Source organism: Protomyctophum parallelum (genome assembly GCF_964188405.1).
Source record: "Protomyctophum parallelum genome assembly, chromosome: 5".
Lineage (NCBI taxonomy): Eukaryota > Metazoa > Chordata > Actinopteri > Myctophiformes > Myctophidae > Protomyctophum > Protomyctophum parallelum.
Window position 1 is genome coordinate 14,294,543 of NC_139702.1, and position 113,990 is coordinate 14,408,532.

Here is a 113,990-nt window from a genome sequence, read left to right on the forward strand (position 1 = left end):
GACTGGGACGAGACACAGTGGTGTCTGAAAATATACTGCGGATTATATAGTTTAGATAGCATGGGCGTGTTGGGAACAAATAATCTGATTTATCAGGAGTCTTCCAAGGTAGATTAACCCTAATATTATGGCTTAAATGTCCATGTTGGGGGACGCCTGAGTCCATGTTGGGTGGACCCCTGAGTCCATGTTGGGTGGACCTCTGAGTCCATGTTGGTGGACCCCTGGGTCCATGTTGGGTGGACCCCTGAGTCCATGTTGGGGGACCCCTGATTCCATGTTGGGGGACCCCTGAGTCCATGTTGGGTGGACCCCTGAGTCCATGTTGGGTGGACCTCTGAGTCCATGTTGGGTGGACCTCTGAGTCCATGTTGGGTGGACCTCTGAGTCCATGTTGGGTGGACCTCTGAGTCCATGTTGGGTGGACCCCTGAGTCCATGTTGGGTGACCCCTGAGTCCATGTTGGGTGGACCCCTGAGTCCATGTTGGGGGACCCCTGAGTCCATGTCGATGTGCGGGCTGAGTTTGAAGTCAGTCGGTCCCATATGTAGTCCAGTAACGGGGGTTGTTTGTAGTTACTTTGTAGATTTTTATTATTTGGCTATCACAAAACATACAGTAACAAGCCCTAGATACATTTTGGCCATTAACCCATTTTGGGCGGGAACCCCTTTTGGTGTTTTAAACATTATGTTATAATTTAGCTATTGGAAAATAGCAGATCTACAAGCTTGTAGGTCTGCTGTTTTTTGGCCTAAATGGGCTAAAGGCCTAAATGGGTTAAAATAGCCGGTCTACATGCGATCTACAAGCTGCTAGATCTACAAGCTGCTAGATCTACAAGCTGCTAGATCTACAAGCTGCTAGATCTACAAGCTGCTAGATCTACAAGCTGCTAGATCTGCTTGAAATATGGGACATTATGCTTACTGTACTTTTACTTCCGGTACTATAAGTACATTTTGAAACTGTACTGCCCCCACTGAGGTGTTGTAACGACAATTAGGCAGCCAGCCAAACTCCATTCAAAAAAGAGACAGGAGTCAGGAATGAGGCATCTTGCTCCCTTTTTACTGATCTTTGTCAGGAGTGAAACTGTAACACAGTAAAATGTACAAATACAATTGACTGTTAAGAGTCACATGAAATAATACAGACCTTTGCAAATAGTCTATCAAACTGCTACAAAACTCTACAGCATGTAAGTCATCAAAAAGCAGTTAAACAATTGGCATTTAAATAATCAAACCAAAATCGTAACAATCCTGTCTAAATCCAAATACGTGTTACATTCCTTGCATTAAATGGAAATAAACATTAAACTTACAAACAATGCTCTTTCTGTAGTCTCAGACAGCACAGCTAACCTCTCTCTTCACAGCAAACATTGTTCTGCCTGCTCTCCCTCACTCACATGGAGTCTCATTGTACTGATTACCCCTCAATGCAGCACAAGGGACAATCAATCAGGTACAATCAAGCAGGCTTGGGTCACTTTAACCTAGGGTTGCTTAATAGGCACACATTAATACTACAGAAAATAAAGCCTGCACCAACACTAGCCTGGAAGGCAACACACTCCCCGCATGGCCTTTGTAAGGTCATCCCTAAGAAATTATATTATCACATTAACAAGAGTCATTTTTGAGGAGAAGTAGAATAACTTCTGAGACTGGTCTCAGATAGGTCCTTGCAGAGCCCTGGTTTGTGGTTTTGATCTCCACGTTGCAGACGCTCCGATCTCTTCCAGTGAAAGGCAGAAGTGACCACAGCCATGGGCCACTCGTTCTGGGCAGCTTCCTTGTCTCTTAACAACACAATGTCGCCAGGACATAGGTTTCTGCGAGCTTCAGTCCGCTTTGTCTTGCTCCTCCACCGGCTCCAAAACTTGTTGGCGAGAGCCTGTACTTGCCGCCGCTGTTTGCAGAGAAGATCCTTGTCCGTGATGTCTCCAGGAGGAGGTGGGATCCCGACCTTCTGGGTAAGTATCTTAGAGGATGTTAGAATGGACGGTGAGTCGCTCACTAGTGGACGGATCTCTGCATCTTTATCTGGAATGACCAACTCAAAGGGATTTTCTGCTGCTGAATGATCTTTGAGTGGTCTGTGCAGGAAAGCGGGTCCGGTCATCCATGATGTATGCGCCAGGCGTGACTCAGTGACCGACCTGGATGCATGGTCAGGAGGGTTGTCCTCAGTATGAACGTAAGACGACTTTTCTGGCTTCGTTGTTTGGAGGATGCTCTGAATCTGTCCATCTTCATGTTCGGCCCTCTGGTATGCCACTGCTCCGCTGTCTTCTGGCAGTGAAGTATCCCAGTCACCTGTGCTTGCTGTGAGTTCCTTCAGGAGAGCTCTTTCTTGAATAGTCACTGGGGTCACAAGTTCAAGGGTTTCTTCTGTGATTGTTCTCGGCTTGGAGAGATTACCTTGTCGCTCCCCGCAGTCATCACGGTCTTTCTCTTTGAGCTGCAGGAAGCTTTCACGGGGAGGAAGGATAGTAGGTCGGCCATTCTCCAATACGTTAGTCTTGAATGTGCTCACATCTGGCTGATGTGCATTCTCCAAACACACATCTCCCACGAGCACCCAGCCTAGATCCAGCCTTAGTGCAAAAGGTGCGTCATGTGGTCCATTGATCTGCTGCCTGACTTTATGCACCCTGACTATGTCTCTCCCTAGTAGCATGAGAATTTCCGCACTGGAGTCGAGCTCTGGAATGTTGGCCGCCACGCTTCTCAGATGTGGATGGTGACGAGCTGCATCGGGCGTTGGTATTTCCGAGCGATTATTGAGGATCTCGTTACACTCAATAAGTGTCGGGAGATTGAGACTGACCTTTCCGTCGAGCGACTCAATCTGAAAGCCTTCTGCTCTTCTTCCGGATGTGTCGATGGTACCGGCACAGGTTCTCAAGGAGTAGGAGGATGGTTGGCTCTGAATCCTGAACAGCTCAAAGAAGTTTGTTCTAGCCAATGAGCGATTACTCTGGTCGTCGAGGATGACGTACATGTTAATGGCTTTGTCACGTTGACCCTGAGGATAGACTCTGACTAAACAAATCTTCGAGCAGGACCTAGCTGCCTGGCCAACTCCGCAGACCTCAGTGCAGTGGGAATTGACTTCTGATGTGTTAGGGCCTTGTTCCTCCTCCTCCCCGCCATTGTCTGGTGGGGATGTTGTAGGACGTGCTGGACCTCCGTGCATAGCTGTGTTGTGGCGGGTGCTATCACACTCACTACACTTCACTGTGGCGTCGCAATCTCTGGCCATGTGAGTAGTTGAAGCACAGCATTTAAAGCATATCCCATTTTCTTTAAGGAAGGCTTTCCTTTCTTCGAGAGTCTTAGCTCTAAAGCCTCTACATTTCCTCAATGGGTGTGGCATGTTGATGTGAAGGGGACAGTTTTTACCTGGACTGTCATTCTTCCTGGTAGGAGTGTCCATGTCAGGGTCCTCATCTGCTGAGACGTCAGTCTGGTGCACGGTTATTGGGTTCCTCATGCCTGGGGCCCTAGGTCTTTCTGGTCTCCCAGGTACGAAGGTGCTGCTGTTACTTGGGAAAATGAAACTGGGGTCATTTCTGATGCGCGCCTCGTCGTCAATGAACCTAGCGAAGAAGTCGAAAGGAGGGAATTGGCCGGTGTGTTCTTTAAACCGTGAGCCATGGGTGACCCACCTCTCTTGTAGGTTATAGGGGAGTTTCTCAATTATGGGGCAGATGCCACGGGCTGTATCCAGGTACCTCAAACCTTGTAAGTAGTCTTCCTCCTTGGCACACGAAATCTCCATAAGAAGATCTCCCAGCTCCCTTAACATAGTGTAGTCTTTGGGAGAGATAGTAGGGAAATTGTCCAATTTCTTGAATATGGCATTCTCGATTACTTCTGGTGAAGCGTAGCAATCCTGGAGCCGCCTCCAAGCCTTCTTTAGCGCTTCCTCTGGGTCACTGACGTGAACCGAGCGCATCCTTTTGACGTGCTCGGAAGATTCCCTGCCAAGCCACTTTGTTAGCAGATCCATTTCCTCGCTAGCTGTGAGGCCGATGCCTCTGACTGCATTGTTAAATGATGAGTGCCATGCTCTGTAGTTTTCAGGTTTATCATCGAATTGAAAGAGGCTTGTACTCACCAAGTCGCGTCGAGCTAAATAGCGTGCCAGGTCGTTTGTCACAGGTGCAGAGTTGTATATTCCGGCATGCTGAAGGTTAGATGTCCAGGCTGCAGATTGCTGCGGATTGTTGGACCGGGCTGCAGATTGCTGGAGAATATATGACCGGGCTGCAGGGTTTGGAGTGTTATGAGCTGTAGTGGAATTAGTTTTGCGTTCCTTATCCCTCTGGAGGGCCTCTGTATTTTCTTTCTTAGTGGGAAGTAGTTTAGAATCAACTGGTAATGTTTGAGTTACTGGTGGCTTACTGTCTTTGGCATGCGTATCGGGTGTTGGGTGTGAGTCATATGGAGTCCCCCATGTGACAAGGCTGTCGTCGGTACCAGGAGGACTGGCTATGCTGGCGTGTGTAGAGTGGAGTTTAATCTGTTCTTCCACGTATTCACTTGTGCGCTCCGCAATGTCCTGTATAGGCACTGGCTGTCTGGTCTTGTTCGATGCACTCACATAGTCCCCTTCTTCAGCTGCCTCCAAGACCTCTGCTTCGGCTTCAGCTGCAGCTGCTTCTCTTTTAACAGATAGCGTTCCCAGTTCAGCCTCCAGCTTAGCCTTTTCAATTTTTAGTTGTGCCTCCCTTTCGGCAAATGACACTCGTGCTTTCGCTGCTTCAGCCCTGGCACGAGCTTTTACTACGGCACTGGTGGATGAAGCTGTAGTGCTGCTTCTCCGTGAACCGGATGATGAATTATTGTCTTTTACTCGCTTTGTATCCATGTTTAGATGAGAGGAAGGTTGTTTGTTGTAGCTGCTGTTAACTCCAGAAGATCTTGTTTTTTCACTGTACTGCCCCCACTGAGGTGTTGTAACGACAATTAGGCAGCCAGCCAAACTCCATTCAAAAAAGAGACAGGAGTCAGGAATGAGGCATCTTGCTCCCTTTTTACTGATCTTTGTCAGGAGTGAAACTGTAACACAGTAAAATGTACAAATACAATTGACTGTTAAGAGTCACATGAAATAATACAGACCTTTGCAAATAGTCTATCAAACTGCTACAAAACTCTACAGCATGTAAGTCATCAAAAAGCAGTTAAACAATTGGCATTTAAATAATCAAACCAAAATCGTAACAATCCTGTCTAAATCCAAATACGTGTTACATTCCTTGCATTAAATGGAAATAAACATTAAACTTACAAACAATGCTCTTTCTGTAGTCTCAGACAGCACAGCTAACCTCTCTCTTCACAGCAAACATTGTTCTGCCTGCTCTCCCTCACTCACATGGAGTCTCATTGTACTGATTACCCCTCAATGCAGCACAAGGGACAATCAATCAGGTACAATCAAGCAGGCTTGGGTCACTTTAACCTAGGGTTGCTTAATAGGCACACATTAATACTACAGAAAATAAAGCCTGCACCAACACTAGCCTGGAAGGCAACACAGAAACCAATACTTTTGTAGGCCTACTTGCCTTTTACTCAAGTAAAATTTGATCAGCTGACATTTACTCGCAACAACGTACTTTATACTTTTAGTTAAGCAAGAGATGTGAGTACTTTGTCCACCACTGGTGCCATGCCTATATATGGCCGTATTGCGGTCGTGTATATGGTCATGTTGTCTCATGAGTCATATACAGTAGGTAACCATGGAGATGGTCCTGTTATTTTATCAGGTTTGTTTCTGTCTGGGTCAGAGTGATGTGGCCGTGGCTCGTCCGCCGGAGTTAACAGTATTTCAGATGAAGCGTTTTTTATGGTCCAATTCCTTGTGATTTCCAGAATGCACGAGTCAAGACCAAAGAGCACAGAGGGTGGAACCAACAGAGAGACAGGAGGGTGGATGAGTCACAGCTGGAGGTGAGAAATAGTGTGGAGACAGCAAAGAAAGCAGGTTAGAGTAAAGTAAGATGTTAAGCAGAAGCTGCCACAACAACTCAGTATATGAAAGAATGAATGAAATATTTATTTTCATGCCACTTTGGCACTTTGACAACAACTGACATTACAGTCCTTCCTGTTCGTATTCCGAAATGCATTATTAAATACATGAATACATCACTTGTACAGTATTTGAACAAAAATGAAAACAAAATGCTGCTCATTGACCAGGCCTTTTCAAGGAACGAGGCAAATGAAAAGGTGTACTTTTGAAATAGGCGTTTCAGACTAATCGGTACTTCAAACTATCCTTTGTCCCGGGTGCTATTCAACTGCTGAACAGCAGATAGCACTTTATTCTTGCGTCTTTGCACATACTGCCCACTAATGCACTTTTGCTGACTTTGCTACTAATTGAATGTCATGCATTCTCTGCCTCTAGTGCCCTGTTCTTAGATCTTAGTCTTGTATTGAATGTTGTTGTGTGTATTTTTACTATTATCTGGCTGCAAACCAATTCCCTGCAAGGGACAATAAAGCTAATCTTGAACCTTCAGTTTCTCGAAGTCCTCCAACTATATAAATTCATGATTTGGATCTATCTTATTAAAAAGTCTCTCCCTAATAGAGTTGGACAATAAAAAACAAAATGCATTTCATTTTCAATTTCCTTTAGATCACACAGACTTCATAATCTATCCTCCTCAACCGTGCCTATATCTACCTGTCTCAATATGCAGACCAAGTATGCCAGCTCTAATTTGGGCACACATAGGGATCGTTTCTTTTTTGACAGATTATACAGTGGCTGTGAACAGTTAAAAAAAAACCTGCCTGCCAGTGACATCATCGATAGATTTAAAATGTTTTATAATAGTCTCCGCCAGGCCAGGCCGAAGGAGACTACACACTACACAACACACTACATCGTATTTTGTAGTAGTGTTCTGTGATTTCCTGTCTGCCTTGTTTGCTGTTTCCTGCCTTGTCTCACCTCCCTGGATTATTGTAACCCTAGTCACCTGTGTTGCGTTTGCTTGTTAACCTATCACAGTGTTGATTGTCTGTTTCAGTTCACCTGTGTGTAGTTAGTCTTTGTCTATATATATGGCCCGCAGTGACAGTGAGTTCATACAGCCTATGATGTGGTCAGTTCTAGTTTGTGGCTTCCAGTATAGAGGATATGCGGCAAGGTTAATTAAATAAGGTTAGGAAGCGAAGTCCGTACGGTGGACTCCATGTTGCTTTGCTGGAAGGAATGAAACATGTGCAGTTGAGACCAATTAAGGAAGCTGAACGTGGAAGTGTTGGCTGCATATAGCCAATTGCGCATATGTTTCTTTCCTTCCAGGGAGCAACATGGAGTCCACCGTACGGTCTTCACTTCCTAACCTTATTTAACCTTGGTATGCGCGTGACATACCTGGAAGTTATGCCAAAAAACGACTTTTCTGACCTTGATAGCCCAATATCCAAACAGAAAAGTCCTATCTGATTAGACATTAAACTCACTTTGCCAAGTCACTTTGTGACTCGATTTCTCATTCGCTTTATGCATGCGCATAACCTCTATATTTGAAGTTCCTAGTTTGTTTAGTAAATAATAATAAAGAAAGTACTGTAAACTTTTGTAAAAAATATACATATTTAGCCACAGCTTGCCCAAATGCCTGTCAAAAAAATTGCAGAAAATTGCTAAAACGAAGGAAAGCAGTAAAATAAAGAAAGAAAAAAAAATACTTTCTCCAAACAACCTAAAACATGAACATTGAATAAAAATAAGTAGTCCTTTAAACTCTTTCATGAAGTGTGGCTCATCACCAGTGTTGTAGTGCTACTTTTAGAAGTGGGGGGGGACGCCCCATAAGACACATGCATGCACATTTGCGTGCACGTGCGCAACGCGCATAGACACACTATTAAAACATGCAGATGTGAGCCTATTTCAGGGTTTACAATGCTTGATCATGTCCATAAAAGCAAAATATATATTTTAGACTCCCTCACACCCCCCCCACTACACCCTGAAAAAATATGGTCGCAAATACAAGCGGCTGAAATTAGTTTTCTTGTTTTTTTGTGGCTTTTGCCTTTATTTTTTTATGGAGGGACAGACAGTAGGCTGATAGGAAATGGGGAGAGAGATGGGGGGAAGACATGCAGTAAGGGTTGTCGGGATTAGGAGTCTGGCACACTGCCAGACTGGATTACCAGCCAAGGTGCCTGGACCGCTGAGCCATGGCACAGGCTTCTTCCATTTAATTTAGAAATGTATTTCATTATGTGTTCATAATAAGAAAAAAGTTCTATTTCGATGTACATACAAATAACATTCAGCCATTCAACATTATGGAACCAAAGAAAATCTATATACGTTTGTTATGATCATTCATTCATAAGCAATTGCTTTATTTATATAAAAGGAACAGTTTATTAAGAGTGTGCTTTGTATCCTGACATTCAGTCATAGTCTGTTATCACATGAAGCAGTGGTATAAAACCAGTGGTCCTTGAGGGGGTTCCAGGTGGTCCCCAGCTAAATGATGGAGAGTTGGCACAGTAGATAAATGGATTAGATCTTTAACTCTTGAGAGCGTGAAATAAAACCAAATGGACCCCTACAGGTTCAGCATCAATACAGCATGGAATTGTGGACAAAATCTTATCAACAAAATATTCTATGTTTTGGATCTGAGAGGCTATAAATCTCATCGAATGGTGGTCCGTGGCTCAAATGCAGAATAAATAATGGGCCCTCATATGGAAAGTGTTGAAACCCACTGATCACAATCACATCACATCACTGCACACTGTAACCTTCAGTGGTTTGGTTTGTAAGGCAATTATTTTCTGTGTAGGGCATAGAACACATGTGTATCTGTGTAGGGCATAGAACACGTGTGAATCATGTATACGAATATGCCTGGAAAAGGTTTCATCATGGTATGTCTCTTGCTAGTAGTCCTGATTGATTGATTGATTGAAGTATTTATTAACAGCAGTGACGTGCAGAGAGTGTTAGGGGCAGGGGCTGAAATCCCGTTAAGAGGGCACTTTTTGGACAAAAATAGCAGAAATAGCAGATCTACGAGCTCTCAACGCGTCGCAGTGCGGTGCATTGTGAGCTTGTAGATCAGCTATTTTCGGGGCGCCAACCCAGCACTCTTTAGCTAGTGGAGTTGTGGCATACAACATGGATTTCTAAGCAATCTTTTTTTCAACGCAAAATGCTGCGTTCAAGTTCAGGGGACTTCGGGGAAAAAAGCAATTCCCCTGAATGCTGCCTTCCGGCATGGCATGAAAGGAGAGGAAGGCATTTGCATTTCTTCCACCATATAGTAAATGCTGCATTCGTGGTCTGGAGAGGGCAGGTGTTTTACAGACGGGTAAAGGGGCAGGGGCTGAAGCCCCCTTTGATGTCTATGTGTGCACGTCCCTGATTAACAGTTTGCAGAATTACAGTACATTTCAAGCACAACTCAATACAGTGATACAGTGTTAACAGTGAATGGACGACCCAATAAAGCACTACACTTGTTTACAAGAGGGTCCACCTTGTTCAATTCATCATAACATTTAGAGACGTATAGGTACAAATATACACTTCTATATACTAGTCAAAGAACAGGAAGTCGGTATAGTGTAAGAATTGTTTTCAACATATCAAGAAAATGTCAACTGAACCGGAGAAATTGCTTGGCTACAATTAATTAAAACTTAATTAAAACTAAATGAAGGTGGAACATTAACCCATTTAGTGTTAGCGTTACGTTATGCTTTAGCTATTTAAAAATAGCAGATCTACAAGCTCATAGCGCGCCACCGAGTGGCGCGCTATGAGCTTGTAGGTCTGCTATTTTTGAAAAATCGAAGAACGACTGACACAGAAACATAGCTTTTTCAGAAAACTGTCATTTTCAAACAGACATTTTTAGAATCTGATCTCAGGTCAGAATGGGTTAATGTTATATACCTTCATGTTCCCCTCAAAGTCTGGCCACGAAGGCAGAAAGCACCAAACACAACAACCACAGTGGTCGGGACAGGGCCGATGCAGGAGGGCCACTGGAGTCAGGGACAGGGTGGGGAACAATGGAATGATAACACCGGCCCACGTTGCCAACTTTATCGACGGCAATAAATTCCACTATCTGAGAGCAACAGGAAGCATTGTAGTTTGCCTGGATCGAGGGAGCGTCCAGGCCGGTGTTCTGGAGAGTTCCATTACCCAGACGCAGCGTGAGCCTCTCTATGCCAGTGCCATTAATACCATCGGTGAGGTTCGCCGAGAGCTCCCAGTTGAAGGGTTCACATCGCGATAAGTCCTCGGGGCAGCTTTCGGCCTGCACGCTGACAATGTCGCACAGTGGTGGTACGAAATCTGTGATCTGGAGAAAGAAAGGGCATCAAAATGAAATGTGGAAGGAGGTAAACGGTTGTGAATCGGCCTACTGTAAAACCAGGCTGGAGGCAGCTCAGAGGGAACCGGGCTTTTGCTCCCAAGCTTTGGAATGAGCTGCCTCTGAACATAAGACAAGCCCTTCAGGTGTTTAAATCACGCCTCAAGACGTATCTTTATTCTTTGGCATTTCCAAGCATAGTATGAGCTGTTTTTGATGTTGAAAGTGACACTGTGTATGTTGTTTGTTTTTAAATGAAGTTGTAGTTTTTAATATTATTTTATTGTAAAACACTTTGGTACAACTCTGTTGTTATTTATATGTGCTATATAAATAAAGATGGTATGGTATCGTTTGGTACTGTAGGTGCAGTAGGCCTACAATATAAAGTTAAAGACAAATGTATACTTCATCAGGTCGGTGTCGATTGCTGAAAATGTATTGATTTGATTGAATGATTTTAACAAGTGGGCTTAAACATATATATGGCATCTGTAACTTTTAGGCCTATGTCTTAACCGGGATTTAAACCCAGGTCTCCCCTGGTGAGAAAACAGAAATACTCATTCAAGGAGGTATAATCCCTGTTTAGCCTGGGCACCATTTCATTTCGGTATATGATCCGGTCGGGAGCGGATGATATCGTTACGTCATGTTGTAGAATTGTTTTGTAGTCGACAGGCAGGAACAACAGGCGTCAACTTTATTGAGGGAAAAGGAAGGTTCCTTCCTTTCCCCTCAATAAAAGCTCTCGTAGCCTGTAGCTTTTATTGAGAAAAATCGGTTTGAGGGAAAAGGAAGTTGCCGCCTGTTGTTCCTGCCTGTCGACTACAAAACAATCAACATGACGTAACGATATCATCCGCTCCCGACAGGATCATACGGACTTTTGAAACAGAGACCAGGCTTTCCTCCGAGGTGGTGGGAAGCCTGGTGAGGCCAGGTTAATCCCTGCTTGGTTAGGGTTCGGTTCATGCAGTACTGTATGATTACCAGCAGGTGTCCCACCCAGCACCAGGATCTAACTTGCTCAGTGGTGCATGGTGTAGGCAGGGAGACCACTTCCACCCACTGCAGATGCAGCAGTTTTATGGTATAGAAATTAATTCAATTTTTATATTGTTAAAATAACTTCCTAATTAACTACCTCCCCCTGGTCAGCCAGGGAAAGGAACTGGTCGGAATAACGTGTTCCTTCCACATGCTCCCCTCCCCCCCCCTGTCAGGTAAAAAGAAGCAGCTTGGACTCCTCATGCATAGAAGGAAGCATGAGGTCAGTCCGCTGCCCTCCCCCCAGGTTGGCAGAGGAAGTGTAGCACCCAGGATTACATTAGATAATTGACACTGGGTGAAAAAATGGGTTGCAAAATCGTGGGATACATTTTTTAATTAAAATAAATAACTTCCATATTGCAACTCGGGACAGGGAGGAACTCCTTATATGGCCAGCACACGCTATAGTAGGGAGGATTATCACAACTAAACAGAGCATGTGAGCGGAGCGGAGCGGAGCGAGGAGCGGAGCGGGGGGATTTTGACGTGAGCGCGGAGTGGGTTTTTAAATGGGTCAGATTGACTTCCGGAGCGAGAACTGTCCTCCGCTCCGAGCCGCTCCGAGCCGCTCAGTGCACACGGCACGGCACTGTGCAAGCTTGGCTAGCAGTTTACTGTACATCTATCATTGTCTCTCAAGCAGGCCCGGCACCACGGGGGGGTAAAGGGGATGTTTGCACCCTTAAATCAACCTCTTTGCCTTTGTGCCCCCTCAAAAATCTCAATTGCCCTCAGTCATTTCATCCTGGCGCCGGGCCTGCTCTCAGACTCAAGCCCAGCCCCATACGCGTAATCTGCTTCACGGACTGTCCATGAGAATAGACATACAAATCACCAATGCACCGCTCATGGCGTGTCGACAGTTTACATATCTGTTCTTTTGGATTTGGACACATGACGATGGGCTACAACAGAGCATGTGAGCGCGAGCGCGAGCGGAGCGGGTGGATTTTGAAGTGAGCGCGGAGCGAGCGTAGAGCGGCGTGGGGGGAGATGAACGTGAGCACGGAGCGAGCGTAACAAAAGCCGTCGAGAGCGAAGAGCGGAATTATCGTCCGCTCCGCTCCGCTCACATGCTCTGCAACAAAACAAAAAAATAAGTGATATTTGAATTAAGTGAAATCACTGAATATATCTTTAAATGAAAAATGAAACCTTCACCAATCGTACACATTTTAAGGTAGCAGTGCCTAGGCGCTGTATCCGTTGTAATGGTATAAAGATGGGGTAGGTTGGTTACCTTGCTAACAACAGAAAGTCGTAGAACAGCATAGTTGGAGTCGGCACCACCACCGCTGGATGACTTGGCCTCGATGGTCAGAGTTACATCGGTGCCTGATGGTGTGTTTCCAGGTGGCGTAATGGTCAACGTTGCATTGGCATACTGGCCGGATGTCAAAGGCAGTCTGTCAGAGAATTGGAGAGGAGAACAGGATAATGGGAAAATGTCATTATGACAATATTTCGTTGCTGTCGGGACTCGGGAGGAAACCTCATAACTCAATTTTTTAGGTTTTTGAACACCCTTTACGTCTGTGTGTTGTTTCGAATTTAACCAATGGAAATTAGACCCTCAAACTCCACCACTTCTCTCCCTCTCATGGAAGTAATTGACAATATATAAAGTCACAACACCAACTTTGATGAGGCAGTATTGCTCTGTTTTTAAAAAGAAATCTTAAAAGTTTTCTTAATTTGTTTTGTTTATGAGTGAAAGTTGATCCATATCGGTATTGATTAGAATGCCCGCTGTGTTTGGTGCTTTCTCCTCACCTTGGTGGGAAATCCATATCAAAGCCTCTGTCATTCTTGGCAGTGATGGAGTATGTGCCGTCAGAGCCCTGAGTCATCACACTGAATGGGAGGGAAAAGGGTTTCCCTGGCTCCAAACTGCTGTCTACTGCTGCCTGTTGAGTTGAGGAAAAGAAAAGGCAGGTGAAATAGTGTTTTATTACTTCCTTATATGATTCTCTCAAATTCAAAATAGCATTTGGAGGTATTCTTCCTATGTTGGTTTTGTGTGAGTTGTTGACTCGACACAATTATTTAATCATTCGTAAAGGTTGCTGGTTCGATTCCCCGGACCGGCAGGAAAAAAATATGTGTCAAGAAGTGATTGTCATCACTCACCCAACACCACTGAAGTGCCCTTGAGCAAGGCACTGAACCCCCAACTGCTCCAGTGGAGCTGCTTAGTGGCCAACAGTATAAGACTGTGGTTGTACTGGTCAGCTCCCAGGTTTTAATGTGTGTCTGTCTGTGTGTCTCTATGTGCAGGGCGTTGCTGAAAATTAGCACTTGTGCTCAGCTACTAGTTACCCTGGGTAAATAAAGTCAAAAAACAAATGGACAGAGGAGGTGACAATACTAACCTCGATGGCAACCTTGGAGACGGACATCTGGGTGGTGGACTGCCTCTGGAATTGTGTTCTGGACACTGAGTCTGTTCCATTCAGCATGACCACAAACTCACCCTCTGGGACTCTATCGACTGTTACCAGGATATCTCCATTTCCCATGTCCTTTGTTGAGCCACTGCTCATGGCCTCTGCACCAGAGACCATTCCCAAACCAACATACTCAATGGACACAGAATCTGGACCCTTTTTACCCATCACCGATAGCAACAGGGTGGCAGGCTGGCCTGGATTTGTAGGACAAATTGGGAAGAAGTTATGGCAGAGTGTAGAGTGAGTAGAAAGGCATAGATGTCATGTAGCCATGTGATTACCATGTATGATCTAATTTTTTACCAATCTTTACGATGCATGATTTGATGACTGTTTTACATCCTAAGTGCCTTATTGGACTCTGCATGGCAGGGGCGTCCTCCTCCCTGAGCCAAGCTTGCGCCTAACCGCATAGTTACCAATCTTTATGATACATGATTGGATGACTACATAATGGCTTTATTAGTTCCCCGTAATTTACAGTAAATGTACCTGCTTTTGGACGACCAGTGATCACTGCGTAACCTGGGTGAGGTCCCTGGAAGGCCTCAACAAAGTTATAGATGAAGGTGATGACGCTCTGACCTGGAATGACACAGAGAAAATGAATAACACTTCAATAAGTATTGAGCAAACCGATGGATGAATAAAAGGAGAGCTATAGGTTGTGTGAAGAAGCAGACACAGGTGAGTATTATCTGACCTGTCACTTTGAGTGTGTATGGTTGAACGGTGTCAATGTCGATCTGCCAGGTTCCTGGCAGCTTGTCAGCATTGAGACGTATTCTCCACAGGTTCCCCACCGTTTGAATGGTCCCCAAATTACCACTGGCCTCACTCTGTCTCTGGATAACACCTGGTTACATATGTAAAAAAGAAAAAGGTTAATACGGGTCCGTTTGGTTCCATTTGAACACTCTCAGAGTTACGGCCGAGGTCCTTGCAAATAAAACATTTGAGAACCACTAGTACTAGTTGGACTCCTAATGTGCCGTAGTGTCATAATAAATAATTATCATACATTAATAATAATAAAAATAATAATATTCTACATTCTGAAGAAAACCTGGACACTTGACTTTCAGTAAGTGGGTGTTGTGATCAAATAATATAAGAATATTATAATGGTGTAAAACAGAAAATCTAAAATGTTGCCACGGACAAGACCAAGTCTTTGCCACGGACACATTTGTCAGTGTACGGACATGTTATTGATCCCTGGATTAGCTGTCCACAGCACAGACACACAGATTATTGATCCATGGATTAGCTGTCCACAGCACAGACACACAGATTATTGATCCATGGATTAGCTGTCCACAGCACAGACACACAGATTATTGATCCATGGATTAGCTGTCCACAGCACAGACACACAGATTATTGATCCATGGATTAGCTGTCCACAGCACAGACACACAGATTATTGATCCATGGATTAGCTGTCCACAGCACAGACACAGATTATTGATCCATGGATTAGCTGTCCACAGCACAGACACACAGATTATTGATCCCTGGATTAGCTGTCCACAGCACAGACACACGGACACTGGCGGAGACAATGATACAGTACGTATACAGTATGCACAGAGCTTATAGTCTGATGTAAACAACAGCAGCATAAATTGTGTAGGCGCTGGGTGAATTATGTCCTACAGTACATATTAAAAACAATTAGCTAATGTATGTACTACTTTATTTGTTTGTTTGTTGTACCTTCTGGGTTGGTCAGTGTGAAGCTGCTAATAGCTTTTCCTGTAATATACAGAGTGACATTAGAGAGAGAGCCGTCCAACACAAAGGGGAAGATCTCCCTCCCAGCGCTCCTATCTCGCTGAAGAACCGTCACCTGAGAAAGAAACAGAAGAGAAATTAATTCCTACAACTGACCATGAACATTATTTTCATTACTTTATGGCCCTTTGGAGTTTGGAGCTGTATGTGTTTACTATTTACCAGGGCAGAGGTGGAAGAGTCAAGAATGATATCGGTGGCCTGAGGCAACTGGTTCTTAGAAACTTCAATGAATTGTCCCCCGGAAGCCAGAGACAGTTCTCTGTAGTCGTTGAAAGAACGAGCTTCAAGTGAACGACGCCTCCTCTTGGACCCCGTCAAGAAGAAATTAACCTGGTGACAAGGTGGAAAGGGAAAGAATGTAACGGGGCAGATGGGAAAAACATAGCAACGATGCAAGGATGCAATAATAAAATATTATTTTGTCTGTACGTATTTACCGTTGATTTGGTGCTCCTGATGAGGGCTACAATGGTATCCTTTAGTGCAATGTCTTTGGCTGTGGCATCAGTGAACACATAGATTTGAGAGGAGGCAGGGGCACCTGTTAGAGCCAACTATATGGAAAACAGAAAGGTGGACAATTGACATACAATATCATCGGTTGATATCCATATAAATCAACATGTAAATCCTGACTGGAGATTGTTATGATTAACTTCTGTATACCTGGAGTCCTGACAGACACATCTCAGGGAGATCGCCACCTCCTTTTGCCTTGAGCTTTGATACTTTGTCTTTCATTACATCACCATCTGGAGTCCTTGTCATGGGTCCAAATTCTACACAAACATGCACATATTTTTTGACATTGCATGATGACCACAAATACATATCATCATATATTACTATGACTTAATTAAGGCACTACAATAGATCTTACTTGGGTCATTGAAGGGGACCAGAACGTACTCAGAAGGTTCGTCCTGCGTTCCCTTGGTTTTGTCAATGATTTGGTGAACAAGTCTCCTGACTTCTACAATGTCGTCACCCATACTGCCTGTGGTGTCGATGACAAAACACACCACGGAGGCACGAGCAATGCCAACCATTCTGTGGGAGACAAAACGACACATAGAAACGATATAGGCTACTGTTGAATTGTCTCTCAAGCAGCAACAACTGGTGCTTATATAGTGTGGAACTAAAACTACCCAGGGGTAGCATTGACTGGATGTAAGTCTTTATATTTGTTTAATATACACTCATGTCATTAGCATTTGTTCATGCAATAACGTTATACGTAATCCTTTCTCATTTTCACCTCAAGAAGTCATTGTCTCCAGCAGCTCCACGGATGTCTTCCAGCAGTTGAAGGCTGGCACTGGTGGCTAAATGGACAGCAGCTGTGTGGAACGCCTCGTTGTCTGGGCGACGCTCATCCTTGCTGATGCCACCGCGAGGGACCACCGCGCTGGTCAGGTCAGCAGCACCGCCGTGACTGCATTTACCTGGCATAGGACAAAAAGGTGCGGGCTATTTATATTTTTTTGCTCAAGAAAATGCATTTGAAAATGTATTTTCGACCCCGGAAATACAATTTCCACAGCAATTCTCGATAGAGTTTCTGTAATGTATATACCTTGAGGCTTGGCATCAGAGAAGATCCCCATGTAGCCTGAGGTGAGTTTCTTCTCTTGTAGAATGATAGGAAGGATAGGATCGGGGCATGTTCCACTGGCACAGTCACTGCAGGTTGCAGCGTCCTTCTCTGCACACGTACAGTACGGCAAACACAGATCAATATTAAGGAAAATCAACCCTCTACAAACACCTTTAGATACGTTTACAACATTCTCAAAGCCTCAAAGATACAGAGAGAGATTACAAAGAAAAGAGAGAGACGCACCTGCCAGGTTTTCCAGAGGGAGGTCCGGGCGGAGGAGGTTGACGTATGGAACTTTGAATCCCAGCTCCACCCAGTTACTATGGCTGTAGAAGTCCTGATCACACACACACACACACACACACACACACACACACACACACACACACACACACACACACACACACACACACACACACACACACACACACAACAACACATGCACGCACGCACAGTTTTGTTTTAAAAACAAAGTATTTATGAGTAATTTAACATTATCTTCCTCCCCCTATCCCTCTCTCACCTGTAGGACACTCTTCCCAGTGTCTCTCTATCCCTCTCTCACCTGTAGTACACTCGTCCCAGTGTCTCTCTATCCCTCTCTCACCTGTAGGACACTCGTCCCAGTGTCTCTCTATCCCTCTCTCACCTGTAGGACACTCTTCCCAGTGTCTCTCTATCCCTCTCTCACCTGTAGGACACTCGTCCCAGTGTCTCTCTATCCCTCTCTCACCTGTAGGACACTCGTCCCAGTGTCTCTCTATCCCTCTCTCACCTGTAGGACACTCTTCCCAGTGTCTCTCTATCCCTCTCTCACCTGTAGGACATGCAGCACTCGTCCCAGTGTCTCTCTATCCCTCTCTCACCTGTAGGACACTCGTCCCAGTGTCTCTCTATCCCTCTCTCACCTGTAGTACATGCAGCACTCTTCCCAGTGTCTCTCTATCCCTCTCTCACCTGTAGTACATGCAGCACTCGTCCCAGTGTCTCCCTCGCAGCTTGGAAGTTCTGGTTGCGGATGTTGGCCTTGATGCTAGCCACACCCTCTGTGATCAGGCCCCGCCCCTCAAGGAAGGCCTCATTGTTGAAGTGGTGAGGAGGACTGGAGTTATGGACATCAATTTACAGTCGGTTAACTTGGGCTGTTTGCGATATAGATGTTACATGCAAGAACTCACTGTTCAAATGCCACATTTAACATTGTGGCAAAAGGTATTAGGCCTACTTGTCAGATTATACAGGCATTGTTTTTTATAATATTCTATAGCATTCCATGTAAGGTCTACTGCCAATAAATACTTCTATTATATTACCATTACATAATGTTTCTTACACACATAGCCAGGGCTCCATTTCCGTCACCGCTAAACCCCTTATCCCTGAACTTCTTTGCCTTTTTGTTACTATTTTGAAAAACATTTTTGAATAGTTCAACTAGACGATCTAAATTGACACGTTGTAAGCTTGTAGACTGGCCTTTTTAACTATTCAAAAATGTTTTGCAAAATAGTAAAAAAAAAAAGAAGATAAAGAAGTTTAGGGATAAGGGGTTTAGCGGTGACGAAAACGGAGCCCTGTGTACCTGTTGATGAAGTCTCGGTCCACCAGTCCGTTCTGAACGTAGATCTCATTGAGAGCAGAGCGGAACTTGGCGGCCGACACCTCTCCTGTTGCTCTGGGACCGAGACAGGCCTGGACCAGCTCCTCAGCAGAGTTACCCTGAGGTCAGAGGTGAAAGGTCAGTGTGGACCAGCTCCTCAGCAGAGTTACCCTGAGGTCAGAGGTGAAAGGTCAGTGTGGACCAGCTCCTCAGCAGAGTTACCCTGAGGTCAGAGGGGAAAGGTCAGTGTGGACCAGCTCCTCAGCAGAGTTACCCTGAGGTCAGAGGGGAAAGGTCAGTGTGGACCAGCTCCTCAGCAGAGTTACCCTGAGGTCAGAGGTGAAAGGTCAGTGTGGACCAGCTCCTCAGCAGAGTTACCCTGAGGTCAGAGGTGAAAGGTCAGTGTGGACCAGCCATAGAGTATATATGAATAGAGAAGACACCCGAGTTCTCCTCCCATCCACTTGCATTAAGTTGCTCAAAAGCGCATGAGGCGATTTCACTCCTCCTTCCTGGTAGGAACAGAGTGCATTCTGGGATGGATTTGCCTCAAACACATGAACGCGCTGCCGTTGACTATCATTGTGCCGTTTGCGCCCGTTCACGTATGAAACATTCGTTCACGTGTCATGGCCTCAAACACATGAACGTGATAGTCAACGGAGCAGCGCTGGCTCGAGCTGCAATGACAAATTCGGCCACTATGTCCATTTCAACCTCAGGGTTTCCTCTGGGTGCCTTCTCTATTCATATATACTCTAAGGGACCAGCTCCTCAGCAGAGTTACCCTGAGGTCAGAGGTCAGTCATATTACTCTCAAAGTTATGTACAGTCCATAATTCATTCATATACATTTATATAAAGGCAGCTGAGAGGTATTCACTGTGGCCTACAGTAAACATATTTTTCAGTTGATTTACATTCCAGATGTCAAATCTCTCAAAAATAAAAGCTAAAGCAGAACCAGTTTTGCAGCACAAGTGAGACTTCAAGGCAGCATCGCAACGCTCTTTCACAGGGGTGAAAAATGGGTTACAAAATCGTGGGATAAAAAATATATATATAAAAAATAAAAATAAAAGAACTGGGCATAACGGGCAACGGTCCCGGATAAGGGATCTATTAAAGGCAATGGCACGTCACGTGGACCGGTGATTTGTTTAATTGTTGTAATGCCCAAACCACACCTATGCATAATATAACGGGTAACAGAAGTGTTTTAGGGATTTAGACATGTAAGCAAAATACCAACTTTAGTGGGGGAACACCCCTTCCCCACTGCTAAATCCCAAAACAGTGTATTTAGAAAGATCAGACGAAAATGGAGCCCTAAATGTTCGTCTCTCTCTGTACATTAAATATGCATTTCTTACGAGTATGCTACAAAACAACAGACCATTGAATTAGTCTGACTTCGTGTGTGTGTGTGTGTGTGTGTGTGTGTGTGTGTGTGTGTGTGTGTGTGTGTGTGTGTCCTACCCACCGTAGGGTTGAACTCATGACCAGATGACTCAGCCACTCTCCTACAAGTCTGTCTCACTTTCTCCAACAGAGCCGTTCCTGTGATGCTGACGTGAGTGGATGCATCTCCTCCAATGGGAGCAAAGGCTACGGCCCCGCCCCATAGGGCCAAGGTAAGCAGGAGGACACCCGGCACTGGTGACATCATCAGTCTGAAAGAAAAGTTGTAAAGCAATTACATATCTTGCCTTTAAGTTAATGGCAGGGTGGAAAGGTACAATTTCAAGAAAAGGCGGGGATCCGAGCACTCAAATATAAAATCAAGGTACTTTATTTGCCTAAAAAAATGGCAACTAAAAAATACGGGGAAGCAGCTTTATGCTTCTAGGGGCCGACGGCGTGGAACACACTCCCACTGTACCTTCGTCAGGCAGCCTCTGTAGACATTTTTAAAGCACAGCTCAAGACCCACTTCTACACTCTTGCTTTTAATTGATCTTTTTATGTTTATGCCTTGCTTTTCCTTTCTTTCTTTCTCCATTGCTCTGTAAAGCACTTTGAGTTGCATTTCATGTCATGAAAGGTGCTATACAAATAATAGTTTTATTATTATTATTAATATTATCACAGAGTCTTCATCAGGGCATGTATGTTAGTCATGGCCATACTTGCCCTGGTGAAGACTCCTCTGTGAGTTGAAACATGTTGGCGTTTTAACGTTTGTAATAAAGTACCTTTGTCGCCTTATCTTCAACATTTTAGTCCCTTTGATCTTTGAAACACCAGACTACTTTTTTTCTTTTTTTTCTTTTTTTTACTTTTTGCACCTCCATTGAAGACCTTTTCCTTTTCAATTTGCCTTTCACAGCCCATACATCCAAACAGAAAAGTAATCTGTATGATATAAATCTATTGGCGAGATATCTTGAATATCTTAAATGTTTGCTCTGTTGATAAAAATAAATACAATTTTAATCATAATCCAAAAAAAAAAACCTCCCTGTTAAGTCTGACTTAATGGAAAGACTACTATGAAATCTCACTACTGAACATCATGCCATATATTACATAACTACACGACACGGTACACACTTATTGCCCGCTAATAAGAATAATACAAGCATAGAATAAATATATAATTGAATTATGAATCTAACAAAATAAATAAAGATACATTGTGGCTATCGGGGGAAAAACATGTTATGCACATTAATACACAATCATGGTTAATAATGGTTATCAACTCAAATGGTAGCCCAATCAGACCACCTAGTGAATCAAAGAGAGGTGGCTGCCCATCCCAGCACTATTTAATTTAAGCCTGACGTCGACATTTCAAACATGTCTTCTAAATCATGACAATTTTCTGGAAAAAATATATCATGTTTCTATATCAGTGGTTCTCAATATTTCATGTCAAGGACCCCAAAGAAATTATATAACAGGCCGCCAACCCTCATTTGAAAATATGTTGTTCCCCCCCCCCCATGAAGCAAAGATTTGAGTTAAAAACGTTCTACTACAAGCTCGTAGCGCTATGAGCTTATAGATCTGCTATTTTCTAAAACACCAAAAGGGGTTCCTGTCCAGAATGGGTTAAGAAGTTAAAATCACATAAATAAAGTGTGCTTTTAAAAAAAATATATATATATATATATCAGATCATTAAAAACAAGAAAGGAAAGATATCTAGCAAATACAGTACTTGATCAATTGTGTGTTATTTAAAAAGCAATTATCCCCATGAAAATAAAGAAAATAAAGACATTAAGAATCACCCAAGCCTATATGCCAACAATGGCAGTATACATACCTTTGCTCTAAGTCGCTTGACCGGTGTGAGAAATACTGTATGTCCTGTGTCTGAAAAAATATATATAGCATATTATACGGCCATGGGTGTGGTGGGACAATATAGGATTGCCAGCTGACAAGGAGGGTCCCAAGTTAACCAAGGCAGAGTTTATGTGTGTGTGTGTGTGTGTGTGTGTGTGTGTGTGTGTGTGTGTGTGTGTGTGTGTGTGTGTGTGTGTGTGTGTGTGTGTGTGTGTGTGTGTGTGCGTGCGTGTTTGTATACAAATGGAAATGATTAACTCGTCATCACCTAGCACATACATAGAGCCTATATATGAACTTGCATACCATATTAGTGAAAATTAAATACATAAATATATAAACCTATAGTATAGAGAAAAAAAGATGTTTGTGTTTTATCTTTTCCCTCCATTTTCTCATTCATTTTAGTCGTGGCTAATTCCCCATGTGTTCTGTGCTTGATGCCACAGCCAACGCTACAGGCCCTATGGCTGTGGTCCTGGGGCTGGGGAGGGTGAAGACTATACCAGAGGAAACGCCTGTGAAAAACCCCTTCCACCGCTCACACATGCACTTGAACCTCAGCGTCGTCCATATGCTTTTTTTTGCCAAAATATAATAGATCTACCAGCTCACAATGCGTCGCAAAGATGGGGTGTGGTGAAGGGATTTGGTGTAGAGACTGTTAAAGTGGACAAAGTACAGTACAGTTCTCTATGGAGTTTATACTTATACTGTACAGTCAATACTTGCACAATGAGACACACCTAAAATCATAACCTCAATTATTAATTATTGCCCACGTGCCAGTTTCATTACTTTGCCCAGGGACGTCTCGGACACACACATTTAGATTGGGGCCAAAGGGGCGAACCGGCGACCTGATTCCTAGACAGTCTGTCTAGTGTCTCTTTCCCATTCATATACATGTACGTATGGCCGGCCCAAGCAGAATATACAGTATGAGTAATACTTGACCTTAGACTCACACACGCACGCACACAAATACACACAAATACAACACACACACACACACACACACACACACACACACACACACACACACACACACACACACACACACACACACACACACACACACAGACTTTAATAACTTTAATAACAGTGTGGAGCAATAATTTATATGTGTGGGTGTAGGGATCCTGTGTGTGCCTGTGTGAGTTTGGGAACCACTGTTCTAATTCATCTTAATTCCCAAACTTTTTCATGTCAAGGACCCCAAGTTGACACTCATTAGCCCGTGGACCGCCATTTGAAAAGATATTCCATGGGGTACCGCGTACCGTTTTCCTGCAGTAAAATAAATATATGTACATACAAATAACATTGTTCTTTTATTTTCCAAAAGCTCAGACAGTTGTTAATATGGTGAGTATAAACGGTGTATAAATTGAACGGTTGGACAACTGTTTTATACTTGTGTTGATTACATTACAAAATTACACATATACATACGTATACAATAGCATTCATTCATTCAACATCATGGGACTGAAGAAAAATATACAGTATGTGTTTATTAAGATCATTTTTTTTATACAATTCTATCTAACAGATAAAAGGCAGGCATAAAAGGCAAGTCTATTCGGAGTGTGCCGTGTATCCTCACTATCCAAGCGTGCTTTCTGGTCTAGAGGGCCGCGCTCTTGGAGCAAGCGAGGATATTGGTTAACCGATCAGAGCCCCCCGTCCCCATGGTCAGATGTCACTATATTGAGAGCGACGCCCCTCTGCACTGTAGTTCTCTCCCACTCCTAGACCAGGAAATCATGCTTTCATTTTTTGAGCTGTAGAGAACACTATCCTGACATAATGAGTCTCTGCTATCACATAGACAATCACATCACTACACTGTAACCTTCACTTGCTTCTGCAAGGCAACAGTTTGCAGTCAGTGTAGGCCATACAAAAAGTGTGTACAGAAATATGCCTGGAAAAGGTTTCATCGTGGTATGTCTCTTGAGTCGACAGTCCTGTATAGTTGAATAGTTGTTTTCAACAATATCAAGAAGAAAATGTTAACTGGAGAAATTGCTTGGCTGCATCAATTATCTATAAAGCTAAAATAAAGATGGCCCACATGTTCCCCTCAAAGTCTGGCCACAAAGGCAGAAACCACCAGACACAGCCACAGCGGTCGGGACAGGGCCGATGCAGGAGGGCCACCGGAGTGAACAATGGAATGGTAACACCTGCCCACATTGCCGACGTGGTCGACGGCAATGAGTTCCACTATCTGAGAGCAACAGGAAGCATTGTACGTCGCCTGAATCAAGGCAGCGTCCATGCTGGTGTTCTGGAGAGTTCCATTACCCAGACGCAGCGTGAGCCTCTCTATTCCTGTACCGTTACCATCAGTGAGGTTCGCTGAGAGCTCCCAGTTGAAGGCTTCACATCGAGATAAATCCACAGGGCAGTTTTCGGCCTGTACGCTGACAATGTTGCACAATGGAGGCACAAAATCTGTGATCTGGAGAAAGCATCAAAAACAAATGCAGAAGAGGGAAATGGTTAATCAGCTGTCAGTGCAGAACATACAATATAATACAAGTGGTCTTATATAAAGACAGATGTATTATACGTCATCAGGTCGGTGTTGATTGCTGAAAACTGATAGATTTGATTGATTGAATGATTTTCTTCAGCAAGATGATACAATTTCCATATGGGAGATGAAAGGTATATTTTGTAATGGTAAAGAAGAAGGTCGGTCATTAACGGTGTCGTTTACCTTGCTAACAACAGAAAGTCGTAGAACAGCGTAGTTGGAGTCGGCACCACCACCTCTGGATGACTTGGCCTCGATGGTCAGAGTTACATCGGTGCCTGATGGTGTGTTTCCAGGTGGCGTAATGGTCAACGTTTCATTGGCATACTGGCCGGATGTCAAAGTCAGTCTGTCAGGGAATGGATACTTCAGAATGTTATTGTGACAATATTTAATACGAGCGTTGTACAGTCAAATTATTAGAGATGTCCCGATACACTTTTTTCGTTTCCGATCCGATCCCGATACCACAATTTCTGTGTTAGCCGATACCGATACCGAATACCGATACCAGAGAATAATATTTATAATAATACAAAAATAAAAAATATCTTATTTTGAAGTCCACCGACCGGGAATAGTGTTTATAGCTATGTAGCTATACAGTATATATCTCGTGTTATGTCTATAGCAGAATCCTCATTCAAATGTGCACTTGCAGTTTGGGGCGGGCAACTCCAAAGCAAACTCCACATGTCCCAACATTTAGTAATTGCGAACGCAATGAGCCATTACTATACTGTCTGTCTGTCATCTAGTTACGCGTCTGCATCTCTACAAATCACATTGTCCGTTTCAAAGGTTGAAGCACACTGACGATGATTGGTGTTCTGGGCTTTTTCCTCACCTTGGAGGGAATCTCATATCAAAACCTCTGTCATTCCTGGCAGTGATGGAGTATGTGCCTCCAGAGCCCTGCGTCATCACACTGAATGGGAGGGAGAAGGGTTTTCCTGGCTCCAAACTGCTGTCTACTGCTGCCTGAGGAACGACAAAAAAGGATTTGAGGAAAAGAGAAGGCAGGTGAAATAGTGTTTTATATACTTATGTTATCCTTATATGTTCCTTATATGTTATATGTCTTCCTTTATATGTATATCTTCCTATTAGAGATGTCCCGATACTGTATCGGTATCGGAAATGTATCGGTATCTGCCCTTTTTTGGTCATATCGGGTCATATCGGTACCGGCGAATATGTCAGTCTAACCACCGATCCGACACAGGGGTACGGCATTGACACTATGCCAGTCTAACCACAGATCCGACACAGGGGTAAGGGGTTGACACTATGCCAGTCTAACCACAGATCCGACACAGGGGTACGGCGTTGACACTATGCCAGTCTAACCACAGATCCGACACAGGGGTAAGGGGTCGACACTATGCCAGTCTAACCAGCGATCCGACACAGGGGTAAGGGGTTGACACTATGCCAGTCTAACCACAGACCCGACACAGGGGTAAGGGGTTGACACTATGCCATTCTAACCACAGATCCGACACAGGGGTAAGGGGTTGACACTATGCCAGTCTAACCACAGACCCGACACAGGGGTAAGGGGTTGACACTATGCCATTCTAACCACAGATCCGATACAGGGGTAAGGGGTTGACACTATGCCAGTCTAACCACAGACCCGACACAGGGGTAAGGGGTTGACACTATGCCAGTCTAACCACAGACCCGACACAGGGGTAAGGGGTCGACACTATGGCAGGTAAATACAATGTTGGGGCATGTGGAGTTTGCTTTTGAGTTGCCCAAACGGCAAGTGCACATTTGAGTGAGGAGTCTGCAATTAACAACACAAGATTAAATAAGTAATTTTATTTTTTTCATTATTATAAATATTATTCTCTGGTATCGGTATTCGGTATCGGCTAACACAGAAATTGTGGTATCGGATCGGGAACGAAAAAAGTGTGTGTATCGCGGGACATCCCTACTTCCTATGCTGGTTTTGTGTGAATTGTTGACTTGTTGACACAATTATTTTAATAATTAGCTGTGAGTACCAGTTATGATTTCTAAGCTTTGATTGACATAGACAAGAGGAAGTGACGACACTAACCTCGATGGCGACCTTGGAGACGGACATCTGGGTGGTGGACTGCCTCTGGAAGTGTGTTCTGGACACTGAGTCTGTTCCATTCAGCATGACCACAAACTCACCCTCTGGGACTCTATCGACTGTTACCAGGATATCTCCATTTCCCATGTCGGTTCTGTTGCCACTGCTCATGGCCTCTGCACCAGAGACCATTCCCAAACCAACGTTCGCAATGGACACAGAATCTGGGCCCTTTTTACCCATCACCGATAGCAACAGGGTGGCAGGCTGGCCTGGATTTGCAGGACAAAGAGGGAAGAAGACATGGCAGAGTGAGTAGAAAATACATTGTAACCATAATGTGTGTAGCCATTAGTGTATAGCACAGTCAGTAGAGCTCTCGCCTTTGGACAACACGTCACGCCACTCAGCGTATGAGTAGCACGGCTTGTTATGTGGTGTAAGTACTGGGAGCTGATGGTAGGTGTGAAGCCACCTCAGAAACCCATCTCCCAGGGGGTCTGTCTGTAAGTACTGGGAGCTGATGGTAGGTGTGGCACTCAGACCTCAGAAACCCATCTCCCAGGAGTCTGGTGCATTGTTATGTGTTTAGCCACTCCGGTCCGGATGTGATTATTTTGATTGTGTACGATGACTATGATCTCATCATTTCAAATCTGAAGGTACGTATCTGTGAGTGTATAACGTTTTGTGTGACAACGTTATTGACTGTACCTGCTTTTGGACGCCCAGTGATCACTGCGTAACCTGGGTGAGGTCCCTGGAAGGCCTCCACAAAGTTATAGATGAAGGTGATGACGCTCTGACCTGGAATGACACACAGATACAGTATGTTAACAATCAGGCTGCATTTAATAATGTCTGAAAACGCGGAAACGGTATTATCTGACCTGTCACTTTGAGTGTGTATGGATAGCCAGTGACAATGTCGATCTGCCAGGTTCCTGGCATCTTGTCAGCATTGAGACGTATTCTCTGCAGGTTCCCCACTGCTTGAATGGTCCCCAATTTACCGCTGGCCTCACTCTGTCTCTGGATAACACCTGGTAGTGACATATATGGTAAGGTGACAGACAGACAGACAGACAGACAGACAGACAGACAGACAGACAGACAGACAGACAGACAGACAGACAGACAGACCTGCTGGGTTGGTCAGAGTGAAGCTAACGGCTGTTCCTGTAATATACAGAGTGACATGTGTGAGAGAGCCGTCCAACACAAAGGGGAAGGTCTCCCTCCCAGCGCTCCTATCTCGCTGAAGAACCGTCACCTGAGAAAGAAACAGAAGAGAAATTAATTTATTCCTCTAACCTAACATTTCATTACTTTGAGGGCCTCTTTGGAGCTGCATTGTGTTTACCAGGGCAGAGGTGGAAGTGTCAAGAATGATGTCTGTGGCCTGAGGCAACTGGCTCTTAGAAACTTCAATGACCTGACCCCCGGAAGCCAGAGCCAGGTCCCTGTAGTCGCTGAAAGAACCGCTGGGTGAACGACGACGTCGTCTACTAGACCCCGCCGTCTTGAAGAACGACACCTGGTACGTTAACGAGGTGGAAAGATGGGATGGTTTTAAGTTTAGGTTTATTTATTTAGCATGTAGTACAAAAAATAGACAATAACATATCAAAGAACAAAAATACAATGCAAGGAAGGGAAGAAGCCAGCTGGCTTATTTGGAATCCTTTCCTGTAGGAAGAGGTCATTGATTTAAAAAGATTAAAAGTTCATAAAGAACAGTACAAAAGTCTACAAGTTGGCAAAGGGGGGTGCAGTAAAGAAATAAAAACACAGACTGCACAAAAAACGGAAATAAACAATACAACAACAAACACACAAAAGAAAATATAACGCATCAAAGTAAAACATGTAATCTACAGAGAGGAAGAAATAAGATATTTCTTTAGATGTTTTTTGAATATTGGCAAGGATAATGAGGATTTAAGTGAAGCATCTAGGGAGTTAGGGATAAGCAAGGATATCAGTATGTGATAAGAAAGATAAGGGATAAGGCATTATGTAATTGACAAGAGGGAGATATGCTCACTAAAATGAGTTTATTTATCTTAAATGACTACACCGGTGCCTGGCTGTATAGAGCACCGAGTTGGTAACGATGGAAGTTGGAGATCCAGCGATGCAATACCCGTTATTGTACCCGTGTCAGAGTAGTACCCGTTCCATCCATCTGTCTGTGACCCTTTTATGCCCATATATGGAGATTTCTGTATCTGTCTAACTGTGTCCCTTTATTACCATATATGGAGTATAGAGGGTATGCCCATGCATGAAGTGAATGTCAAATCGAGTGGCAAAGTGAGTTTAACATTGTTTAATGTCGTTTAATGCAATCAGATATGACTTTTCTGTGTGGATGTATGGGCTGTCAAGGCCAGAAAGTCATTTTTTGCCACTCAGCAGGCGTTCCTGCAGTATGTCTGGGTTTGATGATGATGTCACACGCATACCCTCTATAGTGATGTCAGACACCGGGCACTGCACTCCCTGTGGTGGTGGTGGTGGTGTGGAACGTGTGTGTCGATTTTTTTAGATACTGTTTAAACATTAAATCCATGGATATGTAATGTAGTATTTACCGTTGATTTTGTGCTCCTGATGAGGGCCTCAATGGTGTCCTTTAGTTCAATGTCTTTGGCGGTGGCATCAGTGAACACATAGATTTGAGAGGAGGCAGGGGCACCTGTTAGAGCCAACTATATGGAAACAGAAAGGGCACCTGTTAGAGCCAACTATATGGAAAACAGAAAGGGCACCTGTTAGAGCCAACTATATGGAAACAGAAAGGGCACCTGTTAGAGCCAACTATATGGAAACAGAAAGGGCACCTGTTAGAGCCAACTATATGGAAACAGAAAGGGCACCTGTTAGAGCCAACTATATGGAAACAGAAAGGGGCACCTGTTAGAGCCAACTATATGGAAACAGAAAGGGCACCTATTAGAGCCAACTATATGGAAACAGAAAGGGCTCCTGTTAGAGCCAACTATATGGAAACAGAAAGGGGCACCTGTTAGAGCCAACTATATGGAAACAGAAAGGGCACCTGTTAGAGCCAACTATATGGAAACAGAAAGGGCACCTGTTAGAGCCAACTATGGAAAACAGAAAGGTGGACGATGTGTTACAATAATATGGTCCAATTCATCAATATGTAAATCCTTATACCGGAGAGAGTGTTATGTAAGTTATGTTTAAAGATGGAGTGCCATGATTTCTTTCCACCCTAAAACATGATCATCAGGTCTTATTGTTATATAAGGAGGTATATATTTTTCTAAAAAGTGTACAGTATTTGTTAAAATGTTGTTTTTATGTGGGCACTGGGCATCCCCACCAGTTCATTTAGTATTGCCTAGTTTGCCTGGTGGGTGGTGATGGGTGGAGATCCACCTGAACTGAAGCTGAAATGATAAAGGGGGAGGGGTTAGGGGAGGGGCTGATAATGTGATGTCACTATATTACTGTTTATTTCATTGGCCCGTTTAACTGTCAAGGGTTCAGCCTCCAGGAAGAAACCCTAAATACAAAGTTAATACACCATTGCATGGTACATAAAAACGACTCCAGCGTGTCTAATGAAGTACTGTCACCTCATAGACACATGAAAAACTGGAAAAATAAAAAAATTGTGGCACTGCATCTTTAAGCTTCTGTATATAACCACCTGGAGTCCTGACAGGGACATCTCAGGCCCGTCGCCACCTCCACTTGCAGTGAGCTTAGAGACTTTGTCTTTCATCACAGAGGCATCCGGAGTCCTTATCAACGGTCCAAATTCTATATAAAACACACATTGTTGACACTGTAGCACCACATAGCATTATATAGACCACTCTAGAGTTTAATTTCTGAAAGAGTTCACTAAATTAAAAAAATACACAATTAAAACATACTTATATATTATGCTTCACTATCGAAGGCTTTGTGAACACATTAGTTAATCTTGATCCCTACAAACTGGCAACATATTTAGTGATATAGGCTATATTCCTGAAAGTAATTATTGTATACATAATTTATTTAATTTTGAGCATTAAATCTTGCTACATAATTATGTTCTATTGTTCAGTGCCTATTGAGTACATTTCTGTTTAACGCTTAACACGCTTCTTGACAGAAATCCACCGTCTCCAGAAATGGTATAGATCAATACCCGGGTCATTGAAGGGGACCAGGATGTAAATGGTATAGATCAATACCCGGGTCATTGAAGGGGACCAGGATGTAAATGGTATAGATCAATACCCGGGTCATTGAAGGGGACCAGGATGTAAATGGTAGATCAATACCCGGGTCATTGAAGGGGACCAGAATGTACTCAGAAGGTTCGTCCTGCGTTCCCTTTGTGGTGTCGATGATTTCACTAACAACGCTCCTGACTTCTGCGATGTCGTTAGACATACTGCCCGTGGTGTCGATGACAAAACACACCACGGAAGCACGATCAATGCCAACCATTCTGTGGGAGACAAAAAACAGACCGCAGAAATGTTATATATATATACCCTATTTTGCCTGAATACAAGGCATTGTTTTCCAATGGAATTATCTTAGAAAACGGGGTCGTATTGTAATCGGGGACTAGACTATTTGACATTCAATGTTCTTTTTTCCACAAATGAATCTTGAAAAATGGGGGTCGTCTTATAATCAGAGTCGTCTTATATAAGGTTTTTGAAGAAAAAAAAAGCATCGACTGAATGCAATCTATGACATCTCGTGCAGTATTTTATTTTACACTGTAATAGTTAACAAACAGGAGGAGGGAGCGCACACCAGTATAGAGGGTATGCGCATGCTTAAAGTGAATGGCACATCGAGTGGCAAAGCAACATGCAAAGTGAGTTTAACGTTGTTTAACGTTGTTTAATGCAATCAGATTGGACTTTTCTGTGTGGATGTTTGGGCTGTCGAGGCCAGAAAGTAGTTTTTTGCCACTCAGTATAGGCTTTCCTGCATAACTTCCTGGTTTGATGATGATGTCACGTGCATACCTCTATTGGTGAGGCGAGGTCGAAACGTTGGTTTCATCTTTTTAATAAATTCTCAGCATCATGGCTATGAGGCCTTTTTCTTCATTACCTACACCGTAATATAGTTACACATGCACTCATCGTGACCTAATTAGCATTAGTTTGTGTAATAATAATAACGTTTTAGTTTTCTCGTTGCACCTCAAGAAGTCATTGTCTCCAGCAGCTCCACGGATGTCTTCCAGCAGTTGGAGGCTGGCTCTGGTGGCTAAATGGACAGCAGCTGTGTGGAACGCCACGTTGTCTGGGCGACGCTCATCCTTGCTGATGCCACCGCGAGGGACCACCGCGCTGGACCGGTCAGCAGCCCCGCCGTGACTGCATTTACCTAGCAGGTGAATAGGAAATGATGTTTCATTTCAATTGTTTTTTCTAAAGGGAAACTTTGGCAGGAAAAGACTCGCTCACCGTATAGAAAAAGAAGTAAAACTCCTTAGACTGAGACTTAGAAAAATATTTTTTATTTTATTTCCCTGAGGACCGAAACGAAAGCACAGAGCACCATAGAGCATGATAAAATAAAAGAACAAATATTTTTTTAATTAAGTCTCAGGTATATACTGTGTACCTTTAGGCTTGACCTCAGAGAAGCCCATGTAGCCTGAGGTGAGTTTCTTCTCTTGTAGAATGATAGGAAGGATAGGATCGGGGCACGTTCCACTGGCACAGTCACTGCAGGTCGCAGCGTCCTTCTCTACACATGTACAGTACGGCAAACATGATGCACATGATTCATATTAGTCTGGATGTTAGGATAGGATGTTAATGGTAGGGTCACAAAGAAACCCCTATAAAAAAATTGCCCAATAGTGACAGCCAGTCAGCAAGTGGATTCATGAATGTATATAGACAATATTTTAGGCCAATAAAAAAAGACTATATACTGTAGCCTACCAAATTTCCTACCAAATTTCTACTGTAGGCAGTGTTGGCGCAATATTACTCAAGAGAGTAATGTTACTTAATTAGTAATAATATTATATGACATATTATATTACATGTTACGTTTGCCTGCAAAGAAGGGATGTATACAACACAATCTGTTTAGCCAGCTTATTTTAGAACTGAATTAAAAAAAAAAAAAAAAAAAAAAAAATCAGCCAAAAAGGCTATAAAATAAAGCATCAATCTCTCTTGACCTTTTAAACTAAATGTCACGGCAGCCGACAAACTAATAATAACAACATGATGTATATGCTATTTTGCACATTGTTTTGGCAGAGTAATACCTTGCACTACTCGTTATCGTTACTGTGTAAAATAACGATATTACAGTAATATATTAAAAGTAACTTGTTACTGCCCAACACTGTTCATATATATAGGCATTAGACAGAATCTGCCCGTTACAATATTAGACTGCGTGGGAATTGTCTGTAATCATCTGTCTGTAATCATACTTACAATGATGTGATGTTATCCCCTGTTATCTTTCCCCTCTGTTATCAGTCTCATAAAAGGTGTGGGGAAGACACACACACACACACACACACACACACACACACACACACACACACACACACACACACACACACACACACACACACACACACACACACACACACACACACACACACACACACACACACACATCACACACACACCTGCCAGGTTTTCCAGAGGGAGGTCCGGGCGAATGAGGTTGACGTATGGATCTTTGAATCCCAGCTCCACCCAGTTACTATGGCTGTAGAAGTCCTGATAGTGAGAGGCACGCGCACACACACACACACACACACGTGCGCGCGCACGCACACACACGCACACACACACACACACACACACACACACACACACACACACACACACACACACACACACACACACACACACACACACACACACACACACACACACACACACACAGTCACACACACACACACACACACGCGCACACACACACGCACACACACAATAAGTTGTGGACTGCTTGACACATACAATGGAACACTGCTTCCTCCAATGTATACTTCTCCACGTGCACATTTATAGTAATATTTATAGTAATATCTATCTAATATCTCCGGCGCTCTCTCTATCCCTCTCTCACCTGTAGGACACTCTTCCCAGTGTCTCTCTATCCCTCTCTCACCTGTAGGACACTCGTCCCAGTGTCTCTCTATCCCTCTCTCACCTGTAGGACACTCTTCCCAGTGTCTCTCTATCCCTCTCTCACCTGTAGGACATGCAACACTCTTCCCAGTGTCTCTCTATCCCTCTCTCACCTGTAGGACATGCAACACTCTTCCCAGTGTCTCTCTATCCCTCTCTCACCTGTAGGACACTCTTCCCAGTGTCTCTCTATCCCTCTCTCACCTGTAGGACACTCTTCCCAGTGTCTCTCTATCCCTCTCTCACCTGTAGGACACTCTTCCCAGTGTCTCTCTATCCCTCTCTCACCTGTAGTACATGCAGCACTCGTCCCAGTGTCTCCCTCGCAGCTTGGAAGTTCTGGTTGCGGATGTTGGCCTTGATGCTAGCCACACCCTCTGTGATCAGGCCCCGCCCCTCAAGGAAGGCCTCATTGTTGAAGTGGTGAGGAGGACTGGAGTTATGGACATTAATAATGGGTTAAGGTGCGTTCAGACTTGAATTTAAAAATATTCACCTCGGTTCGTCCCGTTTGTGCTGCGTCAGGTCGCGCCGCGCCCGTTCGCGGTGCTCGTGCGACTTCTCATCTTTGCGTTGACTTTGTATGTAATGGCGCCACTCTAACCATCCAAGTCTGAACGCCCCTTTAAGTCATAAACCAACAAAGCGGAAATGGAACTTCAAAATAAAAGATGCAATTCCTCATGTTTGTTTGAGAACGCTGACGCATTTCGGCAAACAGCCTTCTTTAGAGCAGATTAAAAAGTGGTACTGGTCCCTCTTTTTGAGGTCCCTCCTGTATTCAGCTATTAGTGTAGCTTTTTGTCTTAAAGGGCCTTGCAAACGGGGAGCGATAAAACGCGCCTATAGGGTGTAAAAACTATCATAATGTACGATGATAAGAGCACCCCTCACTTCACACGGGTGTGATTTTATTAAGCCAACATTTGATCAAAACTATACCTGTGTAGGGAGGAGGTTATAGGAAGATTAGACATCAGTAACTCCAAGAACAGCAATGCAACACCTCACAACGAGGATCTGTAGGACAAGTCATCATTTAGGCCCTGTGGTTGCATGGTGTTGACTGTTGAGTTCATGATTCCATAAACACATGTCTCTGAGATATAGTAGCCTAACTTGGGAAGATTACCCCCTCTGGTGGTGGTAACTTGTTCAACCCTTAAAAGCGCAGAGATGAGGGTGGTCTGGATGGACCATGATTAGCCTCCCTCAAGGTAATGTTTAACCATGGCATACAGTATTCAATGTTGCCTGTGCGTATAGCAGTTTTGTGTTCAGAATTTCTGGTTTTGTGTATTCTGAGTCACTGCTGTGTGACGAAACGCGTCAGCGCTCTCAAATAAACATGAGAAAATTGCATCTGAGTGCCGCTTTTTCCACTTATACCTCTAAGTTGGTTCAAAGCTGGAAGCGCACCTGCTTTTCTTTATCAGAAAAGTCCTATTTGATTGTATTAAACTACGTCAAACTCACCAACATTGTACAACAAGCTTGAATTATCCTCTTTCTATCTGCAAAGTGTCTGTTTCGTAAAAATCCACCGTATAGTTATGAGCTCCTGTCAAGAATATTCCTTGCAGGTGATTATTTTTGTGTTGGAGTTTGGAAGCGCTCATTGGATATCACTTAACGGCCCCTGCACCTGTTTTGAATTTGCACATAATGCAGGAGGCAGCAGGACGTTGCTTTTATGATAACAAGCGCTTCCAAACTCTGACACAGACAGAAAGTAGCTCATAACGTGGATTTCTTTAGTCTACTGGAAGCCCCTATACACTGTAGGTCCCATGTTAGACCCAGAAATGTTAATTTAATTTAATGCAAACATGTATGATTCAAATGTCATCTATAGGTTTAGCAGATGAGATTAAAGGACAACTTTAGTTTTTTTTCAACCAAGGTTCATGTTTTAGGTTGTTATTAGAGAAACTAAAAGATGAGTGTTATTCTTTTTTCATTTACTGCTTTCTTTCGTTTTAGGGATTTTAGCTGTTTTTGACAGGGAGGCGGGGGCATTCGAGCATGGGGCTAAATATGTATTTTTTTTTTTACATTTCATAGCGATTTCTTTACATCACGAGATCTACTGAATGTGTCAAACTGACATATTGAGCCTATGACACACAGTGTGGCTTCCCCCCAGTAGGCTACCTTCACATTCAGTAGATCATGTGATTTTTGTGTGGCCAGATGTAATTTCCTGGGGTTTATTAGGACTACAGTAAATAATAAAATAATAAATCGCCATAATATTTTGTAAAAAAAATACATATTTAGCACCATGCTCGAATGCCCCGCCCCCCCTGTAAAAAAACAGCTAAAATCCCTAAAACAAAATAAAGCAGCAAATGAAAAAACAACAACACTCATCTTTTACTTTCTCTAATAACATCCTAAAACATGAACCTTGGTTGAAAAAAACCAAAGTTGTCCATTTTGAGTGTGAACCATAGACTGTAAAAAATATGGACAAAGCGTTCCCCGGGTCTAACATGGACGTAAAATGAAGCCTGTTATTCCTGCACTGTAAGTCGCCATCTTTCTAGATCCGTTTGGGCCCAGCTGGCCATTGGCTGGCTCCGTTTGGGCCCAGCTGGCCATTGGCTGCCCAGACAACAAGGCGGGACTTCCCCCCTTCTTCTCCGTTGGTTTTTATTTTGACTTGAGTGGGTGGGGACTCCCGATCATAGACTGTAACGGTAGCCACACCCCTCAGAACATACACGACTTTATGATCATTTATTTTATAAATGGGACCATAATTTTCCCAAAAGAATATTATGACATTAGAAATGAGACTTTAAACTAGTGACTGGAAGCAGAAAGTATTCATGACCATGTTTATTAAGGTATTACAGTCTAGGTGAAGTTGGGCCCAAATACATGGACTTCTATGGGGCTATGGGTTTTTTTGGGTCCAGTGACAGCGCCACAAGAGGCCATTATATGAACTTTCAGGAGTTTCAGGCTTCACAAAATATCTGTCTGACTGCCCCCCTGGTGTGAACCCGTTTTTGTGGTTACATAGATTATGTTATAATTTAGCTATTGAAAAATAACAGATCTACAAGCTCATAGCGCGCCACTCGGTGGCGCGCTATGAGCTTGTAGATCTGTTATATGATTTAGAAAACATTTATTTAAAATTTCGACGTCAGGCTTGAATGGATTAAGCTTGGTTGCTAAAAAGTTGCACGTTGAGCAATTTGAGTTATTAATAACATAAATGCACATAAATACTTCTATTATATTACCATCATCATCATTATTTTCTTACACACACAGTCCTCCCACCTGTTGATGAAGTCTCGGTCCACCAGTCCGTTCTGAACGTAGATCTCATTGAGAGCAGAGCGGAACTTGGCGGCCGACACCTCTCCTGTTGCTCTGGGACCGAGACAGGCCTGGACCAGCTCCTCAGCAGAGTTACCCTGAGGTCAGAGGTCAAATATAGAGGTTAGTTTTATAGTAAGTATACAAATAATGGGACTAATACTGTATAGATTATGACACTTGTGTGCGTTAGGACAACCTGATAGAGGTCAAACAAAAATGCATGGAGACCTTATATGACATGTGACCTTATGTGTCCAGCGAGCTAATATGGTATTCGTTTCGCATTCGGGTTCTTGGAAAAGCCCCCCAGCCACTGCGTTCGTTTTACTGAGGTTAGGTTTAGGTATGCTTTACTGAGGTTAGGTTTAGGTATAGTTTTACTGAGGTTAAGGTTAGGGTTAGGGTTAGGTATAGTTTTACTGAGGTTAGGTTTAGGTATAGTTTTACTGAGGTTTAGGGTTATGTATAGTTTTACTGAGGTTAGGGTTAGGGTTAGGTTTAGGTATAGTTTTACTGAGGTTAAGGTTAGGGTTAGGGTTAGGTATAGTTTTACTGAGGTTAGGTTTAGGTATAGTTTTACTGAGGTTTAGGGTTATGTATAGTTTTACTGAGGTTAAGGTTAGGGTTAGGTTTAGGTGTAGGCTGTCAATCACAGCGCACCATTTACTCAAATGTGAAACGGGAACCATATCAGCGTCCAGCGACTATGCGTCCGGTCTCTGGAATCCACTACTGCTGGTGACCTCTGACCTGCACTCCATCCTGTCAGAACCGGTCAGAACCTGCCTGTTTGGCAGTGTTGACTTAAAACTATGAGGAAAATTTTTCGTCCACTACCTTTTTTCACTGATGAAAACAAAATGAGAACTATAAGCTATGATGACTTAAACTAAAACTAAATACATTGACAATTTCTTTAACAAATACAAGCTAGACTGTGTGTGTGCGTGCATGTGCGTGTCACTCTGGCCACACCTAAGCTTCCATGCGCGGCCAAAAGAAGCTGTCTGCCGACGTCTCTTCCGCGTCGGCCAGATTCCCGGTAAAGCTTGCCATAGCGGCATTCTGTGCCGCGTGGGTGAAGCTTCATTTCCATCCACCAGCTGTCTAAAAACCCGGAAGAGACGTCGGCAGAGAGCTTCTTTTGTCCGCGCATGGAATCTTAGGTGTGCTTACAGTTGTCAGTGTGCTTCGTACCCACCGTAGGGTTGAACTCATGACCATTGAATTAGTCTGACTTCATGTGTGTGTGTGTGTGTGTGTGTGTGTGTGTGTGTGTGTGTGTGTGTGTGTGTGTGTGTGTGTGTGTGTCCTACCCACCGTAGGGTTGAAGTCATGGCCAGATGACTCAGCCACTCGCCAACAAGTCTCTCTCACTTTCTCCAAAAGAGCCGTTCCTGTGATGCTGACGTGAGTGGATGCATCTCCTCCAATGGGAGCAAAGGCTACGGCCCCGCCCCATAGGGCCAAGGTAAGCAGGAGGACACCCGGCACTGGTGACATCATCAGTCTGAAAGAAAAGTTGTTAAAAAAGCAATTATTTAAAAAACATACGTTTACATTGCAAGTGTCACAACATAATAAAAACATTTGAAAATGGGGAAAGTATATACAGTCTAAGTATATACAGTGTCAGTCAGGCACTCATTGTAGTCAATGTAGTGCATTCTGATTCCTGCCTGGCCGAGCAGGCACTCCAACTGGGCTGGCTATACCTATTTGTTCCAGGTTGGGAAGCTAAACTATTGGTGCAATAGTGACTCCTACTGGTTGGCCAGGGTGCCTGTTCAGTTGGGTGTGGGGATGAGTAAGTATGTTCATATCCTCCCAACTTAATGTGTACCCGATGAGACTCGTGAGTGTGTCTACACCGTTTCACATGGCCAACTGTAGGAGCTAGCAGTGAGAGCCATAGAGCAGGGGTTCTCAACCCGTGGGTCGCGACCCCTCAGGGGTCGCCAAATTATTTTGGGGGGTCCCCAAAATATATATATATATATAAAGAAAAAACACTTGCAACTAAATGGCTGGAAATTGAAAAATAAGAGTTTACATAGTACACATAGTGCATGCATAAACTTTCCTTAATGATTATATCTGGTTTCTGTATTCATTTATGATATATTTTCTCTATTATTAAGGTTATTTTTGCAGTCAGTTTGTATTGGTGCAGGTGCATGGGGAGTTGGGGCGGGGCGGGGCGGGGCGGGGGTCGCGAGACATGGCCAAAGCATTTCCGGGGGTCCCCAGCCAAAAAGGTTGGGAACCCCCCCCCCATAGAGTAAGACCATCCTGAGCCACCCTTCTGTGACGGTGTGTGACTCATCCATCTGCACTATGCTGCGTTGTTGATCATCATCTGCTGCTGGCTTCGACTGCATCTCTGTGTGTGCATCAATATGGCATTACAGGCTATATAATATGTTTGTCCTAGTGACCAATAAAAAAGAAAACTGCTCTCTCGACTCTAGGGCTTACCAAAAATACCAGCATAATTGTCCAGTATATAAACAGAAAAGGCCCGCACAAAGAATGATGACGAGCCTCAACACCATTTCTTTGTTCAGTGTGCAGGCTTTTTCTGTTTAGCCTACTGTCCTAGTGATGACAACATGCCACCATATACTATTCACACTGTTCTGTTTAGCCTATACTGTCCTAGTGATGACAACATGCCACCATATACTATTCACACTGTTCTGTTTAGCCTATACTGTCCTAGTGATGACAACATGCCACCATATACTATTCACAGTGTTCTGTTTAGCCTACTGTCCTAGTGATGACAACATGCCACCATATACTATTCACAGTGTTCTGTTTAGCCTACTGTCCTAGTGATGCCAACATGCCACCATATACTATTCACAGTGTTCCCTGTCCAAACATTTGTCTCCTATTTATTTGTCACTCGGATTATTGCACCGTCCGTAATATAATAATGAATGATGCAGTCCTTTATAATAATATCCCTGACCACCTTTTCATACATGCACACAACACTAGAACATTGTCAAATGTCAACTGATGCATCCTCCAGAGTGCCAGGGGTGATCTACCAGTAGATCACAAAGGCTGTGCAGGTATAAGACCACATAAATAGCATAAAAATAATTCAAATTAAAATACTTTTGGCATATGCCACTTGAATTAAGGTGACTTGATTGATTTACATTTATTTGTTTTATTTATTTATTTATTTGACAGGGACAGCACTCATTAATCAACATGTCAGTTTTCACATCAATGTAAATGGGCCAGAGTTAGCCAAAGCTAAATTTCATCTGTAGTCCCCATGGGCAGGCTCTTAAAAAGTAAGTGATAAAATAAAGACAGAGTGTAGGGCGCCTGCACACAACACCATGCGTTGATGCCATGTGTGCATATGTGCAGGCACCCACCACCACGTCCATACAAAAACACAGTACAACAGATAAAAGAAAGACAAAGTGTGGGGCACCTGCACACAACACCATGCGTTGATGCCATGTGTGCATATGTGCAGGCACCCAACACCATGACCATACACAATACAATACAATACAATACAGATCAACATGGTACAAGGGACAGAACAACTGCAAAGTGAAATGAGAAGAAATCAAAAGGGGCCTGCTTCAAACCCACAATGCAATAATTTGTTTACCTACGCCACCTGCGGAAATTGAAAGTGTACACCTGACCACCACCACAAAATCTGGATTGTTAGTTTAACCGCAGCAGCCTTGCATCTTTATTGTCGGCATGTCTTAAAAATAGGTGAACATTCGGCAAAAACCATCATCTACCTATTTCACTATTATGAACGGCTACACATACAATCCTAAATGAAATCCCATATAATTCCACACTGATACTGTAGCTAACCTCAATACAACAACACCAAAGAGGACAAAACCTGCAGCAAAACAGGCAGAACAATAAGACAATAAAGCAAATAACAAAGAGCATAAATTAAAACCGGCAGCAAATGCAGAACAATGAGGACAAATAAGAACAAAAGCAACAGTGAAAAGGTGGGTTTTCAGCTGTGCTTTAAAGACAATGGGAGAGTTGAGGTTAGCTACAGTATCAGTGTGGAATTATATGGGATTTCATTTAGGATTGTGTGTGGCCGTTCATAAGAAACGTAACCCCCTGCCCCCTCGGGGGACACTCAATGCTTGAGGAAAGGCAAACATTCCTGACCTTCAGCCAAGTCTAGAATCCCCCCCTGGATAATCACGCTATAGAATCTTCAACCTATAATTTTACAGATACAGTCTGTCGTTGAAACCTTCTGTCATTACTGCCCGCATCTCCTCGGTGCCTGGACCGATTGATCTGAATTTGCACACGGGCATTGACCAAAATTAGCTTAGAGGCCTATATAATATGCACCCAACTGCGAAGACCCTTTTTCACGTCCACAGAAGAATGCAGTTCAGTGTTAACTGTCCTGCTAATTTACTTAAAATTTTCATTGATTTCTTCATGAAATGACTGAGAAAATTGTTCATGTTTAATTAGTTCATGAAAATATTAGCTTTTTTGGGAATGTTTGGAAATAGTCATAATGAATGTATAGGAAACAAAAAAATAAATAAAGAGACCCATAAAAAATGTGTCCGCGACCAACAAATGGGTCCCGACCCAATGTTTGGGAACCACTGCCATATTGGGGCGGGCCAGTGTGTGTGTGTGTGTGTGTGTGTGTGTGTGTGTGTGTGTGTGTCTGTGTTTTAAACAGTAGGAGGAGGAGCAGAGAGGCTCAGACAGAACAGGAGCTGACATGACATGACTTCTGTCACATACAGAGGCTGGAAGACGTGCAGAACTTTGTATTGCATGTTTGAGACGTCGATCTCAAGCACACTGTAAACTGCATATAGGGTGGACACTGTAAACTGCTTATAGGGTGAGTAGTGCCTATATTATTCAACTGTCAATTTATAATCATTCACAGCAACAATGATGGAAGCATGCTATATGTGTGCCTATGAATGTACAGTGACCCACCGTGAATGGGTAGACAAGACAGTCATTGGATTATCATTAATTTTCGTTTTGTTTTTTTCATGTCATATGAAAGCGGGGAGTCGTAGCTTCAAATTGACATATTGGTTGTTCAGTTTGACCCTCCAGTTTTGGAGATATGGGCTAATGTCTTGCAGAAAACAGCGAGTTGAGAAAACAGGCTTGAAAGGTTCACTTCTGTGGACTCTAACATAATATTACACCTCCTGACCTAGCATTTATTTCATATCAATTTCAATTTTAAATTTCAGCTCTGACATTTATTTCAGACATGCTCTAGTTATGTGAAGAGTCTGCCTGTGCTATTAACTCATTTTAGATTTAAAAAATAAATAAATTCAGTTTTTCTCCTGGTCAAAAGCTGGAGGTTGCACGATGACAGGCTCTCAGTCAAATCTGGTCACATTGATTCTAATCATTATGGCTCAATTTGGTTCCATTTGTATGAACTCTGAGTTACAAATGTATAAATTGCCACTGAGGATTATATGCATACTGACTTCAAACGCTGTGTATGTACTATAGTGTGCTGAATGTACTGTACTGTAACTATTATGCCAGTTATGCAGTGTTGATTTTGTCGACTAAAACTAAGACGAAAAATGTTCGTTGACGAAAACTAAATGGAAACTAAATGAAAACTAAGCTATGGTGACTAAATACTAAAGACTGAATATATTGACAATTCCGTCAACAAATAAAAACTAGACTAAAATGTTAGGAAGGGACTAGTCTCGTGTAGCTATTCCAACTATTCCACAATCTCCGAATGCTATATAGAGTCTGGAATTATATAGCCCCCATGAGCTGAGTAAGGAAACTGCCATTTCCGTTCACGGAAATATATATATTTTTTATTTCCTTTTCTGCTAAGCAACAAGCTAGATATACTTAGATGTTTTCTATTCATATTAGGATAAATGTGCGCGACTGTAAAGACGAAACGGAAGTGGCGAGGAGGCTCCATTTCCGCTTTATCGCTTACACATGAGACCTCATGAGACCAACACAGCAGCATGACGCGTTGTGAGCTTGTAGATCTGCTATTTTCAGCAAGTGTAACTAAAAACAGTCATTACGATGGCATCAAGGCCCGTCAAAATACATTTTAATCGACTAAACTGTAGATTTAGTCGACTAAAATCTTATGATATTTAGTCGACTGAAACTAGACTAACACTAAAACATTCCGGGTGACTAAAATGTGACTCAAACTAAGTGAAACCTATTCAAGAGACTATGACTAAAACTAAAATAGAAATTTGCTGCCAAAAACAACACTGCAGTTATATGACTGACAGTGGTGGAAAAAAGGACTCAATTGTTTTGCTCAATTGTAAAGTATCAATCCTGTAATGCAGGGGTTTTCAACAGATTGTGAACCAGGGACCACCACTCTGACTAAGAATCAACCTGAGGACTGTGTGTGTGTGTGTGTGTGTGTGTGTGTGTGTGTGTGTGTGTGTGTGTGTGTGTGTGTGTGTGTGTGTGTGTCACCACTAGCATATGTCGACATATTGACCGACATATGCTAGTGGTGAGGAGATCAAAAAAGTTTGAGAACCACTGTCTATTCCTTTCCCATTTGAGACAATTCAACCAGACAAAACAAACAATACAATACATAAGAAAACAAAACAACAGTAGGCCTACACATGTTATAATGATGATTAGTGAAAACATGAACAGGTAATCTCAAGATGAGAGGACAGCACAGTCTTAAACAATAAAGATGATATTCAACGAATATGGACAGGTAGATTGTTCCAGTCACTAGGAGCTTTAAATATAAATGATGTTTTTGTCAATTCACGTAGGTATATTAAAGTAAACCTGTGAGCAATGTTTAAGTTGATGTGCATCTGCATAATGAATAATTGGTAGTTTGTTGAACTATAGTTTATTTCTTACTGTAAAAGTAAAACAGTTTCTGTTACGGTAACACCAGTACTGAAGTTGATTTTCCGGACTATGTTATCTACAGTATATGACATTTAAAATGATAGATTTGAGTCAAGCCGGAGGGTTTGTTCATAATAAAGACATTTCAGACCATGGATGCCCTTGTTCTGTTCTCTTAATGTTCCATAACTCATAAGCAGACAATTTGCATGATGTGCAAATGTGCAATTGCATGATTACCGGTATGTGGACACGTATGTGACTCAACCAGTCAGTACAGTACACGGTAGACCTGTACTTCCCCTTGAAATTCTAATTCACTTTTCTGTAGAAGTAAGTTATGGATATCCGACTTCCCAGTAACTGACAACGTTGATGTGTCATATATCATACATACAGTAGTGGTTGATAAAAACATATCGTCACTTCCCTACATTACTAAATGCATGGACCAGGGTTTTCCCCAAATGCTCCTTTTAATAATGATTAAGTAACGATAATAATGTGCTCTCAATACTGGTTTTCAATGTATGATCCAAACAAATTATTACGACCAAGAGGAAGGCGATGATTACTATAGCTCTGTTTGGAACCTCACGCTACGCTCTTCGCTCCGAGAAGAGGTTCCGTGTCAGGATACAACCCTGCATCGGTAGAACCTTCCAAAAAACAGTGGCGAGAACCCTTTTCGCAGTATCGTTTCCAAAAACTGAGTGGTGCAACACACACCCCACACACCTCTCTCTCTCTCTCTCTCTCTCTCTCTCTCTCTCATTAGCAGGCAACAGTGCAGCACTATCCCTCTCTCTGTTTCTGGCACAACAGCGCCCCTACTGGTACGCATAGTCATATACTGGTGCTCATTAACCAACACATACTGTAGGCACATAGGTGAACACGGCATAGGTGAACACGGACATTGCTGTTCCTTTCCTTGGAGTGGTTGCACCACTCAACAAGTTAAGTTATTTCTGGCTCGCCACAGTCAGATGATAAACTTGGATAGGCACATACTTTTTTTTAGACAGGGATGAAACAACCACTTATACAAAGCTTATGAAGTCAGCCAGTAGGCCTATACCAAGTACCATGTTTTCCCAGTGTAATCTTATGAAGCAGTACTGCACATGCGGACATATGGAGGGTTGACTGGCCATGCACAGGCTGACTGAATATGCAATTTAAGCCTGATTTAAGCAGTTGTTTCTGATTGAGGTGTTACCTGTCTGTCACACAGTGAGGACATGGCGGGTTGCGTGGCCGGGTAGCAATTCCATTTGACATTTGATAATAGGCTTATAATTTAGGTATACGGTCACACCGCACTTTTATTCTATACCTATGAGGGTGGATTCTGCCAACGCATTTCCAAAGGGAATGGAGTATTCTTATTATGATTTTGGAAATCTGCAAATGGGCATAATGTAGACTGCATTTCAATTTGCACTTGATGGCCAATTGTGGAAATGTGGCTCCAAGCAGCGTACTTTTTATCAGAGGGATTGCTAACTCTCCTGGGAATGTCCTTGGGGCACTTTTGTACCTGGCCCATGCAGGCAGCATCAGTGTTGTTTTTGGCAGCAAATGTTCTATTTTTGTTTAGTCATGGTCTTTGGAATGAAGCTTCATTTAAGTTTTAGTCACATTTTAGTCACCTGGAATGTTTTAGTGTTAGACTAGTTTTAGTCGACTAAATATCATACGATTTTAGTTGACTAAATCAACTGCAGATTTAGTCGACTAAAATGCATTTGCCTTGATGCCGTCGTAATGACTGATTTTACACTTGCTGAAAATAGCCGATCTACAAGCTCACAATGCGTCGCAGCACAACGCTTTGTGAGCTTGTAGATCGACTTGTAGATCCGCTATGTAATTCTCAATTGCATTAATATACTTTGACTGATTAATAAAATAAAGTTGTAATAATTATAGTAAGTTTCATATTACACTATGTATCACCTATACATCGATACAACAAGCAATTGGAATAGCCCTAACACAAGATTGGCACACATTTGCACACATTTTGGAAGAGGTAATTCAACTAGATTTAGTTTTTGTTTTATTAGTTTATTTATTTATTGATCACGTTATCATGGATGTATTTTGTTCAACTGGGAAATGTGCATCATGTAGTCTGTCTGTGTCAACCGCGCTGGCTATACGTGTGGGTGCGTGTTCTGTTTGATTTATTATGACAGAGGCAGAGGCACAACTTTGCGTGTGTGTGTGTGTGTGTGTGTGTGTGTGTGTGTGTGTGTGTGTGTGTGTGCGCTGTGCTTAGTTTTCTACTCCTTCCTGTTGTGACTGGCTGACAGTATGCCTCAGGTCAACTACTATAGGGCAACAAGACCTCAGGCATACTGTCATTTTTGTGCGGAAAACTGGATAGGGGGTGCACTACAAACACAGCCGCCAGGATTCTTACAAACACCAATCGCAGATCACATATCACACCGGTGCTCGCTTCACTTCACTGGTTACCCATCAAATCCAGAATCAACTTCAAAATTATTTTAACCACTTACATGGACTGGCCCCACCCTACATCTCAGACCTTCTGCTTCCAAAACAAAATACAAGATCACTCCGGTCTTCAGACAAGGGCCTACTGAACATTCCGGCGACTAAACGGGTAACCAAGGGCGACCGGGCATTTGCCGTAGCTGCTCCCACACTGTGGAATGCCCTCCCCCTTTTTATAAAGAATGCAGAGTCACTGAAGAAGTCACTGAAAACATATTTATTTCATTTGTATTTTGAGCTGTGATTTGTCACTTTGAATTGATTATTTTTTACCTTGTTGTACAGCACTTTGTAACTGTTGTTTTGATAAGTGCTTTATAAATAAAATGTACTTACTTACTTACTTACTTACAAATCATTAGCCTATGAACTCAGTTGGAACAGCTGGTCACTTGTCATTCCTTTCAAATAATAAGCTAATATATATTTTTATTTTTATTGTAAGGATTTAGTTCAGACTCCAGAGTGACTTTTTGATGATAGAGGAAAGAATAGTAGCCTACACCCAATATAGATCAACACTTTAACCGTACAAAACCAACCTTTCTCACCACTTTTCTTTTCTTCTTGATCCTGTGAATTATTTTGTCCTGCACACCAACTCTAAGATAAACATGCGTAGCATTTCTGTGGACAAGCAACACGCCCCGATAATGTCATATATTGCGGTCTTCTTTGCTTGTCTTAACGCTCCGTGATAATCGTCTAAGCATGCACGGTTGCAAAAGAGCTGGTATGTGGAAAAGGAACAGGCTTAGACGTGCCCTTTGCACTGATGAGTAACAGAACCAAGGGGAGAGACAGAGTCTGAGGGACTCTAGAGTGGACACACTAAAGAAGAGAAGGCTGGGGTCACAACGTGTCCATCTAGTTGTTGGAATGCTAGGTTATGCTATAGGAATGCTAGGTTGTTGCCTGCAGCCTACAGTATCTAGGCTGCGCTGGTTGGCAGGTATCAATACACTTAAAGACCGACATGTTTGTGCCATCATGGGTGATTAGATTGAATACCAAACAACTCGCCCCTTTACCAACTCGCCGCCACGGGCGTACAGCCTGGCGGAACTGCACGGCCTGGTATTCCTAAAGTAACACAAATAAATTATGCTTAAACGGTTAAACCTAACCTTATTCCTATAACCTTAACCTCAGTTAAGGACAAGGTTAGTTTGTTTTTTAGTTTTTTCGGCTATCTGCCGGGTTTCGAGCTCCATCCCTAGTATAATGGTCATTCTACAACAGGTCGTTTCGAGGAAGCAATCTGATTGGTTGAAACAGCCTTCTAGCCGTGGGTTAAACCAGCACTGTTCACCACCTAATCAAAACAAAGAATTCAGCTGCTCTGTTCTCCCAGAGCACTAGCAAACTCGGTGGCTAGGCTAGCTAGTTTCTTGGGACATTTGTGGTCGTATAGTGACTACATCTGTCATTAAAAAGATATATTCTTTCAGCGATTTTCTTAGTTTTAAGGGTAACTGTTGTAGAATTGCAATATTACACTCCTTCAGTGATGCTTGTGGAACTCGACTTCGTCTCGTTCCTGACCGCATCCCTGTCGTGGCAATAATCACGTTAAACCACACCCTCTCGTGTAATATTGCTTAAATTAATACTAAGGATTTTACTCTGGGGACACAAGGACCGATGGACTGATGGACTCATCAAGACACTTTGATGCTTTTAGAACAGTATAAAGTAATGTTTCACAAATCTGTGCATGATCAATCAAAATGACGTATGACTTATACATACTGTACATGATTGCAGGAAATGAATAGGTATTAATCAGCTGTTTCCAGACAATAGCATAATGATCCACTCATCATTCTGTCATCACCATTGTCGTCATCATTACTATTACGATGCTTTGGATACACAAGTGCATGCTTGTTCAGTTTGACTACTGTATTGGCGAGGGCTGAGATCATCAATCATTATTTCTCAGCGAGCAGAAACAAATGAAGCAATTCCCTACCTACACTATAAACTACAGACTATAAACTACAGACTAGCTCTACGTTCACGTTGATTCATTATGCAGGATGTCCCATTTCAAGTTTTCAAATGTTTGATAATCTTTTGAAAATGGCAGACCTATACAAGCTCACAATGCTGTGATGTGACGCATTGTGAGCTTGTAGGTCGGCTATTTTGAAATGGCCGAAATGTATATAGGGCTGTATGTGGTTAATGGTATGTTTTGTAATTATAATAAAAGTAAGTAGTAAATTAAGTTTTCAAATAACTGTAGTGGAGTAAAAGTACAATATTATTTGGATCCGAGATGCAGTGGAGTCGAAAGTAATTGGAAATAGTCCAGTACAAAAAGTAAAAGTACCTAAAATTGTTAATTTCAGTACTTGAGTAAATGTGTAGCCTCGGCCGGGAGGCGAACCCGGGACCTACTATAACGTACGACGTACTTTACCAGTCAGCTATAAAGAGCCAGGCCCGATATAGGCAAGCAGCAACGCAGCACCCTATAGCCTACAGTCGTCCCACCCCACCTGGATGCGCGTCCTCGCGCGCCAGCTAGGAGCTACAGTAGGCTGGACTGACTGGAGGTGGAGACCCTCCACGGGATGCACACACACATTAGACACACCTATGGACCGACATGCGGAAACAACGGTCGGACATGCGGTCGGACATATGAGCATTTGTGCCTGTCGTAGACATGCGCAGAGCAAGTTCAGTCAGGGAACCTCAGTACAGTTGCTGCCGGCCGTTAATTGGGCCGCCTCAGCATCACGCTCTCATTCACATGATTCACTCCGCCAATTACACACTCACTCCATCTTCATACCGACTACTTTAACCAGAGGTTTGCATTCCTCTGCCTTCTTGCTTGCAAACCTGCTGCTCACCCACCTCCACCCCATGCTACCACCTGTCGTTTTGGATCTACTGTTTAGGTACGGGGGATTCAGAGTCCCTATGGTTGGGACTGATGCGCTTGATCTGAGTACCTAAAAAGCAGACCCAATACATCGCCAAACCATAATAAATGTATTGCTCATCTTATATTCAATAAATAAATATTCCATCGAGTTGTCCTGACTGAAATAGCTGCTCCCGTGCTTGCAGTTAGGGTTAAGGTCATTACACACTGGCGAATTAGCGACGCGATATATTCGTGCGAATAATTCGCATTTAAAAATAAACTATTGAAGTCCATGCAAGCTTCCACATCAGTGGCGAATGTGCGAATGTGCGAAAATGCGACCGTTTTCGCTTTTATTTGTTCGCTCTGGTGTCGTATTTTGCAGAGATTTGCAGGCGAACTGCAACATGCAATATTTCGCATTTTCAGATCGCTTATTCGCATCGCGTCGCTAATTCGCCAGTGTGTAATGACCTTTAGGTTAGGGTTTGAGGTGTAGGTTGTCGGACCAGTCCAGTACTACGCTCAACCAATACAGCCTGTAACGCCGGGGAGCGAACGGAGGAACCCATTCACACCGCTGACACCAGAGCACCCTTGTATTGTAGGTCGATCTGCTATTTTTCGAAAATTCTTGAAAATGTGGCGCAAAACTTTGAATGTACAGTATATTCTTTCACAGCAAAAGCTTTTAACTAAAATCTTGGAGTCCCTGGAACAACATGTTTTCAGATGGGGGTCGGAAGCCAAATACATACAATGTTTGGAGTCCTTGACATTAAATAGTTTGAGCACCACTGATAAGTCTGATATAGAAACATAGGTTTGACTGTCCAGGTCGTGTCAGGTTAAGAGTTCACTAAAATCAAACTCTCCTCTCTGTTCTTCCCCCCATGCATGCATGCAGATGTCCTCCTCCATCATCCTCTCCGACGGCGGCCTCGGCCATCCTCTGGTCTGTCCCCTGCTGCAGCTCATGAAGGAGGGCCGTCACAACGCCAACGCCACCTCGGGCGGCCTGGCGGTGGTGTGGGTCCACGGCCTGGTGTCCCTCCTGGGCATCCTGGAGAACGCCCTCATCCTGTGGGTGGTGGGCTTCGGCCTGCGCTGCCGGCGCACCGTGGCCTCCGTGTGGGTGCTCAACCTGGCCATGTCCGACTTCCTGGCCACGCTGACGCTGCCGCTGTTCACGCACTACCTGCACCGCTCCCATAGCTGGGACCTCCCGGCCGCGCTCTGCTCTGCGCAGGTTAGTACAGAACACTACCTGCACCGCTCCCATAGCTGGGACCTCCCGGTCGCACTCTGCTCCGCACAGGTTAGTACAGAACACTACCTGCACCGCTCCCATAGCTGGGACCTCCCGGCCGCGCTCTGCTCCGCACAGGTTAGTACAGAACACTACCTGCACCGCTCCCATAGCTGGGACCTCCCGGCCGCGCTCTGCTCCGCACAGGTCAGTACAGAACACTACCTGCACCGCTCCCATAGCTGGGACCTCCCGGCCGCGCTCTGCTCTGCACAGGTCAGTACAGAACACTGCCTGCACCTCTCCCATAGCTGGGACCTCCCGGCCGCGCTCTGCTCTGCACAGGTTAGTACAGAACACTACCTGCACCGCTCCCATAGCTGGGACCTCCCGGCCGCGCTCTGCTCTGCACAGGTCAGTACAGAACACTACCTGCACCGCTCCCATAGCTGGGACCTCCCGGCCGCGCTCTGCTCCGCACAGGTCAGTACAGAACCAGAACCTAGTACAGAACACAGCTGGGACCTCCCGGCCACGCTCTGCTCCGCACAGGTTAGTACAGAACCAGAACCTAGTACAGAACACAGCTGGGACCTCCCGGCCGCGCTCTGCTCCGCACAGGTTAGTACAGAACAGAACCTATAGAACAGAACACAGCTGGGACCTCCCGGCCGCGCTCTGCTCTGCACAGGTTAGTACAGAACAGAACCTATAGTACAGAACACAGCTGGGACCTCCCCCCCACGCTCTGCTCCGCACAGGTCAGTACAGAACAGAACCTATAGTACAGAACACAGCTGGGACCTCCCGGCCGCGCTCTGCTCCGCACAGGTTAGTACCGAACAGAACACAGCTGGGACCTCCCGGCCGCGCTCTGCTCCGCACAGGTTAGTACAGAACAGAACCTTCAACCTAGTAAAGAACAGAGCCTAGGACCGCAGGTTAGTACAGAACACAGCTGGGACCTGCCGCCAGCACTCTGCTCCGCGCAGGTTAGTACAACAGTTAGTTTTAGCTAGTTTTTAGAGCGGGTTTGCTAGTTTATATTTATTTATTTACTTTAATTTCTTTTGTGACAGCACTTAGTTTTAGTTTAGTTTTTTATTTGTTAGTTTTAGTTTTTTGGGCCCTTTCAATTCTGATAATAATAATTGAAAAAGGGGCCAGAGTACAGTGCTATAAAAACTCAAGAAAATATAGCATTTAAAAAATAAATATAGTCAATTAAAGATTAAGCTTATTATATATATAATATTATATATAAATCAATTGACAAAAATGAAAACTAAGGGCATTTTGTCTATCATTTCAGTTGGTTTTAGTTCTTTTGTAAACACAATACAGTTTCAGTTTAGTTATCGTTTTCTAGTTTTTACTTATAGTTAACACAAATGTTTATTTATTTTAGTTTTAGTTAGTTAACTATAATAACCTTGTGTTCTGCGCTATAGGCCTCCATCTTCTTCCTCAACATGTTCGTCTCGGCCTTCCTGCTGGCGGCCATCTCCATAGACCGCTGCCTCCTGGTGGCCAGGCCGGCGTGGTGTCAGAACCATCGGTCCGTGGCGGCCGCCTGGAAGGTGTGCGCGCTGGGCTGGCTGTGGGCCATCGTCAACACCTTCCCTTACCTGCTGTTCCGGGGCGTGACCACCAGGCGGGACGGGAGGAACCTGTGTTACCACAACTTCGCCTATCTCTCCTCCCCGGCCACGCTCAAGAGGGACTGCGAGGTGCGGCACACGGCCACGGCCATCTCCAAGATGTTCCTGGCCTTCCTGATGCCCCTGGTGGTGATCGCGGGAAGCTACGTCCTGTTCGTCCTCGGCCTGAGAAGGAGGGCGAGGAGGAGAACGCAGACTGGCTCCCCCTGCAGGCCGCCCGACACGCCGGTCGTAGGGAAAACCGGAAAAATAACTATTAACGCCTTGCTGAAACCTCCAGCCCTCCCCGGCCCCGCCCGGCGTGCTCTGTCCTCGACGTCGAATCCCTTAATCCCCTCCTCCTCCTCCACGTCGGCATACAACCAGACCAGCCAGCAGCAGCTCTCTCAAAGCTTCACCAAAATGGTGACGTCCGTGATCGCGGCGTTCGTGCTCTGCTGGGCTCCCTACCACATCTTCTGCCTCATCGAGGCGGCGGCCTCGGTGGCCGCGAGCGCCGACGACCGGCGCCGGAAGCTGTACCTGGTGGAGGTGGGGCTTCCCATCGCCTCCACGCTGGCCTTCCTCAACTCCGTCCTGAACCCCGTCCTCTACGCCTTCTGCTGCCCGCACTTCTGCGTGAAGATCCGCCAGAGCCTGGGGGCCGTGTTCGAGGGACTGCTGGAGGAAGGAGAAGGAGGAGTAGGGCGGAAACTATCGGTCCCGGGGATCGGGAGAAAACCGGACAAAGGGAAAGCCGCCGGCAGTCGAGAGGTGAGCGGCGCGGCCTCTCCGGTCTCTCAAGGCTGTCCCGGCCACGGGTCTCCCCGACCACCCGCTCGCTCGTTATTGTTGTCTACCCAACATCCTCAACGCTGTCTCAAAGCCCGGGAGACAGGGATGGCAGAGCGAACGGAAATGAACGGGGAAGAGAGGAGACAACCTGATGAGTGACGCCTTGCCGAGCCGCGAGGCCCATATTAGGGCAGGAGTCTTATTTCCTGTTTCTGTCGGTGTAGAGTGAGGCAGCTTGATGTACAAGTACACCCTGCACCACTGGACCTGTCGCAGGGACTTACCCCCAATCCAACCCTTGATGCTGAGTGCCAAGCGGGGAGGCATTGGGTCCCATTTTTCGTTATGACTCGCCTGGAGATTGAACCCCGACCTTCCAGTCTCAGGGTCGGACGCTCTTAACCACAAGGCCACTGAGCTGGACAACTGGATACCTGGTGGTTATACAGGACACATATCACATGGGCTCAAATAACTGAGTCCACAGTGGTAAAAAATGTTAAGCACCAACTCAGGAAATCTGGGTTCGAATCCGGGGTAGAGCAGGAAAGTTACGTAATGAAACAAAAGTGGACGTTTATAACTTTGATTAAATGTAATACATGCACAGAGCTTTTAAAATCATGTTGAGTAAAAGTATCACTTTCCCCCAATTGTGGGGCTTTAGTCATTAGCATTTCTTAAGATATTTTGGGGGCTGCCTTTTTAAAAACTTTTTATTGATATGTTTACAGTAGACTGACAGGAAATGGGGAGCGAGACACGCACGCACGTGCGCGCGCACGCACGCATGCACACACACAGTGGAGAGTTGGTCTACTCTAAGACTTAGGCGGCAAAGGTTGTCGGGATCGGGAGTAGGGACCTATGCTGCCTCATGGACAGTGGTGTAAAGTAACTAAGTACATTTACTTAAAATACTGTACTTACGTACAGTAAGTACAACTTTGAGGTATACTTTTGCCTGACTGGAGTATTTCAACTTTATTTCTACTTTTACTTTTACTCCACTAACATCTCAGAGAGGCAAATATTATACTTTTACTCCTGCATTGTATGCATTTCGGCCATTTGAAAATAGCCGATCTACAAGTTCACAACGCGTCGCATCGTGCCACATGTCAATTTAGAATTGTGGACTTTTACTTCTTTTTTACTTCTACATTGCAGTATTGATACTTTTACTTAAGTCAAATATTTGAGTATAGTTTTTTCCACCACTAGACTTATGCCCCTTTAAAGTACAGTACTGAATAATAATTATGAAAGATGAATATGATGTAAGCCATTATGGTTCCCACTGATTGTGTAATTGGTTTGTGTGTGTGTGATGATCGTGATTTGTGTTTAAGTGTAGTCAAATTATTTATCAAATATTGTCCTGATGGGGCTGTAGCTATAGTGTTATTATTTATTATGTGTTTTTAACTGTAGCCAATACATTGTATATACATTTAATAAAGCAATCGCATGTTATTTTTTGAAAATGTTTATCTTGTAATAAAGGGAACTTTGCTGCCTTGTATACTGTTTAAATCCTTCCAAGCTTTCACTTCAGGCAAGCAAATTCTATACTGTAGCCTGCACTACCTGCAGTGGTTCCCAAACTTTTTCATGTCAAGGACCCCCAAATCGACCTGTATTAGCCCGCGGACCCCCATTAGAACATATATATTCCAGAGACCGGTGATTCTCAACCCATTTCAGTTTGACATGAATATTAGTCTACAGACCCCCATTTAATGGCATTGACCCCAATTTATATTTTACAATCAAGGTTAATTTAACTCTGAGAGTGTACAAATGGAACCAAACTGACCCGTTTGGTTCCATTTGTACACTCTCAGAGTTACAGACCCATAATGGTCCATTTGGTTCCTATAACTACCATTTAGCTGGGGACCCCCTGGAGCTCACTGACGTACCCCTGGGGGTCCCCGGACCCTGCTTTGGGAAGCCTACTGTATGCCCAAATTAATTGTATCCACGTTGGGAGGTTGGACTGATGGTGTAGTCTGTTGTGAAGGCATGTGCAATCAAGACTTCCACCACTAGGGAGCAGTCCAGTATTAAATTACGCATAAAGAATGTTAACCTAAATTTGAGTTTGTTTTTTTCAGGTCCTGTAATCCTGGTGCTTTCAAAGAACATCGTTGTACTTCTGACCCCCTTTCAGTGTGATTGGATAATTATGAGTGACGATCAATATAAATAATGATTATTTATAAGTATATACCGGCTCAATGTTCCTCCCTGACTGTCACACACGCACGCACACGCACGCACGCAAGCACGCACGCAAGCACGCAGGCGTACGATGTAGGCCACAAACAGTGCAGGATTAGTGAGGGGAAAACACAAAGATCTGTGCAGATGAGTTGAATCCTGGGCTCTCGCACACTATCGGGTCAGCTAAAGGGCCATGCAGCCCACTGCCCGGGCCACGGGTGGTTTTTAACCCGCAGCACGGATTAGTTTTAACCCGCCACACATGTCGGGAGCAACGGGTTCTTATACTCTTAACCGGCCACACAGGTCTGACTAATTAACGAGATGTCTGACTTGCAGTCCCCAGTGAGGGAGGGGCCTGCATCCTCCTCAGGGCAAATTAAGTAAACTTATTTGAATGGACACCAAATGCATTTTGTAAGTATAGCCTATAGGATATTGTAAAATGGTGCATTTATATAGCGCCTTTATATCCAAGGCACTTTACAGAGATTGTGCATTACATTCACCCATTCACACACACATTCATACACCGATGGCGGCGGAAACCATGCAAGCTAGGCACCAACCAGCACATCAGGAGCAATTAGGGGTTCAGTGCATGTCTTGCTCAAGGACACTTTGACAGCAACTCTGTGGGAGCCCAGGTTCGAACTGGCAACCTTACGGTTGCCATCCAGCCACTCTACCCCCTGAACCACCGCCGCCCCACTGTAGCCTACAATTCAACTTTGGTGAACTTTGATGCAACTTATAACACCGCCAACCGAGCTCATATAGGTCAGGAACAAAAATACCATTAGGGAGGTTAAGTTCGGCGGTAGGCCTACTTTTAGCTGACTTCAAATGACCAGAGCTTCGTCTAAACCAGTACGGGTCCCAACGTTTTTATACTGAGGTACTCAGAAAGTACTTCAAGTACTAAAGCACTAAAGTACTAGGCTACTAAAATATTTGGCTCCTATAAGTACCACCATAATAACTGACGTTAAAATACTGGAGCTTATACCTCCTGCCCTTTTTGTTCCATTCCTATAAGCCAATAATGCTGCTGCTCTGACAAAACTCTAATCTAATCACTAATCAGCCTATTTCAACCAATTGCTTGGTCAGAAGAACAGTCTGTAGTAATATAAATATTTCATTCCACTTTTGTCCTTTTTTGGGGCGTCTCCTCTGTGTACCACCAGAGGGGGCGCTCAAGTACCACCAGTGGTACCAGTACCAGTGGTTGGGAATGGGAACATCTGGTCTCTAAACAACTTAGACTGGGCCCTTTAGCACATGCAAAACAAAAGTCGATCTACAAACTCACAACAGAGCTTGTAGAAGAAAAACATACTAGTGCAGAGCCCTGGGGGACCTCTGTAAGTAGTTAAATATGACACTATAGTGTTCATCTGCTCCAGATCGCACACCATAAATAAACAGCCAGGTATTTATACGAGGGGACCGACCGACCGCCTCACCAGCTGTCCTGCTGATCAGGGTGTGGGTTAGGGTTACTTCTGCTTTCTGTCCTGCTAATCAGGGTGTGGGTTAGGGTTACTTCTGCTTTCTGTCCTGCTAATCAGGGTGTGGGTTATAGGGTTACTTCTGTTTTCTGTCCTGCTAATCAGGGTGTGGGTTAGGGTTACTTCTGCTTTCTGTCCTGCTAATCAGGGTGTGGGTTATAGGGTTACTTCTGCTTTCTGTCCTGCTAATCAGGGTGTGGGTTATAGGGTTACTTCTGCTTTCTGTCCTGCTAATCAGGGTGTGGGTTATAGGGTTACTTCTGCTTTCTGTCCTGCTAATCAGGGTGTGGGTTAGGGTTACTTCTGCTTTCTTTCTTTTCTAAAATCATCAAGAGGGTCAGGAGGTAGTAGCCAGAGACGTGCTGGCCATTGGGAAATTCGGGACAACTCCCGAACGGCCGGTCTGGGCCAGCCGTTAAAAAAAAAGAAAAAATCATAAATTTAATTTCAACGATACACAATTATCTTTTAACAAGGTAACAGCCTATATAACCATGTTGCTTTGTGACATAATAATGTTGTGCACAGCAGCCGCTCTCAGCCATCCTGGCTGCAGCAGCGCAGCCTGTTAGGTCACTGTAGGACCTAAATTGACCTAAAATGAGCTCGCACGCCCTTGATTCGTCTGTGTTTCGTTTCGTCGGCACGCTGCCTTTGGCCGCGCGCCTGGCCTCCACTGGCCTCCACTGGCCTCCACTGGACCTCCACTGGCCTCCACTGGCCTCCACTGGCCTCCACTGGCCTCCACTGGCCTCCACTGGACCTCCACTGGACCTCCACTGGCCTCCACTGGCCTCCACTGGCCTCCACTGGCCTCCACTGGACCTCCACTGGACCTCCACTGGCCTCCACTGGCCTCCACTGGCCTCCACTGGCCTCCACTGGCCTCCACTGGCCTCCACTTCCCAGGCTGAATTATGGGCCCCCCAACGTCCCTGGTAGTAGCCCTGGTTCTAGCTATGGTCCAGATAGCCTTCTATATAGTCCATATACTGTAGGACTATGTTACTCTCAACTTCCTGCCGCCGCATGAAGACTGCACAGCCTGACCACTTCTGCAAAACTAACAAAATAATGATTTTCTTTTTTAAAGGATTAAAGGAAAGTAAATTAAAATAAAGCGAGAAATGTGTCCACGACTCAGCAAAGTGGCTCCTCCCGACCCAGAGTTGGGGAAACAGTGCACTACTACACCATACTGCAGGAACTGGCATGCAGGGCCATATCCTGTTGTTCCAGAGGTTCTATTGTTTAAATCCCGCTTTCCCGGTCTACCTTCCTTCTGTCCTCTCCTTGTCTACTATAGTGAAAGTGAAACGTTATTATACAAATGTCTTCTAAATCCTGACAGTTTTCTGGAAAACCTCATGTTTCGATGTCAGTGGTTCTCAATATTTCATGTCAAGGACCCCAAAAATGATATGTAATTGGCCGCCGACCCCCATCTGAAAATATGTTGTTCCAGGGACCCTGTAAGTGCTGTTATTAAAATGCTTAGGCTACTATAAAAAATACTAAAATAGATAAAATACAACAATTCATGGTCATGAGTTCATAAAACTAAAATCGTAATCATTTCATGATACAATAATTAATATGTGGTTCATAATTGATTTCATATGAGGTTAAGAATGTAAAAACATGATGTGATGATAACTTTCTGAGGCAGAAAAAGGTCCCTGTCTGTCAGTAGCAACACTGGACCATGATTGACTGATTGATGCATGATTGCATGGCATTGCACACAGGTGCTACAAACTTTGTCTCTCTGGTTTGCATGAAGGAAGCATGCAGCAGCACACTTGCAGTTTAGTGTGTTACAAACTGTTAAAGTAAGAAAGACGTCTGAAGCCAAAGCAAACTGTCAAAGGCCATTATAAGAACATTAAGAAAATCAAGATTCAAGTACCTCTTTTCACAACAAAGCGGCCAACGAGGTATTCTATAATTTGGATTAGTCTTTGATGTGTTGTTATGTTTGATGTACGCGATGGACACGTTCACCTGCGCAAAGTGCGCATCGTGCATTTCTACATGTTTGTATTTCATGTGTTTGATCGATATTATGTACTGTGATACACTTTGTTGATTATGTGTTTTATTTGGTGTCAACATATAGTTCTCATGGCATGGATGGAACAACTGAGGGATGAGAAGAATGCCCGAAATAAATGCCCGTTTATAAAGAACCTACCTGTGTCGTCAATGCTGGGAGAAGAGGTAGGCTATACAGACCCCCCATTAATTGATTGAAATATTTATTAACAGTTTGCAGAATTACAGTACATTTCAAGCACAAACTCAATACAAAGACTGTTAACTGTGAGTGGAAGACCTAAGCATTACACTTGTTTACAAGAGGGCCCACCATACCATGTTCAATTCATCAAAACATTTAGAGACGTACAAATTGACACTTCCATATAGTCAAAGAACAGAACAGGAATTCATCATAAAGGAAGCAAAAAGGGGAAATAAACATATACAGTGAGGGGAAGGGGGGGGATTCAGATTTTACGGGGGCCAGTTTCGAATTGCTGCCGTCCGAGAAGCAAATATTTGAGTTGAAAACGTTTGCTCTGAAAGAATATATATTTTCAAAAATAGCAGACCTACAAGTTCATAGCGCTGCACTCGTAGATTTGCTATTTTTCAATAGCTAAAGTATAACATTATGCATTCAAATTGAGTGTCTCCAGAGACAACAAAACATACTCTCTCCCCATGCCTTCCGCCTGGTGGAGACAACAAAACATACTCTCCCCCCCATGCCTTCGGCCTGGTGGAGACAACAAAACATACTCTCCCCCCATGCCTTCGGCCTGGTGGAGACAACAAAACATACTCTCTCCCCATGCCTTCGGCCTGGTGGAGACAACTAAACATACTCTCTCCCCATGCCTTCGGCCTGGTGGAGACAACTAAACATACTCTCTCCCCATGCCTTCGGCCTGGTGGAGACAACAAAACATACTCTCTCCCCATGCCTTCGGCCTGGTGGAGACAATAAAACATACTCTCTCCCCATGCCTTCGACCTGGTGGAGACAATACAACATACTCTCTCCCCATGCCTTCGGCCTGGTGGAGACAACAAAACATACTCTCTCCCCATGCCTTCGGCCTGGTGGAGATAACTAAACATACTCTCTCCCCAGGTCTTCGGCCTGGTGGAGACAACAAAATATACTCTCTCCCCATGCCTTCGGCCTGGTGGAGACAACAAATCATACTCTCTCCCCATGCCTTCGGCCTGGTGGAGACAACAAAACATACTCAAAACATACTCTCTCCCCATGCCTTCGGCCTGGTGGAGACAACAAAACATACTCAAAACATACTCTCTCCCCATGCCTTCGGCCTGGTGGAGACAACAAAACATACTCTCTCCCCATGCCTTTGGCCTGGTGGAGACAACAAAACATACTCTCTCCCCATGCCTTCGGCCTGGTGGAGACAACAAAACATACTCTCTCTCCCCATACCTTCGGCCTGGTGGAGACAACAAAACATACTCTCTCCCCATGCCTTCGGCCTGATGGAGACAATAAAACATACTCTCTCCCCATGCCTTCGGCCTGGTGGAGACAACAAAACATACTCTCTCCCCATGCCTTCGGCCTGGTGGAGACAACAAAACATACTCAAAATATACTATCTCCCCATGCCTTCGGCCTGGTGGAGACAACAAAACATACTCTCTCCCCATGCCTTCGGCCTGGTGGAGACAACAAAACATACTCTCTCCCCATGCCTTCGGCCTGGTGGAGACAACAAAACATACTCTCTCCCCATGCCTTCGGCCTGGTGGAGACAACAAAACATACTCAAAACATACTCTCTCCCCATGCCTTCGGCCTGGTGGAGACAACAAAACATACTCTCTCCCCATGCCTTCGGCCTGGTGGAGACAACAAAACATACTCTCTCCCCATGCCTTCGGCCTGGTGGAGACAACAAAACATACTCTCTCCCCGTGCCTTCGGCCTGGTGGAGACAACAAAACATACTCTCTCCCCATGCCTTCGGCCTGGTGGAGACAACAAAACATACTCTCTCTCCCCATACCTTCGGCCTGGTGGAGACAACAAAACATACTCTCTCCCCATGCCTTCGGCCTGGTGGAGACAACTAAACATACTCTCTCCCCATGCATTCGGCCTGGTGGAGACAACTAAACATACTCTCTCCCCATGCCTTCGGCCTGGTGGAGACAATAAAACATACTCTCTCCCCATGCCTTCGACCTGGTGGAGACAATAAAACATACTCTCTCCCCATGCCTTCGGCCTGGTGGAGACAACAAAACATACTCTCTCCCCATGCCTTCGGCCTGGTGGAGATAACTAAACATACTCTCTCCCCAGGTCTTCGGCCTGGTGGAGACAACAAAATATACTCTCTCCCCATGCCTTCGGCCTGGTGGAGACAACAAATCATACTCTCTCCCCATGCCTTCGGCCTGGTGGAGACAACAAAACATACTCAAAACATACTCTCTCCCCATGCCTTCGGCCTGGTGGAGACAACAAAACATACTCAAAACATACTCTCTCCCCATGCCTTCGGCCTGGTGGAGACAACAAAACATACTCTCTCCCCATGCCTTTGGCCTGGTGGAGACAACAAAACATACTCTCTCCCCATGCCTTCGGCCTGGTGGAGACAACAAAACATACTCTCTCTCCCCATACCTTCGGCCTGGTGGAGACAACAAAACATACTCTCTCCCCATGCCTTCGGCCTGATGGAGACAATAAAACATACTCTCTCCCCATGCCTTCGGCCTGGTGGAGACAACAAAACATACTCTCTCCCCATGCCTTCGGCCTGGTGGAGACAACAAAACATACTCAAAATATACTCTCTCCCCATGCCTTCGGCCTGGTGGAGACAACAAAACATACTCTCTCCCCATGCCTTCGGCCTGGTGGAGACAACAAAACATACTCTCTCCCCATGCCTTCGGCCTGGTGGAGACAACAAAACATACTCTCTCCCCATGCCTTCGGCCTGGTGGAGACAACAAAACATACTCAAAACATACTCTCTCCCCATGCCTTCGAACTGGTGGAGACAACAAAACATACTCTCTCCCCATGCCTTCGGCCTGGTGGAGACAACAAAACATACTCTCTCCCCATGCCTTCGGCCTGGTGGAGACAACAAAACATACTCTCTCCCCGTGCCTTCGGCCTGGTGGAGACAACAAAACATACTCTCTCCCCATGCCTTCGGCCTGGTGGAGACAACAAAACATACTCTCTCTCCCCATACCTTCGGCCTGGTGGAGACAACAAAACATACTCTCTCCCCATGCCTTCGGCCTGGTGGAGACAACAAAACATACTCTCTCCCCATGCCTTCGGCCTGATGGAGACAACAAAACATACTCTCTCCCCATGCCTTCGGCCTGGTGGAGACAACAAAACATACTCTCTCCCCATGCCTTCGGCCTGGTGGAGACAACAAAACATACTCTCTCCCCATGCCTTCGGCCTGGTGGAGACAACAACACATACTCTCTCCCCATGCCTTCGGCCTGGTGGAGACAACACAACATACTCTCTCCCCATGCCTTCGGCCTGGTGGATACAACAAAACATACTCTCTCCCCATGCCTTCGGCCTGGTGGAGACAACAAAACATACTCTCTCCCCATGCCTTCGGCCTGGTGGAGACAACAAAACATACTCTCTCCCCATGCCTTCGGCCTGGTGGAGACAACAAAACATACTCTCTCCCCATGCCTTCGGCCTGGTGGAGACAACAAAACATACTCTCTCCCCATGCCTTCGGCCTGGTGGAGACAACAAAACATACTCTCTCCCCATGCCTTCGGCCTGGTGGAGACAACAAAACATACTCTCTCCCCATGCCTTCGGCCTGGTGGAGACAACACGACATGCTCTCTCCCCATGCCTTCGGCCTGGTGGAGACAATAAAACATACTCTCTCCCCATGCCTTCGGCCTGGTGGAGACAACAATGGAATGAAAACGGCACCGGAAAGAGATGAGATTATTTTGTGGGGAAAAAAGTGGACAGAGAGAGACGGAGCGGGTGGGATTTAGTGAGAGGTGTGGCTACATTGGCATAGTGTGGCTGGTATATGTATGTTTGCTTTAAAAGCAGTTAATGCACTGTGCTGTAGTTATAGCTGACAGATGCTGACTAGAGTATTAAGGTTGATTCGTGCTGTCTTTATATAGAGGGTAAACATGTGGGGGATTCCCGCCCGTTCATCACAAGCACACAGAAATGCTGGACAAGTAAAGTACACACAGACAGTGCAGGGTCAACACAGATCTCTTACTGTAGGTCAGGTCAGTGTGATCCGTACATTTATATAAAATGTCCATTATATATACAGTATGTTCTGTAAGCTCTGATCTTAGAGTTCAGTGGGACTTGAATCACTTTCAATTTCTATATGAATCCACTTTCACTTTCAATTTATATGAATCACTGCAATACTTTTACTTCTACTCCTACATTTCAGAGGCAAAGATGGTATACTTTTACTCCACTACAATCATTTGAAAACTATAGTTACTTTGCAGATTTGGATGGATTGTTGTGACAAAACATTTGCATTAACCACTTCGGCCCTATATTCATTTCAGGCCATTTGAGAATAGCCGATCTACAAGATCATAGAGCTTGGAGATTTTCAAAAGGTTTTTTTATACTTTTTAAAACTTGAAAATGAGACATTCTGTACTTTCTACTTTTGGTACTTTAAGTACATTTTGATGCCAATACTTTTGTACTTTTACTCGAGTAGCCTACATTTTGAATTCCATATACTTTTACTTGTAACAGAGTATTTCTATATTGCAGTATTGATACGTTTACTTAATTAAGTAAAACATTTGTGAGTACTTTTTTCCCACCACTGTTGATGAGCATGCATGAACCATGTGTTGCAGTCTTTCCCCTGCTCTCATTGTATACTGTCTCTCTCTCTCATAAAAAAACAAAACATGTAGTATGGGTCTGCAATTCAGCTCTGCTTTACTCACCCTCGAGGCAAAGTCTTCACAGATGATGAGACCTTCCTGCGTTTTGACCAGGATTTTAATATTCAAGACAGATCTCCCTTCCTCTTCTGCCAGAAAAGTGGAAGTGGTGAGTGGAGTAAACTATGTGCCGTGATTGTGAAGCAGTTGCTTTCGATTCTGCAGCACCATGCTGTTGTTCAACCTTGTGTTCAACATGTCTCAGCACGTCTGATGCAATTTGATGATATAAATCCAGTTAGGTGATATATTATATATACACGTATCTTTTGTTAAAAGAAAACACTCTTCTGAGTTGAGGACATGAGGACATAATATGTCCTCATGTCCTCAACTCATTTTATCATATTATGATAAAATACAATAATAAGTTTTTATGTTTTTAGGTACAGTAATATGGGGGGGGGGGGTGTTCTTTAATTTACCCAGGCCCAAGGTATAGTATTAGTAGCAGAATACTATAGTGCTCATTTTCAGCAACGCCTCTTATTTTTGGCTTTTCTGCCTTTATTGTTGGCATCAAGTGAAGATTCACAGGAGAGAGGGAGAAGACATGGGGAGGCGTACTATCATCCGACAGAGCATTGCTCCGAAGGAGCAATGCTCCGAGGTGCGCTGCGGGTCGGGAGAGGGTTGCGGTTAGGTTTAGGTGTCTGCCCCGGGGGAGGTTAGGGTTAGGGTGAGGGAGGAGGTAGGTTGTCGTTCGGACCAATGCTCCGTCGGATGAAAGGCATGCACTCGAAGACATGCAGCAAAGGTGGTCATGGACGGGACTCCAACACGTGACACGCTGTCAGGACAGAGCCTATTGAGCCTATTAGGTGGAATGTCTCTGTGGACCACTTGGCCAGCGGGCCAGTCATCTTCATTAAATATTTCCTATCAAGATATTATAATTTTCAACCTACCAGCGCCACACACACACGCGCGCACACACAGGTGAGCACACGCACACAGTTCTCACTTCGAACGACCCACTGCCCATGCACCCCACCCCACCGCAACTAAATTGTTTTAAAAATACTTCACATACCACAGATTTGAAAACATACACATTTAAAAGCAGTCCTCAACATGCGCGCACATGCACGCACGTACACATGCATACAGACACACAATTCTCACCTCGAACGACCCTCTCCTCACCCCACTGCAACTAAACCCATGGTGGAGTTGTTTTCAGAATACTCCGCATACCACAGAATTGAAAACATACCCATTTAAAAGCAGTCCTCGAACAACAAACCAAAGGTCGTTTGGTTTTAATCAGCTCTATTGTAAATTGCACTGGCTGCATGGGTGGCCTTATGTGGTTATAGAGTCAGTGTCCATTTTGAGATTGGGAGGCTGTGGGTCAATCCCCGGACCGAGGTCACACCAAAGGTCATCTAATTGTTCCGCCCTGGTTCCGCCTTGTTTATGATGAATTTGATCATTTGAATCTGTGACGGTTCCCTATGTTGTGTGTGAATATAGTTGCTTAGTAGGCCTACTTCACTTATTTATGTGGTTGTGTGTAGTTGCTTTGCCCCTAATCATTTTTCTTCTCTGTCCAATAGGATTGGGGAGCAGAGCTAATCATGAGGATGAGCCTATAAAGTGGCTCGCACCTGGGCGAGGGTGTCGACGCCCTATAAATGCTTGCTTCCCCAGTCCTTCCTTCCCCAGTTCTGTTCTTTTCATTTGCCTCCTGCAACTTTTCCACCATGCACATATTTCAACATTTCTGTTAATACATACAACACGCACACATACATTTCACTCGTGCATACACGCACTACACCACTGAATACTGATCTCCACACTTCATCTGTTCAATCATGATTTATTCCTTACATTTACTTATTTTGGTTAATCAATAAATTATATTTCTTTGGTAAACTGCGTCTCCCCTGTTTTTTGTTGTGTATCTTGGCACCCCCTAGGCCATGTACATAACAAATCAATTTTGGAAAAAACTAAAAACAAACCTGCAGTCACCATGTTGCACCTTTGATGTTCCTTTTTACTGACACCAAGTTTAAAATAAGAATTGAACTGAACGCACAGAATATCAATACGAAGCAACTGAAAAACATGTTATTTCAATGGTAGTGGATGGAAAGGGAGGATTTTTGTCCAAACCACGAAACGGCAACCAATGGGTGCGAAGAGGGGCGCCACAACCCCTTGACAAAGGGTGAATTCAGGGTAAGTCACTGCGACATACGTGTCATATCTAGGGGGTGTACATATAGATATTTTTTAAATGCTATATTTTTTTAGCGGCACCGTCGCCAGCCTATGTCCAGCTTTGAGGGTGTACTGTACACAAGCTTTGTCCTATAGCACAAACATTAAATGCCATTGAATTAATGGCCAGTTTGACATTGGTGACCCATGGATCGACGTTCTCTCTCGGACAATTCCAGAATCACTTTCTGACATGTCAGCTCTAACGCCTGGCTGAGATATTTGTATATATTTTGTAATTCTTTTAGCATGACCTACTTTTCATCAGTGCACTTTCATTCCAGTGCACTGCATTGTATTTTAACCCATTAAGGACGTTTTTTTTTTTAACCCACGATTTTGTAACCCAGTTTTTTCTTTTCACCCAGTGCCAAATATCTAATGTAATCCTGGGCGCTACACTTCCTCTGCCAACCTGGGGGGGCAGCGGGGTGACCTCATGCCTCCTTCTATGCATGAGGAGTCCAAGCTGCTGCTTTTCACCTGACAGTGAACGTTTTTAACTAAATTCTTTGCTTCTGGTACAACATATTTTGCGATGGGGCCCTGCAGCCAAATATATCTTTCTGGGCGTCCTTGACAAGCTCATACGAGCTTGTAGGTCTGCTATTTTTGAAAAATCGAAGAACGACTGACATAGAAACATAGCTTTTTCAGAAAACTGTCAGGATGTAGAAGACATTTATAGAATCTGATCTCAGGTCAAAATGGGTTATACAAGAACAGGTTTCCTAAATGCATTAAAGAAATGTGCGATACAAATACAGTTGTGTGTACAGTAGGTGGTAGCGATGGAGGGATGCTATACGAGGGATGAAAAAGAGACGGGTGTGGGGCGGGGAGGGGGGGGGGAGGAGGAGCAATATGAGAGATGCTGCCTCAGATTAAAAGCCCCGTGTCAGATGCTGTTGTAGAGAGATAAAAAGGGAGGGGGTGGGGTGGGAGAATAAGGGATATAGCGACGACCAAAGGGGGGAGAAAAAGCGGGGCATAATCGTCGTGAATGGGGAAACCATAGTATAACCGCCGCCATGAATGAAGCAGGAAGCACGTCATCTTTGGGAACGCCGGAGGAGGGAAAGATAGTGAAAAAGGTCAGTTTTATGAGTTTTACCTGCAGGTGTTTGTGAATGAAAATTTCTGACCCATTCTGACCTGAGATCAGATTCTAAAAATGTCTTCTATACATCCCGACAGTTTTCTGAAAAAGCCATGTTTCTATGTCGGTGGTTCTTCGATTTAAAAAAAATAGCAGACCAGCTGGCGCGCTATGAGCTTGTAGATCTGCTATTTTTCAATAGCTAAAGCATAACGTTGTATGAAGACCCCGTTCCACCCATTCATCCAATATCTTTTGTGGTTAATGATATTTTTGGAGCTTTATAGTTCCATCATGGTGGTTTCTTGCACTCTGCACATCCATTATATGTATTAGTATTAATATGGTTTCTTCTTTACAACCAAAATATGGTTTTCAGATGAGCACTCAGTGAAAACTGGTGTGACTCGTCACGTGGCACACTCACCCTGGCCAAGACCCATACGCTGTAGAGTGCATTTAATTGCAGATTTGTCCTTGACTGCCCATATTTGACCCACCACTGTACCTTGTACGAAAATCTCAACTTATACCATCTCCCACCTCAAGAAGACAGCAGCACTGGCTGCAGTTCATCTTTAAATGTATTCATTTCAATTATCCACAGTATCTGAAACAGCTTATGACACCATACACTTCTACACATCAACGTAGACATTGCTCACAGGTTTAGTTCAATATACCCACATCAGTTGGCAAAAAATAATTTATGTTCAAAGCTCCTTGCTGTTTTTGTTTTGTTGTTGTTTGTTTCCTGTTTATCTATGAATTGTATTGTTTTGTCTTGTCTGGTTGAATTGTTTGTAAAAAAAGTGTCTTTATGTATGAAGTGTATTTTGTGAATTGCAAAACGACCCCCTTGAAAACGAGATGGTTCATCTCAAGGGATGGTTCCTAATAAAGAATTTCAGACAATAAATTGCTTGAATTTGGCAAGTGCAGAAGTATAGCGGGAATTTAGCGGAAGTATATTCCGTTCAGGGAAATGACGTTGACACTTTACAAATCTGTTTACATAACATTCTCCGTGAATGAAAACAATTGTGTTGTGATTGCTCGTAAAATGTGATATCTACTATAATGGAGGCTAAGCAGAAAGTGCAGGTTGACAGTAACAAAATACATTTTACTTAGCGTTTAGTGTCTGTACTTGAAACTAAACCTGCTCGAGACCTACTTAATTGGGAACCATGCCAAGTCGGCATACAACATTGGGAATGCACCTGCATATACCTGTAGTTGTAGGTATCGGCCTATAAGCCATTAGGTTTACAAATAAAAATCTAAGACAAATTTCAAAGCGATCTAAAACAGTTACATATTATTGTAGGAGTCTGTATGCTCATGTTTTAAAACAACTCATACCAATGTGGTCAATTGTAATGTTGTTTGCAGGTCATTCCATGTATTTGGGCCACAGAAGCTATAAAAGCAGATCTATACCAGGTTCAGAGTTAACTTTTGGTACCTTGATTTTGGGGAAATGACTTGGTCCGGGTGTGGTATAGAGTTCAGAGTCCCACTTCAGAAAGGATGAGATGTATTTAGGACAATCTCCAAGCATGGCTTTATCCCGTTTTGGTGTTACCATTACGTTATGCTTTAGCTATTGAAAAACAGCAGATCTACAAGCTCGTAGCGCGCCACCGAGTGGCGCGCTACGAGCTTGTAGGTCTGCTATTTTTTTTAAATCGACGAACCACTGACATGGAAACATAGGTTTTTCAGAAAACTGTCAGGATGTAGAAGACATTTTTTGAATCTGATCTCAGGTCAAAATGGGTTATACAAGAACAGGTGACAACAGAAAGTGGTGGAACAAGTCTATATAGGCCTATACTCAACCAGCCAGCTTGCTTGATTCACTCGTTGCTTGGCATCGTCTCCTCAACTTGAGTCTCTTTCCACACAGGGATCCATAAAGAAGAAGATGGATTCCCTGAGGAGATGGAGCTCAGCCAGCATGAAGAAGGAACGTAAGCCCAAGTCCAAGACCCTGAGTCTGTGCTCGCCCGCTGAAGACCCAGCAGAGGACCACTGGCTCCACGAGGAAGAGAGGAGGAACCTCAGGCCCATCGTGGACTCTGTCTTCGGGCAGGTAGGAGACTCTGGAAAGGCGCTGTTGATTTTGTCGACTAATGCTAATTATTTCACTGACGAAACCTCAATGGAAAATAAATGAAAACTGAGCTATGATGACAAACTAACTATGACAAAAAATGTTGATGATTTCGTCAACCAATACAAACTGGACTAACATGGTATAGGAAGCGACTAGTGGACAATACTCAAGAGATCCATGCAGTGTTAGTCATTTTACACTTGGCATGCTGAAAATAGCCGATCTACAAGCCATCTACGAGCTTGTATATATTTGCTATTTTCAGCAAGTGTAAAATCAGCCATTACGACGACATCAAGGCCCGAAGAAATACATTTTAGTTGATTAAATCAACTGTAGATTTAGTCGACTAGAACTAGATGTAAACATACAACATGCAGGTTCCAGTAGCTGTACCACACTGGACTGTTGGACAGAGAGCTGAGCCAGAAGGCAGAGCTGATCTGTCTACCGAGCAATCTTCATTCCTACTCTCACCTATAGGTCATGAAGAGTGGGCCATGACCCAAAGAATAAGGTTGTGAATACAAGCGGCCCGGAATGAGTGTTTCTCAGGCGCCGGGTGGTTTCCATCTCCCTTAGAGAGAAGTGAGAAGTCACGCGTGGGAGAGACTCGGAGTAAACCTGCTGCTTTTTCATTTGGAAAGGAGCCATGCAGCTTACTGTATAGGCTTATTGTTGTGAGGCATGTCACATGTGCATCAAACAAGGTTTTGATATTCCATAATGTTTGTCTGTAATTCCCTTAAAAAAACCAATGTGGGCAGTATAATACGCAGTAGTATCATGAACAACATACACATCAACCACAAATTGGAATTGCATGTTGGTGGGGCTCTGGACAGACTAGAGATCACATTATAATGTATAGCACAATTCAAGGTGCTTGAATTAGAGGAATTGGAGAACATCAAATATTTTAGCCTGGATTTAGAATGATTTTAAAGTAGTTGCTGTGTGTGGTTGTGACAAGAGAGACCATTCCAGAGAGCCTCATTTCCAGCCTATTAAAGGACCACTTCACCCATTTTCAACCTATATCTTCATATAATTGGTCCTCACTGATGTTCATTATAATAGGATACCATATATTCTGTCTGTGGACAGAATATAGGGCTGTGGACGGTTCAGAAACCTGTCTGCTCTGTCTGTGTCTCAGAGGAGGGCTGTGGGCGGTTCAGAAACCTGTCTACTCACTCTGTGTCTCAGAGGAGGGCTGTGGGCGGTTCAGAAACCTGTCTATTCACTCTGTGTCTCAGAGGAGGGCTGTGGACAGTTCAGAAACCTGTCTACTCACTCTGTGTCTCAGAGGAGGGCTGTGGGCGGTTCAGAAACCTGTCTACTCACTCTGTGTCTCAGAGGAGGGCTGTGGACGGTTCAGAAACCTGTCTACTCACTCTGACCCCTTTTCCACCGGTTGGTTCCCAATGGGAACCGGTTCAGTTCTTTTTGGTTTTTAGTCCATGAGCCAGAGCTCCAAAATTGGTGGGCAAACTATACCCTATACCTATATTAAATTGTTTATAGGATCAATACAAGTAAATTAATACATGATAACCCTTCCACAGTAGTAGCTTTTTCATGTTTTTGATTATTTTGCATATTTTCCTACATACTGCCTCATTTGCATATTTAAAAATGTAAAATTTGTAATACAATAAATCATTGTCTTCGTGTAAGTACTTTTTTTAAGATATTTTTTTGCGGCTTACGCCTTTATTGATTTTTTAAGGGATAGAAAGTAGGCTGACAGGAAACGGGAGAGAGATGGGGGGATGACATGCGGTAAAGGTCGTGTTGGGTCCGGGAGTCGAACCCGCGGCACACCGCGACTGGATCACCAGTCCGGTGCCCAGACCGTTACGCTACGGCCTGGGCCGTAAGTACTCAATTGGGGGAGTTTAATGGTGATAACAATCTAATATAGGTATGGTTTTGCCCACTCAATTCATAATTCACGTTTCAATTTTGGAGCTCTGGCTCATGGACTAAAAACCAAAAAGAACTGAACCGGTTCCCACTGGGAACCAACCGGTGGAAAAGGGGCCTCTGTGTCTCAGAGGAGGGCTGTGGGCGGTTCAGAAACCTGTCTACTCACTGTAGATTTTTGTCGACTGAAATCTTATGATATTTAGTCGACACCAGAACATTCCAGGTGACTAAAACTAAATCAAAATTTGCCCCTCAAAAAAAAGGAAATAATCGTACAGTTAAATAAAGTAAAAGGGGATGTGGAAAGTGGTGGATTTGAACTTTTCACAAACTACCCGGTGCGTCTGTGTCTATTCCTACAAACACCAGCTGTGCTGATTGTGTTGTTGTTATACTTTAGCACGATATGTCTTGAGAGATTAGATTCTGTGTGACGTGGCCCACCGTGGTCCCCCATAAACCACTGAGACCTGAGACCAGATTATTATGTTATCTAAAGCAGCATTCTTGTGTTAAATGTAATAATGTCTTATAAATCAGGACAGTTTTCTGATATGTTTCTATATCAGCGGTTCTCAAACTATTTTATGTCAAGGAGCCCCAAAGTTATATTGTAATATGTTGTTCCAGCCAGGGACCCCCCCCCCCCCCACACACACACACACACACCTCCCCCCCAGAGGCAAAGATACCAGTTAAGAACATTTGCTGTGAAAGAATATATATTCAAAGATTTGCACACGGTTTCACGATTTTTCAAAAATAGCAGATCGACAAGCTCGTAATGCGGCACTTTGTGCCATGCTATGAGCTTGTAGACCTGCTATTTTTCAACAGCTAAAGTTTAAAATAAAGTGGTTAAAGTGGTTTAAAGTGGTTTAAAGCTATAAGGTGACACAGATGCATCCTCAACTCCTCATAGCCTGGCTATAGTAGGCTAAGCCAGACGTGAATCAGACATTGGCAAAATAAATTGCCTGCCGGAGTGTGATATGATTGTGACTATTATCTGTGAATAATAATAATAATAATAATAAAACTTTATTTATATAGCACCTTTCAAATTGCATTACAAAGTGCTTTACAACAACAACAAACAGAAAAATATACAGCAAAGACATTTCAATAGAAAACAAAAGCAGGAACATATATATACTAAAATGTTAGATTGGCAGTGAAGGCTAATCTATAAAAGTGGGTTTTTAAAAGGGATTTAAAAGAGACACTGATGTGCTTGATGTGTAATATAGGATGTGGACAACCTTATCACATCAGGAAGTGAGCAACCCTGTCAGGAAGTGGCGGATTTAGTTTTGTACTTTTTCTACCTTGAACTTGTGCACTTCCTGTACGGTCTGTTTAGCAGCTGCACAGATTGTCTAATCATGGAAGTCATAGGCCTATACAGGCTATAGGCTACTGTACTTCATAATGTGTTGCAATCAATATCAGATAGTGGAGGTTTTGGGCTTTATATTTGTACAAAAACAAACGCCACTTTGGTATGTGATGCAAGAAGAAATATAGGCTATAGGCAATCTTTATCCGCATTTTAGGTTATGGAGATATATATTTTATAGGCAAAAGAAAGAAAGAAAGAAAAATAAAACCACGATTTGACAACCAGAATGTGAATTTTATTAAACTTGAGTGGTGCTCAGAATTTGCTCGGAACTTTATTGAAAGGATAGCACCTATTTTAGAGGTGGTCCCATACACAGGGAAAAACATTACATGCCGTACTAGTGCAGTTACACAAATAGACAGCTGTGCACGTTGGCCTACTTGGAACGATGCAAGTTGGAAATGCATGTCCCACCCAGTGATTACGTCTGTGTCCTTTTTATAGTTCACCCTGCCACTGATGCTGTATTTAATACACTTTGTTGTTTTGTCCATAACCTATAACAGGAATGCTGTGACCCAAATGGGTTCAAGTAACAAGTTTGAATTCTTTATTGTTTATGTTGCCGATAATGATATTAGTTTGACTTTATATACTGTTTGAAGCAGCTTGATTGATGACTGATTGTTGACTCCATTGTAGGGAACAACTACCAGCTGTGTGTGTGTGTGTGTGTGTGTGTGTGTGTGTGTGTGTGTGTGTGTGTGTGTGTGTGTGTGTGTGTGTGTGTGTGTGTGTGTGTGTGTGTGTGTGTGTGTGTGTGTGTGTGTGTGTGTGTGTGTGTGTGTGTGTGTGTGTGTGGGGAACATGCCAACAGCTTGTGAGGGTTTATAATTGAGTACTCTAAAATTGTTTTCCATTATGTGGATAATCTTTTTAGTCTCTTTTGAGACACTTTAAAATGTATATTATGAATTGTGATGTCTCTTGTGATGCGATGTCTCTGGACAAATTAACTGGTTAGATTGTGGAATCAATCCAGGTTTGGTATGGTCCAGTGGGAGGGGCTTATAGGCCTATTTAAGTAGGGAGACCTGCCAGTGATAGTCCGTTAAGGTACTGCAGGAGTGTGGAGGAGGAAAGACGTGAGGCCAAATGGTCCTGTTAATGTTAGAAGTATTTTGTTCTTCGTTTTGATCACTGCACTGAGCGAGTGCACTCTGTGTAACATCCATCCATCCATCTGCAACCACTTATCCGTAGTCGGGTCGCGGGGGCAACAGCTCCACCAGAGTGTTCCAGACTTCCCTCTCCAGAGCAACATTAGTGACTTCCTCCTGGGGGATTCCGAGACGTTCCAGGGCCAGTGAGTCGATGTGTTTCCTCCAACTGTGCCTTGGTCTGCCCCGGGGTCTCCTCCCAGTGGGATGTGATCCTTAGTCTGCCCCGGGGGTCTCCTCCCAGTGGGATGTGCCTCGAGGACCTCCCTAGGGAGACGCCCGAGAGGCATCCTAACCAGATGCCCCGAACTTCCCCAGCTGGCTCCTTTCCAGGCGAAGGAGCAGCGGTTCTACTCCGAGTCTCTCTCACGTGACTGAACTTCTCACCCTATCTCTAAGGGAGACGCCAGCCACTGTTACTCTGTGTAACAGGTGAATAAAACAACCACATCATCACTGCAGCAAGGTATCTCTGGTGCTCCATCTTTTCAGTGTTTTTTACTCCTGTACTAGTCCTGTACTAGTCCTGTACTAGCCTCCCTCCATTGGCTTCCTGTGCGATACAGGATTGAGTTCAAAGTCTTGCTTTTTGTTTTTAAATGGTTTGGCACCCATTTATCTCTCCGAATTGCTGAAACCTTATGTTCCCACAAGGACCCTTAGGTCCTCTGACCAGCTTCTCCTGGTGGTGCCTAAAACCAGGCTGAAGCTCAGAGGGAACCGGGCCTCAGGTCCTCTGACCAGCTTCTCCTGGTGGTGCCTAAAACCAGGCTGAAGCTCAGAGGGAACCGGGCCTCAGGTCCTCTGACCAGCTTCTCCTGGTGGTGCCTAAAACCAGGCTGAAGCTCAGAGGGAACCGGGCCTCAGGTCCTCTGACCAGCTTCTCCTGGTGGTATACCTAAAACCAGGCTGAAGCTCAGAGGGAACCGGGCTTTTGCAGTGGCAGCTCCCAAGCTCTGGAATGAGCTGCCTCTGCACATAAGACAAGCCCCCACCCTCCAGGTGTTTAAATCACGCCTCAAGACGAGACGTATCTTTATTCTTTGGAATTTCCAAGCATAGTATGAGCTGTTTTTGATGTTGTGACACTGTGTGACACTGTGTACTGTATGTTGTTTGTTTTTAAATTAAGTTGTGATTTTTATTATTCTATTGTAAAGCACTTTGGTACAACTTTGTTGTTATTTAAATGTGCTATATAAATAAAGATGGTATGGTATGGTATGTTTTCCAGTTTGGGGCAGTCTACCTATACCTGTGTCTTTCGGAAACATTACCCACACTACTGTAGGTCAGAGTGTGACATATTGCCCACAATTAATTATATGGAGTTCTTTGTATGGAGTCAATGCAGTTGTCAGAACATACCCACTCCTATATCTATGATGTCAGAACAGGCCAGCTCCATATATGGAGATCTAGCGGTGTGATCAGGTGTGATCAATTATTGGCTAGTTTGGGCCCTGTCCAGAGCCCGGGCAGAGGCTTTTGTGCTGGTTCTGGACACTCTGGGCACTGCACTCGTGTGTCAACTTTGAAGACAGTGGGGCGAAGGGGTTCTCGAGTTACAGTATGTGAACAAAACAAAACGGCATTATACCGTATGTGCTACGCTTGATGGTCCAACAACATATTATACACAGAGTATTAAGTCTTAACCTATACTGTTCGCACTTCCCTGGGCTTCTGTTACCTCCTGAGGACAAATACGGGCTCATGGATTTGCAATTCATAAATCTATGTGTTTATTATTGTGGTTACAGCACCTATGAGATGAATGGAGTGTGTGTGTTCTGTACTATCATGTACAGTAGCCTGATTCCATAGAAAGGTCAGTCCCGCTTGACCCGCGATGTGACCTATAATCTTCACGATGAGTGGTTTTATATGCATGTCCCCTCTGTGTCATCTGTCACACCATGCTGTATCTGCCAGGTCACCGTGCATCTCTCGTGGGATTACACGCAGATCTTTATAAAGAGCATTATTATCGATTGCACAAAGAGCAAAAAGGATTTGGAATGAATACATGACATGAATACATGACATGACGTGGCTGTCGGATTCAACCTCATGGTCTTATTTATCCTTAAAATAGACTCGGTTAATTCACAACTAATAGAAGAGAATCATAAACAATGTTATTTATGCAAGCATGACCATATGCTGAGAGGGAAGTAATACACCGTTATATCTCTGCTGTCGGGAAGACACCACCTAACTAAAAACAATTCAGGAAATGAAAAATATAAACATTTCAGAAAAATAAGAACCTCATATTTTGAAAACAAAGCAATGACAGCAGTGGCGGTGGATCAGGGGTAGAGTGGCCGGATGGCATGCTAGTTCGAACCCGGGCTCCCCCTGAGTTAGTGTCCTTGAGCAAGACTCTGAACCCCAGTAATTGCTCCTGATGTGCTGGTTGGTGCCTTGCATGGTGTGTGAATGTGTGTGTGAATGGGTGAATATAATGCACAATCTCTGTAAAGTGCCTTGGATAAAGGTGCAATATAATTATGCACCATTTACCATTTACCGCCTCATCAAAGTTGGTGTTGTGACTTTATATATTGTCAATTACTTGCATGAGAGGGTGGAGTTAGTTGCTTTAGCAGACAGTTTGAGGGTCCAATGGAGTTAAGAGGTTTTGTCCAAAGCGTTTATTTACTACTTTCCATTGGTTAAATATTTTCGAAACAACACACAGGCTTGAACACGTGAACCCTAATATACCTTTTCTGGGGCAAACACTCGGAGCAAATAGCAGATTTACAAGCTCAGCTTCTATTTAGTGTGGCGCCTATAGTATAGAGCGTTGCAGTCCCACCCCCTTTCAGAACGACGAGTGGCCCAGGAAATTAATCCCAATGCATTTTTCCCATAGACATTTCAAAACGTATTTATTTAAAGACCTTTTAAGTGTCGTACGAAGCCAACTCGAGTCGTGACAAATCATGACAACACACACAATATTTTGGACCAAACAAATAATTCCTATAAGAAAAACAACAAAAAAAGTGTTTTACCTGCCGTTTTTTTCTACTTTCTAATTCTCTTACTTACTAACAATCTTTGTTTGGCCCAAAACATTGTGTTTATTGTCATGATCTGTCACGACAAGAATTGGCTTTGTCCGCGGCGTAAACGTCTTTAAATAAATACTTTCTGAAAAGTCTATGAGGAAAATGAACAGGGATTTATTTTCCGGGTCTCTCGAGGGGGCGGGACTGCGACGCTCTATAGAACCTGTGGGCCAGGAGTTCCAAAGGTTTTACTGAGAACCTAGAACACTAATCATACTTTTTGTCAAACCATCACTAAACATATTTCTCATAATATTGGAAGTACAGCAATACATGGCAACTTGAGGTAGGCCTTCTTTAATCTTTAGTATTTCACCATGAGTTTAAAAAATAAAGCTTTTTGTTTGCATTCCCATTGTTGCACCTGTGTGTGTGCATGTATGCATGTTTACTCAGTGCATGTGTTTCCAATGACGCTTTCGATGATTTTGCATTTACTAAGAGGATGATCAGACAGAAACAGAGACACACAAAATGTAGTGTTTTTGTTGATATGCCTTCGGGTCTCGGGCGGGAATGTTCATGTGTTGTCTTCTATACCAACATGCACTGTCATTGGCTAGGAGGGCATGATTAAGCTTTATGCAACGCTTTGTGAGCTTGTATAGAACGTCTATTTTTAGCAAGCGACAGCATCAATCAGGCCTTAGGCTGAGCCTTCAGGCTCATCTTCAGTAATAACTTCAGTTTACACACTCACACAATGGGCCGACCTCTCCTTTTGCTCAAATACTTTTTTATCCCACAAAGTTAACTCTTTCCCTCATCATCCGTACGACTGATTCCGTTTCCAAGCGTCCATTTCATCCCCTTCCTTTTTAATCTCTACACCAGTAATCCTCCTCTTCGTCCCAATTCTCTTCGTCTCTTATTCTCTGTTCCCTCATGACCTTATCCAGTCCAGTCCTTATGACATCCATCACTCTCTCAGTAATCCTCCTCTACGTCCCAATAATCAGTCTCCTATTCTCTGTTCCCTCACGACATCCATCACTCTCTCCAGTCCTTATCCCAGCTTTTCTCTGGTCTTGTTTCGAAAAAATTCCGAAAACAAGCTTATTGAGTACCCGTTATCAATAAGCTTTGGGCTTATCAAGCCTGTTATCGAGCATAGCGGCCCATGACGTCATGTTTAAACAATCAAGACAAGAGGCGTTCAAGATAATCGCCCACGCTGGCACAAACATGTCTAAAAGTATATTGATACCTGCCAACAGAGTAAACAACATTGAATTTTTATTCAATGAATATGTTTTGCGTTTATTGTTGTGAAGCACTTTGTGACTAATGTCTGTGAAATGCGCTCTATAAATAAAATGTACTTACTTACTAACTAACCGTATGGATGCCAGTTCGAACCCGGGCTCCCCCAGAGTCACCGTCGAAGTGCCCTTGAGCAAAACGCCGAACCCCTAATTGCTCCCTTGCATGGTTTCCGCCGCCATCGGTGTATGAATGTGTGTGTGAATGGGGTGAATGTAATGCACAATCTCTGTAAAGCGCCTTGGATAAAGGTGCTATATAAATGCACCATTTACCATTTTACCAACATTAGTGAGGATATGAACATAAGTTGAAAAGTGGTGAAGTGGTCCTTTTAAGTATAAATGTAGTAATGTACTTAGTGACTTTCCAGCTTAATCTGTGCAGAGAGATGTACATCAACGTAGTGTCAGTGACAAGTATCCATCTGGGTATCATTACCCATCCCAGGCATGACCCACAGTCCACACCTTCTGTCCTCTTTAGCACTCACTTACACACGCACGCACACGCACGTACACGCATGCACACACACACACACACACACACACACACACACACACACACACACACACACAGGCTTGTGTTTAAAATAGATAATACAGATTTGTATCGCAAATCCAGCCCTTATTTGCCCTCAGAGGGGAGGGTCATAGAAGTGCTAACTGTCTGTCACTGTGAATAACCTCATTGCGGAAAAAATGGGAGCCAGTGCCTCCCTGCTTGGTACTCAGCATCAAGGGTTGGTTTGAGGGTAAGTCCCTGCGACATACTAGTGTCATGTCCAGGGGGTGTACTTGTACATCAAGCTGCCTCACGCTACAGAAATGGGAGATAGGCTCTCATTTCCTAATGAGAATTGGTTTCTTGTAAGAAATAATTAAAGCGAAGTTGCATCTTCATTGAAAGGTACGTCCTAGATACAGACTTTTTTTAATTTACAGTAGTTCTGTGAACTTGTTGGTTCTTACACTGTGACTAAACCACACTTACGCACACTCACGAACAGTTGACTGATATTGGAGCATAAGCGTTTCTTTTTTTTTAGAATTGTGTGTTTTGTTAATGTTTCTTTATCCTTCTGGCATGACGCTGCATGCCCTCGAGGGTTTCCACATTAAATCTCATCCCAACTGTTTTGTTCAAAGGCTTATCTTTTCTGTCGGTCTGTTAAGCTCACAGTTCACACGGTGTTGAGTTGCTGGTTGAGAAATTGAATACCGGAAGACTCGACCCGGTGCTTGCCCGTTTTTCCTCCCGGAATTGTTACCAGTGAGGGGGATAACTTTGTAATATGCTATTGGCTGTTTGTATTCTTTTTGGAAAAATATAAAAAGATACTCCTGTAGAAAGGCTATATTATTTTACTTATATTGACCCTATAAACAATTTAGTATTATTTAGTATATGTAAGGTTTTGCACACTCAAATGGTACCTCGCCAGATAATCCCCACATATCCTACAACAACTTCTGTGAACAGACTTCAATGTAGTAGATTTTCATAAATTATATTTGTACTTGTACAGCTGTTCTGCTGTCATGAAAGTTTATAGTTAGAGAAATTCAAAGTCCAGCCGTCTGCTGTCCAGCCTCTCCCACCCCTCACTGGGGAGAATTCTGGGAGGAAAACAGAAACGGGGCGAGTCTTCTTGTTACCGAGAAATTCCTATAATAATTATATAGGTATCTCTCCAACTGTGCGTGTGTGACTGCGTGACTGCGTGACTGTGAAAGTCGTGTTTTGTTTGCGTACATGCACTGGACCAATACGTTGCACTGCCTTGCACTGAGCAATGCTTCCACTAAATCCGAGGTCAACTGAGGTGAATAGATTTATGCGTGCGATGCAAAGGTGAGAGGCATGCTGAAGCTATAAGCACAGACAGGAGCTTCCTTTTAACAGTGCTGGAAGTACAGATAATTTGTATTTTATTCTACCGTACTTAATTACATTGCATGATTGCAGAGGTAAATATTGTACTTTTACTCCACTGCATTTATTTGAAAACGTTAGTTACTAGTTACTTTCTAGACCTATATTATATATATATATATATATATATATATATATATATATATATATATATATATACATACATTTTAAAATAGCCGATCTGACGCATTGTGAGCTTGTAGATCGGCTATGTTCAAAAATGCTATACATTTGATATACAAAGTGCTATACAAAAGTGCTATACAAGTACAAAAGTGCTATACGAAAGTGCTATACAAAACTTTAAATGAGACATTCTGCATAAAGAGTAGTTTCTACTTTTGGTATTTTAAGTACATTCTGATGCCAATACCTTTGTACTTTTACTCAAGTACATTTTGAATTCTGGACCTTTTACTTGTAACGGAGTAGTTCTACATTGCAGTATTGATACTTTTACTTAAGTAACAGATGTGAGTACTTTTTCCACCATACTGGCCAATGGACTGGTGTCTCCCACATTAACCACAAGTGTACTTCATGTGCCCAAACTCATCTGCCACAAGTGTAACTTTGCTGCCCTCTCCTGGTGATAACCTGTCAATGTTAAAGCATGGAAAATGATTGTACAATGAAAGGGTTTACAATGGAATTGAACAACAGACAGTTCTCAAACTTTTGTATTTTATTTCAAGGACCACCCTCTCTAAATCTGAGAGTGGATAGTGGACCAGATGTGGACCAGGCCCCTCCACGGAGCCCACCCTGTCTATCTCTCTTCTATTCTTTCTTCCTATTCCCCCGACACGGTCGAGGCAGATGGCCGCCCACCCTAGAGTCGGGTTCTGCCTGACGTTTCTTCCTAAAGGGGAGTTTTTCGTTACCATTGTCGCAATATTGCTTGCTCTGGGTGGATGTAAAGTGCCTTGAGACAACTTGATTTGACACTTTAATAAAATAAAATTGAATTGAATTGAATTGATAGTACAAATGGAACAGGCTGGATTTGGCTGCCAGTGTAAGTGAGGCATAGTTTAAATAATATATAGGAAGGGAGAAATGAAATAGAACAAGTGGTTGTAAAGCAGGAAGGGTTTGATCACTGACCAATTGTTTGTCTTTGCTTTCCTTCAACCGATTTGAGGATTTTTTTTTAAATGAGTTAAAAAATAGCCACATTATAGTAGGCTACTCAATAATATGCAAAATGTCACATTTCAAGTTTTAAAATGTATATACAGTATGTAGCATTTTACAAGCTTGAGCTGATCGGCTTTTATCATCACGTTTAATGCCCGCCAAAATACATTTTAGTTCACTAAATCAACTGTAGATTTAGTCGACAAACATCTTGACTATACTAACACTAAACATTCCAGGTGACTACGACTAAATGAAAACTATTCAAAGGAACCACGACTAAAACTAAAATCTAAATTTGCTGTCAAAATCAACACGGCAATAAAGTATTATGACTCAAGTTTCATGAAAGCAAGGCTTAAGTATCATGAAAGCATTCCTTGAGATTTGCAGTGTGACCAAGAACACTGGATTCTACTGGTTAACTGTGGTCCCATTGCTCTCTGACTGATATGTCCTAATAATCTGTTGTTGAACTTAACAAATGTCAGTGGTGGAAATCAAGTAGTACATTTACTTCAGTACTATGTACTTAAGTACAATTTACTACAATGTACTCCACTACATCTCAGATCCAAATATTGTACTTCACTACATTTAAATGAAAACTTTGGTTACTAGATTTTGATTATTATTACAAAACATACATTTACCACTTAGGCTACATTTCGGCCACTTGAAAATAGCTGTGTAGCTTGTAAATAATATGCTACATATATACATTGTAAAACTTGAAATGTGACGTTTTGCATATTCTAGTAGGCCTACTATTACTTGTGGTACTTTAAGTAAATGTTTATACCAATACTTTTGTACTTAATACAGACTTTTACTTGTAACAGAGTATTTCTATATTGCGGTATTGATACTTTTATATAATACATTTATATTATTAAATATTTTTTTATATAATATTTTATTCAGATTAGTCTCCTCCGTTGCGCAGCAGAGTCTGCCTCGATCTCTCTTCTAGGTCGTCCACATTTTATATGAAACGATTATTAAAAATAAATGAAAAGTATGAAAAAGCACGTATTAGGACAGTAACAGTCACCAGATGGTTATTATTGGTTAAAATGGAGTTTGAAGTTACAATGGGTTTGTAATTTACAGTAGGAAGGGGGCGGGGAAGCTAAAATGAAAATCAAATATCCAAAATAATGAATCAATCAACTTAAAAACGGTCTGTTCACATAAGCCTGAGTAGACGATAAAAAAGTGAAATATCCCTTTTTAAAACACATTTAGGACTGACGTCGAATGTTTCTGTATCAGTGGTGCTCAAGATTTCATGTCAAGGACCCCAAAAATTACAAGTAATATGCCAGAAGCAAAGATTTGAGTTAAAATGTTCACTCTGTAACAATATATTAAAAGATTTGAGGCACATTTTCACTCATTTTTCAAAAATAGCATTTCTATGAGCTTGTATAGATCTGCTATTTTTCAATAGCTAAAGTATAACATAACGCTTTAAACACCAAAAGGGGTTCCCGCCCAGAATGGGTTAAAACATGTGAGTATACTTTGTCTTCCCCCACATTCTACGCGTGACTGCAGATGTCCACTATAGTGTCCATCCACTCTGTTAGGTCATTTAAACCATGGATTTGAGGTTGAAAGAAATCACTCAAATGTAAACGTTTATGAGGTCCCCTGGTTGATCCATTCGTGCTCTATTTGGGTCACTTACATGTAAACGTTTATGAGGTCCCGGTTGATCCATCCGTGCTCTATTTGGGTCACTTACATGTAAACGTTTATGAGGTCCCCTGGTTGATCCATTCGTGCTCTATTTGGGTCACTTACATGTAAACGTTTATGAGGTCCCGGTTGATCCATCCGACGTCTATTTGGGTCACTTACATTTAGTTCAGTCGGAGTTCAATCAATCGGGAGGATTTTTACTGCATGCGTTGGATGAGCTATAACACTGATTGGATTACATTGCCTATATAAATCCATAAGAGGGAATTATTATTGGTTTATGGTATGATTCAGCAAATATTTATATTTACATTTATACAGAGGTACATTACTATTACTGTGTCAACATTCGGCAACCAGCAAATATTTATATTTACATTTATACAGAGGTACATTGCTATTACTGTCACCATTAGGCAACCTGCCTTTTTCCAGAAACATTTCTATTTCCTTTCATTTAGCACACCTGTTCATCCTCTATTCTCTCTTGGAGTTGCAGTGTCAAAAGCAGTGGTGGAAAGTAACCAAGTACATTGACTTGAGTATTGTACTTAACCCATTCCAAAGATTTGCGCCACATTTTGATGATTACATTTTAGCTATTTAGCTATTTTTCAATAGCTAAATTATAACATAATGTTTAAAACACCAAAAGGGGTTCCCACCCAGAATGGATTAAGTAAAATTGTGAGGTATTTGTACTTTACTTGAGTATGACAAAATTGCAGTACTCCACTATACAGTTATTTGACAACTTTAGTTATACTACTAGTTACGTTAACCACTTCAGCCCTATATACATACATTCCAGCCATTTTAAAATAGACGATCTACAAGCTCACAATGTGTCGCGATGCGACGCATTGTGAGCTTGTTTTTCGTCATGTTGCATGCATCCCTCTGTCCTTCCATTCCATTCCAATAACCTCCATTTCCTTCTCTAGCTTCTCTTTCCAATCTTTTTTCCCCCCTTCCTGTATCCACTTCCTTTTCTCTCCTCCTCCTCCTCCTCCTCTCTAGCCTGGCCCGGGTGGCCCCCATCATGGCCTCGCGTCCCCATCATCACCGTCACTATCCTCCCTTTCCTCCCTTTCCTCTTAATCCCAAATGCTGGGGATTATAACTGCAGCATGAAGCTCTCCCTGACTCTCTATAATTCTACCCAGCCACCCCCATTGCTACTCTCTCTCTCTCTCTCTCACCCTCTCTCTCTCTCTCTCTCTCTCTCTCTCTCTCTCTCTCTCTCTCTCTCTCTCTCTCTCTCTCTCTCTCTCTCCAGTGCTGTCCTGTCATTTAGACATGAGTTAAACATATAAGCATCATGCATGGTGTTAGAGAGAGGAGACACAGATGATGGAGAGGAAGGAAGGTATACAGTACTGTAGCCGGGACTGATGCGATTAAATTCGGGGAATTCAAAGGGAACAGTCATAGGAGGGAGGGTGGGGGGGGGGGGGGTGACAGTCAGAGAGAGATGAGTGTAGGGGAGAGGGTGCTTTGGGTGGGGGTGGGGGGGGTCGGTCAACAGCCAAGTCATGCAATCAGAGATAGAGCCTGTAACAGCAGGTTGTATGAGAGATGGGAACATCATCATCCCAGATGTGACCCAGACAGACATTCCATTCGGCACCGCCGCTGTAAATCTAGCCGGTGCAATTCTGTAGTATCACTATACTCGGGGGGCAGCCAATAGGCGCTCAAGGACTCGTGTTGCGTGTGTACCTGTCATCACAATGGACCAATAAGGACGTGCGCGCTGTAGCGCACGTGCATTCGGTAGTAGTAGTAGTAGTAGTAGTAGTGGTGGTGGTGGTGGAACTAGGAGGTCGATCTTTCACCGTTAGCCCCCCAGGGAGGGCACCTTAAACAGCACGTATAGGCTACTGCCCCATGGGATGTCAAATAGAGGGGGTTTTACTTGGAGGTTTTTGTAAGAAGTGAACAGAGAGAGGGTGCAGTGGGAGAGAGAGGTGAAAGAGGGGAGCAGAGTGTGTGGAAGAGAGGGTGAAAGTAGGTGATGGGAAATAAGGGATCAAAGAAATGCAAAAGAACGCAGGTAAGGAATCATTAATTTGCTCTTGTTTGAGAAAGGCTGTGGTGTTGTAGCCTATATATTCAGAGTGTTGAAGTAATCTATGCTACAGATTAATAGAAAGTCTAGTATAGTTACATTTGCCCTATTTCAAAAATAGTAAAAAAAAACAAAAAAGGCAGTTCTACAAGCTCACAATGCATCGCTTATTTGTAACTAGTAGATCAGCTATATGTTGTACTATTTTAGAATTGTTTTGTGTAAACTTTCACCATGACTTTTCCCAAAATAGAGTTGCCAGTTTGATCGTTGTTTGTATCCAAACTTATTGGAACCAATAACCAACCAACCAACCAACCAACCAACCAACCAAACAAGTCAAGTGAATAGCAGCGTTCACACCGACTATACAAAAGTAGCCTACAATGGTGAAGGCTATACTGTAGTTATCGTTCTCATTGTGAAAGGCCCTTTACTTGTTTAGCTTTATTGCAGCTTTAGTTGAGAATGGTCACAATAAAATCTTCCATTTTTCGATGGAACCTTTACTGGGCCTTTTAGGCCCATTTTTAAACTGTCAGAGTAGAACGAAGTGTCAGATGTGACTGTGCAGCTGAACAGTACATTGTGGCCATTACTGGCATAGTCTTTAGTTAAACGCCGTGCTCTGCACACTGGCGAAAAGTGAAAACAATTAACCCATCTAATTATATTCATGGGACGTAGACACACTTTCTGTGCACTGTCAAAATGTGCTATATTAAACTCTACGTAAACCCTCTAGACTTGGTGAGCTGCACCTGAGTTGACTCTGTACTTGGATTGCTATTTTCTGCCTACACTAAAAGCGATGATGTGATACATTGTGAGCTTGTAGATCTGCTATTTTCAAAAGATTTATACATACAAAAAAACATTCTGCAGAATGAGTCCTTTTACTTTTGGCATTTTTTTGCCAATACTTTTGCATAATACTTTTACTCAAGTACAATTTGAATTCCGGACTTTTATACTTGTAAGGGAGCAATGTATCACTACTGCAATGTAGTGATACATTTACTTAAAGGGAAACTTCACCCTTTTTGCAAAACAATATATGTTAATGACGTTTAGAAGATTTAGAACACTTTATGAGTGTATTATGTGGTTTTAGATTGTAGCAGTGAGCCCAGTGTCTCTGATGTCATGGACACTCGGCTCACTTCCTTCCAGGACTACATGTTGTCTCAGTAAAGCCCATCACACACCGGGTGCGCAGCGACGCGGCACTGGAAAATAGAACAGTGGCGTATCGGAGTGCCAGGCGAGGCGTGAACGCGCATCGGACGCCGCCGGTGTGCGATAGGTTCATTGAAAATAACGGAGGCGGCTGATTTGACGCGCGGCGTTCGCAGAAGGTGTGTGTAGCCCTTAAGACAGCCCTCCCCCTATCCACAAGGAGGAGCAGTGCACCAAAGCATTATGGGAATTGTAGTCCAGGAAGGAAGTGAGCCCAGTGTCCATGACATCAGAGACACTGGGCTCACTGCTAAAATCTTAAAATATCTAAAACCACATATTACACACATGAAAGACCCCCAGGAAAGTGTTCTAAATCTTTAAACGTCATTTACAAATATTAAGTGTCCCTTTACGTAAAACATGTGAGTGCCTTTTCCACCACTGACCACTACGACACTGCTGCGTTCAGAGTAATCTAATACGTTGTCCGTTTTTATTTATCATCTGCCTGTACATCCGCCGTGCAACGCAGTCAGCTAAGGGAGTGTCACCGCCCACCACGGATGCTAGAGGAGGAGCCTCATTGGACCCCCCGGCCCGACGGGGGGCCAATAATAATGAAGAGGAGGCGGAGCGAGGCGGGAGCGAGCGTGTGTTTGAGGAGCCCATGGTCGCTCTGGTGCAGAACTGCAACTCGTGCATAGTGGGGCCCGCCTGTATCTTCCTCAGGGAGGGCTTCTTACTGAGCCAGATTGTATGTATATGATGAGACGCACGCACGGCCGCACGCACGCACGCACACACGCACGCGCAATGAAACATTCGCCATAACCATAGTCCACCATTACTCCGTCCGTGTAATTATCATGGTCACAATTAGCAGGCTTGAGTATCATGTCATCCATTCTCATGTCCTATATGACATCATCATGTCCTATATGACATCATCATGTCCTATATGACATCATCATGTCATCCTATATGACGACATCATACCCTGCCATTCCAGCTATCCTAATTGGACGATCCATCTTCACCTGCTCCATCAATGAAAGTTCCACCAGCATTATAGTAGTAATAATACAAGAGTGTAGAAGAAGGCTTTAAAAGTGTCTATACAGAGGCTGCCTGTCGAAGGTACAGTGGGAGTTTGTTAAACTACAGAGGCTGCCTGTCGAAGGTATAGTGGGAGTTTGTTAAACTACAGAGGCTGCCTGTCGAAGGTACAGTGGGAGTTTGTTAAACTACAGAGGCTGCCTGTCGAAGGTATAGTGGGAGTTTGTTAAACTACAGAGGCTGCCTGTCGAAGGTACAGTGGGAGTTTGTTAAACTACAGAGGCTGCCTGTCGAAGGTACAGTGGGAGTTTGTTAAACTACAGAGGCTGCCTGTCGAAGGTACAGTGGGAGTTTGTTCCACGCTGTCGGCCTGTAGAAACAGAAAGCTGCTTCGTGTTTTTTAGTTGACAATTCTTTAGGCACATCGAGCAGACCAGCAGTCTGCGGGGTCCATGGCACAAAATATGCCCTATTATACAACATTACATTTGATTTTATTGCCACTGCCAGAGTTATAAGGTACATAAGGAAAATACTGCTCGCAATGCACAGACTCTATGCTATATTATGCAACATCATAGTTTATTTCATTGCCAGAGTCATTAAAGTACGATCCTTTATCAAAGGTGTCAGTCACCATTCTTTAGTTATTTTACCATTTTCTGATGTATTATAACTGGGGATAGGAGCGGAACTCCTTATATGGTCTGCACACTCTAGAAGCAAGGAGTACAATCATGACGGAACACATATTTTAATTTAGTGAAATCACTTACGGTACCTGTAAATATTATTTATTTCCTAACGTATATTACATATTGTGACTAGTTGTCCCGGTTATTGTGTGCGTGTCCACACTGTAGGCCTATATTGTTTAAGTCACAAGAGCATTGTTTTCATATCGTAAATATGATATTTGGGGGATAATCTTGTGTGTAATCCATGTCTGTTGTTTTACTTACTTACTTACTTACTTACGTACTTACTTACCCCCTGATCCCTGGGTCGGCGGTTCGAATCCCGGCTCCTCCTCCTGTCCACATGTCGAAGTGTCTTTGGGGAAGACACTGAACCCTACATTGCCTCCAATGAGTTGGTCGGTGTGAGTTTTGCCACCATTGGTGTGTGAATGTGGGAAGTGAGGACGCTGGCGTCGACTGTTCGCCGCTTCACCTCCCAATGTATGAATGAATGAACCATTGTAAAGTGCTTTGAGCACTTGGAAAAGCGCTATAAAAATGCAATTCATTATTATTTGCACATGGAGGAATAAACCAGTCTACTTAAGAAAGCTGCCCTGTGTTGTGTCCTTCCTTGCCCTGGGTAGTGACTAGTCAGTCACATTTTACATCCGTAGTCGGGTCACGGGGGCAACAGCTCCACCAGAGTGTTCCAGACTCCCCTCTACAGAGCAACATTAGTGACTTCATCCTGGGGTATTCTAAGACGTTCCAAGGCCATGTGAGTCGATGTGTTTCCTCCAACTGCGCCTTGGTCTGCCCCGGGGTCTCCTCCCAGTGGGACGTGGTCCTTGGTCTGCCCCCGGGGGTCTCCTCCCAGTGGGACGTGATCCTTGGTCTGCCCCGGGGTCTCCTCCCAGTGGGACGTGGTCCTTGGTCTGCCCGGGGTCTCCTCCCAGTGGGACGTGATCCTTGGTCTGCCCCGGGGTCTCCTCCCAGTGGGACGTGATCCTTGGTCTGCCCCGAGGTCTCCTCCCAGTGGGACGTGGTCCTTGGTCTGCCCCGGGGTCTCCTCCCAGTGGGACGTGATCCTTGGTCTGTCCCAGGGTCTCCTCCCAGTGGGATGTGATCCTTGGTCTGTCCCGGGGTCTCCTCCCAGTGGGACGTGATCCTTGGTCTGCCCCGGGGTCTCCTCCCAGTGGGACGTGATCCTTGGTTGGTTTTTGACACTGCTGTTCTTTTGTAAGAACTTGGTATTGTAAAGGACTGTAAAATAGTTCAGTATCAGTAGCTGCACCTGCTGCACTATCTCTCAATTGTAACATTTCCAACCAGCCAGTCCATGAATATAATTATGTGAACTCGTAGATGTGAAGTATAATCAGATTCCTCGATACAACACACAGATTAGTCTGCGAGATGGACAGCTTGAGAGTGATACCCTTCATAATCATTAATCCACTAATCCCCTTTGTTCTCTAAAATGGAAAACCATCATTTAACATTGATGCTCCTTTGACAATAGCATGCAGTGAATATCCCCCCTTTTAGCATCTCTTGTATGTTGTTTTTGTTGCATGCCTTTATGGTGTCGCAGGTTTTCAGATAAGGCAGCTTTTGGCAAATTCCACGGTGTCAATTGTGAGGTTCATAAATGTAATTATAGCTAATGGTGCAGACAGATGGTGTGGACTAGACATGCTGCAATACAACCACATTGTGAGTGACGGGGTGACAACACACTTCAACACAGGGTGACAACACCCTTCAACACAGGGTGACAAACACCCTGGTGACCAACACCCTTCAACACAGGGTGACAAACACCCTGGTGACCAACACCCTTCAACACAGGGTGACAACACCCTTCAACACAGGGTGACAAACACCCTGGTGACCAACACCCTTCAACACAGGGTGACAACACCCTTCAACACAGGGTGACAAACACCCTGGTGACCAACACCCTTCAACACAGGGTGACAACACCCTTCAACACAGGACCTAAATACTGACAGTTTTCTGAAAAACCTCATGTTTCTATGTCAGTGGTGCTCAACCTTTTTCATGTCAAGGAACCCCAGAATTATCTGTATTTGGTCGCCGACCCCCATCTGAAAATAATATGTTGTTCCAGGGAACTATACCTACAAGCTCATAGTGCGGCGTTGTTTTTGTTTGTTCTCTTGTTGAGCTCTTTGTTCTTTTGTTTTTGTTGTTTTTCTTTCTTTTTTATTTGATGTAATCATGGTGATATAAAATGTATGGTTGGTAGAAGCATCAATTAGATGTTATTTTTTTATGATAGGGGCAGGTATAAATAAGATTGATCTTCTTTCTGCTCCTTTTCTTTTCTGCTATGGAATATGTAAAAAATAAGTACAAAGTCAAATGAATGTAATCATGTAAAACCATAACTGAAATGAAATAAATAAATATGAAACATGAAACATAACCATAACCCGCCCAGAATGTACTTGTTACTTTCCACCACTGATGTTTACTAATCATCGTACCACAGTATGTATAACTTATGCAAACATCTATATATTTTTACATTTCATTTGTCCATATCTAGTTTAGTTTAGTTTAGCTTATTTGCACATATGTACATAATAACAACAATATGGTCAAATAAAATAAATACAGAAAGCAAATATTTCAATAAGAAACCGGATTAGTTACATACATGATGTGCTGGAAGTGCCCAAAAAAACCCCAAAGGGGCTTATCGAGTGGCCTTCCTATAGATTGAGCTGTTGAGCTTAGATAACAGAAATTAAGATATGAATAATATTGCTAAGCCTAAGGATTTAAAAATAATAATAATAATGAAAAAATATTCCAATAATAAATATCAAATAATAACATGACTAGATGACTATGTCATCTTTGTCCCCTGACTCATTTGGACTCAGGTGGACAGTATATAAACCTCAGCTATACATAATCTGTGTGCGTATATATACAGTATATAGTGCATTTAATAAAGTGTTAGATCATATAAAAAACAACCAGGGAATTGAAAACATTGATAAGCCGTTTGTGATTTGCATTCACATTTAGGCTTCATAAGCTCCCTGCCACTTCATCACTGCATGAACCATAATCCAATCTCTGTAATACTCCGGTTTTTGTGATGTCATTGCTTGGCACTTGGAACAGGGAAACATGTTGTGATTTAAACCAGTGGTTTTCAACCCATTTCATATCAAGGTCCATTATTTATTGGGTATTTATTTGAGCCACACAGACCACCATTTGATGACATTTTGAGTTAAATATTTGGTTACCAACTCTCCCTCATTTAGCTGGGGACAACCTTGAACCCCCTCAAGGACCACTGGTTTAAAACTACTGATTTAAAGTAACCATACACAACTAGTGGCCCGGGGGCCACATGCGGCCCCCACCTTCACTTAATGTGGCCCACAGATTCATATCAAAATATTGATATAGCCTATTATTTATTTCAGCTGTTAAAATTCCAAACGTGCAAACATGACCCACTTTAATTACTTCAGTCTCTATTAAAGTAGCTGAATGACTAGTATTAGAATGTCCAATGTATTTGCATTTTAGTTCATAAATTTAACATAAGTAAATAAATGCATTTCAGGATTCCAATAAAAAAATGCAAAAAAAGCATATTTCCAAGCTCAAAACGTGTCACAGTGCGACACGTTTTGGGCTTTTAGATTATTTTTGATACGACAATATATTGTGAGGTCTGTGTGGTCATCAACAGGCGGGACAAGGTATTGCAGCACTTCAAAACGCTGGTTTATTTCAAAAGCAGTAAATAATATGGACAAACAGTAGACAGGAGAAAACCTCACATAGGCTTTCTCAGCATAACTTATACTCCATACAGTAGTATCTGCTATTATGTAGAATGTACAATCAAGGTTTGTTCCTCAGGCGTTTTCCAGCCTGGAGAAAGATGAAAATACAATATTAGTTTCAACTCAGTTTATACAGACTCTCATGTAGCTCTTCTCCTCCCTGGAGGGTTCTGCTTACTGATAAACGATATACAGTCTCTGATAGCTCTTCTCCTCACTGGAGGGCTTTGGGTTAACAGATAAGCGATATACAGGTGACGTCGATGCCTTGCTTCGTGACGTCATCAGTCTTTATCTTTATCTGTAGCGGGGTTTAGCTCCAAAAGAGCGCACGTCTTCAAGCCGGTCCTGCGTCTATAATGAGCGTCTGTTTGCTAGACAGGCCTCAATGCAATGTCTCAGAATTATATAAAGAATAATAAGTTTCTCTCCGACCTTATTATCTGTAGTTTCCTCGTCCTCGTCGCTGTGGCGGGGTAGCCTCCTTCCCGCAGCGCGGTCCGTGGAAACTGGAACTCCTCTTCTGTATGCCAGACAGAACTCAATGTTATAGAAAGAATTATAGGCTTCTTCCCGACCTTGTTATCTGTAGTTCTCACGTCGCCGTCGCTGGCGGGGCTGGCTTCGTCCCGGAGCCCGATACATGAGAACTCGATCCTCCGTCCTGTATGCCTGACAGAACTCAATGTTATATAAAGAATTAATAGGTTTCCTTCCGACCTTATTATCTGTGGTTCTCACGTCGCCGTCGTTGGCGGGGCTGGCTTCGTCCCGGAGCCCGATACATGAGAACTCGAACTCAATGTTATAGAAAGAATTAATATGTTTCTTTCCGACCTTATTCTCGGTGGTTCTCACGTCGCCGTCGCTGGTGGGGCTGCCTTCCTCAGCCCGCAGCCCGATACGTGAGAACCGGAACGCCTGTTCCTATATTTCCTTGATACAGTCCCGTGGATTCTGTCCCGCGGACATAACCCTGGACTGATCCTGTATGTCCTTCATCCAGTCCCGTGGATTGTGTCCCTCGGACATAATCCTAGACGGATCCTATAAAAGCCTGTGACGAGAGGAGAGTGACAGTTTAAGACATGCAGAGCCATACACATGAGTGTGTGTGTTTGGTGGAAGTGTGTGTGTGTCTGCTTACCCCCCGACGGTGTGCGTGCCTCCGTGAGCGTGTGTGTGAACCAGCCGCTGCCAGACGCAGACTGATTCTGCCTTTTATATGACGGGTCTAGCCGCTAGCTGATTTGGGTGCGGTCCGTCAATCAGCTCAATCTGGCGGAGGAGGGCGTTCCTAACGGCCCGAGGCGTCTTCTGTCTGACAGCGTGTCTGGTTGCCCTGGCAACGCACTTACCATCGCGGGGGGTCGCTCACCAGACCCCACAATATGCAATGTGGCCCTCTGGAGTGAGTGTGGAACTATATAGTGGCCCTCTGGAGTGAGTGTGGAACTATATAGTGGCCCTCTGGAGTGAGTGTGGAACTATATAGTGGCCCTCTGGAGTGAGTGTGGAACTATATAGTGGCCCTCTGGAGTGAGTGTGGAACTATAGTGGCCCTCTGGAGTGAGTGTGGAACTATATAGTGGCCCTCTGGAGTGAGTGTGGAACTATAGTGGCCCTCTGGAGTGAGTGTGGAACTATATAGTGGCCCTCTGGAGTGAGTGTGGAACTATAGTGGCCCTCTGGAGTGAGTGTGGAACTATAGTGGCCCTCTGGAGTGAGTGTGGAACTATAGTGGCCCTCTGGAGTGAGTGTGGAACTATAGTGGCCCTCTGGAGTGAGTGTGGAACTATAGTGGCCCTCTGGAGTGAGTGTGGAACTATATAGTGGCCCTCTGGAGTGAGTGTGGAACTATATGATAGCTCTCACTGACATTTGCCTTGCGACCCAGTGGCCTTGTGCTTGTATGCAACACATGCAGTATACTCACGTTTGACAGAGAACATTTGACATGAAGACAAGAGCAATGTCCACAGCTCAGTCTAGTCCTGGCCAAACTCCCGATTCAGCCTCAAAGTCTACAGTCTACTGATGGACAAAGGACCTCTTCTGGCTGACCTTATTGTATATAATATGCTAGACCTCATTTGGGTGTGATTTTAGCCAGTCTTACTAGAAGACATATATTATGCAGTAAGATAATAATCAGTTGTAATATGTTGTAATATTGTAGTACTGTACCTCGTATAGCTGTTCGAAGTTTGCAAAAAAAAGCTGTGTGTGTGTGCGTGCGTGTGTTCCTAAGTATTCTTACATTGACATACACGCGAGTGCAGATGTATGTAATGTTTTATCCAAAATTGTATCATGGCCTAGTTTTCATTCAGTTTTCCTCAGTGTAATACAGTAGTCGATTAACCTTTTTTCGTCGTAGTTTTAGTCAACGAAATCAACACTATTTTCCTACAAGCCTTGCTGCCTTTATAGGGAAAAGATCGACCAAAGTGTTTGCCTATGAAACTACGTATATAGATCTATTATACATATATAGATCTATTAAACTACGTATATAGATCTATTAAACTACGTATATAGATCTACGTTTATACAAGAAGATATAGTCCAATTTAATCCTATCGAATCTCTCCGTTCTTTTTCTCACAAAAACATACTGTGGAAGCTGACTAACTGTTCATTTCTGTGTGTGTGTGTGTGTGTGCGTGCGTGTGCGTGTGCGTGTGCGTGTGCGTGCGTGTGCGTGTGCGTGTGCGTGCGCGTGTGCGTGTGCGTGTGTGTGTGTGCGTGCGTGCGTGTGTGTGTGTGTGCGTGCGTGTTCTCTTTGCTACAGGACAGAGATCTGCGACCAGAGGAGATGGAAGGTAGAGCGCCCACTTCTCCCACTTTCTCCTCTTATACTTTTTCTCCAACCAATTTTTCAACAAGCTCTGTAGCTTTTTAGCATAAAGCTATACCTGTAAAAAAGCTCATAACATAACGTTTATGTCATAAGATCGTTATCAGGATTATCGGATCGGGGAGCAAAAAATAACGTGATCGGGACTGTATCCCTAATGATAACGTGTCTTTTTTTACCCCTCACCTCTCAAACGCACCACCATTATGACAGAGCTGCGTGAGGCGTTCAAGGAGTTCGACAAAGACAAGGACGGTTTCATCGGCTGTAAAGACCTGGGCGAGTGCATGAGGACCATGGGATACATGCCCACAGAGATGGAACTGATAGAGCTCAGCCAGAACATCGGTGTGTGTGTGTGTGTGTGTGTGTGTGTGTGTGTGTGTGTGTGTGTGTGTGTGTGTGTGTGTGTGTGTGTGTGTGTGTGTGTGTGTGTGTGTGTGTGTGTGTGTGTGTGTGTGTGTGTGTGTGTGTGCGCGTGTGCGAGCCCTGCATGTTATATCAGTGTTGTTTTTGGCAGCACATTTTGGTTTTAGTTTTAGTCATAGTCTCTTGAATAGTCCTTCATTTAGTTTTAGTCAGATTTTAGTCACCTGGAATGTCTAGTTTTAGTTGACTAAATATCATAAGATTTTAGTCGACTAAATCTACTGTTGATTTAGTCAACTAAAACGTATTTTGGTGGGCCTTGATGCCGTCGTAATGACTGTTTTTACACTTGATGAAAATAGCTACACACACACACACACACACACACACACACACACACACACACACACACACACACACACACACACACACACACCATTACGATGAATTGAACAATTGGTGGACCCTCTTGTAAACAAGTGTAGTGCTTTATTGGGTCCTCCACTCACGGTTAACAGTTTTGTTGTGCTTGAAATGTACTGTAATTCTGCAAACTGTTAATAAATACTTCAATCAATCAATGAAACACACACACACACACACACACACACACACACACACACACACACACACACACACACACACACACACACACACACACACACACACACACACACAAAAACACACACACACACACACACACACACACACACACACACACACACACACACACACACACACACACACACACACACACATTTGCTCACTCAACATGGCGCAGTACTTTCTTTACCTTTTAGGGCTGCATTGTAGTTAATTCAAGGGCCCACACTCACTGAGGTCATACCCTTTCTTGCCCACAAGGTGGTGGCAGAGTGGACTTTGAGGACTTTGTGGAGTTGATGGGTCCAAAGATGCTGGCCGAGACGGCGGACATGATCGGAGTCAAGGAGCTGAGGGAGGCCTTCAGGGAGGTCAGCACCAACAGTGTCACCATCTGTACAGTGTCCTTTCTGTATGTTCTGTTGTGTTTTACTGTTCCTTAATTCATTGTCCCTATAGTTTTAGTTAGCGTTTTTTAAACTGTTCTGTTGGGTTTGGTCAGAACTTTATTGAGAGGATATACAGTAGCCCCCTGAGATGCAGCATCTCATTTTAATCCTATACACAAGCTGTTACAGTGCAAATTACAGTGCAGTTGCACAATAGACAGTACACAGCTACTCAATACACAATAGCCAGTACTCAATACACAACAGACAGTACACAGTACTCAATACACAATAGACTGCAGTAGTACGGTAACAGGTCATCTCGCCCCAGCTTTTTTCCCACCGACCTCACGCCGACAGCTCGGTGCGGCCATTCTTGTATTCTTTATTTTCTTTTACTGAGAATAAGGTTAGAAATAGCCCACTCCACAGAAACTGCCCTGCTGGCAGTCACAGAAGCACTACATGCTGCCCAAGCTGCTTCCCACTCTGCAGTACTGATTCTCCTAGACCTATCAGCAGCATTTGACACAGTGAACCACCAGCTGCTCCTAGAAACCCTAGCGGAGCTAGGCATCGGTGGAACGGCACTAAAGTGGTTCTCCTCCTACCTCACCGATCGGACCTACCAGGTTTCCTGGAAAGGTCTGCTATCATCCCCCCGAACCCTCCAAACTGGGGTCCCACAGGGATCTGTACTTGGTCCCCTCCTTTTCTCACTGTACACTAAATCCCTTGGCACTATCATCTCTGCTCACAATATATCCTATCACTGCTACGCCGATGACACACAACTGTTCCTATCCTTCCCCCCCTCTGCCACTCAGGTGGAAGAGCGCATCACTGCATGCCTGGCTGACATATCACAGTGGATGTCCTCCAACCACCTCAAGCTGAACCCAGACAAGACTGAGCTTCTCTTCTTCCCAGCTAAGTCCTGCCCTATGCGGGAGCTAACTATTTCCGTAGACAACGCCCTGGTAACGTCTGTCCCAACAGCCAGGAATCTTGGTGTTGTCCTGGACAGTCAGCTCTCGTTCAAAGCTCACATCACAGCTGTCACTCGATCATGTAGGTTCACACTCTATAACATACGACGAATTAGACCGTTCCTCACCCAGGAATCAGCCCAGCTCCTAATCCAGACAACAGTCTTGTCAAAACTCGACTATTGTAACTCCCTCCTTACTGGCCTACCAGCATGTGCACTTAAGCCTCTCCAGCTGATCCAAAATGCAGCAGCTCGCTTGGTCTTCAACCAGCCAAAATTCTCACATGTCTCCCCCCTGCTCCGCTCCCTCCACTGGCTCCCGGTCGCTGCCCGCACAGAATACAAAACTCTGATGCTGGCATTCAAAGCAACCAAAGGTATGGCTCCCCCATATCTTACAAGTATGATTGAACCCTACAAACCCTCCCGCGCACTCAGATCAGCCAACGCAGGGAAACTGGAAGTACCCTCACTAAAAACGCCGGGACAACGCTCCACACGTCCCAAACTCTTCTCCCTTCTGGCTCCAAAACTGTGGAATGCACTTCCCATTGCAGTCAGAACTGCAGCATCACTCCCAATCTTCCGCCGTAGCCTGAAAACCCACCTTTTCAGACTCCATCATGGCCCATAGCACTTACCCTAACCCCTTACATAGCATTTCTGTTGGCTTAGATAGCATTTGACACAGACTTATAGCATGTTATGTAGACAGCACTATAATTGTATTGTATATAGTCATAGCACGCCATAGTACATATGTATAGCATAGTAGTGAATATGTATAGTTTATTATGTATAGTGTATGTATAGTTTCATCATATAGATATTCCACTGTTACCTTCTTATCTTACGCATGTTTCATGATAAATGCTTTTATGTGATGTATTCCCATGCTTTTGTTCTTGCCTAAATGTAAGTCGCTCTGGATTAAGAGCGTCTGCTAAATGCCTAAATTGTAAATTGTAAATTGTAAATAAGTCTAGGGTTAGGCATAGTTTTACTGGGGTTAAGTTTAGGAATAGGGTTAAGGTTTAGGCATAGTTTTACTGAGGTTAAGGTTAGGAATAGGGTTAAGGTTTAGGCATAGTTTTACTGGGGTTAAGTTTAGGAATAGGGTTAAGGTTTAGGCATAGTTTTACTGAGGTTAAGGTTAGGAGTAGGGTATTAGGGTTAGGTTCATAGGCATCGTTTTACTGAGGTTGAGGTTAGGAATAAGGTTAGGTTTAACCGTTTAAGCATCATTTACTTACATTACTTTAGGAATACCAGGCCGCGCTGTTTCGCCGGCTGTACGCCCGGGGCGAGTTGGTGAAGGGGCGAGTTGGTGAAGGGGCGAGTTGGTGAAGGGGCGAGCAGTCTCGTATTCCACAGTACTCAATACACAATAGACAATACAAACATGTAGAGATAGTTAAGCTTGCTCAGCCTCTCCTACCCACTCCCAGTAGTAAACAGTAGTACAGTGTTGTTCCTTTTATTTTGTAGTATTTTGTGTCCTGGTTTGGTTTCCTTTGTGGTTTCTGTCACCTGTCTTGTCTCATCTGTGATTATTAGTTTTCTCCACCTGTGTCCTATTAGTCTCCTAGCCAATCCCTGTGCTGATTTTCAGTTTAGTTCACCTGTGTGTCCCCCACACACACCTGTTCCCAGTGTTACGTTGCTAGTTCATTGTGAAATGTTGCGTGTCTCATGTCTGCAGTGTTTTAGTTAGTTTTATCCCATAGGTTTTGAGTTATTAAACACTTTAAACAGACCTGGGGCCTGTTTCACGAAACTTGGATTAACTAATCCAGGATTTAGGCCAAAGCCAGGCTTTTTAAATCCTGATCTTTACAGCCTGGTTTATTCCGTTCCACTAAAGCCAAGCGAGGCTCAGAATTGGTGGATTTGGCGAGCCGGGATCAGCAAGCCTGGCTTAATAGACAGTCTGGCTTTTTGTCTCTAGACCCCTTATGTGGATCACAGATTTACTGATCCTTCTTCTTCATGGGGTATTAAGGCAGTTTGCATCCTTAATAGTTGCATTACAGCCCCCTTCTGTATATCTCATTATCTTTACTAATCTATTCAAGACTTACTGATACAAGGACTTAAGCTTCTAAAATAAATATTGCTGCTGTAATTAAAGAGAGAACATACTCTCAATAGTGGATAGACTGAATGATTAACTACCCCAAAAATATAGTTTACATTTTACCACTACTATTAACTTAAAACAGAATTCTTAATATTGTAAGCATAATGATATTGTCGCATTGTGATATTTGGCCATAACTCCCTCCTCTGAGGGAGCTACCTTTGGGGAAGGGGGTTGTTGCCCAGACAGGGCCGGGTCATGGGTTCATGTAGCATGCCAAAGTTTGTGCTATTGCCATTGAGAATGCATTGGGCGTTTAAGTTAAATAACTCAGAAACTACAAAACATTTCAAAGTAAAAAGTTCCAGCATGTGTCTCCACAGTAAGCTGAATTTTACAAAGTGTGAATGGAGTTTCTAGGTGAAAGTGATTTTTTGAAGTGCCACTATCTGCCTATAAATGTCTCAAATTTGAAAGCACTATATTTCTAAAACTATGAAACATTTCAAAGATTCCTTTTCAGGCACACATGTCCACCATAGGATGAACCTAAATAGGTTTGAATGGGGTTTCTAGGTGTAAGTATGTAGGACTAGTAATATAATATAATATAATAATTCTTCTTAACCGTGCACTTGCACGACAGCAAACCTATTCATGGGGAACATTCACCAAAAGCAGCTGATCTACAAGCTCACAAGCTGTCATGATGTTGTGCAGCCTATATATTTTGGTTATTTGATTTTATATAGTGCTTAAATTAGTCCTTTAATGCAGACCGATACAAATAAGGCAACATAAACCCATAATAATTGAATAAATCTGGAAAACATCATTGGTTTGTGATCAGTTTGACTGCTTAATGAACAGTAAAGACATCAGGATTAGGTTAAACCTGGCTGTTAGCCTGGTCCGGAGCAGGCTAAATCCAAAGCATTAGTTTCCATGGTAACTTATGTAGCATCACTTTCATGAAACCGAATCAAGCCTCAACATATCCAGGTTAACTGGTTAAGTTAATCTGGCAAGATCAACCAGCTTTCATGAAACCGGTTAAGCACTGATCCAGGATATATTAAGCCAGGATATGTGTTAAAGCCCGGCTTAATCTCTAATCCAAGTTTCGTGAAATAGGCCCCTGCTTGGGCCAGTCATGTTGACTCACTGGAAACACTGCTGGGTCTCTCTCAAAAGTGTCCTCGAATGGGTTCCAAATGGTCCCGTACGGGTATGTAACTCTGAGAGTGTTCCATTTGTACACTCAGAGTTATGGGTGTCCTTGAAATAAAAAAAAAGTTTGATAACCACTGCACACTAAATGGAACAGCCTTAATTCATATCAGTGCACAAAATGTGCAAAAATAAGAATCGTCCTTGCAAGGATATGTTGTCATGCTTGTCGCTCTGAGCTCTGAACTGCCTGTCGGAATCGGATAAACCTGAATAAACCTAAAAGTCGGCTCACATTTATATGAGAGAACATCCAAACGGGAAGCACGCACATCTCACATTTATAGCCTTAATCTGTAGCTCTCATTTACTTTGTCACTCAATTTATTCTTTTCTGATCTGTCCTTCCTTGCTCTCTGCTCTCTCTCTCTCTCTCTCTCCCCCCCTCTCCAGTTTGACTTTGATGGTGATGGTCTGATCAGCGTCGGGGAGCTGAGGGAGGCGATGAAGAAGCTGATGGGGGAGCAGCTCAACCACAACGAGATCGACGAGATCCTCCGGGACATCGACCTGAACGGGGACGGACAGGTGGACTTCGAAGGTGAGACGACGGGGGACAGGGGTAGGGGCAGGGGCAGAGACACGAGGGGGCTAATGAAGGAAGGAACTGGAGGGAAAGAGGAAGATCAGGGTGGAAGTGAAACAAAGCATAGCGTAGCTAGTGTGGCGTAAAGAGGATGTAGTACTATAGTGTAGCCTCGACCGGGAGGCGACACTATAAATACAAAGAGCCATGGCTCCATAGGCAAGTATAGTAACACAGCTACCTATTGCCCATGTGCAGACTGCGGCCATGTTTCCATCAGAGTTTGGAAGCACTCGTTTTCAGTAAAGCAACGTCCTGCTGCCTCCTGCATTATGTGCTAATTCAAAACAGGTGGTACACACACAGGGCAGTTGATTGATATCTAACGAGCACTTCCAAACTCCAGCACTTAGAAAAATGTCTTCGATATCTGTCCTTGTTTGGCCACAACCATTTCTTGGACTTGACTTGCTAAAGGTAAATATCCATCATTGACCTTGACCATAGACAAATTGTCTGAGAACTGTGAAGCCCAACACACACCGGGTGCGCAGCGACGCGGCAAATAGAACAGTGGTGTATCGGAGCGTCAGGCGAGGCGTGAACACGCGTCGGACGCCGCCGGTGTGGGATAGGTTCATTGAAAAATAACGGAGGCGGCTGTTTTGACGCGCGGCGTTCGCAGACGGTGTGTGTAGGGCTTGACGGGGGACAGGAAGCAGAGAAGGGAGAACTGAGAGGGCGTTAAATGAAGTCGGTACAAACACTGTTATTCTTTTCTCCACAGAGTTTGTACGAATGATGTCGCGTTGATAGTCCACTCCACTCCACTCAACCAAACCTCCAATGCACTAACTAAGATGTAATGGTGTTTACTTTAAATGTTGCTTATTTTCTTTTTCTTGATTTCATCTCTCTAGGACAGTGGTTTTCAACCTCTTTTTCAAATCAAGGTCCATTATTTATTTCAGCATTTGAGCCACGGATTTCACCATTTGATGACATTTAACCTCTCGGACCCAAAACTTTGAATATTTTGTTTGTCATTCTGAGTTTGTCCACGATGAGTGATAACAGGCACACGTTGATCAAAATAGCAATTAATTATGTAGACGTATTGTAAATTAAATAATGCATTTTGTATTTGCTCGGCACAAGAGAATAATAATAATAATGCAACGTTTTGGTCCCTCCGGACCTTCTTCTTCAGGCACTCTTGAGAGTGTAAAGTGAAACCAAATGGACCCGTACGGGTCCATTTGGTTTCACTTTACACTCTCAAGAGTTAAAGATCTATAAGTGTCCATTTGGTTACCATAACTCCCAATCATTTAGCTGCCTGGGATCGGGACCCACTCAAGGACCACTGGTTGAAAACCACTTCTCTAGGATAATAACAAAGAACCCATCAATGTGCTGTATAATATATGCTGCTGTTGTAGGAATGTAATTGCTGTATGTACTGTTACTGTTACTGTACAATGAGATTATTAAAGAACCACTTCACCACTTTTCAACCTATCTTCATATAGTAGGTCCTCACAGATATCATGAAAAAATGGCACATTATTTTCTACTCTGTCTCTGTCCCATGGGAGGGAGTCTTCCAGTGACATCATCGATTGGGAATACTAGCTAATAGACACTGCAGGCTTTCTAGTCCTAAAAGTTGCAATATGAAAATGGAAGCCATCGTTCTCACGATAATGGAAATCTAAACATTTTTGTAAGAAAATCTTGTTTAAAAACAAATCTGCCTAATGATGATGTCACTGGAAGACAGTTTCTAAACTGTCCACAGGCCTCCTATGAGGCACAGACTGAGTAGAAAAGAATCGTGCCATTTTATCATGATTATTAGTGAGGACCTATTATATGAAGATAGGTTGAAAAGTGGTGAAGTGGTCCTTTAAGAGAGTTAGTCCTGGAAAGTATAAAGGTTAATTCCATTATTTTCATAATTGAGGAATGAATGGTATTACTAAATGTTATCAGAATGCATGCATTAAACATTTCAATTAGGGGATGAATTACAATAATATAATTACTAATGTTGTATTTGATCTGTAAATCTGAAATCTGTCAAAAAATGATCTGAATAAGAGGAAAAACGACATTATGCGGGCATCACTTATGCTCAACCACGTCCGTGATATCTCTGACAAAATGCATTTTCAGACTAACGTCATAACATTATAATGTGACCATCAGTGGGATGGTATTTCCAGACTAACGTTATAACATTATCCCATTTAGGCCTGAAATTTAAAAAAAAAATCTTCTAAATTCTGAAATACCTTTGTTGCTGTATCAGTGGTGCTCAATATTTCATGTGAAGGACCCCAAAAAGTATATGTAATATGCCACTGACCCCCATCTGAAAACATGTTGTTCCAGGAACCTCCCAGAAGCAAAGATTTTAGTTAAGAATGTTCGCTCTGAAAGAATATATTCAAACATTTGGGCCACATTTTCACGATTTTTCAGAAACAGCAGACCTACAAGCTCATAGCGCGGCACTCGGTGCCGCGCTATGAGCTTGTAGATCTGCTATTTTTCAACAGCTAAAGCACAACATAATGCTTAAGACACCAAGAGTGGTTCCCGCCCAAAATGGGTTATATTGCGACCATCAGTGGGATGGTATTTTCAGAGCGTTCTCGGGTGGTTTAGTGGATTAATTAAGCTCATGTCTAGTCCAAATCCTGTCCCGAGCTGCACATGGAAACAGTTTATTTTGCTCTGCTTGCATAAATCAAAATGTTAAGAGATTTATTTATTTATTTTTACGGCTTAACAAATGACTTTGCTTGAAACCAGATGACGAGTCTGAAAATTAAAACGAGATGTGTTGCTGGCACTGACTGTGAACATGGACATTATTTTGACCCTGTATGCTGGCATTTAAAGCCCTGTTGAAGAGAATGATGTGTCCATGTCTGTTTATCCTTTATATTCTACACCAGGGGTGCCCAAAAGGTAGATCGTGATCTATACCAGTATAGATCACACAGGCTGTGCAGGTATAGACCACATGACATGCCCCTAAAATATACAATTTAAATAAATAAAAAACTATTTTTGGCCACTGCCACTTGAATTAAGGTGACTTCATTGGATTGATCATTGACATCAAAAAAGGACAGCTCAAACCCACAATGCAATAGTTGTCAAAAGTGTTTTGCACAAACATCAGCAAAACAAAAAAGGAAAATTTGTGTCTAAAATTTGTCTAATACGTAACGTAACTACTTTCAGCAATGGGATCATATATAATTATTTTCGGTGGGTAGATCTAGTTGAGCTGCACTTCATTTTGAAAGTCTAAAAAGTGTGGGCACCCCTGTTCTACACAGACACTCAAGAAGTAATTATGCCAAATTATTATTTTGAGGATTTGTTTTATTTCATATTCAGTTCTAGTTCATGTTGTCTCGCTCATATAGATTCACAAAATGATTTATAATTTGGAACCCAAACATCATATTGTAATGCAACTCTATGATTTAAGACTCTTATGGCTCTTATATTGATTGATTGATTGATTGATTGATCAATTTAAAATGTGCTATTTGGAGTATTTTCTATAGTCAGCCTGCATGACACCCCCTAGGCAGATTTTGTATAGTTTGTTTTCCACTCCAGGTGAAAAACTAAGCAGCGAATCAAATTAAAGATGGGGTGCGTTTGATTTTTAATGGGTCAGTCAACTCCGCCTCTCACCATGCTCCACTCATCGGTCCACCAAATCCTCTCCAGCCATTAGCCTATTTAAACCACCTGTGTTGCCAGCCAACGGTCTCTTTATCTCCTGCCATGCTTCCAACAGGGTGTAAGCACACCTATAGCTGGATTCCATTGCACGGCCAAAAGCTGCTGTCTGCCGCTGTCTGCTCCGGGTTTTTAGACAGCTGGTGGATGGAAATAAAGCTCCCGGAAATGCATTCTGTCGCGTTGGGTGGATCGAGCTTCATTTCCATCTTTTGGCCGCGCACGGAAGCTCAGGTGTGCCTGCAATGACTGTCATTCCCAAAGAATAGTTTAATTAGTTTGTTCTTCAGTCCTATAAACAATTCAACAACTCAGTTTTGCAACATTTCTTGAACAGCCAAAAGCATTACAGGGAAGGGTGGTTTAGTCTGGGGTACAGTTTACTTTACATTCTATAGTTGACTGTTTGTTATGCCATTCTGGGCGGGAACCCCTTTTGGTGTTTTAAGCATTATGTTATTGCTTTAGCTGTTGAAGAAAATGCAGATCTACAAGCTCATAGCGCGGCACCGAGTGACATCCACTGACATAGAAGAATGGGTTTTTCAGAAAACTGTCAGGATCTAGTTTGGGTGTTTGGTGAATCTTCCTCAGGTCTAAATGGGTTAATTTACACCAGATTAGAAGTCACTACAAAACCACACAATCAGCCTACAGGGTGTCATGCCCCTTTACGTTTGGACTAGTTGGCTTTAATACAAATATATTTTTTATACAAATTTAATGGCAATAAAAATAATCTGCTTTATGGTGTCTTTTGTGTTAAAATGACAGGCAGAATCTGTTTTGTTCATAAACCGTACCTCAATTCTCCCTGTTAGGGTGGACATGGATTGATTTGTGTGAATATTCTGTATTTTTTTAAATCATATTTAAATGTTTTATTTGTATATGTTCTCATAGTTCAAAGAGAATAAATAATATATCTAAATCCAGATACAATTGTTGTCTTTTGTAATACTATACACATTATATTCTGCATATAAATTCAAAGCTGCAAAATAAATAGAGGAATAGAATGGAATATTATTGATGAGATATTTTTATTTTATTTGTATCATTACATTTATTTACTGCTTTGCAATGTGCAGTCACAACCCAAGAGGCAAAAATGAATGAATGACCTAACAGTCAAAACCCATCCCTATATAATATGATGCAATATCCTTCTATTGCGTAAAAGTTTAGTTTTCTTCATGTAAATTTACAGTATTTACAGTCTTTGTTTCTCAGTGACATAAGGAAAGGAGATTGTCAATTTGTGTTCTATGACTCGCCTGTGGTGTCCATTGTCATTTCCGACTTGATTTGCTGATACACTTACTTAACCGTTTGGCCGCCAGGATTAATTAGAGAATGTATATGCCAGGATATCCCCCTGTTCAACCCTTATTTTGAAGATCCAAAACACCGCGACCGGATGTTGTGTTGATATAATAGTGTGTGTGTTGTCTCGACCGGATGTTGATCCTTCTGGAAATTACTATCCTGAGGATATGGTAACCCCACGGCCTTTCTTTCCTCCAGTGCCATATCCTTTGCCAAAAATGTCCACTTGCAGCATAAACATATCGAATGGGCAGACTACAGAATAAACTACTGATTTTGGTGCCCGCATGGCCTTCCTTCATACATTACAGTCTTCCATAGGGTTTGTGCGCTTTTGATGAAATCTGTCAAATCGTATATTTCCTGGTGTAGTTTAAGGTCTCGCATCAATTTATTTTTGAGAGCATGCACGGTTTCGCTGTAGCTGACACTCAACGGGGCCATCGGTGGAGCACCGCGCCAAAGGGTCGGCAGGTACCAATTGTTCGCATCCGGATCATATTCAATCACGTCTGAGAGCTTTGTGATCGTGTGCTTCCTTTCTGCCCCGGACGCCGTTGCAATCATTTGTTCCAGCTGCGCTGAGAACTGTGTCTCTCTCTCTTTCCTCTCACGAGTGGCCACGTCTGACTTGTTTGTGTGCACAAAATGGCACACCGGCCTTAGTTTGCCCGTGTTGTGCATTCTGACGAAAGCGTGAACCACAATCTCCAAGACGTCTTTCATCTCCGCGGTGGCGCTGTCCTCCGAAATGTTGACGATCACGACGTCACTGAGGCCCACGGCGAGCGTTGCGACTTCCTTGTCCCGCTCGTGGCTGTCGTCGTCTTGCTTCACCTGATGTGGTTTCAGGCCCTCGGTGTCGATCACCACGAGGCAGTCGCACCCCAATTCATCCCGGACGTCTTCGCCGACGCCCATCAGTTGGAGGTGAGCACCTCGGGTGCATCTCCCACCGCCCACGCCGAACCTGAGGCCGAACATGGTGTTGAGGAGGGTTGACTTCCCCGCGTTTTCAGCTCCCAGGATTGTGACGACCTTGACGTTGCTATTGGAGTGCATGATGTCGTGAAGCTCGGCAAGTACGTCCGTGATCCATTTCATCGGGATGTTTGACGCGTCTCCGTCGAACAGCTCGACGGGGAAACCATCCAGCAGCATCTGAGCACAGTGTGCGGGGAGGTGTTCCATGACCTTTCTCTGCTGGCTGTATTCTGGCAGATAGGGCATATATTTATAGAGCTGCCCACACTCGCGAAAGAAGTGCTCCAGGCCCAAAGAACAGTCGGAGATGTTCTTATCAATCTCCACTATCCTTTCTTTTGCTTGGGGAGATTTCCGGCGGAGGTCTGCGTACTGATCCCTCAAACCCGACAGCTCCTGCCGGGACAGGTCTTCTAGATCCATTTCCAACCATCGGAGGAAATGGGATCGCTGCACCTCTGAAGTCACCACCCCGTGAAGGAAGTCCGCCATCGGAGGGCTCTTCCCCAGTCTCTCTTGTTTCCGTCTGAGCTCTTTCTCCTGTGTTTTCAAGTAGCTCCTGTAGTGATCGACGTTTTGCCTGCCAGCTTTTCGCAGTCTGTAACTCTCTTTCTCCAACCAGGAGAGTCCTTTCCAGACGGATCCCTGGGACAGCAGCTGTTTGCTCTTGAACTCTGCCACCGTCGTTATGGTCCTGGTGATTTTGCCTGCGTTCTTTCTGGCACCCTGACACTCCTCGCTGTCCTCGTCGACGAGGATCCCAGAACGACGAGCTGATTTGGCCATGTTCTCCACTGACATTTTGCTGTGGCAACTTTCTAGCATCGTTGCTACTGAAGTCTGGAGGGCTTTCACCAAGTCTTCTTCAGACCTCTTCTTTTGGATCACCGTAGTTGTCTTCAAGCTTGATTTTGTTGCCATCTTTTTCAGCGTGAAGAACTTGCCCTGCAAACTGGTGGTGACCAAGAAGACCTCCGCCTTCATGTCGATTCCTTCCAACATCTTGATGTTCTGTGTGTCATCGCAGAAAATATAAACGGCTGCCGATGTCTGACAGAGAAAGGAGAACTGCTTGTCAAAGACCCTGATGTCTCCTCTGAGGTTTGCTACGGCCACAGGATCAGTGAACCGGTCTACGTTCCTGTTCCCACAAGGCAGGTACCAGGCGATTTCAACTAGGCCACCGGAAATCCTTCTGGGAATGTCGCAGCACGTCATGTTACGATGGCAAAATGTGTCATGGTGCTGTTTCGCGTTACTGAGGAGTTTGTTCAATATCAAAGACTTAGAGAAGTTGCTTTTCCCTTGCCTGACAAAGGACACCAAAGGCATCTGAGAGAGCACGAGTCTCTCCTCAACGAAGGACTTTGTGAACGCGTGATAAGCAGGACTGAACCTTCTCACTATGTCCCGCATGGACCACAGCATCATCGTGACTTCTCTCGTCTCGTGGTCGGGCAGCAAGAGAGGAACGGCAAATTGACAGAGGGACATTTTCTGGACTAATGCCTGCTGGAGTAAAGCGTCTGAACACAGAAACACAGCTGTCGTCAGGTCGAGGGGATTAATGGCGCTGTAGCTGTCACTACCAGCATCACTACTGCTGTTGTCAGCATCACTAGATGCTAAGCTGACAGATCTAGCGTTCGCATTGGCCATCATGAGTTTCTTCAAAAAGGCACCTGGCAGTGATTCCATTTTGTCCGTTTTCTTGCCTGATATGTCGTTTCGATCGATCTCCAGGACGGTGCTCAGCGTGAGCTTGTTTTCGTATTGGTCGTCGAGTCCGATCTTGGATAAGACCTCCATGAGGCAGGGTTCTGTGAATCAACAAACAAACAAAGTACCACAGTATGTTAAAAGCATGCACTTTTCACAGTTATTAACTAGTCAAGTTTTCAGTGCAAGGTGACCACCGTTCCGGTGGTTAGTAAAAGCACATTTCGGCAGTTTGAAAATAGCCGATCTACAAGCTCACAATGTGAGTTTGTATATCTCCTATTTTCAAAAGATTATTATACATTTGGCACTTCAAATGAGACATTCTGCACAATGACTGATGCCAATACTTTTGCACTTTTACTCAAGTGCATTTAGACTTCCGGAGTACATTTGCATTGCAGTATTGATACTTCTACTTAGGTAAAACAAGTGAGTACTTTTCCCCACCACTGCTTACTTGTACGGATGGTCGTGGTGACGGTCTCGCTGCGCCTCTGATTGGTCAGAACGGTGGAGACGGAGATGCTGTACTCCGTGTCGGGTTCCAAGTCGGAGAAGATCTTGAAGCAGTCTTGGGTGTGTATCGCCAGCGGCTCTCTCCCGGGGCTCCTGACGGCGATGAGGAACTGATGTCCGATCTGCTCCATGGCGTCTCCTCTGCTCCACTTGAGGGACATGGAGTTGGCGTCTGAATGCTCTACGGTCAGGTTCCGAGGCACTGGCACCGCTTCAAACAGAAGGACATCATTTTGTCGGTCGTGAGAATAATGTAGCGTTGAGTATAGGGAAGGAGCCCGTTAATTGTGATTGATAACGAGCCAGTGTTGTTTTCGTCGACTAAAACTAAGACGAATCATTTATCATTTTTTTTATGTTGTCGTTCAGTCGGTAACAAGACAACTCGCCCCGTTTCTGTTTTCCTCCCAGACTTTTCTCCAGTGAGGGGTGGGAGAGGCTGGACAGCAGACGGCTGGACTTTGAATTTCTCTAACTATAAACTTTCATGACAGCAGACAGCCTAAGTACAAATATAATTTATGATAAGCTACTACAGTGAATTCTGTTCGCAGAAGTTGTTGTAGGATATGTGGGGATTATCTGACGAGGTACCATTTGAGTGGGCAAAACCTTACATATACTAAATAATACTAAATTGTTTATAGGGTCAATATAAGTAAAATAATATAGCCTTTCCACAGGAGTATCTTTTTATATTTTTCCAAAAAGAATACAATCAGCCAATAGCATATTACAAAGTTATCCCCCTCACTGGTGAAAATTCCGGGAGGAAAAACGGGCAAGCGCCGGGGTGAGTTGTCCAGTATTCAGTTAGATTACCTGTGAATACGGTTGCGTTGACCCATGCACTCAACGTGTCATCATCCTCCTGTGTGGCCACGCTGAAGAAATACTTTCTGCCAACTTTGAGGTTTGTTATTTCAATGTTGAAACAGTCCGTGACCGTGGTGCAGACTTCGTCGCCCTCCGTAGAGCTCCACCTCACTCGGAACGACTCGGGTCCCTCCAGCCCCTCTGGACTGCCCCAGCTCAGAGTCACGGAGTCGGGCTTCACCGCCCGGAACCTGATCTCGCCTGGCGGGGGCACCACTGAGCAACATAAAGAGAGAAGAACACAATATCATACTGCACTGCATGGCTCTCAACCTGTGAGGATATTGCAAGTGGGTCCCCAAATAATTTACAAGGATTTTAAATAATATAAAACACCGGTAAGAAATATTTAAAAAAAAAAGTGCTTTCTTTAAAACCTTGAAAAGGGTTTTAATTGTGCTTAAAGAATATTATGTTAGTTCCGTTGATTAAATTGCTGGAACACAGTCGATCAATTTATATTTATATAGATGGGTCTATATAGACGTTTAAAAAGCTGATAATGTCGGTCTAGGCTAAGCTTAGACCACTGAAAAAAACGTTAATTTGATTTAGAGTATCTGACGATTTTTCATGATCCGATCTTTATATTTTTATAGAACACTTATCCATATAAAAAATCACAGACGATATCCGATGATGATAATAATATTTATACTATGGATGACAACCCTACCTTATTGATGATAATAATATTGATTGGATGACAACCCTACCTTATTGATGATAATAATATTGATACTATGGATGACAACCCTACCTTATTGATGATAATAATATTGATACTATGGATGACAACCCTACCTTATTGATGATAATAATATTGATACTATGGATGACAACCCTACCTTATTGATGATAATAATATTGATACTATGGATGACAACCCTACCTTATTGATGATAATAATATTGACACTATGGATGACAACCCTACCTTATTGATGATAATAATATTGACACTATGGATGACAACCCTACCTTATTGATGATGATAATATTGATACTATGGATGACAACCCTACCTTATTGATGATAATAATATTGACACTATGGATGACAACCCTACCTTATTGATGATAATAACATTGATACTATGGATGACAACCCTACCTTATTGATGATAATAATATTGACACTATGGATGACAACCCTACCTTATTGATGATAATAATATTGATACTATGAATGACAACCCTACCTTATTGATGATGATAATATTGATACTATGGATGACAGCCCTACCCTATTGCATACACATTACCTCTGTTGTTCAAGCCAGGATCTTTGCGTATGAGGATGTCGTGTCCCTTGTGATTCCTCTGGGAACAAAGGCTGCAGATCAGCATCTGGTCGGTCATGCAGAACAGCTCCAGAGGCTCGCGGTAGTGCTTACAGCGCTTCCCCTCCACCTCCCACGCCACGTCCGTCAGCCTGTGCCTCTCCATGGCCTCCACCTTGTAGTGCTGCCTCACGTCGTATTCGCAGTAGTTCATGTTGCACGTCAGACACGTCTTCACGGCTCTCGACTGACGGCAGACGTCACAGATCACCCCCCTGCGAGAGTAGTACGTTCATTAAAGTATGTGAGGTCAACTGACCTATAATACACAGCATAAACATGTGTTAATTTAACTATGAGAGTCTCAAATTGCATCCTTACACTTAAATGTTGACTCTCTCTTAAACCTAATGTGATGTATTCCAAATATATTACAGTAATTATTATTTACTGTTTGTTGTGTTGTCCCATTTCTGCTGGGCAAAGTACAACAATGTGCAAACACAGCAGCAAGATTTGTGAGCTAGCTGTGAAAGGATCAAGGATGTCAAATGGAACACAACCACCTTAAAGAATACTAATAATTGTGTGTATTCCTGCATATTATCTGCATCGAGTGGTCTTGGTACATAGAAATTGATTTATTGGAGATTCTGACTTTCAATTGTACATAAAGTTTGTTTTGATTGTATTGTTCCACTTCAATGTAAACGTATGTTTTCTTTGCTGTGTACTGTGAATGAGTAATATATATACCTTGTGCTAATTATTATCTTATGGTATTTCCTGTATAATGATCAATTTCGTATCAAAAGTCATTTTGTTGCAGCACAATGTATCATTGATTGATTGATTGAAATATTTATTAACAGTTTGCAGAATTACAGTACATTTCAAGCACAAACTCAATACAAAGACTGTTAAGTGGACGACCCAATTAAGCATTACACTTGTTTACAAGAGGGTCCACCGTGTTCAATTCATCAAAACATTTAGAGACGTACAAATAGACACTTATATATAGTTAAAGAACAGAACAGGAATTCATCATAAAGGAAGCAAAAAGGGAAAATAAACATATACAGTGAGGGGAAAGGGGGGGGGGGGATTTTACAGTGCAGTGGTGAAGTAAAAATGGTGACTCACGTCATTGTTAGAAGTGTGTCGTCTCCAAAACAGGAGACGGTCTCTCCTGATCCAGTGGTTCTGTCTGAGGAATAGTCCGATGTTGTGTCAGAGTGTGTGGATTCTGCACGTCCCAAACGGTCCCTGGAAGTGGAAAGCAGCAACACTGTCAATATTTAGATTCTGCACGTCCCAAACGGTCCCTGGAAGTGGAAAGCAGCAACGCTGTCAATATTTAGCTAGTGACTAATATTTTATCATCCGCTATCAGAAGCAACAAGAAATTGTACCAATGGTAAAATAAACTTAAAGGAAACTTTAGTTTTTTTTCAACCAAGGTTCATGTTTTAGGTTGTTATTAGACAAAGTAAAAGATAAGATAAGATAAGATAAGATCTTTATTGTCACTGTATGAGACATACAACGAAATTCTGTTTAGTGCAGCACAACATATAACGGTAACAAGAAGACTCGCCCCCTTTCTGTTTTCCTCCCAGAATTTTCCCCAGTGAGGGGTGGGAGAGGCTGGACAGCAGACGGCTGGACTTTGAATTTCTCTAACTATAAACTTTCATGACAGCAGAACAGCCTAAGTACAAATATAATTTATGAAAATCTACTACATTGAAGTCTGTTCACAGAAGTTGTTGTAGGATATGTGGGGATTATCTGACGAGGTACCATTTGAGTGTGCAAAACCTTACATATACTAAATAATACTAAATTGTTTATAGGGTCAATATAAGTAAAATAATATAGCCTTTCTACAGGAGTATCTTTTTATATTTTTCCAAAAAGAATACAAACAGCCAATAGCATTATTACAAAGTTATCCCCCTCACTGGTGACAATTCCGGGAGGAAAAACGGGCAAGCACCGGGTCGAGTCTTCCGGTATTCCATAACAGTATCAAGAGAGGACGCAAAGACAACGAAAAAAACACTGAAGGGGCTAAAACTTCATGGCATAAAACTGTTAGTCCTTCATAGTCCAGTCCAGTCAAGTACGCATCTCAATCCATTAATAAATATTCTAATGCACTGTTAAAATGATAAAATAAGGGGACCACACAATCATAAAATTCATATGCAAATTCATCAACAGTAGGAGGGGACCATGGGGGAATATATTATATAGGCCTACTATATACTATTGCACTTGCCCATATGCTATTTCATAGCCTACTATATCATATTGCGTTTGCCCATAGTCTATATTGCACTTGCCAGATAGGACAGTCATATGTGAGTGTGTGTGCGTGTATGCGATGAGTGTTATTCTTTTTTCATTTGCTGCTTTCTTTCCTTTTAGGGATTTTAGCT

General features: G+C 43.4%; 5 protein-coding genes across 5 annotated transcripts; 2 read left to right on the forward strand and 3 right to left on the reverse strand.

Annotated features, from left to right (window-relative positions):
* Positions 1 to 9,982: 9,982 nt before the first annotated feature.
* Positions 9,983 to 20,571, reverse strand: LOC310858204 (von Willebrand factor A domain-containing protein 7-like; the record flags this gene model as incomplete). The annotated part of the gene is made up of 17 exons (XM_083764312.1): positions 9,983 to 10,384; positions 12,690 to 12,855; positions 13,223 to 13,356; positions 13,822 to 14,093; positions 14,392 to 14,484; positions 14,603 to 14,755; positions 15,619 to 15,751; positions 15,859 to 16,029; positions 16,137 to 16,253; positions 16,366 to 16,478; positions 16,580 to 16,749; positions 16,961 to 17,147; positions 17,279 to 17,407; positions 17,546 to 17,639; positions 18,260 to 18,404; positions 18,885 to 19,021; positions 20,386 to 20,571. The coding sequence occupies 17 exons, from the start codon at positions 20,569 to 20,571 to the stop codon at positions 9,983 to 9,985; spliced, it is 2,802 nt and encodes a 933-aa protein (XP_083620438.1).
* A 3,444-nt stretch (positions 20,572 to 24,015) lies between these two features.
* LOC310859293 (von Willebrand factor A domain-containing protein 7-like) lies at positions 24,016 to 64,216 on the reverse strand. Its single transcript, XM_083765735.1, has 18 exons — positions 64,104 to 64,216; positions 38,647 to 38,836; positions 37,285 to 37,421; positions 34,276 to 34,420; positions 33,480 to 33,573; positions 32,444 to 32,569; positions 32,017 to 32,203; positions 31,132 to 31,301; positions 30,507 to 30,619; positions 29,419 to 29,535; positions 28,185 to 28,358; positions 27,965 to 28,094; positions 27,712 to 27,864; positions 27,536 to 27,628; positions 26,822 to 27,093; positions 25,595 to 25,728; positions 24,931 to 25,096; positions 24,016 to 24,669 (listed from the first exon to the last, which is right to left on the reverse strand). The coding sequence occupies exons 2-18, from the start codon at positions 38,830 to 38,832 to the stop codon at positions 24,289 to 24,291; spliced, it is 2,778 nt and encodes a 925-aa protein (XP_083621861.1). The 5' UTR covers positions 38,833 to 38,836; positions 64,104 to 64,216; the 3' UTR covers positions 24,016 to 24,288.
* Positions 42,201 to 53,500, forward strand: LOC310858205 (prostaglandin D2 receptor 2-like; the record flags this gene model as incomplete). Its single annotated transcript, XM_083764313.1, has 3 exons — positions 42,201 to 42,223; positions 50,565 to 50,906; positions 52,358 to 53,500. Exons 2-3 carry the CDS (start codon positions 50,565 to 50,567, stop codon positions 53,498 to 53,500), a joined length of 1,485 nt encoding a protein of 494 aa, XP_083620439.1. The 5' UTR covers positions 42,201 to 42,223.
* A 3,151-nt stretch (positions 64,217 to 67,367) lies between the features above and the next one.
* On the forward strand, positions 67,368 to 102,041 carry cabp2a (calcium binding protein 2a; the record flags this gene model as incomplete). Its single annotated transcript, XM_083764314.1, has 7 exons — positions 67,368 to 67,430; positions 69,348 to 69,533; positions 94,811 to 94,841; positions 95,090 to 95,224; positions 96,110 to 96,219; positions 100,932 to 101,079; positions 101,852 to 102,041. 7 exons carry the CDS (start codon positions 67,368 to 67,370, stop codon positions 101,875 to 101,877), a joined length of 699 nt encoding a protein of 232 aa, XP_083620440.1. The 3' UTR covers positions 101,878 to 102,041.
* Positions 102,042 to 105,455: 3,414 nt separating this feature from the next.
* LOC310858207 (up-regulator of cell proliferation-like) lies at positions 105,456 to 108,960 on the reverse strand (the record flags this gene model as incomplete). The annotated part of the gene is made up of 2 exons (XM_083764315.1): positions 106,643 to 108,960; positions 105,456 to 105,465 (listed from the first exon to the last, which is right to left on the reverse strand). Exons 1-2 carry the CDS (start codon positions 108,955 to 108,957, stop codon positions 105,456 to 105,458), a joined length of 2,325 nt encoding a protein of 774 aa, XP_083620441.1. The 5' UTR covers positions 108,958 to 108,960.
* Between the last annotated feature and the right edge of the window lie 5,030 nt (positions 108,961 to 113,990).

Coding starts and splice junctions, on each gene's coding strand:
- LOC310859293 (XM_083765735.1), bottom strand. CDS start 38,832: ATGATGTCACCAGTGCCGGGTGTCCTCCTGCTTACCTTGGCCCTATGG. Junction 32,204..32,443: donor CTCTGAGGTCAAGCCTAAAG/GTACACAGTATA, acceptor TTCACCTGCTAG/GTAAATGCAGTCACGGCGGG. Junction 27,094..27,535: donor CACTGGGCGTCCAAAAGCAG/GTACAGTCAATA, acceptor CTGCAAATCCAG/GCCAGCCTGCCACCCTGTTG.